The sequence below is a fragment of the Phyllobates terribilis genome, unplaced genomic scaffold (assembly GCF_046119375.1).
Source record: "Phyllobates terribilis strain yellow unplaced genomic scaffold, ASM4611937v1 Scaffold_11__3_contigs__length_659146591, whole genome shotgun sequence".
NCBI lineage: Eukaryota > Metazoa > Chordata > Amphibia > Anura > Dendrobatidae > Phyllobates > Phyllobates terribilis.
In genome coordinates, this window is record NW_027362771.1 from 414,225,494 (window position 1) to 414,368,008 (window position 142,515).

At 43.6% G+C, this 142,515-nt stretch overlaps 2 protein-coding genes across 2 annotated transcripts; one reads left to right on the plus strand and one right to left on the minus strand.

Annotated features, from left to right (window-relative positions):
• Positions 1-20,429: 20,429 nt before the first annotated feature.
• On the plus strand, positions 20,430-99,365 carry SQOR (sulfide quinone oxidoreductase). Its single transcript, XM_073653089.1, has 10 exons — positions 20,430-20,585; positions 66,222-66,471; positions 66,565-66,735; positions 74,793-74,846; positions 83,804-83,998; positions 85,234-85,443; positions 86,425-86,608; positions 92,529-92,596; positions 93,069-93,247; positions 99,039-99,365. The coding sequence occupies exons 2-10, from the start codon at positions 66,238-66,240 to the stop codon at positions 99,094-99,096; spliced, it is 1,353 nt and encodes a 450-aa protein (XP_073509190.1). The 5' UTR covers positions 20,430-20,585; positions 66,222-66,237; the 3' UTR covers positions 99,097-99,365.
• A 5,857-nt stretch (positions 99,366-105,222) lies between these two features.
• Positions 105,223-118,196, minus strand: NMRK2 (nicotinamide riboside kinase 2). The gene is made up of 8 exons (XM_073653093.1): positions 117,955-118,196; positions 113,949-114,039; positions 113,376-113,421; positions 113,056-113,239; positions 111,824-111,895; positions 108,028-108,134; positions 107,864-107,943; positions 105,223-105,983 (listed from the first exon to the last, which is right to left on the minus strand). Exons 1-8 carry the CDS (start codon positions 117,978-117,980, stop codon positions 105,978-105,980), a joined length of 612 nt encoding a protein of 203 aa, XP_073509194.1. The 5' UTR covers positions 117,981-118,196; the 3' UTR covers positions 105,223-105,977.
• Positions 118,197-142,515: the final 24,319 nt, after the last annotated feature.

A 142,515-nucleotide genomic window follows, 5' to 3' on the forward strand; every position in this document is an offset into this window, starting at 1 on the left:
TTGTGTAAGACAAAGAGCATGAACTAATATTATGTGCCCCAGAACTCGTCTCATTGCTCACACACACATCCTGGCTGACATTTGGGAAAACATAAGCGGTTAATGAACTGATGTGTCCGATCCACTGATACTGAGAGAAAACCTCTGTATGAGGGAGAACTAATAGTTTTTCTTGCACATCTACTGTCAGATGGGGATCTGGTATGTTGGCTATTCTGACCATTTCACATGCTAATTTGCCCTTCATTCATTATTAAAAATAAGATAAATAAAATCGTAATCTGAAGTTTTAGGCTAAGTGCACACGATGCGTATTTGAAGCGGAAATTTCCGCTTCATTTCCGCATGTCCTTTTTCCATGAAAACGCATGCGGAATTTGGCATGCGTTTTTCGCGCGTAATTCGCGCGTTTTGCACATGCGGAATTGCCTTGCGTTTTCTACTGCATTGTAGATGGCAATTCCGCATGCGTAAACGCACAAAGAATTGACATGCTGCGGAATTTTCCGCACAACAAAACGCTGCGGAAAATTCCGCAGCGTGGGCATTACAATTGCGGAATGCCATAGGGGACCTTGGCAGAAGGCTAACATGCGTAATTCATGCGTTTACGCTGCGGAATTTTCCGCACAAAATACGCATGAAATACGCATCGTGTGCACATAGCCTTACAGCCATATTTCTGTACCATTTGGACTCAAATAAAAATGTGTCCAGCAGGAATGGTGCCAGTCCCAACGCGCGTTTTTGCACAAGCCTTTGTCAGGGGGTGTGAATGTGCACTTGCACATTGTACTTACACCAATATATATTATATACTAGTATTTAAGTATAATCCTAAAGTAATGGAAAGAACTCCAATTTTATTATTATTATTTTCCAGGACGTCCCTCCTGAGGGCACACCAGGAGGTAGTCCTTCATGTCCGACTAGGGGCAGGAACACACGAGAGGTTAAAAGGCCCCTCCCCACCCTCCATCGCCAGTGTTTTTCCTGTCCCTAGTCGGACAGGCACATGAGAGGACGCAGCAGCGCTGAAACCATAGCAGCCCAGGGGACGGAGGGGTTGCCATACCTGTCTCCTCCCGCTGTCAAGACGGGCTGCCGGCTGAAACCCGACCCGGTCCCTCAGCCAGCCCAGTGGAGCAGAGCTCCTGGAAGGCGCCGCTTCAGTCCTCGGAGGGCTCTGGGCGCGCTGCCTCTGCCGGCCGGCGCACTTCCGGTGACGCGGCTGCGGCGTGCGTTCCACCCTGGAACGCACTTCCGGTTCGGAGGTCAGCGGGAAGGAGAAGCCTGGGGAAGATGGCGGCGAAGACGGTAGACAGGTAAAAACTGTCCATGTGTGTCTGTCGGTTAGGCACTACACCTATAGTGAGCTATGGAGGGTAGCCCCGCGCAGCACACGGATTCCACGGCCATCTCCCTAGGTCACGTAAGTGAACATCTATAGGGCCCCCCTTTTGGTCGCTGAGCTATGGTGATTTATCCTAACAAACTGCCTGTGTTCTGATACTGTCCATAGGATAAAGGGACCCCCAAAGGGATCCGTTTCTAAGAAGAGAGCTAGGCGATGCCCAACTTGTAATACCAGGCTTCTGGACACATAATAAAAGTTATGGCAGAGGAACAGGCCACATTTAGAGCCGAAGTAAAAGCTATGATTAAAGAGGAAGTGCAGTCTTCGGTGTCCACCCTTTTAGCAGCACAGGCCTCTACAGGCGAACCTCCCTGCAAAAAACCCAGGCAGGATTTCATAGTCTCTTCGGAAGAAGAGGAGGGAGCCTACGGATCAGACCAGTCCCAGGAGCTGGATTTTGATTTACCTTGTGGTCAGCGGGAGGAGAATAAAAGATACCTCTTCTCCTCAGCTGACACAGAGGAGCTATTACAGGCAGTACTCAATACTATGAACATTGAACAGCCGCAGGTAGCTCAGTCCATCCAGGATCAAATGTTTAGTGGGCTACAGGCAAGGAAAAGTAGATGTTTTCCAGTTAATAAGCACATCAGGTCCATGATTCTGGAGGAATGGAAAAACGCGGAAAAGTTTAGGTCCCGTCTTCCCTTCGAAACGGAAGAGTCCAGAATCTGGGAAGAGGTGCCAAAGATCGACGTACCAGTAGCCCGAGTTTCCAAGAAGACAACAATCCCTTTTGAGGATGCGAGTCTAAATGATCCGATGGACAAAAAAGTGAACGGTCTACTTAAGAAAGCCTGGGAGGCTTCAGCTGCAATCATCAAGACCAATATTACAGCCACTTCCGTGGCCAGATCAGCAGGCTTATGGTTGGAGGACCTGGAAGCCAAACTGGCACAGAGTGGTTCCAGGGAGGATATAGCCGAGGCTTTATACATGGTCAGGATGGCACTAAATTTCATGGGAGATGCGTCAGCAGAATCTGTTCGCGGCAAGAAATGATGCAATGTCGAATTTGGCCCGTAGAGCACTCTGGCTGAGGTCTTGGACAGGCGATATGTAGTCCAAAAATAAACTTTGTGCTATCCCATTTTCCGACCTACAGGTTTTTGGGCCTGTACTGGACAGCATTCTGCAGAAGGCGGCCGATAGTAAAGCGGGGTTTCCGGAGGAACGACCTAGACGCCCCTTTTCCTTTCGAAGGAGCCGCCCCACCCAGTCCCAGAATTATAGGGGAAAGAGGGCAGATGGAGCTACCCGAAGGGTGGTAGAGGCCGCAGGGTAGCCCGGGCCTAGTCAGGCGCGTCAATGACGCCGGACCAGTGGGGGCTGCAGCATTTCCTAGGAAGTTGGCAGAGAATAACCCAAAATCAGTGGATTTTACAACTTATAGAGCACGGATACAAGATCGAGTTTTCTCAATCCCCCCCCCCCCCCCGTCCCGTCAATTTCAGATCACGGAAGCCAGTTCAACATCGGCCTTCAAAAGGCTGGAAGTAGACATCAAGCAGCTCCTCCAGGACAGAGCAATAACACCTGTTCCTCGTTCAGAGCGATACGGGGGCCATTATTCCAGACTGTTCTCCATAAAGAAACCATCGGGAGAGTACAGGACAATTATAAACCTCAGACCCCTGAACCAGTGGGTAAAGTACAAGAGGTTCAAGATGGAGTCAATAAAATTGGTGACACCTCTGGTGCCCAAAGGCGCGGTGATGTGTACCTTGGATCTGAAGCAGGCATATTACCATATTCCCATACACCCTTCAAGACAGAGATACCTCAGGTTTGCAACAAGAGGGAAAGGTGGCGTAAGCCACTATCAGTTCCAATGTCTTCTGTTCGCAATAATAGAGACTCGGGCCCACCAGTTCCAGAAGTCTTAGAATTTCTCCAGGCAGGGTATGACAAGGGACTAAGCCCCAGCACGCTTAGAGTCCAGATTTCGGCCCTAAGTTCATACTTAGACTATCCCTTAGCTAAACATCCGTGGGTGTCCAGATTCTCGAAAGCGGTGGGTAGATTAAGGCCCTTTATAAGGGAAAAGGTGGCCCCGTGGGACTTAAATTTAGTGCTAAGCACCATATGTAAAAGCCCCTTTGAACCCCTGCAGGATATTAGTATCAGGTCACTCTCAATTAAAACCGTGTTCTTGGTGGCCATAACTTCGGCCAGGCGACTGGGGGAGATTCAGGCCCTCTCGGTAGTATTCCCTTATATGCAGATTTTGGACGATCGCCTAATCCTTAAACTAGATCCTTCTTTTTTACCCAAGGTGGTGTCGGACTCCAACCTGAATAGGGAAATCATTTTGCCCGCCTTCTGCGATCAGCCGAGAAACCCAGGGGAACAGGGCTTCCACTCGGTGGATGTCAGGCGATCGGTTCTCCACTATCTAGACGCCACAAAAGAATGGAGGAAAGACTCTAGTTTGTTTGTCCAGTTCTGGGGGAAGAACAAAGGAAAGACTGCATCAAAATTGACTTTGGCCAGATGGATCAAAGCGACCATTTCCCATGCTTATGTTTCTAGTGGGATGTTAGTGCCAGAAGGCATAAGGGCCCACTCCACCAGATCCATATCTACCTCATGGGCAGAGAGAGCAGGAGCCTCCTCAGAGCAGATATGTAATGCAGCCACCTGGTCAGGGTTGAATACATTTTGTAAGCATTATAGACTGAATTTGTTGTCCAATCAGCAGACAGCCTTTGGGAGGAAAGTCTTCCAGGCTGTAGTCCCTCCCTAGGACCATTTAGTTGGCATTTCTCCTGGTGTGCTGTCAAGAGGGACGTCCTGGAAAAAGGGAATTAGTCCTATCGGTAATTAGGTTTCCAGGAGTCCAGCCTGACAGCACCCTTATATTCCCTTCCCCTTTTGAGTTGACAGAGCATGTGATGATTTAACATGTATCGGTAGTTTCAATAAAATTGTGTTGCATCCATCCTGGTGTGGTACTTGGGAAAAACACTGGCGATGGAGGGTGGGGAGGGGACTTTAACCTCTCGTGTGTTCCTGCCCCTAGTCGGACATGAAGGACTACCTCCTGGTGTGCTGTCAGGCTGGACTCCTGGAAACCTAATTACCGGTAGGACTAATTCCCCTTTTTTTTTTACTTATTTTGAAAATTATTTTTTTAGGCTGTGTGCCCACGTAGCATTTTTCAAGCGTATATGCTGCGGAATTTCCGCAGCGTAAACGCTTGAAAAATGCATGTATATCCGCACCCCATGGTCCCCAATGGCATTCCGCAAGTTCTATGCACATGCTGCGGATTTTTCCGCAGCGTTTATGCCGCGTTCAAAAATCCGCAGCATGTCATTTAATTTTGCGTTTCCGCAAGCGGAATTGCCTTTGTCCAATGCATAAAAAACGCAAGGCAATTCCGCATGTGGAAAACGCGTGATAAACGCGCGAAAAATGCGCGATAAATGCGTGCAGAATTCCGCATGCGTTTTTCCAGGAGAGGACTTGCATTTATGCAGCAGAAATTTTCTGTTTCATAAATGCAACGTGGGCACATAGCCTTATTTCTTTTTTGATATACCCGGTATGTCAGCTGCATTTTTGTTTTACACATCCTTTATAAAGTTCATCTTTTAATTAAAAAAACAACAACCTAGAATACAAACAATACCCTGCATTAAGTAAATTAATAAATAGTAGTAATACATGTAAATAACACAGGGCACTTAGTCGACATTATTTTGATCAAAAGAGCGTAAAAGCCATCCCACCGCGATAAGGGGTGTGCCCGGTCAGGACGGTCCCTAATTCTAGTATCTCACCTCACTATGTGCTAGCAGGCCTCAAAATAAACGGTGGCAGAGAAGGACTTAGACCTGACTGTTTCACGCCTGTCATTGAAAGCTATATAGACAATATGCACAGCACAAAAGGGTGGGCCAAGCCCCCATATGTACAAAGTACAAGGAACTAAACCAAAACCGAAAGAAAATGTCCAGCACACCTGTTTGTAGAAGTGCAATGTGTAGGTGCACATTCACACTGTGGCCATTAACAAACAAAACCTAGAATAAAAGCAATTAACAAATACCCTGCAGCTAGTAAATAAATAGAGTAGTAATACATGTAAATAACATTGGATACTAAATGTTAATCACAAACCTTGGGGCATCTCCGATTACTCAGCACTAGTGTTGAGCATTCCGATACTGAAATATCGGTTATCGGCCGATATTCGCGGTATCGGAATTCCGATACTTTTACAATATCGAATACCGGAATCGGAAGTTCCCATAATGCCTGCGCTCTGCAGTGTCTCTGAAGGATGACAAGCTGGGTGGCAGCGCTCAGCTGAGATCCAGCCTGTCATCAGAATGCCATCCCAGCGTGGGAGAATTCTCCTGATTGTTTAAAAGCCGGCGGGCGGTAAAAAGCCGCCGGCTTTTAAACAATCCCACAGCCCCATACTGCTTCCCCGCAGCCTCCCACCCCGATCCTCCGCTCCCCTCGCCACCTCCCATCCTGATCGTAAGTTAGGACCGGGCGGGGAGCACCGCACCAAGGAGCGGGGAGCGAAGGACCCGGGCGGGGAAGCCGGCAGTGAAAAGACTTCACCGCGGGCTTTCCCGTTCTGTGCTGCTCTCTCCCGCCAGTTATTTCAAATGAACAGCTGAGGTATCAGGTGATGCTGATCAGCTGTTCATTTGAAGTAGCCGCGGTGCCCTCAGAGGGTTCATGTGAGTCCATGCTTGACTGCATGAACTCACATGAACTTTCCCACGGCCGCACAGGTCAGCCTCACCTCCCAGACCATCACCCCTTCATGATTAGTGTGTGCGCGGTGTCTGTGCGATGTCTGCGAGTGTGTGCGGGTGTGTGCGCGGTGTCTGTGCGATGTCTGCGCGGGTGTGCGCGGTGTGTGTGCGTGCAGGCAGACATAGGCCGATGTGACACTACTGCTCCCATCGGCCTATGTCTGTCCCCCGTCCACTCGTGCCAGCAGGATCAGCTCGATGGGAGCAGTAGTTCCCATCAGCCTGATCCTGCTATATAAATTGCCCTACTGTGTCCCCAATAAATTTTAAATACATGTCATTGGTGGCCAGTGGTTACCTACAATAAATTAGTTTATACATTACCTGTCCCCGCCGATCGCCACCTAAAATAAAGTAAAAAATAAAAAACTACACCTATACTCACCTAGACACCTAATTCCCCGAAGCCATCGATCTCCTGTAATAAAATATAAAATAATAAACCACAACCTTATCCTTACCCCTCCGTAGTAGTCCACGAGTGTCCCACGAAGATCTCCAGTTTAGAGCAGCCACATAGAATGTGACCGCTCTGAACCGCTGCCGCCGATAGAATGGCGGGGCCTTAAAGCGTCCCCGTCATTGCATAAGCGGGTTCGCCGGAGTTCAGGCAGCGCTGCTCCGGTTAGCTGCTTTACGGCCCCACTGTATCGTGAGAAATTCCCACGGTACAGCAGTGCCGTAAAGGGGGTCTCCGGAACTGCGCTGCCTGAATGCACCTCAGTCAGGGCTCAGGCTGCCGGGAGCGGACGTGTTACCGGCAGCGTGAGCTTACAGCAGCCATGCACAGCTGTCACCATCTCCAGATGTGACAGCTGTGCATGGGAGATCAGCGCAGGAACATGGACAGGTAACTATTTTTTTTAGTAAACTAAGAATTAAATAAAATGGTCTGTTTTATTTCAAATAAATTATTTTTTTCTGGGTGTAGTGTGTGTTTTTTCTTTTTAACACTTTGTAGGTTAGTAATGGGGGTGTCTTATAGACGCCCATCATTACTAACCTGGGCTTCATGGCAGCTGGCGCTGACATGAACCCCACCACTATTACCCCCTGCCACCGCACCAGGGCAGCGTGGAAGAGCGAGGCTAAGTGCCAGAATTGGCGCATCCTATGGATGCGCCATATCTGGGGCGGCTGACAGCTGGTGTTTCTAGCCGGGGAGGGGGCCAATATTCATGGCACCCTTCCTGGGCTATTAATATCAGCCCCCAGCTGTCTGCCTAGCCTTTGCTAGCTATTAAAATAGGGGGGACCCCACGTCATTTTTTTTTTTTGGGGGGTCCCCCATTTTAATAGCTAGTAAAGGCTAGGTATTCAGCTGGGGCTGATATTAGTAGTCTGGGAAGCTCCGTCGGTATTACCCCTTCCCAGGCTTCAAACATCTGCCCCAGCCGTCTGCTTAACCTCCGCTAGAGACTAAAATTATGGGGGATCCCCACGCCACTTTTTTTTTAAAAATAAATCCTTTATTTTAACACTAAATGACATTTGAGGAGTTAATAAAGATGCAGTCCCTAAATTATTATTTATTTTTTAATTAATTTTTCCAAAAAAATTTTTGTATGCCAGCCAGGTACATCATCCAGCTTCTATGAACGTGCCATTTTCCGGGGTGGCTGCGGACTGCAATTTGTAGCGGGGGGGGGGGGGCCCAGAAAGCTTGGGTCTCCCTGCGCTGCAGATTCCATCCCCCAGCTGCCTAGTTGTACCTGGCTGGACACAAATATAGTGCGAAGCCCCACGTCAATTTTTTTTTAATTATTTCAGGAAATTCATGAAATAATTTAAAAAAAATTGACGTGGGGCTTCGCACTATATTTGTGTCCAGCCAGGTACAGCAGGCAGGAACGTGCTGCCCCCAACCACCAGCTGCCTATTTGTACCTGGCCGGACACAACAATATAGGGAAGCCCTTTTTTTCTTAATTGTTTCATGAATTTCATGAAATAATTAAAAAAAAAAAAAAAAAAATACGTGGGGCTTCGCCCTATTTTTGTGTCCAGCCAGGTACAACTAGGCAGCTGGGGGCTGGAATCCACAGCGCAGGGAGGCCCAAGCTTTCTGGGCCCCACCCGCTGCAAATTGCAGTCCGCAGCCACCCCGGAAAATGGCGCGTTCATAGAAGCGCCATCTTCTGGCGCTGTACCCAACTCATCCAGGGCCCTGGTGCGGTGGCTCACTGGGTAATAAAGGGGTTAGGGCCAGCTTGGCATTATCAGCTGGCCCTAAGCCCGAAATTCATGGGGTCACGCCAATATTAGATATGACCGCCATGAATTTCTAGTAAAGTATTTAAAAAAAAACACAAACACCCAGAATAAAGTCCTTTAATTGAAATAAACACACAATTCTTTATTGTTCTAAATTAAACCATACTTACCATCACGCCCATTCCAGCTGAAGCCAACGATCTCCTGCAATAAAAGAAAAATAATAAAGCAACCTCATCCTTACCTTTCCATGGTTCCCAGGACAGCTTCAGCTCTGCTACATCGAGATGACAGGCTGGACCTGCAGAACGCTGCCATCCAGCCTGTCATCCCGCAGACACTGAGAAGCGCTGGCTTGCTTTTCTCCTCAGTGTCAGGCTGTGACGGCATCGAGATGAGCCGAGTCTCTCACGCTCAACGCATGCGCAGGAGAATTCTCCCACGCTGTCAGTGACGTGCATGAGGTGAGCTGAGTTCATTGTTGGCTCATCTGGATGCCGTCACAGCGAGACACTGAGGAGCACAAGCATGCCTGCGCTTCTCAGTGTCTGCGGGATGACAGGCTGGATGGCAGCGTTCTGCAGGTCCAGCCTGTCATCTCGATGTAGCAGAGCTGAAGCTGTCCTGGGAACCATGGGAAGGTAAGGATGATGTTGCTTTATTATTTTATTTTTATTGCAGGAGATCGTTGGCTTCAGCTGGAATGGGCGTGACGGTAAGTATGGTTTAATTTAGAACAATAAAGAATTGTGTGTTTATTTCAATTAAAGGACTTTATTCTGGGTATTTGTGTTTTTTTAACTTTGACTATGGGGTTAGTAATGGGGGTGTCTTATAGACGCCTCTCCATTACTAACCTGGGCTTGATGTCAGCTGGAATTATAAGCTGACATCAACCCCAGCCCTATTACCCCACTGCCACCGCTACAGGGCAGTGGGAAGAGCGAGGCTAAGTACCAGAATTGGCGCATCCTATGGATGCGCCATTTCTGGAGCGGCTGATGGCTGGTGTTTCTAGCCTGGGAGGGGGCCAATATTCATGGCTCCCTTCCTGGGCTATTAATATCAGCCCCCAGCTGTCTGCCTAGCCTTTGCTAGCTATTAAAATAGGGGGGACCCCACGTCATTTTTTTTTTTTTTTGGGGGGGGGGGGGTCCCCATTTTAATAGCTAGTAAAGGCTAGGTATTCAGCTGGGGGCTGATATTAGTAGCCTGGGAAGCTCCGTGGGTATTACCCCCTTCCCAGGCTTCAAACATCTGCCCAGCCGTCTGCTTAACCTCCGCTAGAGACTAAAATTAGGGGGAACCCCATGCCAATTTTTTTTTTCAATAAATCCTTTATTTTAACACTAAATGACAAGTACAGTAATCAACACTAACACTATCACTGTACTTCTTACAGTTATATGAAAAAGTTTGGGCACCCCTATTAATCTTAAGCTTAATGTTTTATAAAAATTGGTGTTTTTGCAACAGCCATTTCCGTTTGATATATGTAATAACTGTTGGACACGGTAATGTTTCTGCCTTGAAATGAGGTTTATTGTACTAACAGAAAATGTGCAATCTGCATTCAAACAAAATTTGACAGGTGCATAAGTATGGGCACCCTTATCATTTTCTTGTTTTAAATACTCCTACCTACTTTTTACTGACTTACTAAAGCACTTTTTTTGGTTTTGTAACCTCATTGAGCTTTGAACTTCATAGCCAGGTGTTTGCAATCATGAGAAAAGCTACTTAAAGTGGCCACTTGCAAGTTGTTCTCCTGTTTAAATCTCCTCTGAAGAGTGGCATCATGGGCTCCTCAAAACAACTGTCAAATGATCTGAAAACAAAGATTATTCAACATAGTTGTTCAGGGGAAGGATACAAAAAGCTGTCTCAGAGATTTAACCTGTCAGTTTCCACTGTGAGGAACATTAGTAAGGAAATGGAAGAACACAGGGACAGTTCTTGTTAAGGCCAGAAGTGGCAGGCCAAGAAAAACATCAGAAAGGCAGAGAAGAAGAATGGTGAGATCAGTCAAGGACAATCCTCAGACCACCTCCAGAGAGCTGCAGCATCAACTTGCTGCAGATGGTGTCACTGTGCATCGGTCAACTATACAACGCACTTTGCACAAGGAGAAGCTGTATGGGAGAGTGATGCGAAAGAAGCCGTTTCTGCAAGCACGCAACAAACAGAGTCGGCTGAGGTATGCAAAAGCACATTTGGGGAAGCCAATTTCTTTTTGGAAGAAGGTCCTGTGGACTGATGAAACCAAGATTGAGTTGTTTGGTCATACAAAAAGGCGTTATGCATGGCGGCAAAAAAACACAGCATTCCAAGAAAAACACTTGCTACCCACAGTAAAATTTGGTGGAGGTTCCATCATGCTTTGGGGCTGTGTGGCCAATGCCGGCACCGGGAATCTTGTTAAAGTTGAGGGACGCATGGATTCCACTCAGTATCAGCAGATTCTTGACAATAATGTTCAAGAATCAGTGATAAATTTGAAGTTACGCAGGGGATGGATCTTTCAGCAAGACAATGATCCAAAACACCGCTCCAAATCTACTCAGGCATTCATGCAGAGGAACAATTACAATGTTCTGGAATGGCCATCCCAGTCCCCAGACCTGAATATCATTGAACATCTGTGGGATCATTTGAAGAGGGCTGTCCATGCTCGGCGACCATCAAACTTAACTGAACTGGAATTGTTTTGTAAAGAGGAATGGTCAAAAATACCTTCATCCAGGATCCAGGAACTCATTAAAAGCTACAGGAAGCGACTAGAGGCTGTTATTTTTGCAAAAGGAGGATCTACTAAATATTAATGTCACTTTTCTGGTGAGGTGCCCATACTTATGCACCTGTCAAATTTTGTTTGAATGCAGATTGCACATTTTCTGTTAGTACAATAAACCTCATTTCAAGGCAGAAACATTACTGTGTCCAACAGTTATTACATATATCAAACTGAAATAGCTGTTGCAAAAACACCAATTTTTATAAAACATTAAGCTTAAGATTAATAGGGGTGCCCAAACTTTTTCATATAACTGTATATATGTGACTGACATGTTTATATCTATCTAATCTATGTGTGATGCTCTATTCTTTCTGTTGTAAATTGTCGGGTACCGGTGTATGCCGCTGCTGAATTGCCGGCTTTTCATGTTTCACTGTGAGCACTGTTCCCATCGATTTGGGCAACCACCTCCCCTAATACATTCTACATTATTGTTAGTTGTTTTCCTTCATGTCGAATTAACCTACAAGGAAAGAAAGGGTTTATTTTCATTCCGATATTTGTGTCCCATTGACTTGCATTGGTTTTCAGAATCGGCGATATCCGATATTTTTTGGGTATCGGTCCGATCCAATCCGATCCGATATTTCCTGATATCGGAAGGTATCGCTCAACACTACTCAGCACTTGTAGTTAAGAGCATCAGGCCCTCCTCGGACTGTGGCATAAACCCCCTGCATGCCTTTAGTTACCAGCTGTCTCTCATGCAGCCGGTACTTCACATGGGCACTATTTTGCCCATAACTCTGATAGCCCACACCCACTTGTTAAATAGGATGCCTATAAAGCTACTATTAGAGGTGCATTTTTGACATCTGAGGTGCAGAGTACAGTACATTTCAGTACATGCCAATTCGGCATTAGAGAACAGTCGCAGCATGCTGCGATTTGCAGTGAGACTCGATTCATTCGCACCCATAGAAGTCTATGGGTGCGAGTGAAACATCGGCCTACACTCGCATGTCAGCTCAGTGCAGTGCGATATACGCCGAGTCAGGCCACGAAGAAGATGGAGAAATTACTGTGTGAGAATTGCAGCACAGTAGCATGACACTTGGCTCCGGCTCGCAGCAGAGCAGGAGCCGAGGGTCATTAGCATATCGCATCCAATGCTCTCACCTCGGATGCCATACGCTAGGGTGATGCCGGCCTTAAAAGTGAATTTGTTAGCAGCTTTCACATTATGCACTGCAAAAATCATTAATTATGTCTATTTAATCTGATGAGACTGGTGTACTTACCAAGAAAATCAATATCAAAAAGGCTGTCTAATTGTCAAATTTAAAACAGCATTTTATGAGTCCAGCTCGACCTAGACTCATAAAAAAAATCATTTTTAAATTAGGCAGGAAAACTTTCATATTGCATCATACAGCCTTTCTTAAAAGGGATTTTCAAAGTTCAAGATAACGAATTCAGCTTCTATCATGAAATTTGGTGACAGATCCACTTTAACTTATTTTTTTTTCTCCTTTTCCAAATATATTTATGTAAAATCTTGGGCCAACACTTCTAAAAAAAAAAAAAAAAAAAGGAATAAAAGCAACTACATGCCCTCCCCCTCCTAAAACAAAATATTGTAGAATCACTTTTTGTAAATGCCGAAACAGGAGAACCAGGAAGGCTGTACTTTTGCAGACCATTATGTATCCTGCCTCCTGGATAATATCCCATCTACTATAGGATGGAGAAATAAAACAAAGACATACTTTACTTTGGCTCGCTATGGACACGTTCCTGACAGTTTTCCACCTGCATATATTATTTATTCTGGTGGTCAGTGGTATTTGGAGGTTGGGTCCATGGTGGGTGGTAGATATATGATGGGAACATAGAAGAAATGTTACAAATGTCTTATGTAAATGCACACAGACCATTTGTAAAATAGAAAAAAAATACACTCCTCAACAATGAAATTGCTACACCAAAAAGGAAAAGTTGAGGAATTCTGGAAATCACAGGATGGATTGAAGCAAAATTTTCAAACATCTTGATTTATTCAGTATTGAGTATGAGCGCCAAGCGTAGAAATCCCTGCACTTACACACCTTGGCTGCTGTCAATGAGGTTATTAATCGTTGTCTGAAGAACTTTCTGCCACACTGAATGCATTTGGGCAAATCATCAACAGCCGCTGCTGGCAGATCCCTGCGCCACTGCTGACCAATGACGTTCCAGATGTGCTTGATGGGAGACAAGTCCGGAGACGCTGCAGGCCACGTTAGGACATTTAGGCCACGCAGGCTGCTCACAGTAGCAAGGGAAATAGGCGACCTGGTGATGTCTTGTTGAAAAATGGCTCCTGGGACACTTTGGAGAAATGATCTTACCATTGGATCTACGACCAAATCAATGTAATGCTGAGCAATTAGCGTACCTAGAATTAAGACTGGAGTGGTCCGGCTACCATACATTATGACGCCCCACACCATAACCCAAGGAGTATAACCAGTGTGATATTCCTTTGTGAAGGCCTCTTCATTGACCTCACGCCACCACTCTCATAGGCTATGATGTGATGAGTCCTGCCTTTTTCTTGGATGCAGTGATAGCCAGAGATTGGCCTTAAGACCATGTGGGCAATGTCATGAAGTGGTGTTGCCTCTATATGGTGGATTTTTTAAAAAAATCTAGAATACTAAGGAGAACAGCAGGATCAAAATAAAAGCAAACACTGGCCACTGTTGACCTACTGACAAGTCCCCATTAAACAATAGGTCATTTCTGATGACATATTCCCTTTAATTGCTGTAATGAAATCTACAATCATGGAAATATTCAAAGACCATATATATTTATTTAGGGCTAGAGACACAGCGCTATCTGTCTTCCCTTTAATTATCAGGAAAAGTCAGGAGTGGGTTACTCCATATAACAGCCTGCATATGAATACCTAGGTATTCACTAAACCACTCACAAAATAGTAAAATAAATTTTGTTACAATTAAAAACATGTAACTGATGATTTATCAAGGGGAGAGTGTCAGATAACCTCTTCTACCACCGTTATGTACCTAATAGTACTCACATATGGTCCAACCAAGTGGCGCATGCAGGACCATCCCCAGGTGCATCTTGTTTCGCACTGTCCAGGGTGCGTCGGGAGGAAAATGCCTCCATGAAGTCAATGCCGCGCGTTGGTGATATGCAGAGGCAATTGCAGGAAATGCTGGGTATAGTGTGCCTGAGCTCACAGGTGCCATTTGTATGGAGTCCATAGGAGGCAGCCGCGCTCTATAGTGTCAATGCAATATGAGTATAGTGACATCTATTGGCTACAAGTAGAAAGTGCATAAGAACCAAAGTGCTATCGAACAATATATACAATACATCCTAATATAGAATTACAGAAAATAATAGTACAAAAAAGAGAATGAAAAAAATTAGTTTGCACAAATGTTAATACAATCACATTCCCGTGCCATTTTTGTCAGATCCAAGAAAACGAATGTATAGAGTCACAGTACGGCAGTACAATGACGTCAAGTGATAAAAAGTGTGAGGTGCACAGGAAACAAAAGTGCAACATATAAACACAACCAAAACTGATTGGTTGGTATAGATGGTGGTCTGATGCAAATTCACCAAAAGTAAATCATAGAAAAAAGTAAAAAAAAAGAAAAAGTGGACAAAATAGAGAATAGCGAAACATGGCTGCAAGAGAAAAGGGAGAGAAGACAGGAATAAAAAAAGATGGAAGACCGCACAATATTATATATAAAACATAATTATAAAACATGACCTCTATTGAAGGGGAGGGGAAGTGAAGGGGAATGATGAATGTAAAAAAGGGGGGAATTTTCTCCACTCGACAAGTGAAGTCTGCTTTCTGGTAGTTATCTTCTTCATTTATTTATTTTACTCGCTTGTATAGTGCAATTAATTCCAGAGTCCATTACAGACATTATGGGCACTGTCCCCATTGGGGCTCACAATCTACATATCCTATCAGTATGTCTTGGGAGTGTGGGAGGAAACCACAGAACTTGGAGGAAACCCACGCAAGCACAGGGAGAACATACAAGCTCCTTGCAGATGTTGTCCTTGGTGGTATTCGAGCCCAGGACCCCAGCTCTGCAAGGCTAACATCCGAGCCACCATGCTGCCCATTTACTTATTCATTTATTCCTTAATCCCTTTTTCTCCTCCTTCAGTTTCCTCTCCCTTCCTTCTCCTCCAACACTCACATTTAGATTCCTCTCCTTTCTCCTATTTCTTCTCTTTCCTCCTCCCTCTTCTCCATGTGGTGAACTCCATGACACTCTGGACTATTACCATCTCCTTATCTGTAGTGGTCCCCACCGTATCTGCCTGACACTGTGTGCATCTCTAGTGACAGTATTATATCTGTGGGACTATGGTCATGTTACTGGTCTGTGTGCCCTGTCGTCCCCGGACGGGTGGTGCTCCTGTCTGTCACTGTATGGCTTTTACTACCTGTGAAGTGGGATTGTATTTAGCACATTGCACCCGCTCTGTGCCATCCTGTGACCCCTACTTTCTGTGATGCCAGTCTGTACTGTGTCACGCTTTTAAACCTTGTTAATGATATTTAATAATAAAACATATCTTTTTTTATATTTTGCCTTATTCCTTAGGGCATGTGCACACGGTCAGGAGCCGCAGCGGGTTTGATGCTGTGTGTCTATGCAGCGTCAAACCCGCAACGTCCAGATGTTACAGCATAGTGGATGGGATTTCTAGAACTCCCGTGTCCATTATGCGTCTGCGGATCACCTGCGGAAACTGACAGGCAGCACGTCGGTCCAGACCGCAGCATGTCAATTGCTCCGACGGGTCCGTATGCGGGCATTTCTCGTAGACCTAAACTCTATGAGGAAAGTCCGCAGGTGAAAAAAAAAATATATGGCGCCGCTCCTTTGCATAAAATGAGCGGAAGCCACCGGCGGCCATTCCACTGTGTCTGGGCCGCAGGCGGCTCCGGACAGTGTGCACATACCGTTAGCGGGTATATCTCCGCTTGTTCTCGTTCCTCTGGTGTTTGTCCAGCATTGCCCATTATTTTATCCATATTATCGGTCACCTCTTTTGGCCACTTGACTTTATATTTGAGTTCTAGTATTTTGAGATTTAATCTTTCCTTCTGTCCTTAGAAATAAGTATTTGATTCCCTACAAACCATTATGAGTTCTGGCTCCTACAGACCAGTTAGATGCTCCTAATCAACTTGTTACCTGCATTAAAGACTGCTGCCTTACATAGTCACCTGTATAAAAGACTCCTGTCCACAGACTCAATTAATCAGTCAGACTCTAACCTCTACAACATGGGCAAGACCAAAGAGCTTTCTAAGGATGTCAGGGACAAGATCATAGATCTGCACAAAGCTGGAATGGACTACAAAGCCATAAGTAAGATGCTGGGTGAGAAGGAGACACTGATCTGGGGCAACATTCAAAATCTCACCTCGTGGGGTATCCTTGATCATGAGGAAGGTGTGAGATCAGCCTAAAACTACACGGGGGGAACTTATTAATGATCTCAAGGCAGCTGGGACCACAGTCACCAAGAAAACCATTGGTAACACATTACGCCTTAAAGGTTTAAAATCCTGCAGTGCCCGCAAGGTAACCCTGCTCAAGAAGGCACATGTGCAGGCCCGTCTGAAGCTTGCCAATGAACACCTGGCTGATTCTGTGAGTTATTGGGAAAAGGTGCTGTGGTCAGATGAGACAAAAATTGAGCTCTTTAGCATTAACTCAACTCGCTGTGTTTGGAGGAAGAGAAATGCTGCATATGACCCAAAGAACACCATCCCCACTGTCAAGCATGTAGGTGGAAACATTATGTTTTGGGGGTGTTTCTCTGCTAAGGGCACAGGACTACTTCACTGAATCAATGGGAGAATGGATGGAAGGAGTTGGAGCTCTGAATTGACAAGCGATGGCCTCAAAATCTTAATGATTTAGAGATGATCTGAAAAGAGGAGTGGACCAAAATTCCTCCTTCCATAAGTTTTCTATGGGATTAAGGTCTGGAGACTGGCTAGGCAACTCCATGACCTTAATGTCTTCTTTCTGAGCCACTCCTTTGTTGCCTTGGCTGTATGTTTTGAGTCATTGTCTTGCTGGAAGACCCAGCCAAAACCCATTTTTAATGTCCTGGCGGAGGGAAGGAAGTTATCACTCAGGATTTTACGGTACATGGCTCCATCCATCATCAACTACAAAAAACGTCTGACTGCTGTGCTTGCCAACAAGGGTTTTGCCACCAAACAGTGGTGTACCGACAATGGCGGCAGGCCACGCGACTGCTATGGAGCCCGTGAGCTGGGGGGGCCCCATAGCAGTCGCCCCCCTCCTGCACTCCCCGCTCAGCTGCTTGGTTGCCGCGGCCACCCACCGGCACTGTCTTCAGTCATGGCCGCGCGCAGTGCGGCTGTGTATAGTAATGACACGGCAGGGGCGACACTGCGCCTTTAATTGTTCTTGTGTCGCCCCTGTCGTCCTTACTAGCAGACACAGCCGCACAGCGCACTGCGCGCGGCCATGCCTGAAAACGGCGGCAATCAAGGCAGCGGAGCGGGGAGTGCAGGAGGGGGGCCCCGATGAAGAAGGGGTCCTGATGAAGGAAGGCCCGGAGGGGGGCCCTGATGAAGGCAGGCCCCGAGGGGAGCACTGATGAAGGGAGGCCCCGAGGGGGGGTCCTGACGAAGGGAGGCCCCGAGGGGGGCCCTAATGAAGTGCCGTCAATTAAGCAGCGCCGGTGGAGCAGGAGGGGGGCCTGATGAAGTGCCGGCAATCAAACACCGCCGGAGGTCCTCCCTGCGGAGATGCTGGGGAAGCGGTGTGGGCCCCAACGGCGAGTGGGCCCCTCTGATGGTCCAGGGCCTGTGATGGCCATCAGACAAGCCGGCGGCCCTGCACAACTGGACCGGACACAGGCCAAGGGGCAGGTGAGTGAGGCTTGTTGCCAGATTCCCCAATCCCCATATTAAATATATTTCTAATGTGTCTTGTGTGTATGTCAGTGTGTATGACTGTGCATATATATATTTATGTCTGTTTTATGTGTTTTTAAGAATGTGTTCAAATATGTATGTATGTCTGTATGTGTACTTATCTGTGTATCTGTTTGTGTATGTGCATATCTCTGTACCATGTGCATGTCTGCTTATCATGTGTGTGCATGTCTGCTTACCGTGTGCGTGCATGTCTGCTTACCGTGTTCGTACATGTCTGCTTACCGTGTGCGTGCATGTTTGCTTACCGTGTGCGTGCATGTCTGCTTACCGTGTGCGTGCATGTCTGCTTACCGTGTGCATGCTTGTCTGCTTACCAAGTGCGTGCATGTCTGCGTACTATATGCGTGCATGTCTGCGTACCATGTGTGTGCATGTCTGCGTACTGTGTGTGCGTGCATGTCTGCGTACTCTGTGTGCGCGCATGTCTGCATACTGTGTGTGCATGTCTGCGTACAGTGTGTGCATGTTTGCATACTGTGTGTGCATATCTGCGTACTGTGTGTGTGCGCATGTCTGCGTACTGTGTGTGTGCGCATGATTGCGTACTTTGTGTGTGTCCATGTTTGCATACTGTGCAAGGAGGAGCGGTAAGTATGTATTTATTTATAAATCAGTGAGTACTGATAAAACTGGAAGACTGGGGGCTGCATTTTACCCTATGGGGGGCTGCATTATACTGCGTACAGGACCATGGAGTGCATTATACTGTGTTGAGGACCATTGGGAGTGCATTATACTGCGTGGAGGACCATGGGAAGTGCATTATACTGTGTTGAGGAGCATTGGGAGTGCATTATACTGCGTGGAGGACCATGGCGCGTGCATTATACTGTGCGGAGGACCATGACGAATGCATTATACTGCATACAGGACCATGGAGAGAGCATTATACTGCGTAGACGACCATGACGAGTGCATTATACTGCGTGGAGGACCATGGCGAGTGCATTATACTGTGTGGAGGACCATGGCGAGTGCATTATACTGTGTGGAGGACCATGACGAGTGCCTTATACTGTATGGAGGACCATGGCAAGTGCATTATACTCTGTGAAGTGTGGAGAGGTGTGGGGCCATTATATTGTATGTAGGCCCATTATACTGCATGGAGGGCTGTGTGGGGGTCACAGTTGGGGGATCATACTGTGTTGGGGTCACCATACTTTGCCTTGGGAGTTGAGGTGGGGTACAGTAGGGTCATTATACTGTAAATGTGGAGGAATTCACCATGGGGGTATCATACTGTGTTTGGGGGACACTTTTGTTGGCATCACACTTTATGGGGCAATGAAAATGGAATCTAGGACTTCAGCAGGAAGAAAATTACTATGTAAAGGCTGGAAAGTTGTGCGATCTGCTCTTCTGTGACCCCGACAATTATTTACTTTTTGAGGGGGGGGCCCAATTAGAACTTCTGCTATGGGCCCCATGATTCCTATGTACGCCTCTGCCACCAAGTATTAAGTGTTGTTTGCCAGATGGATCAAATACTTATTCCTCATTGCAAAATGCAAATGAATGTATCTAATTTATACAATGTGATTTTCTTTTTTTTGGATATTCTAGCTCTCAATGTTAAAATTAACCTACCCTCAAAATTATAGACTGTTCATGTCTTTGTCAGTGGGCAAACTTACAAAAAACAGCAAGGGATCAAATACTTATTTCCTTCACAGTACATAAGATGGAGAAAAATACAAGTAATACGTCTGGTATGTGTCCCCCCTAACCCTCCTCCCCACTCGCTGTCCCCGTACATTCCTAGGGGCCTCACCTTACTCCCACCGTGCTCAAAGCCCCCCCCCCCAAGATGGAAAAACCAGTGAGCAGCACAGGCGCAGGAGAGGGGGCTTATGGAAAAAAACAAAAACAACTATCTCACTGACAGCTACAGATGAGCAACATAGTCTCCACCCGGCCGCTGTCCGTCTGAATGTGGAGCAAAGTGCAAGAGTCCGTGCTCTGGAAAATCTCAATAGGATTCTGTTCTCAAATAAATCCGCCCAACTCGGGGCATTCCCAGATCCAGCAGGACCGGCCTCACCGGCTACAGCAGCACACTGTCACCTAATCCCTCAAAAGCGCCGGTGGTGAGCTCGCTATGCCCGCGGTATGCCCGGTAATGTGTCCACAAGCTCGCTAATATGCCCGGTGTACCCGTGGGAAGACCCAAACCCATGGAGCAGCGGCCGCCACCAGGGGTCGTCTGTCCGCACACTGCAGTCTGTGTATTATGTACAGCGCTTATGGACCCGCCCATCACAACAGCCAATCACCGCACATAACAGGAGGAGCTTGAGGCAGAAGGTGGGAGCTGTGGGCGGAGCTCCAGTGTGGTCAGTGCCCTCCACTCTGCCCTCCTGTGCAGTCAGTGTGTACAGCGCAGATCCCCGAGGTAAGTCTGTGCTGGCCTCACTGCAGGACTTCACCGCACAGCATGTGTCCATAGCCAGTACTGGCACATCGCATCTCTATGGGGGGGGGATTAGCTAGTTTGTATGAGCTGCAGAAGCCTCAGGATCGTCTTCTTCTGTCACCTTGCTCTGCCATAGATAGTACAGACATGTGTGCCAGTCAGTGGGAGGTGGTGGCAGGGGTAATTCTAGGGCTATGTGCACACTGGTTAGATACTCTGCAGATTTTTTGGTCTGTGTATTGTAGTACTGGATTTATGAAACCCCCACAGGCTGCAGAGAAAGCCCCCAGAGTAAAGTGACGGCTGCTGCAAACCCGCTGCAAATTCCGCTGATATTCTCGGTGGATTTCAGCCGTTGCAGGACAGGGCCACGTTCCCGCGATGAGTTTTTGATGTTGCAGATTTTCTGCACCATTTCTGCGCCCATTAAGTAAAATAGGTTACTTGCACTTTTTGAAAATACTCCGCATAAAACACTGACCAAAAACTCATTGTGTGAACGCAGCCTAAAAAGGTGTTATCTGCTGTACATCCAGAGCAGCGAGATCTGCACAGTGGGGGATCTCTGATGGGTTTAGGTTCCTGCTCACAAGGGCCGAGCCGCAGCAGAGCCGATGACATGGGCAATAGGAACTGATTTTCTACATGGGCAGCAGAAAAATCGTCTTCACCACTAACTCATCTGTGCCGGCCATTGGCTTGTAAGAAAGTTCATAAGCTGATAAAGTTCTGGAAGGACTTTTCTATCATAGATGATTATGGCATATTATTATATATACCACCTGTCTGATTGTGGTTCTCCGGTGACCTCCTGATGCCGGCATCGGAGAATCCTCACAGTGCACAGTGTACACGATGTGAGGATTCACAGGTCTTCAGTCACACAGAGTGACTGCAGACTTGTAGTTTAAGACTTGTCAACCCTTTTACCTGCTGTGGAGTCCTGTGGACTTACAAGCCACAGGCTCCATCTGATGTTGATTGACCGCTTTCCCTTTGCTCACAGTAAGGGGAGGCCGCTGCTTATAGATATGAGGACTCCTGAGTCGCACAGAGCTCGGCTCATGCTGCATTTGATAATCTGTGATATTATAATCTACTTTATATGGAAAATTAAATCACACACCAATATAATCTGGTGGTTGTCACTAAGTCTTCATGGACCGTGATGTACGGACTCTATGTAGGTCTCCCAACCCGAACGCCACAGTCTCATTGTGTGCCTATGTCAGGAGACCCATGGCCAGTCTGTGCATCGCGGTCTGTATGTCCTCGGACCACGTTTCATAGATGTCTGATGAGGCCTGAGCTTGCCATGTGACTACATACTTCCACAAATTACCTTCTTATAACTATAAAGCTATTACAGCAGTATCTCAGTGTTGCAATAAGTCCTCTTACATTATACTTCCTCATGGCACTATGAGCTAAGAAGACACCATGTACAACCTGATGTAATAGGACACAGAGGTCCACACTTACTAAGGCTCGGTTCACACCACAGGATTATCTCTTAGGCCGGGGTCCCACTAGCGTATGGCATTGGATGTGATATGCTAATGACACTTGGCTCCAGCTCTGCTGCAAGTGGGAGCCGAGTGTCAGTTCTCCGTGCTCCAATCCTCTCGCATCAGAGGATCACAGCACAGCTACAGAGGAGACCAAAAGTAATTTCTCCATCTCCTCTGTGGCTGGTGGCGGGTATCGGACTGCACTCGGGTGATATCCGAGTGCAGTGTGATGTTTGACACGCACCCTTAGGCTTATATGGGTGCGTGCGATCCGAATGCAGCATGCTGCAATTTTTTTCCAGCCCAATCGCAATCCAATCGGCGCTGGGAAAAAAAAACGCCACTGAGCACACTCATGGGATTAAATTGGCCCGAATGCAATCCGAGTTTTTATCGGATTGCATTCGTCCGATTTAATCGCAAGTGAGAGCGAGCCCTTATGCTAATCACTCTGATCAGACTGGTCAGCGTGTGATCCGATTTTCCTGGATGAGGAGAAGGGGGTGGGGGTTGAGGGCATTTTTTTCCACCTTATCCATTTTCTCATTCTGTGATAATCTGAGTGCAGTCCAATTTTTTTCCCATGGACTCATTGACTTGCATGGTTGAGTATGATCTGAATATTAGATGCAAATCGTGATGCTGCCATTTTTATTTTTTTTTACCTCGGACAGACTCTGTCTGAGGAAACAAATCGGATGTGTGCGCGGCCCATAAGATAACATTGGCCGAGTGCGATCCGATGTGTTGTCTGCACCAGCCCTGAGGATGACATTTCTCACTTCCGATACAATCAGCAGTTCTCCAGCTTACCCACGGACCTTGGCCGGTATGAGGGCTGACTAGCTTGCCGACTGACCTCCAAGTGATCTTGTGGCGAGAAAAAAGATAATTGCAATGATGTGATTTGCACTAAACTTCTTAACATCTTTTAATAACTTTTGGTGCGTTTGAGACTGTATAGAAGTCTGAAATCAAATATACGCCTGCTGTCAGAGTATACAACAGATTATTGTGGTTTTTTTTTGTGTCTGGCATCTGGCAAGTGCTGAACAAAAGTTGCCATTTTTGCAATAACTCGACTAGCTCCATAATTTTGTGACATTTTAAGCCAAACACTATAAACTTCCTAATAAATGCATTCCATAGTATTAAAATAAAACTTCCCATGTTATAACTTTGTACAGGCAACAGCTGTAAGCTGTGAGCGGACTGCAGTTGTCAGACTTGTTCTTCCTTTATGCGTCTGCTCTGGACTTGGAGCACATAATGGCGTCCTCCTCTGAGCTGTTGGTCATGTGTCCGGTCAGACTAAGTGAATATTCTTGCAGCCTTAAGTTAGCGAATATTCACACACCGCAGATTTGTTGCAAAACTTATGCAGCTAAAAAATTTCCATATATCTCAGTGGGATTTGTAAAAATCACATGCACTTTGTGCTGAAACAATTCCATTCCGGTATAAGGAAGTGATTTTTCAGAAAATTTCTGCAGCGATCCTTCTGCATGTGTGCACAAGTTACAATTATAATAAATGAAGCCATCATAGCACTCATACTAGCCACAGCTGCTTGTGCATGTTATCCAGGCTACAATATATATTTACCCATTGATAAATGGTTAATGACTGGACCTCATTTTTTAAATCTGACCTGTGTCCCTTTATGAGGTAATTACTCTGGAACACTTCAACATATCCCACTGATTCTGAGATTGTTTTTTTGTGACATATTGTACTTCATGGTAGTGGTAAAATTTGTTCGATATGACTTGTGTTTATTTGTGAAAATATTGGAAACTTGGCAAAAAATTTGAAAAATTTAATTCTTATGCTCTTAAACCAGACAGTTATGTCACACAAAATAGTTAATAAATAACATTTCCCACATGTCTACTTTACATCAGCACAATTTTTGAAACATAATTTTTTTAAATTAATGAAACGTGGAAGGAAAAAATTAACATTTAACTTTTTTTTTTCACAAAAATTTTACTTTAGCCCCCATTTTTTTATTTTCACAAGGGTAACAGGAGAAAATGAACCTCAAAATTTGTGCAATTTCTCCTGAGTACAGTGAAAACTATTGTTTGGGCGGATGGCAGGGCTTGGAAGGGAAGGAGCACCGTTTGACTTTTTGAACTCAAAAATGGCTGGAATCGAGAGCAGATGCCATGTCGAGTTTGGAGAGCCCCTGATGTTCCTAAACAGTGCAAACCCCCAACAAGTGACTCCATTTTGGAAACTACTCCCCTCAAGGAATGTATCTAGATGTGTGGTGAGCTCCTTGTACCCTCAGGTGCCTCAAAGAAGTTACTGTGTCTCTGAATTCGGGTGTACGCTTCTCGGCTTCAGAGTTGCTCACTGTGCATGACCGGAAGCCAACTTCTAAACTTCCGGACTTGCACTGTGCTCCCCTCTGAAGCCGGAAAGCGTACACCTGGCTTCCGAGACACAGTGACGCTGCCGGAATGAGCAGTCAGGACCGTGAGTGCCGACACCGCTGGAACGGTGCCGGCACGGGAGGTGAGTATAGGTTTTTTTATTTTATATCTCTCATTTTAAGCTAGAGCAAAACAGAATAGTGGATTTTGTCAGGAGCAGTCAAACAGGCTGTAGAAGAAGGTTGGATTGATCTCTACAATTCCTACAGTATTTTCTTTACTCTAATTTTAAAAAAAGCAATAATAATTAAAAAATATATATATTTTATGGACAGCAAACACATTACAATGAAATTGTTTCCTAGATATGAGAAAATAATTTATCCCCCTCCTCACCAAGGAGATAGTTGTTGCCAAAGGTTTCTGGCAGCTGATCCTCTTCCTGTTGGAATAAGCATGCATGCTCAGCCGATCTAAGTGTACATGTTTATGGGGAGTTCACAGAGAAAACTAATGCCATCCGACAACTGTCTCATATTAATGGGAACCTGTCACCTGATTGATGCTGCCCAAACCGCGGACAGCATGAATCAGAGCCTGGTGCTACGATTGTGGCCAAGTATATATTTCACTATATGCTCCTGCAGTTCAGAGAAAACACAGATTGAAGAGCCTTCTCCCCGCACCGTTCTAGTTGATTGACAGGTCTCTTTCTGTGTGTACATAGCCATAGATGTGTCAATGAAGTTCTTCATACAATGTCTTCCTGGAATGTTGGGGCGTTTCAGAGAATAATTTACCTGGCTGCAATCATACAACCAGGCTCTGATTCCTGCTGCCTGTGGTTTGGGCAGCATGAATCGAGTGACAGATTCCCTTTGATAACTGACCTAATTCCCTATAATTTTTAGTGAAGTTCAGAAAGAATATATTAATGTCTGGACTTTTCGGTAAGAATCATTCGTCCATATCGCAGCTGTCACAGCTACAGTTGGCAGAGATCTTGACTGGCAGGTTCTCAGAAGATGCGGAGGTCATGCTTACTGTGTTCTTGAGGAGTGAACTCTGCAGAGCCCCTATACATTGCGCTAATTTTGGCTACAAGCCTAAGCCTGTGCTGACTGTTTTATGACGGATGCTAGAGGAAAAGTGTCTAGTCATTGTGAGCTGGCTTTAGCTCGCTGTACGTGGAATTTAGCTACAACCCTGTACCATAACACTGATACAAGAATACCCAAATTACCAGGAATCCCTTACTAACCGCCAATACAACTTTCTAAGGCAATTAGAAAAAATATATTGCTCCCCCCAACTGGCAAACTGTAGCGGATGTAAAGTATATACTATAGCTAACACACTGCTGCATCTGCCACCATCAGTGTTGACATCGATCATGAAAGTTTAACCCCCTAGGTGCTGCTGTCAAGAGCATCAGCAGCATCTAAATGGTTAACAGAGGGAGGGGGCTCCCTTTTTAACCTTTTCGGCACTCTGTGATCGGAGTTTCAATGCTTACCATGGTAACTCGAAGCCAAGTAATATTAGTGGGAAAGAAATTTTAATTTCTCTTTTTTTTTCATTCCACTTTGCATTAATTACTGTGCAAGGAAGTATTAACAAAGTTCCTGACTGCAATTTTTACTAGTATAGGTCCCTCAAAGACACTTCCAATCTAAATAAGTCTGTTTTGTATATTTCCATGAGAGAAGATTAAAATTTGCTGCTATAATCTTTCTAATATCCTAACAAAATAAAAGGACATTTGAAAAATGCTGATGTACAACGAACAAATGTTATTTATTATCTATTTTGTTTGGTATGGTATCCAGTTTAAGGGTATAAAAATTCAAAGTTTTGAAATTGCAAATTTTTCTAAATTTTCCTAAAATTTGAGATTTTCATAAAAAACGCAAGACTTATTGACATGTTTACATACTGTGTCTTTTAGTCTGTGATTTAGGTTTGCAAAAAAATCAGTTTGGACTAATAATATAGTATGTATACTTGGACACCCTTAAATGAATATTCTCAACTTGTAATGTTGACTCAAAGGGATTGCCTCATGAAAACAAATTATCACCGAAACACAGAATAAGTGATCATTTATTGATCGTAGGGGTCTGATTGCTGGAACTTGGCAATTGACAGAAAGGAGCAATGTTACATCTGTTGGAATAGAGCTGCTGGACACATGCTCGATTGCTGTTCCATTCATTCGCATTGGGGCAGCAGAGTGCTGCACTCTTTTATTCTTTTCTTCCCATCAGACCCTTCGAGAATGAATGGAGCGGCAGTTTAGCATGCTCCATTCTAACAAGGATAAAAGTGCCCATTGCAGATAAAATTCTCCTTTTAACTGATTGGTGCGGGTTCCAATAGTCAGATCCCCACTGGTCAATAAGTTATCACCTGGCCTTTGACTTGTTTTCACCAGACAACCTTTTTAAGGTGTATCGCTAGACTGTGGAGCACACCATTCCCCTTGCACAATGTACACGGATGGACCTGCTGTGCCGAGAACTGCAACACAGCTCCTTTTAGGTAAATAAGACATAGCTTAAAGAGTTGTCCAGGATGAAATGAAAAGTCTGCAGACTATTAAATCGGGACAGTGTACAATGCGCACAGTCATGATTCCCCTGTATTCCCTATGCAGGTTGGCGCTCATTTGACCCCTTATATGAGATTTACATACTTGCAATCACTTGATGACTGGGCTCACTTGGCTTCTCTCTATAGAAGAGAAGCAGGGAGACTAATGACCGCACGTGCTAATCTAATATATGCCGTCACATGACCTCCTAGCCGCACAGGGAATACAGTGAAATCATGACATTGTGCGCGTGCACTGCAGTCTGCGCTCATTGAGTGGTTACACTTTTCATTTCAGCCTGGACAACCTCTTTAAGGGCTCATGCACATGTCCTCGCTCCAAGGAACATATCCCTACATGCCCGAGTTTAATCCGATATTCGATTCAGACTCAGCTATGCAAGTCAATGAGTCCATGGAAACCATCAGTCTGCACTCATATAACATCTGTGTGCAGTCTGATTTCCACTTATTGACAGAATGGAGAAAATATAGACATTTTTTTTCTCCATCTTTTCATCATTCGCGAGAATCGGATCACACTATGATCAGAGTTTGATTAGTGTCTGATTTGCATAATCAACCCGATTCTCTGCATCTGCCCTAATACTGAGGATTACCACGAGTCTGACTGCCATCACTATTAAATGTTAACAACTCCCATCCAAGGTCATAATACTTAATATCGTACTGTGATCTACCATGATTGCAAAGTGCAAAATACAATTTAAGCAGGGGAGGACATATAATTGGTGCAATCTGTGCAGACGCACAGGGGCCCAAGAGGTAAGGGGGCCACTACCATCTCCAATGCAGGTGGAATTGTGCATTATGAGGCGCTATTGGACTGCAAATGGACCATATATTGTTCTTGCACAGGGGGCTACTTCTGTGTGTGTCTTCTCCTGACTAAGTTCTTATTGGCTACAGTTGGATTATGGGGTTACAGATAAGTTGTGTTGATTCGGACTGGCCCACAGGAGAACAGGGTAATCCTCCGGTGGGGTCCTATGCAGGAGTGGGCCACACACCACCCTTGTGAAGATATTTTAGGTAATCCCCTGTCAATCACTGTGCACTGCCTGGCGGGTTTTACAGAGCTCTACATATGCCAATCCGACACCACTGCTGTTCAAGCAGAGGAGAGGGGGCTGAGAGACACAGTGAGCGACAAAAGTCCCCACCGGCAGCAGCTGTGAAGCTTCTGCAGTTAGGCCCTTCCTCCAAACCATGTGTTCTTTGTGTAAAATATGATGATTCAACAGCGAGTTGTGGGAAGACGATACGTCTCAGCGATAAATCAACCAGATTTTTGGGAACCTGAGGGAATGGGGAACGTCACCCTAGCTTTAAACACAGGTCAGCATGGGATGGGGAGATGCACAGCCTTGCAGGGGCCCCTTGGGGAGGAGATTTGAGTCCAGCCAGAAGGCAGGAGTAGGCGGGATCTAGAGAGTTTAACAGTTCCAGCAGTCCTGGGGTCGTGACTTCAAGTTGTGTGAGGAAAGTCCTGCAACAACAAAGAAGGCCCACAAACCTCCCATGTAGCAGCCCTTCCCCCAAAAGCCAGATCATCCATCTAACCGGTATTAACTGCTTTATATCTTTTGTACCCATGCTATTGTGCTTGCAACTCTGACCATTGTGTGTGTATAACCCTTATGTATATAGTGTAATGTCTAGTGTGCTCTTATGGCGATCAAATATATAATTTAACCTTGGGCTGTTCGTTTATCTCGATCCACGAGCCTTACATCCATTGTTCGGTCCAACGAACATGCTATCGGGCTGGTTTGTAGCCCGATATAAGTCTTTTATATCAAATAGAAACTGGTGGCAGCTCTCCCAAGCCGACCAGACTCTGCTTCACTGGAGCTAGTGAAAGGAGCCTCTCAGCCTGTCAGGGTTGTGGGCGAGTGTGGTGCCACGTCAGTGACTGAGTGGGCCACTTCTTCTCACTCCCTGGTGCCTTCCTGTACCCGTGTGTACAGGAGGTGTCTGTGCATAACTGTACCAATCTGACCTTACGTGTCCCTCCGGGGGGTGTAGAACGTCCCATTGGTGCAAAGGGCAGATCCGTACCACGTGCTTCGTCTGACGTAATTATGACATCAGGCGGGTGGCGGGGTGTGGATCCATCACAAGTGGTGGCAACAGCGAGATTCTCCCTGTTGCCGTTTCATCACATTGGTGGCAGCGGTGGGTTTCTGCGTGGTCTCCCTGCTACCATTTCTTCACAACCCTCTTATATGAGCAGTACTTGGCACAATATACTTGAATCACTATGTGGATACAATTCATGGAGAAGGTAGTACAATATACCCAAATTGGGTTTTTATATATGTATAGCAATTTTTGTTACATTTAGGACTACCAAAATACGGACAATAACGGCTAAATCGCAGGACAGACAAGAGACAAGTCAGTCTTGACCCAAGAGTGGTGTGCTGAACATCTGAGCACCAGCTGAGGCCACCAAGGGGAGGAGCAGTTTGACCATGCGGTGGTAGGCCTCAGCCTGTAACAAAGAACCGTGCCTGCGATCGCAGAATCCTCTCCCTGCGTCACAAGAAAATCAAGAAACCGGTAACTGATATGCTGTGGTGATTCTGTGTGTTGTATTCCATTGTTGTATAGTTTAGCCTGACCTTATACCTGTGTATATTTAGTTGTATATCGTGTATCTAGTGTATTATTATAATCAATTACCTCAAGTAATTGTGGGCCTGCCTTTTATTCTGCATAACGAACGCACGTCCGTGTGAGCTCGGCTCAAGCCAAAAACGCTACCCAGGGTTGGTTCCTGACCCGATATAGGCCCATTCACGGACTGGGCGTATATCTAAAATAGGGACTGGTGGCAGCATACCAACTGGGGATTGGGGAAGGCTGGTAGTGACGGTCGGAGGTTCAGATATATATATTCCTGGCGCGGCCAAGGAAGATATATATACCGCCCTCACTACAGAGGGCCCCGATACCCAGTAGGTTACAGGACAGTCTCTCTGGCGACCGCTTATCCTAGGTGCAGTTCCTTGACTGACCTGAGGCTAAGAGGGCGCTAGCGAGTTGTGCTGTGTAGTGACGTTGAAGGGATAACACACTACCGTGTTCCCTGCGCTGGTTGCAGCTACCTGGCACTACTTTCTCTAGGTGCAGTACCTTGACTGACCTGAGAGGTAAGGGGGCGCCAGAGAGCTGCACCCACCGGCCGGCTTTCATCACAATGTGATGAAAGCCGGCCGGTGGGTGCAGCTCTCTGGCGCCCCCTTACCTCTCAGGTCAGTCAAGGTACTGCACCTAGAGAAAGGAGTGCCAGGAAGCTGCAACCAGCGCAGGGAACACGGTAGTGTGTTATCCCTTCAACGTCACTAAACCGTAACGTCACTACACAGCACAACTCGCTAGCGCCCTCTTAGCCTCAGGTCAGTCAAGGAACTGCACCTAGGATAAGCGGTCGCCAGGGAGACTGTCCTGTAACCTACTGGGTATCGGGGCCCTCTGTAGTGAGGGCGGTATATATATCTTCCTTGGCCGCGCCAGGAATATATATATCTGAACCTCCGACCGTCACTACCATCCTTCCCCAATCCCCAGTTGGTATGCTGCCACCAGTCCCTATTTTAGATATACGCCCAGTCCGTGAATGGGCCTATATCGGGTCAGGAACCAACCCTGGGTAGCGTTTTTGGCTTGAGCCGAGCTCACACGGACGTGCGTTCGTTATGCAGAATAAAAGGCAGGCCCACAATTACTTGAGGTAATTGATTATAATAATACACTAGATACACGATATACAACTAAATATACACAGGTATAAGGTCAGGCTAAACTATACAACAATGGAATACAACACACAGAATCACCTCTTTACTCTCCAAATCACACCTCACCACCTGCGAACTTGACCCAATCCCATCCCACCTCATCACTAACCTCACCTCAGTCTTCATCCCAACCCTAACCCACCTCTTCAATCTATCACTAACAACCGGAGTCTTCCCCTCATGTTTCAAACATGCCGCAATCACACCCATCCTCAAAAAGCCCTCCCTTGACCCTTCCTCTCTGACCAGCTACCGCCCCATATCACTTCTCCCCTTTGCCTCAAAACTTCTAGAACAACATGTCCACCTTGAACTGTCCTCCCACCTCTCCTCCTGCTCCCTCTTCGACCGTCTACAATCTGGCTTCCGACCGCATCACTCGACTGAAACTGCCCTGACCAAAGTCACAAACGACCTACTAAATGCCAAATCCAAGCGACACTACTCCATCCTCCTCCTTCTGGACCTGTCATCTGCCTTTGACACAGTGGACCATTCCCTCTTACTCCAGATTCTCTCATCTCTTGGCATCACGGACTTGGCTCTATCTTGGATCTCCTCATACTTAACAGACAGGACATTCAGCGTCTCCCACTCACGCACCACCTCCTCATCTCGCCCCCTATCTGTCGGTGTCCCCCAAGGTTCAGTTCTAGGACCCCTGCTCTTCTCCATCTACACCTTCGGCCTGGGACAGCTCATAGAGTCTCACGGCTTTCAGTATCACCTCTATGCTGACGACACACAGATCTACCTCTCTGGACCCGATATCTCCTCCCTACTAACCAGAATCCCACAATGTCTGTCCGCCATCTCATCCTTCTTCTCCGACAGGTTTCTAAAACTCAACATGGATAAAACAGAGTTCATCATCTTTCCACCCTCTCATTCACATCCCCCATCCGACCTATCCATCAACGTCAATGGCTGTTCACTCTCCCCAGTCCCACAAGCTCGCTGCCTTGGGGTAACCCTGGACTCTGATCTCTCCTTCAAACCACATATTCAAGCCCTTTCCACCTCCTGCCGACTCCAACTCAAAAACATCTCCCGGATCCGTGCATTCCTCAGCAAAGACTCTGCAAAAACACTAGTGCATGCCCTCATCATATCCCGCCTCGACTACTGCAACCTCCTGCTCCGTGGCATCCCTTCCAACACTCTTGCACCTCTCCAATCTATCCTAAACTCTGCTGCTCGACTAATCCACCTGTCCCCCCGCTATTCCCCGGCCTCTCCTCTCTGTCAATCCCTTCACTGGCTCCCTATTGCCCAGAGAATTCAGTTCAAAACTCTAACCATGGCATACAAAGCCATCCACAACCTGTCTCCCCCATACATCTGTGACCTAGTCTCCCGGTACTTACCTGCACGCAACCTCCGATCCTCACAAGACCTCCTGCTCTACTCCCCTCTTATCTCCTCCTCCCACACTCGTATACAAGATTTCTCCCGTGCTTCCCCCCTACTCTGGAACTCTCTACCCCAACACATCAGACTCTCGCCTACCGTGGAAACCTTCAAAAGGAACCTGAAGACCCACCTCTTCCGACAAGCCTACAACCTGCAGTAAACACCACTGCACGACCAGCTCTACCCTCACCTACTGTATCCTCACCCATCCCTCGTAGACTGTGAGCCCTCGCGGGCAGGGTCCTCGCTCCTCCTGTACCAGTCGCTGACTCGTTTTGTTAAGATTATGTAAATGCTTTTGTTATGTATATCCCTATCACATGTAAAGCGCCATGGAATAAATGGCGCTATAATAATAAATAATAATAATAATAAGTATCAACAAATTACAAGAAAAAAAGAGAAAGAAAACGATCAAAAAGCCCATACTTTATATGAAATTATCAAAATTTTATTTAGAAGTCATACAAAAAACAGACATAGGGGGGAGTGTAAAAGTAACTACTGTGAACCAAATAGAACCAGCTACACGCAATACAGCATAATAATCATTTTATAAAGTAATCACAAATTTGTGCAAGACCATATGTTGTATTCCAATATTAGGTGCCAGAGTCACACTATCATCAAGTGCCCCTAAGTAGTAAGTCCCACTGCCAGATAGTAATTTAATAAAAATAGTATACATACCGATGAAACCCACAGAATCCAGAAAGGGCAGAGGGGCAGGGCAACAAAGAGGAAGGCAACAGGCTGTATGCGGGAAGCAGCAGCCCCGACGCGCGTTTCGGTTAACCCTTCGTCAGGGGGCGTAATGATAGATACATCCCTTAGGTATTTATAGGCGCCCACCGGCGCTAGGCACAGATGCTGCATAATGTCACCGGATATCCGCATCACGTGATCGGGAACAAACCACGTGACGCATGATGCCGGGCGACACATGACCCGGAAGTGACGCATGCGTAACCACAGCAACCAAGACGCCGGCCGGCGTCCACGTCACGCGTCACGTGACGGCGGGTCAAAGTTGACCCGACGACACGCCACGCTACAGATGCAGAAAGCCGGCCAACGTAACGGAGCAGTGGCACGCATGCGTACAGGGCATGCAGTCACTGTATAACAGGGATAATGTATGTAAAATACCCGGGGACCGCCTGAATATTGGGCAATCACAATCATAAGGTGCAAGGTAATAACAAACAATTATCAAATTAACATAAATTCAAGCAAAACGACAGGCAATATATAAATATATAGAATGATAAGTATAATGAAGATGCTATCTACATCAATATTTTACAATATATCTGATATAATAGAATAGTGCATAGTTATAAATATATAAAGATATATACAGCATCTGAATATAACATCATATAAAGGTATCACATAAAACATTATTATCAAAGGGTAGAAGAGCCATCATTTTGCTTATGCAGATGTCCATTAAAGTTGAAATATCCAACAGCACCGATATAGCAGATAGAAGGAAAGGGATGTACAAAACAAAAACAGGAGGATGAAGGTCCTACATAACAAAAAAATAAGAATTAAAATACAATAAAAGATAAAATCAAGGTTCAACCATGTATCATAATACAGACGGAAAAGTTGGATGTGAGAGTATAAAGCATATTATAAGCAAAGATGGACAATCAGAGGAAGGGAGCATAACTAATACTCTCATTTAATCCATTAGGATGTACTGTATTCAAAGTCCAGATCCAACGGGATTCAATCTGGGCAAGTTTTTGTCCCATCCTACCACCCCGTATATTTGGTAGAATAGAGTCAATCCCCCTAATACGTAGTAAAGAGGCATCACATTTATGATGGTCCCTGAAATGGCGTGGTAACGTCTTCAGAATGGACGGATCCGTGTGGTCAGCGGCGGCAATGATACCCAACACATGTTCACGAATGCGTATCTTAAATTGGCGGGTTGTCATACCCACATAGATCAGTTCACACGGACATGTGGCAAAATAGATCACATTCCTAGTATTACAGGTAATGAATTTATTAATTGTATATATCTTAGATCCATCAGACTTAAAGAAAGTGTCACTTCTTTCAACATTAGGGCATGCCACACACCGACCACACGGAACACATCCCCTTCGCCTGGGAACCGAATCCAAGAAAGTACCACTAGAGGCCTCATAGTGGGACCGCACCAGAAAATCACGAATATTTCTAGACCGTCTAGCAGTAATAGACGGTCTATCAGATATATGTTTCGCAATTATAGGATCTGCCTGCAGAATATGCCATGAACGCGACAGTATATCTCTAAGGCGAGGAAATTGTGAATGAAAGTGAGTTACAAATCTGACCTGTTCGGTACCATTACCCATATCTCTCTTTTTATATAATAGGTCATTTCTAGATGTAAATCTAGCCCTATTGTATGCCTTCTTTATCATACGTCGGCTATAACCCCGAGCATGAAATCTGTCCCTAAGTTCCAGAGCCTGTTTCTCAAACTCCACGTCGGTAGAGCATATCCTCCGGATACGGAGAAACTGCCCAACCGGTACGGATTGGAGCATATGTCTAGGATGTGAGGAGGAGGCATGTAGTAGCATGTTAGTCGAAGTTGGCTTACGGAAGACTGTGGTCTGTATACAGTCAGTATTATCCCTACTCAAGGACACATCGAGGAACTCAATTTGGTTGACATCAAAATGATATGATAGGAATATATTCCGGTCATTCAGATTCAAGTCATCCATGAATAATTGTAAAGACGAAATTGAACCTTGCCAGATCAAGAGGATATCGTCAATGTACCGCGTCCAAAAAAGGACACGGGACATTGACTCACCACGATCTGACAGGAAGAGGTCCCTCTCCCACAGCCCCAGGAAAAGACAGGCATAGGCCGGAGCAAAAGCAGCGCCCATAGCTGTCCCCTGGAGCTGGAGGTAGAAGGACCCCTTAAAAACAAAAAAGTTATGACTCAGAGTAAACTGTAACAATTCAAGGATAAGATCCCTTAGTGAACTGGGCAAGGACACTGTCCTCAGAAAAAATTGAACAGCGGCAAGTCCATCTACATGTTTGATATTAGTGTAGAGTGACTCTACATCTGCAGCCACCAGGACAGTGTCAGCCCCAATGTATAGGTCATCAACCTTCCTGAGTAATTCACCAGTATCCTTAAGAAAGGATGGCAAGCTCTCCACCAGTGGCTGCAGATGAGAGTCAATCCACCTATTGACGTGCTCCAGGAAATTCCCCCCACCAGAAATGATAGGACGACCTGGGGGGATCTTCACATCTTTGTGGATTTTAGGTAATAGATATAGTGTTGAGATCGTTGGTTCAGATACAAGAAGGGCCGAGGCTAGTTCCTTAGTAATGACTTCATTATCCACTGCCTTATTAATAATAGATTTTAAATCCATAACATAAGAAGTTAAGGGATTATATGTAAGACGGCCGGCGTCTTGGTTGCTGTGGTTACGCATGCGTCACTTCCGGGTCATGTGTCGCCCGGCATCATGCGTCACGTGGTTTGTTCCCGATCACGTGATGCGGATATCCGGTGACATTATGCAGCATCTGTGCCTAGCGCCGGTGGGCGCCTATAAATACCTAAGGGATGTATCTATCATTACGCCCCCTGACGAAGGGTTAACCGAAACGCGCGTCGGGGCTGCTGCTTCCCGCATACAGCCTGTTGCCTTCCTCTTTGTTGCCCTGCCCCTCTGCCCTTTCTGGATTCTGTGGGTTTCATCGGTATGTATACTATTTTTATTAAATTACTATCTGGCAGTGGGACTTACTACTTAGGGGCACTTGATGATAGTGTGACTCTGGCACCTAATATTGGAATACAACATATGGTCTTGCACAAATTTGTGATTACTTTATAAAATGATTATTATGCTGTATTGCGTGTAGCTGGTTCTATTTGGTTCACAGTAGTTACTTTTACACTCCCCCCTATGTCTGTTTTTTGTATGACTTCTAAATAAAATTTTGATAAAGTATGGGCTTTTTGATCGTTTTCTTTCTCTTTTTTTCTTGTAATTTGTTGAATCACTATGTACAGACAGCAGTATCTTATTCATCTAACAATCTACCCAGTTCATTGTTGTATAAATTTGTGATTGAGGATAATGTCACATTAGCATGTGGGGCCCTGGAGTTGGTTACTGGTGGGCCCTTGGCACCCCAGTCTGACACTAGTTGTGTCCCTTCCAATACCAGTAGTTTTTTTTTTTTTTTTTTTCATTTTCACACTGTGCCTTTGATCCCTATCTTACAGACCACTTTAGACATAATGGCCCTCAGGGTATTGCAAAGTGGAGGAGGTAGTTGATAAGAATCATGGTTAATTTGTTAGTAAATTAGGGAATTTTCAAATCTTCCAGAACAGTCTTTTTACACTTGTTAGGAGAAGATGTAAATCTGCACCAGAATTAAGAGTAAGAAATGACTCTATCTATACCCAATGATAAATGCAGGTCATTGACTTCAAACCAGCATGAATGAATAAGCTTGTGATACTGATGGCAGGTCTTGTAAAGGGGGTCCAACACACACAGCCTGCTGATTGTCAGTAATTGTGTTTTATGTGAGTCATATGACTTGCCTCTTTTATGGCTGTGAACGTGCAGGAAAGCACTGCTGACAATGTGTCTCAGCACTCGAAATAGGAAACAGGAGGAGGGCAATATACAGCCTGAGGACCTGTCAGTCATGTTACTTGGGACTTGTATGAACATCACATTCTTGCATGACTTGCAAAGAAAACTTCTCCTGTTCTTACTCTCACCTACAGTACAGACCAAAAGTTTGGACACACCTCATTTAAAGATTTTTCTGTATTTTCATGACTATGAAAATTGTACATCACACTGAAGGCATCAAAACTATGAATTAACACATGTGGAATTATATACTTAGCAAAAAAGTGTGAAACAACTGAAAATATGTCTTATATTCTAGGTTCTTCAAAGTAGCCACCTTTTGCTTTGATGACTGCTTTGCACACTCTTGGCATTCTCTTGAGGAGCTTCAAGTGGTAGTCACTGGAAATGGTTTTCACTTCACAGGTGTGCCCTGTCAGGTTTAATAAGTGGGATTTCTTGCCTTATAAATGGGGTTGGGACCATCAGTTGTGTTGTGCAGAAGTCTGGTGGATACACAGCTGATAGTCCTACTGAATAGACTGTTAGCTGTTTTTTTCTTGCCATAATACAAATTCTAAGTAAAGAAAAAACGAGTGGCCATTATTACTTTAAGAAATGAAGGTCAGTCAGTGCAAAAAATTGGGCAAACTTTGAAAGTGTCCCCAAGTGCAGTTGCAAAAACCATCAAGCGCTACAAAGAAACTGGCTCACATGAGGACCGCCCCAGGAAAGGAAGACCAAAAGTCACCTCTGCTTCTGAGGATAAGTTTATCTGCGTCACTAGCCTCAGAAATTGCAGGTTAACAGCAGCTCAGATTAGAGACCAGGGTCAATGCCACACAGAGTTCTAGCAGCAGACACATCTCTTCAACAACTGTTAAGAGGAGACTTTGTGCAGCCGGCCTTCATGGTAAAATAGCCTCTAGGAAACCACTGCTAAGGACATGCAACAAGCAGAAGAGACTTGTTTGGGATAAAGAACACAAGGAATGGACATTAGACCAGTGGAAATCTGTGCTTTGGTCTGATGAGTCCAAATTTGAGATCTTTGGTTCCAACCACCGTGTCTTTGTGCAACGCAGAAAAGGTGAACGGATGGACTCTACATGCCTGGTTCCCACCGTGAAGCATGGAGGAGGAGGTGTGATGGTGTGGGGGTGCTTTGCTCGTGACACTGTTGGGGATTTATTCAAAATTGAAGGCATACTGAACCAGCATGGCTACCACAGCATCTTGCAGCGGCATGCTATTCCATCCGGTTTGCGTTTGGTTGGACCATCATTTATTTTTCAACAGGACAATGACCCCAAACACACCTCCAGGCTGTGTAAGGGCTATTTGACCAAGAACAAGAGTGATGGGGTGCTACGCCAGATGACCTGGCCTCCACAGTCATCAGACCTGAACCCAATCGAGATGGTTTGGGGTGAGCTGGACCGCAGAGTGAAGGCAAAAGGGCCAACAAGTGCTAAGCATCTCTGGAAACTCCTTCAAGATTGTTGGAAGACCATTTCCGGTGACTACCTCTTGAAGCTCATCAAGAGAATGCCAAGAGTGTGCAAAGCAGTCATCAAAGCAAAAGGTGGCTACTTTGAAGAACCTAGAATATAAGACATATTTTCAGTTGTTTCACACTTTTTTGTTAAGCATATAATTCCACATGTGTTAATTCATAGTTTTGATGCCTTCAGTGTGAATGTACAATTTTCATAGTCATGAAAATACAGAAAAATCTTTAAATGAGAAGGTGTGTCCAAACTTTTGGTCTGTACTGTGTATCACAAAATCATTCTGCATAAAGGCTCCATTCACACAATGTGGCCGCGATCACAATGTTTTTCCCACAATTTTTTTACAATCTACACCCTCCAACTGCAATAAGTTTTTTTCCTATTAGTGAAATAAAATAAATTACCTGAAACTTGAATTATCTGAATAAAAGTCTTTATGCAGGAAGACTATAAGGGCTGCACATAACTTCTTTACATGTTCTGGTGTAAAATTTGGTAAAAGACGTTAAGACAGCAGGGCCGGTTTTAGACAAAGTGGGGCCCTAAATGCTCACATATTGCACCATTATACTCAAACATTTAGGTTGCATTTACATGCCGTTAAACAAGCTCAATCAACAATATTAAAGTCTTTTGGTGCTTGTTTCACGGCCTCTTTACACAGGTTGACGAAGAATGATGGGCACAGAACGATCACTAGTAGATCAGTGTGTCCCCATACAGTATCATGTTATCGGCAGCACATCTGCAGGTTACAACAGGCAATGTGCTGCTGAGAACAATGATTTTTGTTCCGCCATAAAAAATCCAATCACCTGATCAATTTTGCACATTCATTGGGCGATTGCCAACATTCTTACACCAATGAACTCTTGTCTGCACTGCCAGTATTTATAAATGGATGTTACATACACACAGTATGTGACACACACGCATATGTATGTACACATATCACACACTTATGTTTACACCAAACACAGACACACACCCAAACACATACATATGTATGCACATACCTACAGACACATGCGTACACAGAACTCATACATACATACATACATCGAGACATATGTATATACACACAGAGCACCTTCATACAGACACATGCACACTTAAGAGCACATACATACAGACACATATATACCTACCAGGCCGCCATACATTCTGATATCTTCACTAATATATAAAACCAGGAGCACATACATTTTGATATCGTCACCAACCTATACCACCAGAAGCCCATACATTCTCAGGTCTTCACTAATCTATACCACCAGGAGCCCATACATTCTGATGACCTCATTGATATATACCACTAGTTGTCCATACATTCTAGGCTCAACCACACACACAGATATAGACAAACAGATATACAGACAATAGAGGACTTACCACCAGTCCATCTCCTCTTCAGTTCTTCCGATTCCCGCAGAGTACATGACCTCTGTACAGCATGGTCACATAACCGGTCATATGATCGTACTGTCACCAAAGGTCCTGAAGTCCCGCAGACTAAAGACCTGTGGTGACATCACGGTCACATGACCGTGATGTCACCAAAGGTCAGTCTCCACATTGGAAGCTACACTGATAATGCTGTTCTCAGTGTAATTCCTGATATAGATGCTGGGGGTCCACAAGCGAGTGGGGGCCCTTGGCCATTATCCAGTTTTCCCTCTCCTTACCTCAGCTCTACAAGAGGATCCAATGTTTGTCTGCTCACGCTGGGCTTATTCACCCAATTGTATTCACTGTCCATATCATAAGGATCCTCACTACAGTAGTTTGCTGGGGCACTTAACTTTTGTGCATGCACAGTCTATATCAATCTAGTAAGGCCAAGTTCACACAATCTTACTTGCAGTCCAAGTGCAGTCCATGAAAAAATGGACAGCACTCAGACCAATGTTATTCAATGGGGCTTTTCACATGACCTTTTTCTTTTATTATATCAAATCTGAAAATGAAAAAAATAACAGCATGCACTTGTTGCTTTTTTGTGTCGGATGGGAATCGACCATTCAAGTCTATGGATGCGCATCGGAGCCTGGTAGGCAATGTGAGCGGACATGTATCTGCGCTCTCCCGCCGGTAACTAGCTAATTAGGAGGATCCGCCACCGCCAGCCTCAGCCGACCGGAAGGTGAGGGAAGTGCTGCGGATCATCTGGAGGGCTGCTGCGACGTGCGGAGGTGAGCCGGTATGACCCGCTGGAGACAGAAAGACGTGGGCTGGGGAGATGGAAGCAGCTTCCAAGATGGCGCTGAGAAGAAGGAGGAGGCGGCCAAAGCTAACGCAGCCTGCCAACGCCGCATGAGTGTAGCGGCGAAGCTGGAGAGGTATGCCCGCAATGTGGAGGGCACTGATCAGCAGGAGTCGGATAGAGGGGAGGAGGTGGAAGTGGAAGAAATCATGGCGCCACTCATGAGGGAGAAGGAGGAATATCCCCAGGGAGTAACTATACTGATGGGGAGATGATGTCTGCGACAACACAGGAGGAGTGTGATATACAGGAGAACCCCACTATCAAGGATGTATTTGCTGTGGTGTCTTTCTGTAAACAGGCACTAACTACATTAACACAGCAAGTCCTGGGTGTACAATCTGAAGTGGCCACCATTAAAAAAGGACATGCAAAAGGTTAATACCAGGACTGGTGAGGTGGAAACCAGAGTGGGAGAGACTGAGGATCGGATTAATAATCTCACAAAGTCTGAAAAACAGTTTAAACAACAAATTTCTGAAATTATGGCCAAAAATGATGATCTGGAGAACCGATCCAGAAGAAACAATATTAGGATAGTTGGACTTCCGGAAAAGTCTGAAGGAAGAGATCCTACTGATTTTATTGAAAAATGGCTGAGAGAGAAGATTGGAGCAGACTCTCTTACTAAATTTTACGCGGTGGAGCGTGCACACAGAGTACCAATGCAGCCTCAACCCCCGGGCAAAGGGCCGCATGTTATGATTGCTAAACTACTCCACTATAGGGACAGAGACATCATTATTTGCAAAGCAAGGGAGTGTGATGAGATCACAATAAATGGCCAACGGATTCGCATATACCCTGATTATTCGGTAGCTGTCCAGAAGCAGCGAATGCAATTTGGAGGTGTAAAAAGACGCCTAAGAGAACTGGGCGCAACGTACTCAATGTTGTTCCCTGCCAAACTGCGAGTGGTAGCTATGGATAAAGTTTTTTTTTTTTTTTTGTAAAGCCAGAGGAGGCCACAGAATGGATTGATATTAATGTTAAATCTTTACAAGCCAAAGAATGAGAGACTACCACGGCACTTAAAATATTCCTTAATGGAACGGTCGGCTGAGGACACTTGTTAAATGGACTTTTTATTGCTTTGCAGTGACTATTTGGCAATTAGGATTGGTTGCTCGAACAGAGGACACCTGTAGAGCGCACTATGTCAATTTATAATATTGTCCTGGACCAGTGAATAGGAGAGGGGGGGACTTTTATTTTTCACCCCTTACCTTCTTTTTCTATCTTGGTTCCTTTTTTGTTGGTTCGGGACTAATTTGCTTCCTATTGTTGATATATTGTGTTATGAATCTTTCTTTTTCAGAAAGGGAAAAGTGGTTTAAGAAGAAAATAAGTCGTTGCGGAGCATACGGACTTTAGATTTGAGCCCTTGTTGGAGGGCAGGGCGGTGGCGAAGAATAATAACTATAAGAATAATATTTGATACCAAAGATTTAATGTACTAATGTGAAATTCATATAGTTTTAACTTTTTTCAACTATATTGAGACAAATTATAGAAAGTATTCTAAGGCATGGCGGGAGGGGGGATAACTTGAAAGGAGAGGTATATTTGGGATGTGTTGTTCTAAAAAGAGGTTAGGGGTGGAAGTCTCTAGTTGGAACTCTGGTCCAGGAGTGGAGAACCCACAGCTCCTAGAGAGCATACAAGGAGGGGAGGGTGAGGGGGGAGAGGGGAGGGGGAAGGAGGGAAGGGGGGAGGGCACCGACAGCAGAGGAGGAAAATGTTAAGATTAAGGAAATACCACTAATCACACATTATGGGTTGCTTTAGAGTCTTAAGTTGGAACGTTAGGAGTTTGTCGGAGAGAACCAGAAGGGCGACAATACTTAAGTGTGTGCAGGATCGGGGGGCTTCAGTGATATGCCTTTTAGAAACCCATTTACAAAAGGAAACAACTCAGATTATAAACAGAAGATGGATACAGAAGGCATATCATCCCACTTTCTCTAACTATGCTAGAGGAGTTTCAATTCTAATTAATAGATCCACACCTTTTGAAGAAATTGACGTATATATTGATCCAGAGGGGCAAGGGGTGGCAGTTAAGGGGATTTTTTTTCGGACGGCCGATGTGTATAGTGGCACTTTACATCCCCCCCCCCCCCCCTTAATTCTAGCACTAAAATTAGAATGATGCGGGAGTATGCTGAAAGAGGTAGAGTGATGCCGCTTCTGATGGTAGGAGACTTTAATAATGTAATGGACACTTTCTGGGACCGGAGCAAGAGGCAACCGGGTATACAGGAAAGTACCAATACAGTTTTTGGTTACTTCATTAAAGAAATTGGATTGATTGATACATGGAGGGTCAGGAATACAGGGAAACGGTGCTACTCATGCCACTCCACATCATATGGTACGTTATCACGCATAGATTTAGCATTGGCGGATGAATTAGCAGACTCCATGATAATGGAGGTACAATATCTCCCTAGAGTAATCTCAGACCATAGTCCAGACATGGTAACCATTAGATATGGGCCCCAAAGGGGAGTAGTTAGGGAAGGGTGGAAAATGCATCCCGTCTAGTTAGAAACATCTTAATGTTCAGAAGATAGAGGAAGAATTGGAAGAATTTTTTATTCATAATTACCTTAGTACAGATAAATTAATAGAGTGGGATGCAATGAAGGCCTTTCTTAGAGGGCTCTTATTTAGAGATATATGTAGGCGTAAATCGCAAACTAAAAAAGAAGAAATAGAATGTCTGGAAGCATTGGGAAGGGCGGAGGAAGAAGCCATAAATAATTCTCCTGAAGCACAGCGTGGCCTTGGGAATGCGCAAGATAAGATAAATAAGATGTTAATAGATAAAATGGCCAAAATACAGGCTTTTAGGAAGGCCAATTTTTATGCTGAGGGGGAAAAGGTTGGACATTTATTATCAGTTATAGCATCGGCACAAAGGAGTAGCTCATTTATCCATGAAATGGTTAATGATAAGGGGAGGGTTTTTACAGAACTGGAGGGGATGCTAAAAATTTTTAGAGAATTTTATAAAATACTTTACTCCTCGGAAGGGATAGTGGCATTTGAAGAGATTGATAATTTTGTCAATTTAGTGTCGCTCCCTAAGCTAAATAATGAGAGCAGAGAGAGGTTGGATTCTCCTATTACTTTGGAAGAAATGGAGATTGCTCTGCATGGCATGACCAAGGAGAAAACCCCGGGTATGGATGGTTTACCGTCAGAAGTATATAAACAATTTGCTGAACTTTTGTTGCCTAAACTATTGAAAGTATTTGAAGAGGCTAATGAGGGGGGATTGCTGCCGGCTTCTATGAGGGAGGCGGTGATAGTGGTGATTCCTAAGGAAGGGAAGGACCCTAGAATACCTGAATCATATAGACCAATCTCTTTGCTGACAACTGATGTTAAAATCATGGCCAAAGCCTGGCTAATAGGTTGACTGGGATCATTTCCTCATTGATACATCCGGATCAGTCTGGATTCATGCTCAATAGATCTACTGCGGTTAATATAAGAAGATTGTATCTTAATCTCCAATTACAGACTGATAACCCAGGTCGTAGAGTAATCACCTCACTGGATGCCCAAAAGGCGTTCGATAGTGTACAATGGGAATACTTGTGGAGAGTCATGCAAAAATTTGGTTTTGGACCAAGGTTTATCGAGTGGGTTCAATTGTTGTTTTCCCAATCTACTGCCAAGATAAGAGTTAACGGAGCGATATCCTCATCGTTCCATTTGGATAGGGGAACCAGACAGGGATGCCCACTGTCACCGCTCCTCTTTGCCATGGCAATTGAACCTTTGGCTGCAGTCATCAGGGAAGCGAAGGAGGTCCAAGGGTTCAAGTATGGAATATTAGAGGAAAAAATTGCTCTATATGTGGACGATCTATTATTGTTTCTGGGTGATCCATCTGAATCATTGAGTCGTGCCATGCAGATAATTGAGAGGTTCGGGGCGATATCGGGGCTGAAGATTAACTGGTCCAAATCAGTCCTCTTTAAGGTGGATCGAGAGGTAGAATTGACAAATGGAGAAAAGGAAGCTAATAACTTGCAGTGTAAAAAAGTATTTAAATACTTGGGAATACAAGTATCTTTACCGGTATCAGACTATCGCAATATCCATTTATCGCCATTACTTCAAAAATTGAAAACTAAAATAGACATTTGGACTAAACTACATATAACGGTGATGGGGAGAATTAACCTTTTTAAAATGATCTTGATGCCCAAATTGTTGTATATCCTACATAATGCTCCTATGTGGATACCTAAAAAAAAGATTTAAGTCCTTAAATGTGATGATCAGAGCTCTGGTATGGGGGAAGAAGCAGGCAAGAATAAGGCTAGAAATTCTCCAAAGACCCAAAGATGAGGGCGGATTGGCGCTGCCAAACCCGGAAATATATTTTCTGGCAGCTCAGAGTCAGCATTTTAGAGGGTGGTCATGTTCCGGGTCTGGCGGGTCTATTAAAAAAATATTGCGGAGTACTCCATTGGGGAAAGACAGATTCTTGAGGGTCTAGAGGGAGGGGACATAAATAGGTTGGGGGAAAAAATGCCTACAATAGACCTCATACATAAAACCTGGAACATAATAAAGAAAGTAAGGGGAGTGAAGAGATTAACTAAATTTACTCCTATATGGAATAATAATAATCTCTCAGAGATACAAAAAATTGGTACTATAAAAGAATGGACAGGTAGAGGGATTAATTACATGTATCAAATAATGGAGGGGGAAAGTCTTAAACCCTTCTCGCAGTTGCAGAGCGAATTCTTGCTGTCAAATACAGAATGGTATCACTATGAGCAGGTTAAACATGCAATTAGATCCCAAAGAACCAAACAACGAATGGTAGTGAAAGCAGATCTAGTACTGGACTATATTTGTCAGGAGGGGGGTACCAGGGGGGTAATTTCGGGCACTTATAAAGACTTGATGCATACTTTCCTCCTGGAGTTTCCATTGAGATCTGGGAAGAGGAAGTGGGACTCATAAGGGAAGATATTTGGGAAAACATCCTGGAGTATATACCTAAGCTCTCTGTGAGCGAACCTGCAAGACTGTCACACATTTATGTAATTCATAGAGTTTATAGGTCACCGCTAATTATGCACAAAATGGGGATGAGGGCTAACGCAGAGTGCCCAAGATGTGGAAAAGGGGAGGCGGGCATATTTCACATGATGTGGGAATGCCCTAGGTTATTAAGGTTTTGGTCTGGGGTTCTTGCTGCGATTGAAGGGGCGTATAGATGCGGTGTCTCTGGGGATCCTATTACATGCTTGTTGGGCTATGTAGAAGAAATATTAACTGATAAAAATATTAAAATAGCCATTGCTAGACTACTTTACTGTGCTAGGAAAGTAATAGCAATAAATTGGATTGGTGCTGACCCCCCTTCGGGGGGAGAATACTTTAAACAAGTAGAATACATTATACAGATGGAAAGAGGTATATATGAAAAAAGAGGGAAACAGAATATATTTGGGAAAATATGGGAGCCCTGGATACAATTTAAGGGAACTTGAGAGTACTACTTTTCAAACATGTATCATATAGTATAAACTAATATTTGCATAATGCACCTCTGGTTTTCTATCATAATTGGTTAATAGGAGGTTTCCTTGTCTTTGTACCTTAAGATATAACATAGGGGAGGGGAATGCTGTCGGAATGGGCGGGAGGGGAGGGATTGAAGGGATCTTTGGGTATTTTATGCCTTATTTCACAATTTAATGCTTTGAGAAATACTGTATGATCAGAATATGTTTAATAAAAATTTATTTGATTTAAAAAAAAGTCTATGGATGCGCAAAAAATAAATCGCAGTTCATATGAAGCCACCATATAGCATTCAATTTTTACTGATACCTTGCAATTCTTTAACATAGGAAACTGTATTTGGTCTTGTAAATTTTTAATAACTGCTGCGGTATTATTATTATTATTATTATTATTATTTATATCGCGCTATTGATTCCATGGTGCTGTACATGAGAAGGGGTTACATACCAAATACAGATATCACTTACAGTAAACTAACAATGATAGACTGGTACAGAGGGAAGAGGACCCTGCCCTTGCGGGTTTACATTCTACAGGAAAGGGGCAGAGACAGTAGGTTGAGGGATTGCAGAAGTTCCAGTGTTGTTGGTTGAGGTGGCAGCAAGCGAGGTCATGGCAGGCTGTAAGCTTATTTGAAGAGATGGGTTTTCAGGTTCTGTCTGAAGGATCCAAATGTGGAGGCTAATCGGACGTGTTGGGGCACAAAATTACATAGGATGGGGGATATTCGGGAGAAATCTTGGAGGCGATTAGGTGAGGAACGAATAAGTGTAGAGGAGAGAAGGAGGTCTTGGGAGGACCGGAGATTACGTAAGGGAATATATTGGGAGATTAGTTCAGAGATGTATGGAGGAGAACGGTTATGGATGGCTTTGTAGGTCAGTTTTAGTAGTTTGAACTGGATATGCTGGGCAATTTGGAGCCAGTGAAGAGATTTGCAAGTGGGATAGCAGAAAAGTAGCGAGGCGAGAGATGTACTAGTCACGCAGAGGAGTTAAGGATGGACTGGAGGGGTGCGAGAGTGTTAGCAGGTAGGCCACAGAGGAGGGTGTTGCAGTAGTCGAGGCGGGAGATGATGAGGGCATGCACAAGCAGTTTAGTAGATTGAGGGTGGAGGAAAGGACGGATTCTGGAAATATTTTTGAGCTGGAGTTGACAGGAGGTGGCGAGAGCTTGGATGTGGGGTTTGAAGGACAGGGCAGAGTCCAGGGTTACTCCGAGGCAGTGGATTGCTGGTACAGCGGAAAGAGTGATGTCATTTATTGTAATAGAAAGATCAGGTGGGAAAGATATGCGAGATGGGGGAAAGATAATGAGTTCAGTTTTGTTCACATTGAGCTTGAGGAAGCGAGAGGAGAAGGAGGATATGGCTGATAGACATGCTGGGATTCTGGACAGCAGAGAGGTGACATCTGGGCCAGAGAGGTAGATCTGGGTGTCATCAGTGTACAGATAATATTGGAAGCCGTGAGATTTTATGAGCTGTCCCAGGCCAAGGGTATAGATTGAAAAGAGTAGGGGTCCTAGGACGGAGCCTTGAGGGATTCCAACAGAGAGGGGGCGGGATGAGGAGGTAGTGTGGGAGTGGGAGACGCTAAATGTGCAGTTAGAAAGGTATGAGGAGATACAAAATAGGGCAAGGTCTTTGACGCCAATGGAAGAGAGGATCTGTCGTAGGAGGCAGTGGTCAACTGTGTCGAAGGCAGAGGACAGGTCAAGAAGGAGGAGTACAGAGAATTGTCTGTTAGCTTTCGCTGTAAGTAAGTCATTAGTAATTTTGGTAAGGACATATTCGGTGGAATGGTGGGGGCGGAAGCCTGATTGTTGGTTGTAGAAGAGAGAGTTAGATGAGAAGTGAGAGGAAAGTTCAGCTTGAACGTGTTGCTCAAGGAGTTTGGAGGCAAATGGGAGCAGTGATTTGGGGCGGTAGCTGGACAAGGCGGTTGGATCAAGGGATGGCTTTTTGAGGATGGGCGTGATTGTGGCATGTTTGAAGGCAGAGGGGAAGGTTCCAGAAGTTAGTGATAGGTTGAAGAGATGGGTTAGGGATGGGATGGGGTCGAGTGCACAAGTGGTGAGGTGTGATTTGAAGAGGAGACGAGTAAGGTCTCCTTCTGTGATGTTGGAAAGTGAGGTTATGGGGGAAGGGTAATGGTCAGGAAAACAAAGGGGTTGTGGTGGTTGGACAGTGAAGACTTGTCTTGTTTAGTCAATCTTGTTTTAAAAACTGATTGCATACGGATGACAAATGAGTAAAAAAAAGTCAGATTTTTCTGGATGAAACTGATGATTTTATTATATGTCATTTAAAAGTAACCATCTTTATTGAAAAACTAAAAAAATCATTGTCATGATGGATCACACAAAAGCAGGATCCTAAAATGGTAATACGTACTTAAAGGGGAACTGTACTTTCAAGTATCTTTTTCAGAATCTGCTGTCCTGTTACATAATGATTAATTATATCTGGCCATTATATAGCGCCATTGCCGGCGCCCCTGCATGGTTCCCCTTCTCCCTCCATGCAGGAACACCAGCTTGCTCTCCGGCCCTCCGGCGTGGTCCCTGCACGTGTCTTCCTCCTGACAGCTGGGAGGAATTCTGTTAAAATAATCACCTGCAAGGTGTCTCTCAGCCAATAGCTGGGAGACATCTTGTATAAAAGGCACTTTCCCCAATAGGGTGGGGCCTGAGCAACCCCTATAGTTCGGTGTTAGGTGGTTAGTGTGGGCAACTGTAGGTTGCCAGGTCCCACGTCCCTAGTCTGTTAAAGCTATCCTGAGTCCATTAGTCCAGTCTAGTTTGCCCGAGTTCCTATGACCGCTTCGGCGGTGTCTGAATCCTGAAACTGCGTCTGCGCTATATGTACCCCGTGGCTACATCGGTGGTACCTGTCTGCCACCCTGGGGGCTGACTATCCAGGCCTGATCTCAGAACCTGTTCCGTGTCCGTCCTCTCTGAACCTGTCCTAGTGGCCGTCCTGTCTGCAAGTTCTGAACTTGTCCCAAGTGGCCGCCCTGCTGTCACGCTGTCTCTGTATACTGGAGGTAGGGGGCCTAAGCTGACCCTAAGCTGGGGCCCTGACTAATCCCTGAACCTGGAGGTACTGTTAAAGGTACAGAGGTCCAGGCCGCCAGCGTAACCCCTACCTCCTGAGGATCCCTGCACCTAAGTAATCTAGTCCTGAGAAGGACCCCGATCACAACAAAAGGGGACAAGTAATAATATGCCCACACACAGTACTTAGACGAACGAGACAGTACAAGGGAAAAACCAAAACCACCTTGCATACAAAAACTACACAACTACAACAGAGGGAACACCAACGGGAAAGGAGATAAATGATAAAGCGAGGAAGGGAAAAAACACTCCAAATACACTTATCTCTGAAACTCCAAATACCACGATCCGCTCTGTTAGTCTTCATGAAATGCTTTCACCGACACTTCCCTAACAGACCAGCAGGCATTTGAAGGAGTCTCACTACAGCAGCATTGATTGCAGCTGGGCGAGGCAGGACCTCGTCTAGCACAGAGAGAGAGAGAATTAACTCCCTCACTGCCGAAAAACACAAAGCACCAAAAAGTCAGCTGCGAGAAGTCAGGCTGTGTAATCGTGACGATCTTCGTGGCGACACACCCGTGACAGTACCCCCCCTTCTACGAGGGGCCTCCGGACCCTCAGGGCCAGGTTTATCCGGGTGAGTCGTGTGGAAGGCCCGAACTAATCGGTCTGCGTTAATATCCGACGCAGGAACCCACATCCTCTCCTCAGGACCATACCCTTTCCAATGAACCAGGTACTGAAGGGACCGGCGATTAAAGCGTGAATCGATGACCCTCGATACCTGGAACTCCAAGTTACCCTTGACCACCACTGGAGGGGGAGGTAAAGGTGACGGTACCACCGGCGCCACATACCTCTTAAGCAACGATCTGTGGAACACGTTGTGAATTTTAAACGTAGGGGGGGAGGTCAAGACGGAATGCCACCGGATTAATAATAGAACTGATTCTGTACGGCCCGATGAACCTGGGACCCAGTTTCCAGGAGGGAACCTTAAGTTTTATATTCCTGGTAGACAACCATACCCGATCGTTCACACTTAGGTCCGGACCAGACACTCTCCTCCTATCAGCCATACGTTTGTATCGGTTCCCCATAGTATTCAGATTCTTCAGCACCCCTCTCCATACTGAAGCGAGTGATGAGGAAAATCGTTCCTCCTCAGGAACCCCCGAAGAGCCCCCCCTACTGAAAGTACAAAACTGGGGGTGAAAACCATATGCCCCAAAAAACGGGGACTTACCAGTGGACTCGCTCCGCCTATTATTAATAGCAAACTCTGCCAGAGGTAAGAAAGAAGCCCAGTCCTCCTGGTTCTCTGACACAAAACACCGGAGATATGTCTCCAAGCTCTGGTTCATACGTTCCGTCTGACCATTGGTCTGAGGATGAAAAGCCGATGAGAACGACAAATGCATCCCCCGCCGTGCACAAAACGCCTTCCAGAACTTGGACACAAACTGAGACCCCCGATCAGACACCACCTCGGAGGGTACCCCGTGAAGCCTCACAATCTCCCCAATGAACACCTGCGCAAGAGTTTTAGCATTAGGGAGAGCTGGAAGAGCGATAAAATGTGCCATCTTGCTGAACCTGTCCACTACAACGAGTATGACCGTTTTACCCGAAGACGGAGGGAGGTCCGTAATAAAGTCCATAGACAGATGAGTCCAAGGACGCTCCGGGATCTTCAAAGGTAAGAGGGCCCCAGACGGACGGGTATGTGAGGTCTTAGAGCGCGCACAAACCCCACAGGACGCGACAAAAGTTACCACCTCCTTATGTAAGTTAGGCCACCAAAACCGACGCGAGAGGAGATCCACAGTTGCTCTACTCCCCGGGTGTCCTGCGAAAACTGAGTTATGGTGTGCCTCGATCACCTTTTGTCGCAACTGATCTGGAACAAACAGTCTCCCCGGAGGTCCAACAGGGGCGTCCCCCTGAGCCTCCAATACCTCCTCCTCCAGCTCAGAGCATACTGCCGAAACCACCACCCCCTCCTGAAGGATAGGAATCGGGTCGTCCGTATTCCCGGCCCCAGGGAAACTACGAGATAAGGCATCCGCCTTTACATTTTTTGACCCAGGACGATATGTAACGACAAAATTAAACCTGGTAAAAAACAATGACCACCTAGCTTGTCTGGGATTCAGACGTTTCGCGGACTCCAGATATAGCAGGTTCTTGTGATCGGTGATGATGGTGACCGGATGGACTGCCCCCTCCAAAAAATGGCGCCACTCCTCAAAAGCTAACTTAATGGCCAAGAGTTCCCTATTGCCGACATCGTAATTCCTCTCAGCGGACGACAATTTTTTAGAGAAAAAGGCGCACGGATGCCACTTACCAGGGGACGAACCTTGTGACAATACTGCTCCCACCCCTACCTCGGAAGCGTCTACCTCTACAATGAATGGCTGTGACGCATCCGGTTGAATGAGTATGGGTGCCGAGGCAAAACATTTTTTCAAGGAGGAGAATGCTTGACAAGCCTTGTCAGACCACCTAGAAAAATCCGTCCCCTTTTTAGTCATGTCTGTGAGAGGCTTAACCATGGACGAGAAATTACGAATGAACTTCCGGTAATAATTAGCAAACCCCAGGAAACGTTGTAGTGCCTTAAGATTCTCTGGCCGATCCCACTCCAGAACTGCCCGCACTTTCCCAGGGTCCATACGAAAACCGGACGCTGAAACCAGGAAGCCTAAAAACTGGAGTTCCTGTACGGCGAACACACACTTTTCCCATTTGGCATACAGTTTATTATCCCGCAAGATCTGTAACACCTGCCTAACGTGCTCCTGATGAGACACCAGATCCGGCGAGTAAATTAAGATATCATCCAGATATATGACAACAAACTGTCCCACCAGGCGGCGAAAAATGTCATTAACAAAGTGTTGGAACACCGCCGGGGCATTAGTCAGACCGAATGGCATGACAAGGTTCTCATAATGCCCCTCCGGAGTGTTAAAAGCCGTCTTCCACTCATCCCCCTCCTTCATCCTAATCAGATTGTACGCCCCCCTGAGATCCAACTTAGAGAACCATTTGGCGCCCACGATCTGATTAAAGAGATCGGGAATAAGTGGGAGCGGATACGGATCTCGGACCGTAATCCGATTAAGTTCACGGAAATCCAGGCAAGGGCGTAGGCCTCCATCTTTCTTCTTAACAAAGAAGAACCCCGCAGCCACCGGTGAAGATGAAGGTCTAATATGCCCCTTAGCCAGACTTTCTGAAATATAATCCTTCATGGCCTGCCTCTCAGGACCAGAAAGGTTATACAACCTAGCTTTAGGTAACTTGGCCTCAGGGAGCAGTTTTACAGAACAGTCATACTCGCGATGAGGAGGTAGTTCCTGACACCCTTTCTCCGAGAATACATCCTCAAAGTCCGCCAGAAATGGAGGTAAGACCCAAGGAGTAACCGCACCGATGACCGTGTTCATGCAGTTTTTATTACAGAATTTACTCCATTGGCTTATCTCTCTGGTTTGCCAATTAATAACCGGGTTATGCTTAGTTAACCAAGGAAGGCCCAACACTATAGGAGTGGGAAGACCCTCCAACACGTAGCAAGACAACAGTTCTTTATGTATCGCCCCCACCTGAAGTTTTACGTCATGCACAGCTTGCAAAAAACTTCCCTGACCGAGAGGCCTGGCATCGATCGAGAATATGGGGATGGGTTTAGCCAACTCACTCAATCGCATACCTTGAACCCGGGCAAACCGAGCATCAACCAGATTAGCCCCGGCCCCACTATCCAGAAGAACAGATATCCTCTCAGTTCTCGTACCCACCACCACCTCCGCCGGTACGAGAAACTGAGACGAACCTAGGGACGAAATACCTACTCCCAGATTGCCGTCCACCACACAACCTGGGATCAACAGTTTTCCGACGACTCTTCACTCTGCAAGGGACGGGATGGACACCCCCCAATAAAATGTCCCTTTCTCCCGCAGAAGAAACACCTTCCTGTCTTATGGCGCACCACCGGTCCCCTCCCCCGAAATGATGTCCCTCCTAATTGCATAGGCTCCTCTGGACTGACCAGGGGAACAACCATATGAGGGGACCTTGTAGGAGGTGGAGTCATCACAGGGGGTAGAGTTAACCCGCACCTCTCCCGAAGCCGTCTGTCAACGCGAATAGCAAGGGCCATAGCGGCTTCCAGTGACGCGGGAGAGTCATACTGTGCCAACACATCCTGTAATTTGTCGGATAAATCTTGACAAAACTGGCTCCTAAGAGCCGGGTCATTCCACTGGGTGTCCGTGGCCCACCTACGGAACTCCGAACAGAATTCCTCCGCCGGACGATCTCCCTGCTGGATCCTACGTAACTTAGACTCAGCAAGGGAGATCCGATCTGGGTCATCATATACGAGTCCCAGAGCAGCGAAAAACCTATCCACTGACTGGAGAGCCGGGGAGCCCGGGGGAAGAGAGGACGCCCAAGATTGTGGGTCCCCTTGTAGGAGCGAGATGACAATTCCCACTCTTTGTTCTTCACTCCCCGATGACCGAGGCCGCAGCCGAAAGTACAACTTGCATGCCTCCCGGAAAACAAAAAACTTGTCCCGCCCCCCAGTGAACCTGTCAGGGAGAGCTACTTTAGGTTCTGGTCCGGCTTGCTCCTGAGGATACAAAACCTTGGACCTAACGTCCGCCAGCTCCATGGACAAACTCTGCAACTGCCGAGCTAGACCGGCTACTGGATCCATGGTAGCTGGAGAAAAACTAAGTGGTCGGTGAAAATGTCACGCTGTCTCTGTATACTGGAGGTAGGGGGCCTAAGCTGACCCTAAGCTGGGGCCCTGACTAATCCCTCAACCTGGAGGTACTGTTAAAGGTACAGAGGTCCAGGCCGCCAGCGTAACCCCTACCTCCTGAGGATCCCTGCACCTAAGTAATCTAGTCCTGAGAAGGACCCCGATCACAACAAAAGGGGACAAGTAATAATATGCCCACACACAGTACTTAGACGAACGAGACAGTACAAGGGAAAAACCAAAACCACCTTGCATACAAAAACTACACAACTACAACAGAGGGAACACCAACGGGAAAGGAGATAAATGATAAAGCGAGGAAGGGAAAAAACACTCCAAATACACTTATCTCTGAAACTCCAAATACCACGATCCGCTCTGTTAGTCTTCATGAAATGCTTTCACCGACACTTCCCTAACAGACCAGCAGGCATTTGAAGGAGTCTCACTACAGCAGCATTGATTGCAGCTGGGCGAGGCAGGACCTCGTCTAGCACAGAGAGAGAGAGAATTAACTCCCTCACTGCCGAAAAACACAAAGCACCAAAAAGTCAGCTGCGAGAAGTCAGGCTGTGTAATCGTGACGATCTTCGTGGCGACACACCCGTGACACCTGCCCTGTTAAGAATTTTGAAGTAACGTCTCTGCCTTTTGGGGTGAGCATCTACGGCCGGACGCTGCCCTGGAGTGGCACCAGGCAGCTACCTGCCGCACAAGCCTGACCTCCCCATTAGAGGCTTCCGTGAACATCAAGGTAGCTGCTTAGTCACCCCCCTCCAGGGTATGTCACCCACAGTGGGTCCAGGAACCACGTGTGCCACCTAAGAGCGTAACACATTATATGACTTGAATCCTACATTTCACCAGTTTTACCCTCTACAGGCTCTATATCTTAATTTACAATTGACTCTGAGCTGGTGGAACAAGACTAGTTGTTATAATCTCTAATATACACTGCACAGCACACAGGGAGGGATTGCTGGTCTTCATTCCCTTGTTATGACACACACAGGAGAAGCACAGAGGGCATTGTGCAGTTGTAAATAACAGGGGAGATGTGATTCCAGCTTTGGGGCAAGATAAAAGACTTGTTAGAAAGCTCTCACAGTTTTTTTGTCTCTCCCTCTGTTTATTTATCTCACTCTGCTCCCCACTTCTCCTCTCCTACCCCCTATCTTCTAAGGCTGCGTGCACACGATGCGTTTTTCATGCGTTTCCGCCCGGAAAAGCATCAAAAACGTATGGTAATCCGCACCCCATGGTCCCCAATGGCATTCCGCAATGTCAATGCACATGCTGCGGATTTTTCTGCAGCGTTTCTGCAGCGCTCATAAATCCGCAGCATGTTCATTAATTTTGCGGAAGCGCCGCCATTGACTTGCATTGAGACGCATAGAATCCGTGTCTGTACATTTGTACACGCGTCTTATATGCGTTTCAATGTGCGGATGGTACCCAGTTCTGGAGGAGAGAAGACTCTCATCCAGACCTGGGTACCATTGTACCTGTAAAAAAGAATAAAATAATAAATAAAGTTTATATTCACCTGTCTGGCGGCCCCTGTAGCGCTTCTCCTTCCAGGACCTGAGATGACGTCGCGATCATCTGACAGCAGGCTGTCTCGCGAGATGCCGGCAACCCGGAAGAAGCCAGGACGAGCGCGACAGCACACGCGGCGGGGGATCAGGGGTAAGTATAGCTTTATTTTTTTATTTTTACGGTCACACTATATAAATCCATGCCTTTTGCATGGATTTATATAGTGTAACCTTATTGTCAAGCACTTTCCAAGTGATGCTATCGCCTGGAAAGTGCTTCTCAGTCCACATGCGGAAACACATGCGTTAACGCATGTGGATATGCATGTGAATCCGCATGTATTCTGTAGGAAAAACGCATGCACAATCTGCATGCGCTTTTTCTGCCAGGGAGATGCAGAAATGCTGCAGAAATTTTCTGCTTCATTTCTGCATCGTGGGCACATAGCCTAAAAAGAGTACAATAGGAGCTGTAACCTGACATCTTAGTGTTTTGGCTGTTTATCTTGTCTTGAGCAAAATGGAGTTTAGCTGTTTTTTTTCACCATGGATGAGAAGTTCAGTAGGCAGGGGGGATGGGAAGAAGTGGCTGATAAGTGTGGAAGGAAGTAGATTTCTTTGATAAGATTTATTACAAGGTTCTTGTATTCACTTTGTTGATTTATGCAAATTTTGTTAAAAGTACCTTTCACATGTAACGTTGTTAATTATCTTTTATAATTGTACATCCAATTATATTTTTTTTATTATTATTATTTCATAAATCAATAGTACACATCGAAATAAGAAACTTTGTAATAGATCTTATCAGGGAAATCTGCTTCTTTTCCCTGCACTGATCTTTCATTTTCAAAATTCTCAATTGACTAGTAGAATCAGTATTCAATGAAGACAGATTGTTACATTACTGAGATAGGAAATGGCAGTTGGTGCTTCTAAGATTCTATGTAGATAGGAGGAGGAGGGAGGGGCTCAGCCTCTAGCTCCTCCCCATCAACTTCCTCCCTCTAAGTAATGTAACAATCTGTCTTCACTGAATACAGATTTTACCCCTGAATTGAGAATTTTGAGAATGAAAAATTAGTCCTGGAGGAGAAAGAAGCAGATTGTTCTGGTAACATATATTACATAATTTGTTATTTTCACGTGCTCTATTGATTTTATTAAATACAAATTAAAGTGTGGTTACTCCTAAAGAAGACCTGTCACAAGATAAAGTGTGATCAGTTTTTGCTCTTATTTTATTCCCGCTGTTCCACTCAGTAATGTTTTTTTTTTTTTTTCTTTTTTTTTGCTTTAAACCCGCCATATGGTTCCAGAGATATGGGCCCCTTTATTTAGTGATAATTTTTCATGGTCTTTACTAAGGGGTCAGTGCACACTGGGTAATAAAATAGATCAGCCTAAGGGTGCCCTCAGAGAATCTGTGAGCAAGACCTCCTTGATGAGGAACATACAAATTTGCACTAAATAAAAAGGTCCATATCTCTGGAGCTGTATGAAGGATTTAAAAAAATAACAACTGGCAACATTTGACCTGGTGAAAGACCCTCTTTAATTGGTTATTTCTAATAATTCACGTTATCACCTGTCAACAAGATACGGGATAATTTGCTGATCTCTGAGGGTCCGACCACTAGGACTCCCAGCAACCCTGAGATCAGGGCTCTTCCTGAATGGAGCAATGGAACTTTCAGAAATAGTGGCGCACAGCACTCGGCAGTTCCAGAGACAATGAATGGAGTGGAGACTGAACATGCACGCCTCCACTTCATTCAGGACTAAACTATAGATAGGGGATAACTTTATTTCTTTTTGGAGAAATAACCCTATGATGTCTGTGTAGAGAAAATGGCAGCATGCTCCGATGCAGCCCCTCTGAAGATTTTTCTCTGTTAAATTCATTTTTTTGTGCTTTTGGAGAAGCATTTGGCCCTAGATATATTAACTATTATAGAATAATTTTGCCTGGAACATATGAACTGAAAAGCTCACACAATTCTGGCCATCATCATGCTTTTACTTTCAGCCATTGCTTTGATACTCAAGGTTTGACTTGTTACACAGTATCTTTAAGAAACACTCTCGGCAAAATCTGTATTCCCTAAACCTTTCTAAATTTGTAGCGTAGTTGTATTAAAATACTTCCCCATTGCCATCTTCCTTGGTTTCCGGCGCCACTCCATTCCTTTTCTGGCTCGCATGACTTCAATTTCGATTTGCGGAATCACACCGGGGCTTCGGGGCTTATGTGTGAACCGGAAGTCACGTTTACATCGTAAGTCTATGGACCTGTTCATCACCAGGAATGGAAAAAATTTGTGGATTAATCCGCGCTGCCGAAGAATGATAGGAATACACTGTGGGCAGAATTATTAGGCAAGATGTATTTTAGGGGATTATTTTTATTATTGATCAACAACTATGTTCTCAATCAACCCAAAAGACTCATAAATATCCAAGCTTAATATTTTTGGAAGTTGGAGTGGGGTTTTTTAGATTTGGCTATTTTAGGAGGATATCTGTTTGTGCAGGTAACTATTACTGTGCAGAATTATTAGGCAACTTAATAAAAAACAAATATAATCCCATCTCACTTGTTTATTTTCACCAGGTAAACCAATATCAGTGCACAAAATTTAGAAATAAACATTTCTGACATGCAAAAACAAAAACCAAAAATATTAGTGATCAATATAGCCACCTTTCTTTATGATGACACTCAACAGCCTTCCATCCATAGATTATGTCAGTTGCTTGATGGGTTTTCGGTCAACATTGCGTGCAGCAGCCACCACAGCCTCCCAGACACTGTTCCGAGAGGTGTACTGTTTTCCCTCCCTGTAGATCTCACATTTTATGATGGACCACAGGTTCTCTATGGGGTTCAGATCAGGTGAACAAGGGGGCCATGTCATTATTTTTTCTTCTTTTAGACCTTTACTGGCCAGCCACGCTGTGGAGTAGTTGGATGCATGTGATGGAGCATTGTCCTGCATGAAAATCATCTTTTTCTTGAACGATACCGTCTTCTTCCTGTACCACTGCTTGAAGAAGTTGTCTTCCAGAAACTGGCAGTAGGTCTGGGAGTTGAGCTTTACTCCATCCTCAACCTGAAAAGGTCCCACAAGTTCATCTTTGATGATACCAGCCCATACCAGTACCCCACCTCCACCTTACTGGCATCTGAGTCTGAGTGGAGCTCTCTGCCCTTTATTGATCCAGCCTCTGGCCCATCCATCTGGCCCATCAAGAGTCACTCTCATTTCATCAGTCCATAAAACCTTTGAAAAATCAGTCTTAAGATATTTCTTGGCCCATTCTTGATGTTTTATCTTATGTTTCTTGTTCAAAGATGGTCGTTTTTCAGCCTTCCTTACCTTGGCCATGTCCCTGAGTATCGCACACCTTGTGCTTTTTGATACTCCAGTAATGTTGCAGCTCTGAAATATGGCAAAACTAGTGACAAATGGCAGCTTGGCAGCTTCACGCTTGATTTTCCTCAATTCATGGGCAGTTATTTTGCGCCTTTTTTTGCAACGCGCTTCTTGCGACCCTGTTGGCTATTTGCCATGAAACGCTTGATTGTTCGGTGATCACGCTTCAAAAGTTTGGAAATGTCAAGACTGCTGCATCCCTCTGCAAGACATCTCACAATATTGGACTTTTCAGAGCCCGTCAAATCTCTCTTCTGACCCATTTTGCCAAAGGAAAGGAAGTTGCCTAATAATTAAGCACACCTCATATAGGGTGTTAATGTCATTAGACAACACCCCTCCTCATTACAGAGATGCACATCACCAGATTTACTTAATTGGTAGTTGGCTCTCAAGCCTATGCAGCTTGGAGTAGGACAACATGTATAAAAAGTAACGAAGTGATCAAAATACGCATTTGCCTAATAATTCTGCACGAGCTGTACGTATGCAAGGAGCAGTATGTTTTGCGGTTTTATTATCTACGCATTTCGAAGTATAACACACTTATACCTGTTTTGGACAAAGGAAGAAGTGTGTTTTATGTCGAAACGCGTAGATAATAAAACTGCAGAACTACAGCGCCTTGCAAACGTATTCCTATCATTCTTCGGCAGCGCAGATTAATCCACAACATTTTTCCTTTCCTCGGGTCTGACGACCTGTGGATCTTCAGTAGTCGATTGCCTACTAAATGTTGTGATACACAACTTTATCAGGTAAGCACATTTGTAGCACCCCTAGGGCTCGGCTGCTACAGGGGTATTGCACCTCAAACCAGAGGTGTGATATTCCACTCCCGGGTAAGGATGGAGTGTGGACCAGGACTCGGTAGGCTGCATGCACCACACACACCCCATTTCCGAGGGACAGCTCAACGGTGCTCCCACAGAAGTGCAGGCACGACAGCTTCTGTCCCTGGCTGGAGTGGGGAGGGGGAGGAAAACCCAGTGGTGTAGGGGCAGATAGGGGTGGGTCTCTGGGCATAGGTAGGAGCCCATTGGTTGCTAGTCACCTGGGCTCACACATAGAGGGAGGTATATAAGGTGGGCACCATCTTAGGACAGTAGTCAGTCCAGTCAGGAGGAGAAAGAAGAAGTTGAGTCTGAAGAGAAGTGACAGGGAGCAGTGCTGCTGCATGGGCTCTGCTCCACGGGCAGGCCTTGTCAGGAGGCCGGGGCCTGAGAGAGAGAGAGAGAGAGGAGAAGGAACAGCAAAGGAAGTAAGAAAGGAAACGAGGAACTGGAACACAGAGAAAGGCCCAGAGACACGAAGGCAGAAGGAACCCCAAAGGCCCAGGAGATTGCGGGTGAAGGGTTGGCAGAGCAGGGTACCGGGACCCAAATTGGTGGAGGCAACAGATTCCTCAGCTAAGGACCGGAGGTTGTGACCACAACTTGGTGCGACCCCTCACTACATCCACCAGAAAAGCATACCACATAGGGTCAGGGAAACCGGAGATAGGTTTCGCCAAGAGAAGGCCCGAGGAAGCTGGACAAAGGTGGGTCACTGGTGAGGACGGCCAGAGAAGGGAAGAGAAGGGAGCCCTGTGCCACGCTCTGGAATTGCCTGGGAGTTGGTCGAGCCCCTTGCCTGGTGAACGCAGCACGGCTCAGGCGGTCCTTCATGTGCACAAGTGACCTGGATGAGAACTGTGAGTAAAGCATTGGAAACTGCAACCACACGTCTCTGTGTTTCATCGCCGCACCAGCACTATTAGTACTGGGACGCTTACACCATCACTCCCATCATCCACACTAGCTGCCCTGAGGCAATACTTCTCCCGTGGGGAGTAATCCCATACTTGGCTGCGCATACAACATCAGCCTCAGCGATCTGCAGCGCAGCGGCGGTCCCCACTGACCGCAATCCACGGGTGGCGTAGTCGGACATTTGTTATTGCACTAAGACTGCCACTGGTCTGACCGCCCTGGACACGGACCGGGTCACCGCCACGGAAGACTACAACCCCCAGCGATCCGGCTCCGGGTATTCCCTGCACAACACAGACCCAGGGGGCGCGTCACATCCAGTTCTTTATAATTCATTTACTGTCGGATAAGACCCTATTTGCGCTTGTTCCCCAGGTTCCTTACAATCACATGGGATGGCACTGGAATAGTCTCGGCTCTGACTATGGTTCCCAGACTTATCTTCTAACAATATTTCTCTGAAACACTGAAAAGTTTCAGAGAATAATAAACTAGGCTGCAAATTTGAGAACATCTAGCCCTCTATTTTTTACATGTCATATCACTTCTGTTATTTTGGCAATTTTTATATCACATGTGTTACAAGGCTCATTAAAGGGTTATTCCTAATAATTCAAGTTATCACCTTACCTAAAGCCAGTGTTTCCCAATGCGTTAGACTTTGTCATTGATCACAAATTACACATGACTCACTTGCCATAGACAACAATGCAATTCGCATGCGACTTATCTTCGATTAAGCCATTTTTTACGGCATTATCAAAACCCTAATTGTCGCATGACAGCAAGTCGCAAACAAGTTTCACTGATTTTTTTGGTCGTGCTAAATATGTCGCCATGTAGTCAAAGCCTATAGGGAATAATTACTGGAGATGAGTAAGTGCAAGAAAAAAATGCCCCTTTTACCTAGAAAGAACAGTGTGACGTCACAGCCATGGGAACCACACCTTGTGTAAATCCTGGCTTCTCGTCTGTGAATCGCCTACGTGCAGGAGATGTCTGCAAGTCTGTGTTCCTATTAAGCTTGTATGTAGGTAAACGTTTCCCACATACACCTACTACACAGGGGCTGGGACTTATCCCACTGTTTGTGTTTAGTTAAAAACTGGAATGACAATAAGCGCAACATGGTCTTATCCGGATTACAAAGGAAAGAGTAAAACGGGATTTGCTCACATGGGGGGTTGTGAAAGTCACAAGCCCTGTATTAATTTTTAAGCAAAGACGGCTGCTGCAGATACACCAAACAGATAGTAAGCAAACTTGGAGATCAAAGTTGATATAAAACCCACGCTGCCAAGGATCCAATGTACAATAGGAGACCAAATGCGGTATGGATGCGGTTTTATTTGTCAATGCGTTTCGAGATGATGATATCTCTTCATCAAGACAAAGCACAATGATCATTGTGCTATGTTCTGATGAAGAGGTATGATCATCTCGAAACGTGTTCACAATTCCGCATCCATACCGCATTTGGTCTCCTATTGTATATTGGATCCTCTGATAGACTGCACACAATAGAATTAAAGGGAATCTGTCAGCAGAATAACACCCCAAACTATGTATATGTACATGAAGCTCTTTCAAAGACAAGTCCAACAATACATTTACACTGCCCACCTGTTCCTTCAATTACTGAGAAATCAGTGTTTGAATTGATATGTAAATGAGGCTGAAAAGCTACTGTAGATCTGAAACCTCTGTCACTCCAGCTCTATTCCCCACTCAGCATCACCTCCTGCTTGATTGATGACAGCCTTTATGCTGTGTGACTTCAGGCAAAGCAGTCAGTCAAGCAGGAGGCACCGGCGCTGGGCGGGGAATAGAGCTGGAGTAACAGAGGCTTCAGATATACATACAGCTCTTTGACTTCATTTACATATCAAATCCAATCCTGATTTCTCAATAATGGAGGAACGGACTGGCCATGTAAAAGTTATTGCTGGACTTGTCTGTGAAAGAGCTACGTGTGCATATAAATAGTTTGAGGGTGAAATTCTGCTGACAGATTCCCTTAAAAAAAAGAAAAAAAAAGAAAAGAACCCTGTTTATTTTTATGAACGCTTTGCAGTTTTACATATTTATTAAAATGAGAACAACCCATTTAAATCTAATAAATAAGTAATGTAAAATCAATTTGTAACAATTAAGGAAATACATTTCCATCTACTGTGAAGAAAAAAAAAAGTCAGATATTTTAACAAACCAAATGAAAAAGTTTTAAAATAAACTGTCCCGCAGTGGAGATGTAAACCACCAGTACAGCATCCGACTTTCTCCAGCAGTCCTGTAGAGCATGAATGGAGCAGGGGTCGAGCATGAGCACTGCAACTTCATTCAGACAGGGTACATACAGGTGCAGCTCACTAAATTAGAATATCATCAAAAGGTTAATTTATTTCAGTTCTTCAATACAAAAAAGTGAAACTCATATATTATATAGAGTCCTTACAAACAGAGTGATCTATTTCAAGTGTTTATTTCTGTTAATGTTGATGATTATGGCTTACAGCCAATGGAAACACAAAGTCATTATCTCAGTAAATTAGAATAGTTTATAACTACAAATTGAAAAATTATTTTAAAATCCGAAATGTTGGCCTACTGAAATGTATGTTCAGTAATGCACTCAATACTTGGTCGGGGCTCCTTTAGCATCAATTATTGCATCAGTGTGGCGTGGCATGGAGGCAATCAGCCTGTGGCCCTGCTGAGGTGTTATGGAAGCCTAGGTTGCTTTGATAGCAGCCTTCAGCTCGTCTGCATTGTTGGGTCTGGTGTCTCTCATCTTCCTCTTGATAATACTCCATAGATTCTCTATGGGGTTAAGGTCAGGCGAGTTTGCTGGCCAATCAAGCACAGTGATACTGTTGTTTTTAAACCAGGTACTGGTACTTTTGGCAGTGTGGACAGGTGCCAAGTCCTGCTGGAGAATGAAATTTCCATTTCCAAAATGCTTGTCGGCAGAGGGAAGCATGAAGTGCTCTAAAATTTCCTGGTAGATGGCCGCGCTGACTTTGGTCTTGATAAAACACAGTGGATATATATATATGAGGGAGGTTAAGCTGAGACAGAAAATCCGTCAAGTCCTCTGGTGAATGGAGACAAATTGAACGTCCTTTGCATGTGACAAATAGAGCGAACAGAAATCCCCAGCGATAGGGAAGCTCCCGTTCCCTAAGGATGTCTGTGAGAGATTTTAAAGCAGATCTCATAGATAATGTCCTTCTGGATAGGACAGGTAGAATCAGTAGTTGCTGGCCTTTATTCATGGTTGCAGGGCTGTCTCTTGCTTTTAATAAGATCTCTTCTTTAGTTTTATAATAATGGATTCTGCAGATTACATCCCTGGGTTTATTGGGGTCTGGCTCCATGGGGTGAAGCGCTCTGTGTGCTCTGTCCAATTCAATTATTGATGAAGAAGGAGCTCCCAGTATTTTGTTAAATAGCTGATTCAGGGTGGTTGATAAATCTGACGCTGAGACTGATTCTGGAAGACCCCTGATTCTCAGGTTATTGCGTCTTCCCCGATTTTCCTCATCGTCCATATGCGATTGAATGTTTACTATATGTGCAGCGTGTAGACGTATTGTGTCCTGGAGAGCGGAGATTTCTGATGATGATTTTATCGTAGTTTGTTCCAGAGAGTCCACTCTAGTTGTCAAAGTAGTTACTTCTGATTGAAGTTTGGCAAACTCGATACTGTTGTTTTTAAACCAGGTATTGGTACTTTTGGCAGTGTGGACAGGTGCCAAGTCCTGCTGGAGAATTATATTTCCATCTCCAAAAAGCTTGTCGGCAGAGGGAAGCAAGAAGTGCTCTAAAATTTACTGGTAGACGGCTGCGCTGATTTTGGTCTTGCTAAAACACAGTGGACCTACACCAGCAGATGACATGGCTCCCCAAACCATCACTTATTGTGGAAACTTCACACTAGACCTCAAGCAGCTTGGATTGTGGCCTCTCCACTCTTCCTCCAGACCCTGGGACCTTGTGGAGTGTGTCAATGACTGCCTTCCGGACATCTGTCAAGTCAGCAGTCTTCCCCATGATTGTGGCGCCTACTGAAACAGACTAAGGGGCCTTTTTAAACGATTAGGAAGCCTTTGCAGGTGTTTTTTGTTAAATATTCTAATTTACTGAGATAATGACTTTTGTGTTTTCATTGGCTGTAAGCCATAATCATCAACATTAACAGAAATAAACAATTGAAATAGATCACCCCGTTTGTAATGACTCTATATAATATGAGTTTCACTTTTTGGATTGAAGAAATAAATTAACTTTTTGATGATATTCTAATTCTGACAATTGGTGTGGGTAGCGGTGATCGGATCCACAGACCTAGTAAGTTTCACCTATTCTGTGTAAATAAGTGACAATTTTTTGCTTCCAGAATACCCCTTTAAAGGGAACCTGTCACGTCCTAGTTGCTATGTACACTGCCCCCATAGAGTTGTTAGTGATGCAATGTGCATCATTAACAAGCTGTTTTTATGAAAATCGATGGTAGTATGCTGTTATATTGTTTTATATACTTTATCTTACCTGCTCGTATTCAGTCATAGGGGTGTGATTCTCACATTCAGTCATAGGCAGTCGCCGCGTTCAGTTAGTGCTGGCGCCGCCCATGACATTTGAATACTGCTCCCAGCAAGCGCCATGTATGAGGGGCGTATGCGCATTTGCACACGTCGGGCTGCTGGTCCAGTGCGTGCGCACACAGAGGCTGTGTGATTACACGCTGTGCGCACACGCTGCACCTGTGGGTCCTGGCGCGTGCGCAGTCAGTGTATCGTGCGGTCACCGCTGCAGTGTCACTGCGCATGCAGTAACTGTGAGGTACATTGACCGCGCACGTGACGGGAACCACAGGTGCAGAGTGTGCGCACAGCATGTAATCACACAGCCTCAGTGCGCACGCGCCGGACCAGTGACCCGACGTGTGCAAATGCGCATGCACCCCTCAAACATGGCGCTTGCTGGGAGCAGTATTCAAATGTCATGGACGGCGCCAGCACTAGCTGAACGCGGCAACCGCCCATGACTGAATGTGAGAATCACACCCCTATGACTGAATACAAGCAGGTAAGATAAAGTATATAAAACGATATAAGATTATATTACCACCGATTTTCATTAAAACAGCTTGTTAATGATGCACATTGCATCACTAACAACGCTATGGGGGCAGTGTACATAGCTACTAGGCTACTAGGACGTGACAGGTTCCCTTTAAGTCAATGCTATTAAGATGGATCATAATAATAATGACATTTGTGTATGGTGCCTGTTCACATTAGTGATTTTTCCTTCTTTGTTTTGTAGATAATTATACTTGGAGATGGCTTTCTTTGGAGTGGTACACTCTGGTGCCCATGTCCAGCCGTGTGCCCACTTACTCAGAGCTGGGATGCAGAGTAGCTCCTGTCGTAGCCTACACATGACCACCAGGTATGCTGCCAAGGAGTACTATGATGTAGTTGTCGTTGGAGGAGGTGCTGGCGGGATCACCATGAGTGCTCGTATGAAGAGAAAAGTTGGAGCTGGAAAAGTCGCTGTCATTGAGCCAAGTGAGGTACTAGGACTCTGTGCTAATTCAGTGCAGACCTTTATGTCTGCCATGAAGCAAAATGCCGTACACGATTACTCACAGTGTTACCTTGTTTAGGTTCACTACTACCAGCCCATGTGGACGCTTGTTGGCGGTGGAGCAAAGCAGCTGGCCAGCTCGGCAAGATCTACTTCAAGCTTAATCCCATCTGGTGTCAAATGGATCAAATCAGAAGTAAAAGGGTTTGATCCTGACAAAAACTGTATCCGTATCAATGATGGAAAAGAGGTGAATATAATGTTCTGAATGAAGAATGAATTTACCACCTTTTGTGGACACTTTTTTTTTATTTAAATGCATGTATTTGGGGCTAAAAATCATTTTTGCAATTGGGTTTCATTAAAACATTTTCACCATTTGGCTTTTACAGACTCTTTGTTTCCTGCACATTCAACTTTAATCTAGGTTGTGGTGATAAATCAGCTGAAAGGTGGTCAGAAAAAGACAGATAAAGGAGAGCTACAAACTCTTCATTAGACTGTCATAGCTTGACTGATGGGTTCTCAGTTAACTCATTCTGCAGCCAGCAATAGACAGTAAAATACAGAGGCTACACAAGGCAAATGGTGCACATTTTTACTGAAGCCAAGTTGCAAAAATTATTTTTAGCCCAAAATATATGTATAAATTTTTTTAAAAAAAGTTGTCCCCCAAAGGTGGACAACCCTTTTAAGAATGTAGCATTACCAAAATTGTGTGACTAAATTTTATTGATGTCAGGGAGAAAGAAGCATAGAAAACTTAACATTCATTTCCTTGTATTAAAGGGGTACTCCAGGGAAATATTTTTTTTCTGCTCTGTCCCTGCTCTCATAAACTATAGAGATGAGATGCCCAGTGCACTTCTATTATCTTTATAACCCTCATAACTCAGCAGCTGCTCCTCACTGCTCCCCCCTCTCGTCCGACGAGAATGTCACACAGCAGTGTTCAGCTCCCCCCTGTGAGTAACAGCCAGCCTGAGAAGAGGGGGCATGGCCACAGAGAAGCAGCTATTCATTTCATCTCCCCGGAGTACCCCTGTAATGTAAGGAGTCATTGTGCTGGGCAGACAAGTTCCTACTCATATATTGTAGCTCATTCTGCCTGGTGACATAGTGAAAGAAATGGCTGGAACAAAGTATTTGTCAGGATAGCCAGTACTTCACTGATCTACTCACATTTATGTCCTAAGTGGAGTGTGACTTAATTTTCTGGTGATTGGGTTAAAGCAGAGGCCCCGAACCTGTGGTTCACAGACCCCTGATATGTGGCTCAAGGCTTTCTGAGAATACAGAGCATCTGCTGTAACCGCACCCCCGATCCTGATTGGCACTCCCTCTGCATTGTGGCCAGCTGTCAGTCAGGGCCAGGGGTGCAGTTACAGCAGCCGCTCTGTATACTCAGAGCCTTGACTAATCCGGCGGCGCCCCCTCCTCCATCACTGAAACCAAATTCTGGGGAGGAGAATAAAGTTCACTTCCTCCCCGCTGCATTCAGGTGTGTGCAAGCGCCAGGCAGCAAAATAACGTTGTTAACCTGCAGATTAGCCGCATTATTTCTGGTGACCGGTTCCTTTTAAACTCATGTTAGATAGTAGTCAGTAGTCAGCTGCCATCATTAACAGTGATTTTGATTAACCTGGTATAAAGTTTAGCTGTTCTAGAAGGATTTTGTCACGCAGTGTGAGGGAAAGACTAAGTGCACAACGACAGGTAGAGGGGGGGGGGGGGCCTAAACCCTAGGGAAAGGGGGAGTGGAGACCCCTAGGCAGATCTGACAATCACCCTGACTCCCCTAACGTCCTTAAATAGGTTCTGTACCTATCGCCGAGCAGGAAACCTAATCCCTGACTGCCCCTAGCGATAGGCCCTAGATAGGGAGGGGACAGGGTGAGCACTAGACAGCCCCCACTGCAGCTAAAGACAAACAGGTAAACAGACAAGGGAAATAGCTTGAGAAGGCACCAGAGAGATCACGCCAACTATCCTCCAAGGGAGCTCCAGGAAGACATTAGCCGACTACTAGTACTTCAAACCTAGACAGAGGAAAATAGAGCTATCACCGGCGACTCTCTGGAGAGACTGAAGGTATTTAAACATCTAGCAAGGGTGTGTCAATCAGCAGCAGAAGGTGGAGGTCACTGCTAGGTCCTAGAGGGAGAAGAATATCACTACACTACAGAGATGAAAAGATCAAGAAGGTGCTTGCAGAGCCAAGCGCAATGACCTTCTACAGTTGGATCCAGAACGACTGTCTGTCACATCTGACACACCCGTGACAGATTTTCCTGACAGTTTCTTAGTTGCATCTTACAGCAAAAGCTATGGTCCGTAAACGGCTTACAACACAGCAAAGGCATATCATTGTTAAAATTTATCAATCAGTAGAACAGTACAAAAAAATTTCCAAGGCATTAGATATATCGTGATACAGTGTGAAGACTATCATCATGAAATGGCTTAAATTTGGCACAACAGTGACATTACCTAGAAGTGGACGATCCTCAAAAATGGATGAAAAGAGAAGAAAATTGGTACAGGAAGCTACCAAGAGGCCTGTAGCAACATTAAAGGAGCTGCAGGAATTTCTAGCAAGTACTGGTTGTTTACTGCATGTAACAACAATCTCCTGTATTCTTCATATGTCTGTCTTGTGGGTTAGGGTAGCAAAATGGGAACTCTTTCTTATAAAAAAGACACCCAAGCCTGGCTATGTTTTACAAAACCTACATCAAGTCTGCCAAAAGCATGTGGTGTTGTGTTATGGTCGTATTACACCAAGGTTGAAATTTTTGGCCCTAATTCCCATTGGTATGTTTAGTGCAAAACCAACACTGTGCATCACCAAAAGAACACCATACACACAATGAAGCACAGTGGAGGTAGCATAATGCTTTGGTGCTGTTTTTTGGCAGCTGGAACTGCTTTAGTCAAGGTGGAAGGATTTATGAACATTTCCAAGTATCATTAAATTTTACTACAAAACCTGCCTCTGCCAAAAAGCTGAAGATGAAGAGGTATTTCTCCTTTCAACATGACAACTACCCTAAGCATACCTTCAAATCAAATAAAGAATGGGTTTGACGGCAGAAAATTATAGTTTTTGAATGACCCAACTAGAGCCTAGACTTGACTCCAATTGAAAATCTGTGTGTTGACCTGAAGAGGGTGCTATACACGATATGACAGTGTGAGCAATGATTACCAATTCTAGATGTTCCATGCTGATAGACTCCTATCCAAAAAGATTAAATGCTGTCATAAATTCAAAGGATACTTCAATCAAGTATTAACTTGTGCATATTTATGCAACCACATTATTTTAGTTGCATAAAATTACTATTGTACAGATTATGGGTGACATTAAAGGTGGAATAAGTTCTGAAATGATTCTTCTTGGTATGTTTTCTACATAAAAAAAAAAACCTGGCATGCTAACAGTGGTGCACATGCTTATCGTCCCGTGATCTTTGTGTACTTCCCTGCAGCAATGACATGCATGTGCATTACATGGTCACTGCAAACAATCCCTGGCCTCAGTAATCTTGTGCTGTATGGGCAGGCACCACTGCTGAGGCCACTGATTGACTAAAACCATCATATGGAGAATCTGTACATCAGCACTGCAGGAAAATGAGCAAAGACATGTGGAAGCAAGAGAGCGGGAGCGCTGGAGTGGCAGGTGATTTAATGGGTGAGGACTAGTTGTTTTTTTTATTTTATCATATTCTCTGTTCACAGACTATATTAAAAAAAATCCTGTACAACTATATTTATTAATAGCTAGGATCCACAGCCATTGATAAGAGTTCTGTGTCACTGTGCAGCCTGGATACTAGGAGCAACAGCCGGTATATTTACAGGCAGACATGTGAAGACTGCGCTGCACGTTCCAGTCTTTTTTACGGTGTTTTAAACTATTTACAGAGCATGTGGTTGAACATAGAGGGCTGGATTAACCCCTTCACGCCGCAGCCAATTTCCGTTTTTGCCTTTGTTTTTTCCTCCCTCTCTTCCCAGAGCCATAACTCCCTTCTTTTTTATTTTTTTCTGTCCACATATATGTGTGAGGGCTTGTTTTTTGCAGGGCGAGTTGTACTTTTGAATGACCCCATTCATTTTACCACAGTGTACTGGAAAACGGGGAAAAAATTCCAAGTGCAGTGAAATTGTGAAGAAAAAAAAAAAAAAATTCTGACATTTGTTTTTTGGAAATTGTTTTCACAGTGTACATTTTGTGGTAAAAATTACCTCACAATATGATTCTCCTCATTATCATAATTATTTTTGTGGTAAAAAAAAAAAATCTGAAGTTTGCAAAAAAAAAAATAATTTTGGAGGTTGTGTTGCCATTTTCCGAGACCCATAACATTTATATTTTTCGGCCGATTGAGCTGTGGGACGGCTTATTTTTTGTGGGGCGAGACAACATTTTTATTGATACCATTTTGGGATAGATGTGACTTTTTGATCGCTTGTTACAGCATTTTTTGTGGAATTGTGGCAACCAAAAAAACCTTAATTTTTACGTTCTTGAATTTTGTCTGTTTATGGTGTTTACCAATCAGGTTAATTGTTTTATATTTTAATAGATCGGACATTTCTGAATGCGGCGATACCACATATGTGTATTTTTTTTAACTTTTTTTATATCTTCTCAATAGTGGGGAGAGGGGGATTATTTGATCTTTTAGTTTTTTTTCCTATTATTTAAAACATTTTTTTTATTTTTCACTGTTACTATTAGCCCCCTTAGGTGAGTTGAAGATGCGATCTTCTGATTGCTTGTGCTATATACAGCGATGCCACAGTATCGCTGCATATAGCAGACATCATAGTCTCCTTTGAAGTCTGGCCACAGGCAGGGTTTCAAAGGAGCTCAGTAATGACAGGCATGGGGGTCATCAGCAGACCCCCGGCTGTCATGACAACCCATCAGCAACCTGCGATCACATCACTGGTACGCCGATGGGCGGAGTTAATGACACGCACATGTCATTAAATGCCGCTGCATGTTTAATGCCGCTGTCAGAGATTGAGAGCTGCATTTAACAAGTTAACAATAGCAGGCGGAAGTCTGCTCCACCCGTGAGAGGCAGGTCCTGGCTGTAATACACAGCTATCACCTGCCGGGCATGGGGCGCGCTCTCTGTGGGAGTCTGCTCCATATACCCGCTTCTGACATGCACCATACATATATGGCGGATGTTGCGAAGGGGTTAATTAGGAAGACTGGATTGTCTTACCTGTGCGGGTATGAGTAGTATCTTAAAGGATTTGTATAAGATGGCTTGTTTCTTCCTTTGACAACGTCACCACTGTCCACAGTCTTTGACCGGTATTGCAGCTCAGCCCATGTAATTTGAATGAGTGGCTCCTTAGCTCTGGTCCTCGCAGTCACTATTAGGTACTAGAAGTGAGGTCTCAACATTTCACACCGTAATCACAAATAATTTCCAATTCCACATTTCGTAAAGGGAACTTGTCACATCTCAAAACATTAGTAACCTGCAGATAACGGGTTAATCTTCAGGTTAATAGCGTTTTAAAGCTGCCTGGCTTCTGACCTGAACTTCCGGCTACTGGAAGGAGATGAACTTTTTTCCTCCCGGCAGCCTCTGGCTTTTAGTCGTAGAGGCGCGGCTTTAGTTACTGGTCAGTACATAGTGAGTGACGGCTACAACCATGCCCCAGCACTGACTGACAGCCAGCTCTGTACTGATGCACTGCTGGGCCAGCTGTCAGTCAGTGTCGGGGTGTAGGTACAGCTGTCCCTCACTATGTACTGCGCGGTAACTGAAGCCGCGCCTCTACAACTAAAAGCCAGAGGCTGCCAGGAGGTATAAAGTTCATCTCCTCCCAGTAGCCGGGCATTCAGTGCAGTGGCCATGCAGCTTTTGAACATTATTAACTGGCAGATTAACCCCAAATCTGCAGGTTAATAGCCTCTTGATGTGACTGGTTCCCTTTACATACAAAACATAGAGAATATATTTGGTGTTAGCATTTAATTTTATGAAGATCTGTTGGACACCACTTGTGTGAACAAGATAATGTTAAGGCCTCCATACAGATTAGACTAAAGTCAGCCGAACCTGCCAATATTGAAGGGATTGATTGACAGTCAAACACATACACAGTATATGGGCCTCCCAACTCTTCCCCCCCCAGTTGATGTTGGGGGAGATAAGATTCAGGCAGTTTAAATGTTAATGTCCAATCCTATTGTTATTCAGGAGACAAATCGCTGGTCACAGAAATGTTTGTCAGCAACTTTCTCCACATTCCCGCCTGAAAACACATGAACGCTTTCCAGGGACCAACATTCATGTGTATGCAGGAGACTGGAGAGAGAGCTGGCAGTCGAATGAGCGCTCAGCCATCAGCTATCACATAAGGAACACTTCAAGAGTAATGCAGTACACATGTAAATCATAAAAATAATATATACTCATATATGGTAATCAGTACCCATCTATGTATAAGGAGAAGTCTCCAGGATTAAAGTGCATGTGTAGATTACATTAAATAGTGACCCATTGGGGAAAAAATGCATAAATGAACAGACAGAAGAAAAAACCGACAAGAGATCAATAGTAATGGTGTAAAATACTAGATATTTGATTTGATCAAGAATTTAAGTATACAAGGGTAGGAAAAACAACCAAAGAAAAGCGAGCGCACAATCCAGGTGGCAAATAGATCTAAAACCATACAAGTAGATAATCCTCAATAAATAAATTGATAAGCCAATTAAATACATAAATGAATAAATAAATAGTTGTTGGGTTACAGGACAGATGCCAGACCTACCTATTGATCTATCCCTTTCTTTAAAGATCCCCTATAATTAATCTTTTTTTTTTTTTTTTTTTTTTTGTTCTGACTACTAAATGCCTCTTGCAGTCTTATGGCTTGTCCGATTGTTCAGCTGGCCGCTATCTCTCTGGGCTCTCCCATACACAGGAGTGCTGGCTCTGCTGATCTATGGCAGCAGCTAATCTCAGGGAGACCAAAAGGATCATCAGTCTGAAATCAAACATGCCAGATCCTTATCTCCCCTGACAATAAATTGTCTGGGCTCCCCCTTACACATTAGAGTGTCGCCCGAGCCCATCGTTATGGGCAGGTTCGGCTAACAGTATAATGTGTATGGGGGACTTTGGGCTACATTTACACAGGCTGATCATCGTACCTGGAAACGCTAATTTCCTATAGTCTTCCTCATGAGCAGGCTGCCAGTCACCTGATGAACAAGCCCCTGTTTGCTGGGTCAGGGGACTCTGCAAATACATTTGACATACGGTACATTCACTGCGGTGTTAAAGGGTGATTGCAGGTTTTAAAGTGATGGATTATCTTTAGGATTTGCCGTTACTCTCTGGGACTTCCAGTGAAACGGAGCATGAAGGGGACACAATACAGGTGTAGTGCTGCGCTCCCTTCTATGTTCTCTCTGCGTAGTGGTGCCCCTGCCACAGAACTGCAGCGTGGCCCCATTCCAGTTGATAGGGCTGGTGGCAGGTCCTTGCACAGCCAGGGAACTGCAGGGGGAGTAACAGGCCGACCCTAGAGCACCTTCTCCTTCATTCTGGAGATTGGTGAGGATACCAAGGGTCATACACACACGGATCATAAAGTGATGGCATATTTGAACAGAGACATATACAGTGTAGTTATGAAGTTACTTAAAGGGGTTTTCCCACAAGCAAAAGTTCATTTTAATCAATAGATCTTAGAATAATAATAAGTTCCACAATTGAATGTATTTAAATAAAATGTTCCTTAGTAGACTAAGAATAAGTAGGAAAAAAGAGAAAAGCAGAAGTAGCATGAAGAAAAGAGGTAGGGGGTAAGGGAAGGCAATGGAGAAGGGCGTTCAAAGGTGGGGCCCAAAAAGTACGGGCTCAGTTTTCACCGATAAGAGCCAAATAGTCAGCAGAGGATCTAAATTCCAGCCAATAAAACCAAGTTTTGTAGAAACAGTTATAGGAATTATTAATCATAGAAGTGAGTTCCTCCATTAACATCACCTCATTCATTTTAGAAATGAGGGAGATTGTCGGAGCCTTTGTATGTAGATTATTTTAATATATCAGCTATAAAATAGGGTTTAAATAAGATTAGTTACATTCGTAAAGCTCTTATATTTCAGAATGCAACTGATGATTACATAGTGATGTACCATTTCAGCAGTTCATCTTATTAACACACTGCACTTTGCAGTATGGGCACAAGTTTGTTGCAGGTACTTGGCATTGGCAGGATCAATAGTTTTCTAATTTTTTGCTTTCCTTTTTACAGATCAGCTATAAATATTTGATTATTGCTCTTGGTCTCAAATTGCAGTATGAAAAGGTAAAGTATTAATTATATTTATTGTGTATGAATGTACATGCTGAAGTGACTAATAAGTGATCAACTGATATTCTGTCATTTTGTTTGATATAAAGTGAATGGTAATAGATATTACTGCACGTAGGAACAAAAATGTAAAAACGGTGTTCACATACTATCCAGATTTACTAGCAGTACTGTAGGGACAGGTTATTGTACTATGGAAAAGTCTTTACACCCAGTCAAAATTCCGTATAGGTAGTATATGACCCAGAAATCCTCGTAACCGTCTTAGTCCCCCAACCTTCTGCGTCACCAGCATTGACACTTTTGGTAAAACAAGCATAGATACAGTTATATCACGGTACGGTGCACATGAAATGAAAAAAAAAAATCTAACCTATATGGGTCAGACAGCAAACACCAACAGGAGATGAAAGTTAGGGCCCATTTAGGAATGCTCGTTGTCCAATGATCAAAAAATGCTTGTTTGTTGGGTGGGGTGATTTTTAGGGTCTATAAGACGCCCCCATTACTAACCCCGTAATAAGTTTTTTTAAATAAAGACACGGCCAGAATAAAGTCTTTTATCTAAATAAAAATCAACACGGTTTTACTCATGTATCACTTTATACTCACCTAACACCTAATCCCTGAAGCCCTCGTCTCCTGTAAAAAAGCAAAAATAAAAAACAATAATATCCCTCACCTGTCCGCCTTCATGATGTAATCCTCAGTGTCCCACGACCATCTGGGTCACTACTACAGCAGCCAAATCAGCAATCACTGATGTGACTGTTATAGAAGACAGCACTGTATACACTGACAGGAGTGTAATCACTCCTGTCAGTGTATAGCGCTGAGCTGCAGGATTGAGGTAACTTGAGTTCAAACAGCTGTTGATCAGCTGAGAGCTCCGGCGACCTGACTTACTGCATCAGTGTTGCATGGGACAATTCTCACGCAGCACCTATGCCATTAGTGAGGGCACCGGAGGTTACAGCTGGTCTTTAGCTGTTTGAACTCCGGCAATTCAGCTCTATACACTGCCGGGAGCGATCACTCTCCCCGTCAATGTATCGCCGGCTGCCATGTGATCGGATCACCGTGGGACATCGGAAAGACGGCGGACAGGTGAATATAAGGTGTTTTTATTTTATTTAAAAACTTTTATTTATTTTTTTTTTTTTACACAGTGCACAGGCGCCAGCTGAGGAGACTACTTCTCCCCTCAGCTGTGCCAGCTCCTGCTATTGTCAGCCTGAGTGGCCGTCGGATGATGGGAGGAGTAGTCTCCCGCGGGCAGCTCTTTGTGCATTTTTGCCGCGTTTTTTGACTCATTGACTTGAATTCAGTCAAATACGCAGCAAACATCCGCAGCAAATACGCAAATATTTTTATACCTGCGTTTTTGCTGCGAATTTTACTGACTCAAAGTCAATGGGTGAAAAACATTGCATAAACGCACAAAGAATTGACATGCTGCAGATTTAAAAGCAATGACAATCCTAACAGGAAAATTCCTGATCATGTGCAGAGCACTTCAGGATTGTCATTGCATTAGCTGGCACAAGAATTACCTAGCATGTTTTGGCCCATTTCCGAGCGGAAAAAAACGCTGCGAAAATGCACCAAAAACGCGTAGTATGCACATAGCCTTAAGGAAACTTAAAAATGGTCGTTATTGGCAGCAGATGGTCCTGTGTAATCTGGTTAAGTGCACACTGTGTCTTTGCACTTAGTCATATATAAAGATTGATTCCTCAGTGATTATGCACCAGGAATAAGCTGGTTAGGCTAGGGACACACAGGGTTTATGGTCGTTTTCGGGCCCATACGCTTTGGAGGTATATAGCCGACAGTGATCACAGTCAGTAGAGTATGGATGCCTCAGCATCCATCCACTATAGGTCCCCACTCACTAGCTAGGGTGTTTTTATTACAAAGGGCCCCTAAAGTGGACAGATGGCTAGGTATCCATCCTGACTGTGGACACTGTAGGCCTTATACCTTTTGAGCATATGGGTCCAACAGTGGCCATTATTGCAGTGTGCATGCAAGGAGGAAAGAAGGAAGGTGTATATATGGCACCAATAACCCACAAATAAAGAGATGCTTGCAAAAATTAGAAAAAATACCTTTATTTATACAATTAAAATACACAGGGAAGACCTAAAAACATTAAAACAAAAAGTAGGGGGAATACTTTTTGTAATGGAAACAATCTCCCAAACAGCCTATTACATGATAGATAAATAAACCAGGGTTGCTTTGGTTAGAGCCAGATGTGAGATATGCAAAAAATTATGATTTTACAAAGGGTTATTTGTGACTTGTAGGATTGCTGCTTGTAATAGGTGGCGCTAAAGAGTTCAAGTCCTCTTTTTCTCTGAAGAGGCAATTTGCATATTAAATTTCTCAGAGGAGCATTGCACAGCGAATAAGCCTCCTTACCTTGGCATGCCAGAGCCGGTATGTCACTCTCCACAAGGAGAAACGTTACCCCTTATAATTTTTACAAAATTTACAAGGCAGCAACATTGAATTACATAAAAGGCAGTAACTTTCAATCACTAAACATACAAGAATGCATATACACAGAAAAATATCCTAGCTAAATATGCCTAGTGAGGTATAAATGCAATAATAGAAAGAAAAATATATATACCAAAAGGCAGGGTCAGATTATAGATGGACATGTAACCCACCAGATATGCAACCCAAGAGAAAATTAAGGAGGGAGAAGGTGTGATACAAAAAAATACCTCATACCTTTTCCCTCCTTCATTTTCTCTTGGGTTGCATTTCCCTATGCTGTAATACACACTACACCTACCTCTTACTGACATACCATTTCTAACTCTTTTTTTTTTTTACATAACTTGTCTATATATTCCCACACCCATATAATCAACCCCAGATAGATACATTGTGCTCGCATCTAAATAGCTGGTCATGAAGTTTTCTCTCATATGATCAAGGTTATAAAATTCATTACAAAATCTTCAGTTTTACTTAAATTTAGATGATGCAAAAATAATAATAATAATCTTTATTTATATAGCGCCAACATATTCCGCAGCGCTTAACAATTCACAGGTTCATGTACAACAGTCATAAGTGACATCGCTAAAGATAATACAATAATTACAGCAAAAATAATGGCAACCCTGCTCGTAAGAGCTTACAATCTAAAATGAGGTGGGGGTGACAGAACGAACAATGGCTTATTTACAAGGATGGTCCAGCCATCTTGAGGGGATGAGGGATAGATAAAGGCTGCATGAGCTCATCACCAGCCAGTATCTGTAGTGCTTTTTGGTTCGGTGGAGACTTATGTTTGGAGAAATAAGGGATGGGCTATAAGAATATAAAAGGACTTTGATTAGGGAAGGTGATAGGCTGCCCTAAACAGATGTGTTTTTAGGGAGCGCCTAAAACTGTGTGAGTTGTGGTTCATCCTAATTTCTTGGGGTAGAGCATTCCAAAGAATAGGTGCAGCTCGGGAGAAGTCTTGAAGCCGGGAGTGGGAGGTACGGATTAGTGCGGATGTTAGTCGAACGTCGCTTGCAGAGCGTAGAAAACGGGTAGGCCGATAAACAGAGATGAGGGAAGAGATGTAGGGGGGTGCCACACTGTGGAGAGCTTTGTGGGTGAGAACAAGCAATTTAAATCGGATCCTATAATTCATGGGCAGCCAGTGCAATGACTGGCACAGAGCAGAAGCGTCTGAGTAACGATTAGCCAGATAGATGACCCTGGCTGCAGCATTGAGGATGGACTGGAGGGGGGAAAGTCGAGTGAGGGGGAGGCCAATTAATAGAGAGTTACAGTAGTCAAGGCGGGAGTGGATCAGGGCAACAGTGAGGGTTTTTGTTGTTTCCAAGGTGAGAAATGAATCAAAAATGAATACACCCCACATCAAAGCTACTAAACTACTACATCTAGTATTTTATATAACCTCCATGATTTTTACGTACAGCACCAATTCTCCTAGGCATGAAATGAGCAAGTTGGTGACATATTGCAACATCTATTTTCATTGAAGAACGACCTCTTTTAGAGGCTGGATGCTGGACGGAGAGTGATACTCATCTTGTCTCTTCAGAATTCCCCATAGGTCTTTGGTTGGGTTCAGGAGACATAATTGGCCACTGAATGACTTTCACCTTGTCCTCTTCAGAAATGCAACAATGATCTTAGATGTGTGTTTTGGGACATTATCATGTTGGAAAAGTGCACGTCTACCAAGGGCACGGGTTGATGGTAGCATCTTCTCTATCAATATAGATGTAGGCACCATGTAGTCCCAGTAGTCTTCATATTTTTCAGCATGGGCCCTGGCAACTTGTAGTGTGGCTTTTTTTGTGCATGAGCTTTAGGAGAGGCTTCCTTCATGGGCAACACCAATGCATGCCATTCCTTTGCAGTGTACGCTGTATTGTGTCACAGGAAATACTCACTCCGGTTTGGCTTTCTCCTTCTGTAGAAGAGGCCATACTGGTTCCCTGACCTGAGGGGAGGCCGACATGACAGAGTTAGGGCGGGAAGTTAGGACGGGGTAGGGTTATGTTGTCTGAGGGGTTAAGTGATGTTGGAGGTTGGCTGTGGGTCAAGCAGGGGGAGGAGGGAGCCATGGGGGGTGGTGACCTTTTAAATAGTGGGGTCATGTGATAGCTGGCCACCATTAAGGCCCCGTCACACTTAGCGACGCTACAGCGATCCCGACAACGATACGACCTGTCAGGGATCGATACGACCTGTCAGGGATCGTTGCTGCGTCGCTATGTGGTCGCTGGTGAGATGTCAAACAGTCAGATCTTTCCAACGATGCATCAGCGATGCAGCGACCAGTGACGATCTGTATAACGATGCACGCCTATGTGTTTCTGTGTCTGAGTCGTCAACAAGGTCGTTGGTAAAGTGTCAAACACACCGATGCATGCTACCCAGCGGGGCTTCAACGATCAAAGAAATGTCCAGATCATTCTGACACGACCAGCGATCTCACAGCAGGGGCCTGGTCGCTGCTAAGTGTCAAATGTAGCGAGATCGCTACTGAGGTCGCTGTTGCGTCACAAAACTTGTGACTCAGCAGCGATCTCGCTAGCGATCTCGCTTAGTGTGACGGGGGCTTTAGAGAAGGCCAATGACCCAGAGCAGATCTCCCACTCACCCTCCCTTTTTGTGAATACATTTGTCAACAAGGAAGATCATAATGGAAGAATTTAAGGGATTTTGAGTTGGTTTTTGTTAATTCTGAGGATTTATTGTGTTAAGTTTATTTTTCATAGCAGCATGGCATGGTGGGGGGGTCCTCAAAGTTGGTGGTCCTGGATAATGGCGGTTCACTGGGAAGGGGGAAAATCTCATGAGGTTTCTGGCTCCCCCTAATGGAGTTGAGTGGAAAGTGGTCTTAATATCCCAAGGGAGGGATTGCACGGGCCTGCGGCTTATGGTTGGACACAATAGACAGGTTATTCTATGTGCCTCTGAGCTGGTGCTTATCAGCTAGAGGCAAATTATGACCTGGGAGGGGACAAAAATGGGAATATGTGGAATGTTTTTTGTCCATCAAGTTTTTGGGGCTTCGAGGACCACCCACCTCTTTTGTTTATTTGTTTAAATGTTAATAAACGACTGCTGTGCCATGTAAAATCCAATTGGAGTTTTGTATTTTGTTTTAGTTATCAGGGTATGGGGGTATGATTAGGAATGGCCAAGGTTAATTTTGGGCAGTCAAATGACTTACTATTACCCATGTCAAGCTAACTGCCGTGCACTTGCATGTCAATTATCTTCAGCAAGGAGTCATTATAGTATTCTAAGGGTATGTGCACACGGTGCGGATTTGCAGCGTCCAGATGTTACAGCGTAGTGGATGGGATTTCTAGAAATCCCATGCCCACTATGCGTTTTTGTGCACCTGCGGAAACTGACACAAGGTGCATTTTTCAGATCGGCAGCATGTCTATTTCTCTTGCGGAAACACATGCGGATTTTCCCCATAAACTGGCCTTAGATGAGAAAAATCTGCATGTGTAAAAGCTGTATGTGTGTTTTGTGTGCATTTCCGCAGCGGAAATGCACACAAAAACGCTACATGATGATCAATAAAGTTTGTTTTAAAAAAAACTATTCTCTCATTTCTACATGAGGACATGAAAACCGCATGCGGCAAAACCGCATCAAATAACGCATGCGGCAAATCCGCATGTAAAAACCACAAGTAACCTAATTTGCATATTAGGTGCAGAAATGGTGCAGAAATTCTGCAGCGTCAAAACTGCAGCAAATCCGCACCGTGTGAACATACCCTAAGCAGGGGTAGGATTCAGATTTTTCACAACCGGTTCCTTACTCAGCGTGAGGGATCTCTGCAGTGTAGTGCGCTGTGCAAAATTGTTTGCGTATTTGGTGAGTTTTTTACCTCCGTATTTGTAAGTCAAAACCAGGAGTGGGTGATAAATACTGAAGTGGTGACGTGTTTCTATTATACTTTTCCTCTGATTGTTCCTCTCCTAGTTTGGCTTACAAATACTGATGTAAAATACTGACCAAATACTGAATGTGTGCACATGGTCTAAGGCTATGTTCCCACAATGAGCTATTGGTGAAATTTTGACGCTGCGGATTTTCACTACATCAAAAAAGCGTCTTACCGCTGCAGCAGGGTGGATGGGATTCATGGAAATCTCCTGTCCACTGGGCTTTTTTTTTTTTTTTTTTTTTTTTTTTTTTTTTTTTTTTTTTAACTCCGTGTAAACTGACCTGCGGTGCTTGAGTCAAACCCGCAACATGTTCATTTCACTTGCTGGATGAGTTTTATGTGCAGATTTCCCACAAAGACTTGCATTAGATGGGGAAAATCTGCAGGTAAGAAACTCTCATGAGCACATTACTATATCAATAAAGCCAAATACCAGGAAGTATCCAAAACAAAGCAGCTTTATTTAAAATATGACACCCCAACAAAAGACAAAAAACACAGCTTCAAGGACACAGTAAAAAAGCAAGTAAAAAAACGCACTCAAAAAGGCAAGTAGCCAAATTTACTTAAGTGCAGAAATGGTGCAGAAAATCTTCTTAAATACCACATTCCCCAGTGGACATACAAATAAGATACCTGCCTCCCATACCGGCGCCTCTCCAGCGATGTCTGCTCGGAGTCTCCTGAAGCTTGTGTGACATTGTTATGATACAGGAACACTGCAGCTAATCAAGCGTTTGACCACGACTGTATGCTCATACAACAATTGTATTAATTATTGTTCTGTGCACAGAGTACTTGTTGGACTGTCTAAAAAGGTTGTTAAATGACCAATGATTGGTTTGTATATAACCAGCCAATGGTTGTTTACCGACTGCAGTCGACAGGTGTAAATGCTTATTTGGTATTTGAGATTTTTTTTCTTGTGCTGCAGAACATTTCTTGTTTGTCCAGCTATTACATTATCTGTCCACTAGGTGGTACTGTTCGCTGTGTTATGTTTTTTTATTTATTGTAGTTGCTATGGCCGGGGTCACACCTGTGTATATCCTCTCATACAAGAGATTCCGGCCGATATGTAACTCACACTCTGATCAGAGTTTGATCATAATGTGATCCCAATCTCTCGGATGAGGAGAAGATAGAGATATAAATTTCTCCATTTTGTCAGTGCGCTGAAATCAGACTGCACTGAGATGTCATCCGAGTGCAGTCCGATGTTTTCCATAGAGTTATTGACTTGCATGAGCGAGTGCTATCCAATGTCGGATCAAACTTGTGCACGCTGCAATTTATTTTTCCAGACAGTCTGTCGGAGGAAAGAATCGGACATGTACGCAGCCCCATAGAATAACATTTGTCCAAGTGCAATCTGATGTTTTGTCGGATCACACTTGGACCAATAACACAGTCGTCTGCATGAGCCCATATATAGCGAAATTAATTCCACAGCACTTTACAGACGTCATCATGTCTTATCATATCTTATTAATCTTTATAGTTTTCTTGTGGTATTCATTACCGTTTTTTGCTCCAAATTCTTCAACGTGGTGCACGCATTACATGAATTTTGCACAATGTGAAAAAATGGTCCTTATCTTTGTCTTCAACCATTTTTGCGTCCTTTTAGTGCAAAAACTCGTACCTTTTACATAAAGTCACAATTGGGGCGGGTGGGGTCCTAGTTTATATTGGTGACAAATTTAGCACATTTTTGAAGTCACCAAATGATGAATCAGCCGAAGACATCCGGAAATCATAAACTCCAGCGACTATGGTGAACATAAAAAGGTACAAAAATAAAAAAAACGAATAAATTCTAGACAAATACAGGCACAAATCTGGCAAACGGCTTTTTCAGTCGGAGGCTGTGTGCGCAAATCTATGACAAATGTCAATGTTCGCTATGACACAAATTACTCCAGCAGGGGCTGGAGTAGGATTTGTGGCGAGGTGCACACAGAGCACCACTGGCCTGATTGATGAAGAGACGTGCACCTCTTTATGAGTCAGGAACGTCTGGCTCCAGCACGGCCCCTCATCATGACCGGTGTGAACAACGCCAACCTTGATGCATCAGGCTTTGTGTTTTTTCCTAAGTTTTTGAATGGAAACTCCCAAGATTTTCAGGAGTTGTGAGTTTTTTTAGGAGGATTTGGAGAGTTTCTGCTCAGTGACTACATGAACACGGAGGTTCTGCTCCGTTTCCTCTCAGAAAACACAGCAAAAAGACTCAAGTTTTTGGAGAGTTTTGAATTATTGTGGAGGATTTGAAGAGTTTACCTTCAGTTTCTGCTCGAAAAACTTTGTGCACATAGCCTTATTGTGTCAGCTGTACCTTTTTCTTGTTTTGCTGGTAGGCATTGATGGCAGGAATGGGATAGATAGAATTCGGGCTACGCAGACCAGCCGCTGGTAAATCTGCCTTTTGTCTGTTTTGCATTTTCTCTTTTGTACTGACTTTACCATCTCTTATTTTATTGCATAGGTGAAAGGACTTCCAGAAGGATTTAACTATCCCAAAATTGGTTCCAACTACTCTGTAAAAACTGTTGAGAAAACCTGGAAAGCTCTGCAAGATTTCAAAAAGGGGAACGCCATATTTACCTTCCCCAACACCCCAGTGAAATGTGCAGGCGCCCCACAGAAGATCATGTATTTAGCAGAGGAGTATCTGAGAAAAGTAAGCGCAGAACACTCCATTTATGTGACATTATAATCATTATTAATATCATTTATATGCTGTTCTTATCATATCTGCCTGATACTCTAACATAGTTAGTAAGGCTCCCATAAAATAATAAGGTCTGACATATTGACTGTTCATTAGACCAGTTTTGTACATTACAGAATGTTGGATATTATTTTTTTGCATCACTTGGCTAAAACTTGCCGTTTACTGTATTATTATTGACAGCTAATCATAAGAGTAACCTGAAAGGTAGATGAAGGCGGCACTCCAGCAAGCGATGTACTTAGGAAAAGCTTTTATTACTTCATAACACAATTAAGACATGGAGTCAGGGAAGCGGGAATCCTTTAGGACGACGGCCGTTTTGCATCGGGCTGGTGCTTCAATGGGTCCAATCATAAAAGTATTTTTCTTCTTCTTCCTACTAAAACTGGTTATGTTTGCGTGTCCTTCAATTGCCACCTCTGTGCCCAGCAAGATACCTGCATCTCTTAACTAGAAGGAAACCACAATTTTTTTTGACACTGTGAGTCCAATTCCAAAAGAAAATCACTCAATAGGTGGGAAACTGTCTTGATCCCTGGAATCAGCATCAAAACATAAATGATTTGCCCTTCTTAGTGACAAACACATTGGTAAGGATATGTCTGCCAGAAAATTGTATTAGGTTACATTCCGACAATGAGTTTTTGGTCAGTTTTTACACTGTGTATTTTCGATAAAATGCAATTAACCTATTTTACTGCAGCATAAAAAAGTCACCAAAAACTCGTTGTGGGAATGTAGCCTTAGGATATATTCACATGTTGCGGAAAATGGGTTACAAATCAGCAAACAGCATCAGCATGTTACTTGTGGATTTCATTGTGGATTTGTCTGCAGATTTCACCCATTCCTTGTATTTAGCATTGAGTAGGGTGAAAACTGCAATACAATTCTGAATAATAATCAGCATCCTGTAGATGTGAAATCCGCACTACACTTTTCTATTTTTGTGCCGATTTTATTTCCGCAACATGTGACTGTGATTTTGACAAATATATATATATATGTGTGATTTTTACAAGCCCATCTACTTGTATTGTACTTTAAATTGCTGCTTACTGCAATTCTGCGACAAATCCACGACGTGTGAACTTGGTCTTACAGTGTCCTCATTAAATCATACCTTTCTGTAGGCAAATGATTTCTCCTAAATAGGTTTCTTTCCTATTTTGCCCACGTAGACAGGAAAACGATCTGATGCCAAAGTCATCTTTAACACATCTTTGGGAGTAGTCTTTGGAGTGAAGAAATATGCAGACGCCTTGTTACAGATAATCAAGGAGCGAGATATTCAGGTCAACTTTAAGCACAACCTTATTGAGGTGCGGGCAGACAAACAAGAAGCCATATTTGAGAACATTGATAAGCCAGGGGAGACCAAAGTGTTCCAGGTAAATAAGAAAAATTACAAAACTAACCAGACATCTAGGATTTATAAGCAGTTAAATACAACTTTTAAGGTCACCTGATTGTTCCCAACCAGTACTATGGCAGTATAGGTGCATATTTTGTTATCTGATAGAGGATCCTATGTAACATGCTAATGAGGCGGGACTAGTTCGGAGGTGCATCTCATCCTCTAGGCTAGTCATCTGTAGGATCTTCTCATCACGCCTCTCTGGGCCTCATTGACGGCCTCCATAAGGGTGCTACCAACCATAGCCATGATGTCAATCATGTTCAGGGAGGCGTGATTATAAGATCCCCACTGGACTAGTCCTGCTTCATTAGCATTTGTCAGGCTAAAGATTAAAAGTTTATTCCGCAAACACTGCAGCGTTAGTACGTTACTTAAACGTCCTTATTGGATTAGTGAAATCAGCACTCATACCATTATGGTAGTGCTTGGGGACAGTCAGGGGACTGACATGTTCCCTTTAATAATAATAATAATAATAATACTATATAAAAACATTGAAAATACAAACTATAATTCTAACAAAATAAAGAGACCTTCCTCACTGAACTGGAATAATCAGTGGTCACCTTAGCCTAGCTTTGTGAGCCCATGGCCGTTATTTCCCTTTTGGTGCCGCTTGTACATTTCAGAAATGAGACCTGTCCAGTATATCCATGCTCATGGCTCTTAGAAATAATTTCTTCATTATGGGAACTTCCAAGTTCTGAGTGAAAGGTCTCCTTCCCAACTTCAGCTGGGCTTCCCTTTTTATAATAAATTCTTGAACATAACCCAGTGACGCTCATTTTTATTACCTCAGTTTTTGAGGACTTGATTATTAATTTTTATGACTCAAGTCCAATTCCAAATATTTAAGATGTACCAAGAATTTTTTTGTTGTTGTTTTGGCATTAATACATTTACCTTTTACTCTATGCATGGAGCGAGATGAGACTGACTTGTATTCTTGCAGTATGAAATGCTTCACGTGACTCCTCCTATGGGACCACCAGATGTGCTTGTGAACAGTGCCGTGGGTGATGCAGCTGGCTGGGTGGATGTAGACAAGGACACCCTACAACATAAGAAGTACCCCAATGTTTTTGGAATTGGAGATTGTACAAACCTTCCAACATCAAAAACAGCAGCTGCTTTAGGTAAGAAAATTCTGCTTTCTACTGTTACTTGGTCAGTTTTGACTCTAGCTATCCTTCCTTGGGTCACATATTTGCTATTGAGCAATGATTGGGAACATGTAGGTATCTTTCTAAATACTTGGTTAAAGCCACAATTCTCTGCTGCTCAAATATTCCAGTTTCTAGGCTACTTGATGCAGAACTCTGGGCTCCCCTTTTTAGGCAATGGCCCCACTGTCAGTATTTGGTCAGTATTCGGTCAGTATTTTTTCTCAGGAGTGGGAGCCAAAACCAGGAGTGGGTGATAAATGCAGAATTGGTGACTTGTTTCTATTATACCTTTTCTCTGATTGTTCCTCACCTGCTTTGTCTCCTACTCCTGAGAAAAAATACTAAATACTGACCAGATACTGATAGTGGGACCGTGGCCTTACACTAAGGCTCATTTTACTCAGTTACCTCCTTTATAGTGTAAAAAAAAAATGTTTTACTTTACTATCATAATGTTCTTACTGAAAAGGAAATTGTCTCAATGTTCACTGACTAGTGAAGACACAAAGCTGCAGTGCAAAGCATGAGGGAGAACTGGAAAAGTAGTCAGAGCCCCTCATAAGAGAAGATGCACCATCAGGACTTTTCTCACCTTTGACTCGGCAAAAACTCTTACTGTAGCTCTTATTCATTCCCGTCTGGACTACTGCAACTCTCTACTTATCGGGCTCCCTCTTACTAAACTCTCCCCTCTCCAATCCGTCCTGAACGCAGCAGCCTGGATCATATTCCTCGCCAACCGCTACACCGATGACTCTTCCCTGTGCCAGTCATTGCATTGGTTACCCATCCAATATAGAGTTCAATTTAAACTTATCACGCTTACCCACAAAGCGCTCCATGCTTCAGTACCCCCCTACATCTCCTCCCTTGTCTCAGTCTACCACCCTACACGTGCCCTCCGTTCTTAAAACTAAAATCCTCCATAATCCGAACTTCCCACTCCCATCTCCAAGATTTCTTGCGTGCTGCGCCAATTCTTTGGAATGCACTACCCAGGACAGTTCGATTAATTCCCAATACCCACAGTTTCAAGCGGACCCTAAAAACCCATTTCTTTAGACTGGCGTATCGCCTCCACACACTATCTGTCCATCCCAGTTGTCCGTCCCAGTTTTCCCCCATATTAAATTCTTCTTCAATTTCAGGTTCATACCAACCATGCACATAATAGCCTCGGTCAGGACTGCACACATACTGGCAGGCGACCAGTCAATGTATTATTTATCCTATTTAGTATATCAAGGCTGCATTATACAATATATGTTCATTCTACCTTTTGTGTCTCCCCCATTTCCTCATAGACTGTAAGCTTGCGAGCAGGGCCCTCACTCCTTTTGATATGAGATATGTTTATTCTGTATTGTTTGTATAAGTCCCCCTAAAATTTGTAAAGTGCTGCGGAATATGTTGGCGCTATAAAAATAAAAATTATTATTATTCAGTTTCTCTACAACTGAAGGGCTCATTCATGGACACATTAATTTCCATTGTATATTCATACATCTCTCGTCATTGCAGACCGACATTCTGCAAAAGATAAAAACAGACATTGTGATCCAATTTACAGATCACAGTTAACCATTCAAGTAAAAAACAACACATAGGACTTGGATGCTGTGTTGTCCGTGTTTCACTGAATAATTATAATATACACATATATATATATGTGTGTGTGTGTGTGTGTATATATGTATGTATATATGTGTGTGTATAGATAGATAGATAGATATGAGAAAAATTGATGACATGGATTGTAAAATCTGACACCTGGACCGAAAATGGATCCAGTTGGGGAAAAGAAGTGGTACTTTTTATGTACGAGAAAGAAACGAATGTGTTCATCCTAATCCCGCCGTATACGTTAAACAAAAGACGCTGCCAAAATAGGCAAGTTCAGTCCACTTTATTCTATCAGGCATTTTCTGACTGATGATTTTGAGAAAGAGAAGGATCAGGCACTTCTAGCTCAACATGCCTGATATTTTTAATTTCCCTGGAAATAAAAGCTAGAATAATTATCTTTTAATGGCCACAGTGTGAATGTGCTCTTATACTGGGCCAGCAGACCTGTTAGTATTTCAGTTCTCCCTGGGAATAAGCCACTTTCAGGGGGGTCTGGCTGCGACTCACTCTCATCTCCACATACAGAACCGTGGAAAATTTTAATAAGCCGTAAATTGCAAAATTGTTTCTATTAATTTGCAAGCATTATCCGACATGACCCAGTTATTACGATGGGAATAACCCTTTAATAGTATAATATAAATTAACCTTGTCCTAGAAAAATGCCCTTGTAATGTTTGCTTACAGAACAATGAATCATTCATCACATTAGTAGAAGCTTTACATGTTATGTAACTGACTGTTTCGGCTTGTCATCAGCTTCTTTGCTTTTTGTTTGATAACACTTAATTATCCCAAATGAAATAGATGTTGTACTTGTCTTAACTACTTCACAACCATCATGTTATTTCTCAGAAGACGAGGATGAGCCGAGGCCTGAGGATGCGGCGCGCTGCCACTTCCCGAGTAATCTCGCTTATCTGCGCCCTGCATGCACAAATTACATGACTGATAAGACGCTGACTCTTTTTTTTTTATACGTGGCCTTTCTACGAATAGTGGCGAGTTTATAAATGGACGTTTTTAGCACTTTATTAATATAGATTAAATATTGAATTTTATGGCATTTCAAACAATACTTTGTTTCATTTGATTTTTTTTCTCTCCTTTTACTAATACTTGTATTAATACGTATGTAGTTTACAGACCGGATCCTAAGTGCTGCATTAATGTCACATTTGAGCACAGATCCAGCTAGTATCTCTATCTGTTCCCTGTACAATGGGTGTTTTGTATTTCTTAGTGGTTACTTGTAAAGGTCATATAAGGTTACTGAATGTTGACCTCCGTTAGCCCCTTAATGCCCAACACAAAGTTTCTTTCTTAGAAGATAAAGTTCACAGGTCGTACTGTTCTTTTTTACAGTTTACGATTAGTTATTTGGCCCCGTCCTCAGGTTCTGGGTTAGCAACAACTAAAATTTCCTAATATAATGTAATTCCTATAAGAGACATGGTAAATCACCCCTCAATGTTTTTAGGTAGATTTCCTAAAAAGTTTAAGGGGTAACGTTTCTCCTTGTGGAGAGTGACATAGCGGCTCTGGCATGCCAAGGTAAGGAGGCTTATTTGCCGTGCAATGCTCCTCTGAGAAATTTAATATACAAATTGCCTCTTCATTTAGGAACAAAAATTAGAACCTTTCAGCAATCTGGAAAATTTTTTAAGCATAAAAGCTAAATATATTACAGTGCTAGCCAAAAGTATTGGCACCCCTGCAATTCTGTCAGATAATACTCAGTTTCTTCCTGAAAATGATTGCAATCACAAATTCTTTGGTATTATTATCTTCATTTAATTTGCTTGCAAGGAAAAAACACAAAAGAGAATGAAGCAAAAATCAAATCATTGATCATTTCACACAAAACTCCAAAAATGGGCCGGACAAAAGTATTGGCACCCTCAGCCTAATACTTGGTTGCACAACCTTTAGCCAAAATAACTGCGAACAACCGCTTCCGGTAACCATCAATGAGTTTCTTACAATGCTCTGCTGGAATTGTAGACCATTCTTCTTTGGCAAACTGCTCCAGGTCCCTGATATTTGAAGGGTGCCTTCTCCAAACTGCCATTTTGAGATCTCTCCACAGGTGTTCTATAGGATTCAGGTCAGGACTCATTGCTGGCCACCTTAGAAGCCTCCAGTGCTTTCTCTCAAACCATTTTATAGTGTTTTGGAAGTGTGTTTTGGGTCATTGTCCTGCTGAAAGACCCATGACGTCTGAGGGAGACCCAGCTTTCTCACACTGGGCCCTACATTATGCTGCAAAATTTGTTGGTAGTCTTCAGACTTCATAATGCCATGCACACGGTCAAGCAGTCCAGTGCCAGAGGCAGCAAAGCAACCCCAAAACATCAAGAAACCTCCGCCATGTTTGACTGTAGGGACCGTGTTCTTTTCTTTGAATGCCTCTTTTTTTTTCCTGTATACTCTATGTTGATGCTTTTTCCCAAAAAGCTCTACTTTTGTCTCATCTGACCAGAGAACATTCTTTCAAAACGTTTTAGGCTTTCTCAGGTAAGTTTTGGCAAACTCCAGCCTGCCTTTTTTATGTCTCGGGGTAAGAAGTGGGGTCTTCTTGTTTATCTTACCATACAGTCCCTTTTCATTCAGACGCCGACGAATAGTACGGGTTGACACTGTTGTACCCTCGGACTGCAGGGCAGCTTGAACTTGTTTGGATGTTAGTCGAGGTTCTTTATCCACCATCCATACAATCTTGTGTTGAAATCTCTCGTCAATTTTTCTTTTCCGTCCACATCTAGGGAGGTTAGCCACAGTGCCATGGGCTTTAAACTTCTTGATGACACTGCGCACGGAAGACACAGGAACATTCAGGTCTTTGGAGATGGACTTGTAGCCTTGAGATTGCTCATGCTTCCTCACAATTTGGTTTCTCAAGTCCTCAGACAGTTCTTTGGTCTTCTTTCTTTTCTCCATGCTCAATGTGGTACACACAAGGACACAGGACAGTGGTTGAGTCAACTTTAATCCATGTTAACTGGCTGCAAGTGTGATCTAGTTAATGCCAACACCTGTTAGGTGCCACAGGTAAGTTACAGGTGCTGTTAATTACACGAATTAGAGAAGCATCACATGATTTTTCAAAGGGTGCCAATACTTTTGTCCACCCCCTTTTTTAGGTTTGGTGTGGAATTATATCCAATTTGACTTTAGGACAATTCTTTTTGTGTTTTTTTCATTGAACACAAATTAAATGAAGATAATAATACCAAAGAATTTGTGATTGCAATCATTTTCAGGAAGAAACTGAGTATTATCTGACAGAATTGCAGGGGTGCCAATACTTTTGGCCAGCACTGTATGCGGTAATAATCAGCTCAAGACAAGGGAACGTCACCTGCAGCATGATAGTGGACTCTAAATGGTTAATCCAAAGGGGTAGCACATCAGGAATGTAATAGATATGTGAGGTCTTAAAGGGGTTATCACGAATTAGAAAAACATGTCCGCTTTCATCCAAGAACAGCTCCGCACCTTTCCACCCGTTGTGTGTAACATTACGACTCAGCCCCAGTCACGTCAATGGAGATGAGCTACAGTGTCACATATAACCCATGGACAGGAGTATCCAGATTTCTTTTAAAGAAAGCAGCAATGTTTTCCTAATCATCTAATCATATACAATACCCTTTTAAAGGGGTTGTCCAGTGAAAGTAATTCATCACCTATCCAGAGGATAGGTCATAACTAATTGATCTGATCAGTGGGGGTCCGACCACTGAGACCCACACCAATTGGCAGAACGGGGTATTTTTTATCTTTACAATGGAGCAGCAATGAACATTCTCAACTATTGCTCCATTCATTCTCCATGGGGCTGCAGAGCGCTGCACTCTTGTATTTTCTAGCAGCCCCATAGAAAGTGAATGGCGCTGCAGTCGGGCATCCAGGCGACCAACCCATTTTGTAATGGGGATAGAAATTCCCTGTTCTGACCATCAATGTGGGTCTCAGTGGTTAGACCCCAATAATCAATAAGTTATCACCGGAAAATCATTTAAGTTTGCCTGAACTTTTAAATGTGGACCTGACTGTATAACAATCAATGCACAAAGCCGAATTTGGCGCCATTTACACGGAGAAAAAATAAATATGTAGATCACAGATGTACCTTTGAAAGTAGACAGGCCTACAGGAATGCTGTGTGAACATGGTACACCGGAACCTCTCACATAAATCCCTGTGTATTGTGCAGTCCATGTGCTTGCAGGTCTAACAAACCATTTTTTTCCATTTGCAGCGGCCCAGTCAGCAGTCCTGGATAAAACCATTTCTTTGGTGATGAAAGGCAAAAATTCATCAGCCAAGGTTTGTAATGTTCCATATAGTTACACTACAGCTTGTAATACAAATTAGATTGTAAGCTCCTTTAGCCAACTGTTACTGTTTGAGTACCCCATAAACATGCATGCATTATAATCTCCCCAGAGAATAAAAGGATCGGGCATGTTAAATCCAACATGTTCCATCCTTTTGCTTGGAGATTTGCCATCAAGTAAGAGCTGGCACAGCTGCATGCATGTTAGATCGTTCACCAGTCCCTCCAGAATAGGCAGGTTCAGCCAACAAGAATCTACTGTACATGGCCAACTTTATAATCAAGTGATAGTATTGTTTTTCTATCATTATGTAAAGTGTCTTGTATGGAACAAGTCTGATAGGATCTTCCAGTTACAAAGTTATTAGAAGTCCATTGTTTTAGATCAGTGGAGTCACATTACATAAGAAAATCCTTTAGAGATCTTTCTACCAAAGGGAGTAATGTTTCCATTGCTTGCAGTATGATGGATATACCTCATGTCCATTGGTAACTGGCTACCGAAAAGTGATTTTGGCAGAATTTGACTACAATGCTCAACCCTTGGAGACATTTCCTATTGATCAGGGTAAAGAGAGAAGAACCATGTACCATATGAAGGCTGACATGATGCCATTCCTGTACTGGAACATGCTGCTCAAGTAAGTGATTGCCTTAGTTTTTAATTATAGAACATATCTCTCTTTTAAATAAGCATACATCGTGTGTGTGTGTGTGTGTGTGTGTGTGTGTGTGTGTGTGTGTGTGTGTATATATTACAGCACAGACCAAAAGTTTGGACACACCTTCTCATTTAAAGATTTTTCTGTATTTTCATGACTATGAAAATTGTACATTCACACTGAAGACATCAAAACTATGAATTCACACATGTGGAATTATATACTTAACAAAAAAGTGTGAAACAACTGGAAATATGTCTTATATTCTAGGTTCTTCAAAGTAGCCACCTTTTGCTTTGATGACTGTTTGATGACTGCTTTGCACACTACTACCTCTTGAAGCTCATCAAGAAAATGCCAAGAGTGTGCAAAGCTGTCATCAAAGCAAAAGGTGGCTACTTTGAAGAACCTAGAATATAAGACATATTTTCAGTTGTTTCACACTTTTTTGTTAAGTATATAATTCCACATGTGAAACAAGTCAAAATGAGGCTCAGTATTGTGTGGCCTCCACGTGCCTGTATGACCTCCCTACAACACCTGGGCATGCTCCTAATGAGGTTGCGGATGGTCTCCAGGCGTTGTAGGGAGGTCACACAGGCACGTGGAGGCCACACACAATACTGAGCCTCATTGTGACTTGTTTTAAGGACATTACATCAAAGTTGGATCAGCCCATAGTGTGTTTTTCCACTTTAATTTTGGGGGTGACTCCAACACCCAGCCTCCATTGGTTAATACATTTCACTTCCATTGATGATTTTTGTGTGATTTTGTTGTCAGCACATTCAACTTTGTACAGAACAAAGTATTCAATGAGAATATTTCATTCATTCAGATCTAGGATGTGTTATTTGAGTGTTCCCTTTATTTTTTTGAGCAGTGTGTATATATATATATGTATATATATGTATATATATATATATATATATATATATATATATATATATATATATATATATATATATATATATATATATATATATATATATATATATATATATATATATACATATATACATACATACAGTGGCCAAAAGTATTGGCACCCCTGCAATTCTGTCAGATAATACTCAGTTTCTTCCTGAAAATGATTGCAATCACAAATTCTTTTGTATTATTGTCTTCAATGAAAAAACACAAAAAGAATTGTCCTAAAGCCAAATTGGATACAATTCCACACAAACCTAAAAAAGGGGGTGGACAAAAGTATTGGCACTGTTTGAAAAATCATGTGATGCTTCTCTAATTCATGTAATTAACAGCACCTGTAACTTACCTGTGGCACCTAACAGGTGTAGGCAATAACTAAATCACACTTGCAGCCAGTTATCATGGATTAAAGTTGACTCAACCTCTGTCGTGTGTCCTTGTGTGTACCACATTGAGCATGGAGAAAAGAAAGAAGACCAAAGAACTGTCTGAGGACTTGAGAAACCAAATTGTGAGGAAGCATGAGCAATCTCAAGGCTACAAGTCCATCTCCAAAGACCTGAATGTTCCTGTGTCTTCCGTGCGCAGTGTCATCAAGAAGTTTAAAGCCCATGGCACTGTGGCTAACCTCCCTAGATGTGGACGGAAAATAAAAATTGACGAGAGATTTCAATGCAAGATTGTGCGGATGGTGGATAAAGAACCTCGACTAACATCCAAACAAGTTCAAGCTGCCCTGCAGTCCGAGGGTACAACAGTGTCAACCCGTACTATCCGTCGGCGTCTGAATGAAAAGTGACTGTATGGTAGGATACCCAGGAAGACCCCACTTCTTACCCCAAGACAGAAAAAAGCCAGGCTGGAGTTTGCCAAAACTTACCTGAGAAAGCCTAAAACGTTTTGGAAGAATGTTCTCTGGTCAGATGAGACAAAAGTAGAGCTTTTTGGGAAAAATCATCAACATAGAGTGTACAGGAAAAAAAAAGAGGCATTCAAAGAAAAGAACACGGTCCCTACAGTCAAACATGGCGGAGGTTCCCTGATGTTTTGGGGTTGCTTTGCTGCCTCTGGCACTGGACTGCTTGACTGTGTGCATGGTATTATGAAGTCTGAAGACTACCAACAAATTTTGCAGCATAATGTAGGGCCCAGTGTGAGAAAGCTGGGTCTCCCTCAGAGGTCATGGGTCTTCCAGCAGGACAATGACCCAAAACACACTTCCAAGAGCACTATAAAATGGTTTGAGAGAAAGCACTGGAGACTTCTAAGGTGGCCAGCAATGAGTCCAGACCTGAATCCCATAGAACACCTGTGGAGAGATCTCAAAATGGCAGTTTGAAGAAGGCACCCTTCAAATATCAGGGACCTGGAGCAGTTAGCCAAAGAAGAATGGTCTACAATTCCAGCAGAGCATTGTAAGAAACTCATTGATGGTTACCGGAAGCGGTTGTTCGCAGTTATTTTAGCTAAAGGTTGTGCAACCAAGTATTAGGCTGAGGGTGCCAATACTTTTGTCTGGCCCATTTTTTGGAGTTGTGTGTGAAATGATCAATGATTTGATTTTTGCTTCATTCTCTTTTGTGTTTTTTCCTTGCAAGCAAATTAAATGAAGATAATAAGACCAAAGAATTTGTGATTGCAATCATTTTCAGGAAGAAACTGAGTATTATCTGACAGAATTGCAGGGGTGCCAATACTTTTGGCCACCACTGTATGTGTGAATATATATATATATATATATATATATATATATATATATATATATATATATATATATATATATATATATATATATATATACAGTACAGACCAAAAGTTTGGACACACTTTCTCATTTAAAGATTTTTCTGTATTTTCATGACTTTGAAAATTGTACATTCACACTGAAGGCATCAAAACTATGAATTAACACATGTGGAATTATATACTTAACAAAAAAGTGTGAAAGAACTGAAAATATGTCTTATATTCTAGGTTCTTCAAAGTAGCCACCTTTTGCTTTGATGACTGCTTTGCACACTCTTGGCATTCTCTTGATGAGCTTCAAGAGGTAGTCACCGGAAATGGTTTTCACTTCACGGATGTGCCCTGTCAGGTTTAATAAATGGGATTTCTTGCCTTATAAATGGGGTTGGGACCATCAGTTGTGTTGTGCAGAAGTCAGGTGGATACACAGCTGATAGTCCTACTGAATAGGCTGTTAGCTGCTTTTTTCTTGCCATAATACAAATTCTAAGTAAAGAAAAACGAGTGGCCATCATTACTTTAAGAAATGAAGGTCAGTCAGTCCAAAAAATTGGGCAAACTTTGAATGTGTCCCCAAGTGCAGTTGCAAAAACCATCAAGCGCTACAAAGAAACTTGCTCACATGAGGACCGCCCCAGGAAAGGAAGACCAAGAGTCACCTCTGCTTCTGAGGATAAGTTTATCCGAGTCACCAGCCTCAGAATTCACAGGTTAACAGCAGCTCAGATTAGAGACCAGGTCAATGCCACACAGAGTTCTAGCTGCAGAAAAATCTCTACAACAACTGTTAAGAGGAGACTTTGTGCAGCTGGCCTTCATGGTAAAATAGCTGCTAGGAAACCACTGCGAAGGACAGGCAACAAGCAGAAGAGACTTGTTTGGGCTAAAGAACACAAGGAATGGACATTAGACCAGTGGAAATATGTGCTTTGGTCTGATGAGTCCAAATTTGAGATCTTTGGTTCCAACCACCGTGTCTTTGTGCGACGCAGAAAAGGTGAACGGATGGACTCTATATGCCTGGTTCCCACCGTGAAGCATGGAGGAGGAGGTGTGATGGTGTGGGGGTGCTTTGCTGGTGACACTGTTGGGGATTTATTCAAAATTGAAGGCATACTGAACCAGCATGGCTACCACAGCATCTTGCAGCGGCATGCTATTCCATCCGGTTTGTGTTTAGTTGGACCATCATTTATTTTTCAACAGGACAATGACCCCAAACACACCTCCGGGCTGTGCAAGAGCTATTTGACTAAGAAGGAGAGTGATGGGGTGCTACGCCAGATGACCTGGCCTCCACAGTCACCAGACCTGAACCCAATCGAGATGGTTTGGGGTGAGCTGGACCGCAGAGTGAAAGCAAAAGGGCCAACAAGTGCTAAGCATCTCTGGGAACTCCTTCAAGATTGTTGGAAGACCATTTCCGGTGACTACCTCTTGAAGCTCATCAAGAGAATGCCAAGAGTGTGCAAAGCAGTCATCAAAGTAAAAGGTGGCTACTTTGAAGAACCTAGAATATAAGACATATTTTCAGTTGTTTCACACTTTTTTGTTAAGTATATAATTCCACATGTGTTAATTCATAGTTTTGATGCCTTCAGAGTGAATGTACAATTTTCATAGTCATGAAAATACAGAAAAATCTTTAAATGAGAAGGTGTCCAAACTTTTGATCTGTAGTATGTATGTATGTATATATATATATATATATATATATATATATATATATATATATATATATAATGTGTGTGTGTGTATGTATGTATGTATATATGTGTGTGTGTGTGTGTGTGTGTATATATATATATATATATATATATATATATATATATATATATATATATATATATATATATATATATATATATATATATATATATATATATATATAATGAACAAGGCAAAGAAAAATGCAAAATAAGCCCTGTTATGACCAATGAAACTAATAATTTACTGTAAAGTGCATTGGCAAACTGCTAATCAGAGAATATATTCTGTGGAGACATTAAAGGGAACCTGTCACCAGTCTCTCACAATATAAAGTACCATCTTTAAGGCTTATTTTACAGCAGTATAGTAAGCTGTATAAGTCCCCAATCGCCTCTGCATAGCACAGATATGCCATTTATTATACCCCTATACAATGTGGCCTGGTCTGATGGGCATTTCTGGTCTTGATCCGGCGCCTCTTCTCTCATCTCAATCGCCATCCTCTTTCCCTACTTCATATGGATGACGCGCCCTACATCATCCACAGTGTCTCCAATCACTCTCCTATGCACTTCAGTCTGACCTGCTGAAGCCAAAGTAATATAGTGCACATTTAGCGTAATGCGCCGGCCTTACTTACGAATCTTCGGCGCTCTTTGGCCTCTCCTGGCGCATGCACATTACAGTGCTTTACTCTGCACAGAAGCGGGATTGGCAGACACTGTGTGGATGATGTAGGACACGTTATCCATATGAAGCAAGCAGATGGGATTGAGGTCATACAGTATTCTAGTAAGCTGTATGCTAGAGAGTCCTTAAAGATGGTGGCTGTGCTTTATATTGGTAAAAGCTGGTGACCGCTTCCCTTTCAAGGAGTTTTCTGCTTTTGGAAAACCTATCCTCCAGAGCAGTTTGTTTTAAACTAACAAACTCTGTTCAATACACCCTCTTTGGGTCCAGCGCTGAGTCTGTGCCACTGCTCCCAGTTTTTGTTATTGTTTGCAGCGCTGAAGTCACGTCATCAACGCTGCAGCCAATAAGTGAGCTGTAGTGGCTCGAGTCGTGAACTTGAGCAGAGCTGCTGCTACAAGTAACAGACTATAAGAGTGAAATGGAAAAACCCCTTTAAGCTGGCAATGAAGGATGATTTTAGCTCTGAGGCCAGCAGAATGAAAATGCAGCTTTAAGTTCTAATAATGTAAATCAAAATTAGAACAAAAGTAAAGTTTGGCTCTGGATATGAGGATACGGTGATTGAGAAATGCAGCACATAGAATTTTGTAGCAACATTTCTCATTCTAAAATAATTATATAGCAAAAGTTTTTGTCAATTATTTCCAGAAGTCACTTTTCTTTAAAAAAAAATTCCTTTTCTTTACAGGGGATATTGGGGCGGTCCAGCTCCTATAAGAAAAATAATGCACCTTGGCTTTAAGTAGAGATGTTACAAAATACACAGCCATCGCTCCTGCAGCACCAGCTCGCATTGCCACGTCCAGTATGAGAAGTGATGGAAGGCTGTGTTTACACCGACCTGCACAGGGAAAAATGTTTTAATACTATGACCATGCAAAACCTCATATTTCAGATCAAAGTAGCCGATTTTTATTTTCTACAGGTTGTATTCCTCTTCTCGAACAACTATGTATTTTGTTATATGAATTTTTTTTAACAAATAAAATCTATAAGATCAGTGTTTCCAAAAAAATTCAGTCACTTAAGGATCTTGGTTTGGAAATCACCAGTCACCATTAAAACTTTTTCTTTCCAAGTCTGACCTGACATCACCCGGGCATTTGAGGTCATCATTAGCGTTCCCAACATGTTCCAGTTCATGATTGTACATATGGTATTTTCTTACACGACACGTTACCAGCTCAATTATGTAACATGGGTCTCTGGGGAGTCTGAACATCAGTCCCTCCCCCACCCCCCAGATATTTTAGCAGGAGCCATATACAGGTGCATCTCACTAAATTAGAATATCAAAAAAGTTAATTTATTTCAGTTCATCAATACAAAAAGTGAAACTCATATCATATAGAGTTATTACAACCAGAGTGATCTATTTCAAGTGTTTATTTCTGTTAATGTTGATGATTATGGCTTACAGCCAATGAAAACACAGAAGTCATTATCTCAGTAAATTGGAATAATTCACAAAAAACACACGTAAAGGCTTCCTAAGCTTTTAAAAGGGTCCATTAGTCTGTTTCAGTTGGCTCCACAATCATGGGGAAGACTGCTGACTTGACAGATGTCCAGAAGGCAGTCATTGACACACTCCACAAGGTCCCAGAGTTCCAATTTTCATTTGGAAATCAAGGTCCCAGAGTCTGGAGGAAGAGTGGAGAGGCCACAATCCAAGCTGCTTGAGGTCTAGTGTGAAGTTTCCACAATCAGTGATGGTTTGGGGAGCCATGTCATCTGCTGATGTAGGTCCACTGTGTTATCAAGACCAAAGTCAGCGCGGCCATCTACCAGGAAATTTTAGAGCACTTCTTGCTTCCCTCTGCCGACAAGCTTTTTGGAGATGGAAATGTCATTCTCCAGCAGGACTTGGCACCTGTCCACACTGCCAAAAGTACCAGTACCTGGTTTACAAACAGTATCACTGTGCTTGATTGGCCAGCAAACTCGTCTGACCTTAACCCCATAGAGAATCTATTGGGTATTGGCAAGAGGAAGATGAGAGACACCAGACCCAACAATGCAGACGAGCTGAAGGCTGCTATCAAAGCAACCTAGGCTTCCATAACACCTCAGCAGTGCCACAGGCTGATCGCCTCCATGCCACGCCACATTGATGCAGTAATTGATTCAAAAGGAGCCCCGACCAAGTATTGAGTGCATTACTGAACATACATTTCAGTAGGCCAACATTTCAGATTTTAAAAACATTTTTCAAGCTGTTATAAAGTATTTTAATTTACTGAGATAATCACTTTTGTGTTTTCATTGGCTGTAAGCCATAATCAACATGAACAGAAATAAACACTTGAAATAGATCACTCTATTTGTAATGACTCTATATAATATAGGAGTTTCACTTTTTGTATTGACTTACTGAAATAAAATAACTTTTTGATTGATATTCTAATTTAGTGAGATGCACCTGTATATGAGCCATGCTGTAAACCTGATGATAGAGATATATATACACTGCTCCAAAAAAATAAAGGGAACACTTAAATAACAAAATGTAACTCCAAGTCAATAACACTTCTGTGAAATCTACCTGTCCAGTTATGAAGCAATACTGATTGTGAATCAATTTCTCCTGCTGTTGTGAAAATGGAACAGACAACAGGTAGAAATGATAGGCAATAAGCAAGATACCCCCTATAAAGGAGTGGTTCTGCAGGTGGTGACCACAGACCATTTTTCTGTTCTCATCCTTTTTGGTTGTTGTTTTGATCATTTTGTCATTGCACTCACCCCTAGAGGTACAGTAGCATGAGATGATGTCTACAACCCACAGAAGTTGTTCAGGTAGTGCAGCTCATCCAGGATGGCACATCAATGTGAGCTGTGGCAATAAGGGTAGCTGTGTCTGTCAGCACCGTATCCAGCGCATGGAACAGTTATTGTACCAGGAGACAGGCCAGTACACCAGGACATGTGGAGGGGGCTGTAGGCAACAACCCATCATCAGGAGCGCTACATCCTCTTTGTGCAAGGAGGAATAGTGCCAGAGCCCTGCAAAATGACCTCCAGGAAGCCACTATAAGCCATGTGTCTGCTCAAACTGTCAGCAACAAACTCCATGAGGGTGGTATGAGGGCCCAACGTCCACAAGTGGGTACTGTGTTTACAGCCCAACACTGTGCAGGGCGATCAGCATTTGTCAGAGAACACCAAGCTTGGTAGAGTCCACATTGGCACCCAGTGCCCTTCACGGATGAGAGCAGGTTCACACTGAGCATGTGACAGTCTGGAGACGCTGTGGATAACGTTCTGCTGCCTGCAACATCCTTCAGTATGACCGTTTTGTCAGTGGGTCAGTAATGGTGTTGGGTGGAATTTCTGTGGAGGGCCACACAGCCCTCCATGTACTAGCCGGAGGTACCCTGACTGCCATTAGATACCGGGATGAAATCCTCAGACCCATTGTGAGATCATATGCAGGTGCAGTTGGCCCTGGGTTCCTCCTAATGCCGGACAATGCCAGACCTCATGTGGCTGGAGTGTGTCAGCAGTTCCTGCAAGATGAAGGCATTGAAGCTATGGACTGGCCCGCTCGTTCCCCAGACCTGAATCCGATTGAGCACATCTGGGACATCATGTCTCTCTCCATCCACCAACGTCATGTTGCACTACAGACTGTCCAGGAGTTGGCGGATGCTTTAGTCCAGGTCTGGGAGGAGATCCCACAGGAGACCATCCGCAACCTCATCAGCAGCATGCCCAGGCGTTGTAGGGAGGGTCATACAGGCAAGTGGAGGTCACACACAATACTAAGCATAATTTCCTTGTCTTGAGGCATTTCTACTGAGGTTGGATCAGCCTGTAATTTGATTTTACACTTTGATTTTGAGTATCATTCCAAATCCAGACCTCCAAGGGAAAATAATTTTGATTTACATAAATCATTTTTTATAGTTCTCAATGCATTCCACTATGTAATGAATTAAAGGTTTGCAACTGGAATATTTAATTCAGTGATATCTAGGATGTGGTATTTTAGTGTTCCCCTTATTATTTTAAGTAGTAAAATACATACGCTATAAACATGATGTATATGTGTGTGTATGTATTACTTAGTTTATCTATAGGAGATAAGCCAACTGTCTCCTTAAAGGAGCACTCCCATTAACATTTTTATTGTTTAAATGTGTGTATGTGCATGTAATGTGAGTATTAATGCCCTCACATACCACGGTTCGCTCTGGTATCCAGTGCCGTTCTTCTACTCTTCTTAGGGAGGTCACCATAAAAGAGACCTGCGGACTCATTCTACACTATGCAGAAGTCGGTGTTATAATGAGAGCCTATAGAGCTTTGTTCTGACGCTACATAAGAGTTACATTGTAATAGCCACTTCAGGGGCACGCAGTGTGAGCCGGAGAGTCTGCAGAGCGGTGACGTCACTGAGAAGAATGTCAGTTTTTTTCCCATCAGCACAGATGAAAAGTACCAATGTAAGTCCATGTAAAACACGTACAGCACATGGTTGGTATCCATGTGCCGTTCGTTTTTTAACATTGAAAGTATAGGAGAATCTTTGTAATTTATCCATCCGTGAAAAAAAACAAAACACTGATGGTTAAAATGGACCCACGGAGCAAACCCTGATGACACACTGATCCAAAACGGACCGCGGTACAAATTTTTAACATGTGAATGAGGCCTTGAAGGTCATAAAGAAAGAATGTCTTCATAGGAGAACAGGTATGATTCATTATTGTAGATGTTTTCACCTGGTTCATCACTTATGACTTTTCAGAAAGGTTGCAAAATTTGTCACAAGTGTACTCTAACCACCTTCCCTCTCGAAAGTGATTTTTTACTTTTCATAGAATTCATGAACCGTATGTGCAATTTTGATGAATCTGGCACAAAAATAATCAGCAAATTTAATTTAAAAAAAAAAGTGACTTAAATCCCAGAAATGATGTATCAGGTCCAATGTTTTTAAGGGCTAATGTGCACAACAAAGCTACATATATGGATACGAGACGATGGCAAGTGGAATGCCAATGGGCTCTTATTAGAAGGGGTTATACACCAGTGCCTATGAGTTTCCAAGCACAAATATCTCTAAAGTAAGCATGAAAAGTATAGAAAAACACCCATGTGAGCCTCCAAAGCCACCCGATCATACAATGTCAACTTAAAGTCTGCAGAACAGTGTCCATTTTAAGTTTTATTGAAAAATGCCCAAGATAATCAGTTCAAACAAGGCAGATATTCAAGTTTTTTTTCTTTTTTAACAGCAAAATGTAGAATGTGCAACATTGTTGGCATCAGTGAGAATGTGCTAGCATAGACAGAAGAACACCTGACAAAGGTCATTTTTAATGGCAAATCTCTATAGAAATAATATTGCCAATATATGACAATTTTGCCACGTTTTATATTTATAACATTGGATAACTTAGGCAGTTCACAGGTATTTTGAGGTGACTAAAGGAAAATTACTGCAAATTTGGTAACTTTGTCACTATAAATTAAACTTGAATGTACAGAGTTCAACAAATCATAATGATTCATATAGAGAAAAAAATAAAAATGGAGAACGATGAAAGAAAAAAAAACTCAAACTGCTTTAAAAGCACAATCATATATTTGGATTGGAATATAGATTAAAGTAAAACGGTTATGCCACACTGCTCTGATACATTATAGAGGAAGAGAAGCCAAGCAGTCTTGTATAGTTAAATGGAAAAATGTTTTTTCTATGTAATTCAGTAATGTATTTATTCAAATCCATGTCCATTCAGAGCCAGTGAGGGGTCCTACTCAGTGACTGACCACTATCTGTGTGATTACGACTAGAGAAAACTGTCGATCACTGACGACCATTGCCCGCCAGACTGTTAAGAGTCAGACCACCTGCCAAAGTGTCAGTCACCAAGTAGGTCCCACTGGATTCCTAAAGATTGACCAAACATGGATTTAAATGAATAATTACAAGTGAAAATCTATTTTAAAGTGAACCTGTCAGCAGGATTATACCCCCTAAACCATTTATATATGCATGTAGTTCTTTCAAAGACAAGTCCAGCAATAACTGTACATGGCCAGTCTGTTCCTCTGTTATTGAGAAATCCGCATTTGAATTGATAAACAAATGAGGCTAAAGAGCTATTGTAGATCTGAAGCTTTTGTCTCTCCAGTTCTATTCTCCACTCAGAGCCACCTCTGGTTTTGGTAGGGAATAGAGCTGGAGTGACAGAGGCTTCAGATATACAAATGAGGATGAAGAACTATTTGTAGATTAATTCAAATGCTGATTTCTCAGTAACTGGAACGGATTATCCATGTAAATGTATGGCTGGACTTGCATTTGAAAGTGCAACAAATAGTTTAGTGTGTAAAATCCTGCTAACAGATTCCCTTTAATATAGCTTTGCACACTTTCTAGCGATAAGTATACTTGAAAAAGCCACATAAGCGTTTGTATTTTAGACACACAAATAAAAGAGGTTGCTCTAGGCTTGGGATAAAAGCCTGCGGTCACTATATGTGAACACAAGCTGTCGAATCATGACAGCATGCTATGCGTACACTGTCATAATTCCTGAGTTCTCCAAGTGCGAGAGGGCGGTCACAAGACCCCATGCATGCCATCTGCATATGTGCAGTCACGTACCGACTAGGCTTGTTCAGCTTCTCTGTATAGAGGTGAATTGAAAGAAGCCAGATGAGACTAGTCAGCACGAGACTGCAAATATGAAATTGCATGACCGCACGACGCACCTTGAAATTTCCACAGCATGCACAATCACGATTTGACAGTCTGCAGTCAGTGACTGCAGACTTTTGTCCCAAGCCCGGACAACCCCTTTAAAGCATCTAATCCGTAAGTACTTTCTGAACAAATCTAGTACATTAGCTTTAGAAACAATGTGTTGCATGTAGTTTATTATGGTCAGGAGACAGTGACCTTCTGGCCACATTCACACCAGGCATTTTTGTTATGCCATTTTAAAGCAAGAAGTACATTTACAAACGATAGGATTCTGCCCCATGTGAAAGAGGCCTTACAAAGACTGAAGATACATAGGTTTATTTAAGCACCTTATTCCTGTTATTTTTTTTAATCTTAGCACATTAAAATGACCCTCCAGTCGAAACGGAATATTTGCCTAAACATAGGACAAGTATAACTACATGACTCAGTTCCTTTCTTTCCGGAACTCCAGTCTCTGCAGACAGATGGCCGCATTGGAAGGACGCCAGGTATGTTGACTATACCGTGTCCCAAGTACAGTCACATTTTTAGTTTTGACTGGAGAGTCGCTTTAAAACATCTTAAATTATATCACAAAATAAATTAGTTTTCTGATATTCATAAATCAGATTTTATTTTCTCTATATAAATGCTAGGACATACAGCTTCACTGTGAAGCAATGGGACCCCATATCTTGGTTTCTATATACATTTACAAGTTAGGAAACCATGTTGAATTAGAAGAAATAGTTTATTGGAGTGGAGTGCTTTTGGCTTGAGGTCAAGTTATAAAATTATTGATGATAAAAACTTATAGTATTTAAAAAGAAAAAAAAACTCTAGACGAAGCGAGTGAAATAAAGGTGGTATAAGTTATAATCCAAAAGGCATCTCCAGCTGATAAGGCCACTTTTGGTTTCCAACTTAATTCTGCAAACAAAGAAAACAAATAAGGGTTAAATATCTAGAAACAGATGGAGTGGAATAAATGAAGTTTAAAAAAGATGTCTCTGTGATTATCGTATGAGTTTCTTTAAAAGGAGCCTTGTTCGCACAAAATGACTGTTCAAACCAAGCACAGTCGCTCAGTGCACTCTTGGCAAGGCCGAGCAGTTCAGTGTACCTTCCATCTATCTATGCCTATCTATGTAAACTCAGAGCTGTCAATCAAGAAAGAAAAGGGTAATGACAGATGCAAAACAAATAAGTGGGAATGGCAATTGATCTGTTTTGTCAAGCCAAGAATGCGCCTGTGCTTGGAATAATAATTGTATTTATATTGCCAAAACATATTCTACAGCACGTTACAATTACGCAAGGAGTTGTACAAACGATAAAGACATCGCAAAGTAAGACATAGTTCATCAGTTACAGTAGTGAGGGCCCTGCTCGCAAGCTATAAGGAAAGAGGGGGGAAAAGGACACAGTAGGTAGAACGTGCTTGTCATGTATGACCAGCTATCATTAGAATAAATAGGGAATTGCAAATAAACAGTCATTTCGTTAGTCTTTCATTAAATAGAATCAATCATTAAACTTGGAGACCACCATTTAAAACTGCATTGAAATACAGTTTCTAGAGGGATGTTTGGACCACTCAACTGAAACTAAGCAAGAGCCCCCAAACCATAGTCTAAGGCTGAGTTCACACGATGCGTATTTCATGCGTTTCCGCGGCGTTTTTGCAGTTGCGTAAACGCCGCGGAAACGCATGAAAAACGCATGGTAGAAGGGAAGCAATGTTCCCCAATGGAAATCTGCATGTGCTGTGCCCATGATGCGGATTTTTCCGCAGCGTGAACGCTGCAGTCAAAAATCCGCAGCATGTCAATTAATTTTGCGGAAACGCGGCGATTTCGCCGCCATTGACTTGCATTAGAACGCGCCAATTCCGCAAGACAGCATTTGTACTTGCGTTATTGGCGCGTTCTAATATGCGGATGGTACCCGAGTGTGGAGGAGAGGAGAGTCTCATCCACACCCAGGTACCATTAAAAAAGCTGTAAAAAAAAAAAAGAATAAAATAAAAAATAAATGTATTCTTACCTTCTGTCGGCCCGCGCAGCGCTCCCGCTTGGTTCCCGGCACTTGCAGTGAGTTGTAGGACCTGCGGTGACGTCAGAGTCATGTGACGGGTCACGTGACGCTGACGTCGGCAGGTCTTTCAATTCAAAGTTGCCGGGAGAACGGAGTGAGCAGGACAGCGCGGGCCATCGGAGGTAAGTATATACACTCTCTCGGGTCACACTATATAGATCCATGCTGTTTGCATGGATTTATATAGTGTGACCTAGTTGTCAAGCACTTTCCAGGTGATGCTAAAATCGCCTGGAAAGCGCTTGTCAATCTGCATGCGGAAACGCATGTGAATCTGCATGTGGATCCGCATGTATTCTGCAGGAAAAACGCATGCACAATCTGCATGCGTTTTTTCTGCCAGGGAGATGCAGAAATTTTCTGCTTCATTTCTGCATCGTGTGCACATAGCCTAAGTCTTGAATTAGGCATCTATTAAAGGGGCATTCTTTTAATAAAAAAAAGTTCTGTCGTTTTATAATTTACGTCCTGTAATCCGTAGCAGTTTTTACAACATCTCTGCTTGCAGTGATTACAGAGGATGAAAAATCTGCCCTGGTCATGTTATATAGTAGTTACCAGCTGTCTAATAACTGCTGTTCGGACAGAAGACCTGTCTGCTTCATCTGATCTCAGGGAGGCGGATCAGATAAAATAGAAAACCGGTTTAACAGCAGTCACCCAGGGAGCAGAGATGTATGGATTCTTCTAGGGATGGATTATAGGGCAGTTACCTTGCTGTTGATCATGTTCAGCATATCTCCGTATACTCGGTTAAACAATTCTTCTCTTGTATTTGTCCCATCAAGTTGTTCTATAAAGAAAAAAAACACCTTTTTGTCACGTGACCATTAGCAGTTACTTGATTCATACAACAACACATAGAATGAGCCCTTACCCACAGTTACATTCATTTCCTCCATGATATTCTTGTGCTTCACATACATTGGCCAGACATGGCCATCAAAGAGTCCCGGTGGATCTGGAACTGTGTAATTTCTAGAGCTGTTACAAATGAAACAAAGCATCAGACAGTGTCCAGTGTTACAAATAATGATAGAGATGTGATTGTTCCATGCCCTGGCTTACACGGAAATAGATAAGAGTGTAGGTGCGTATAGTGCTGTGTACTAAGCCAGAGGATGAGCTGAATTTGTCTTCCATGTAATTACTCTGAAACAATTATATTCAGTTTTCCACAGGATGCTTTTATATGTAGAAAACCGGGAGTAGCAATGGTTTTATCGGAGATTGACATACAAAGATTGGGTGTTTTCATTTTTTGGCAAAACTCAATTGCTGCGTGACTCTGCTCACTTCTACATTGAAGGTCAGAGATACTGATGACATTATGACCCCATGTACCTGCTGAAACGTGTGCACGACCAACAGATATCATACATGTGACATGTTCATTAGATTAGGAGATGTGCACAAGTCTGAGCAGGTGTGTGGGGTCGTATTGTCATCCCCGCCCGTTACCTCCAATCCAATGCAAAAGCGAGCAGCGACGGACAAGCCCTTTAATGGCAAGTAAAACTAACATAATAGTAGCAATGGAGAGGGCAGCCAAAATGTTATTTAGCACCTCCTGGATAGCGATCATGGATTCCGCAAAGTAGAAGTCTTTAATAACTCACTGACCATATCCAAGTCAGTGGGTGGATTCAGAGAACAACCCCCCCTTTTATATTTTTAAACATCTAACTTCCCTCCATTATTACATATGGCATGATATATTGTTGCATTTTTGTGATTTGAAACCCTTATGCACAAGAGTCAAGAGTAGCAAATGTTTAATCCCTTTGCTCACTGACCTACAGTGGGGAAAATAAGTATTTGATACATTGCCGATTTTGATTTGCAAGTTTTCCCACCTACAAAGAATGGAGAGGTCTGTAATTTTTATCGTAGGTACACTTCAACTGTGAGAGACAATCTAAAAAGAATAACGAGAAAATCACATTGTATGATTTTTAAATATTTAAATTGCATGAAATAAGTATCTGATCACCTTCCAACCAGCAAGAATTCTGTCTCTCAAAGACCTGTTAGTTTTTCTTTAAGAAGCCCTCCTACTCTTCACTCAATACCTGTATTAAATGCACCTATTTGAACTCGTTACCTTTATAAAAGACACCTGTCCACACAAATCGATCAAACTGCAACCTCTCCACCATGGCCAAGACCTGTCTAAGGACACCAGGGACAAAATTGTAGACATGCACAAAGCTGGGATGGGCTACAGGACAATAGGCAAGCAGCTTGGTGACAAGGCAACAACTGTCAGCACAATTATTAGAAAATGGAAGAAACACAAGATGACTGTCGCGGGTAAGGAATATTCTGAGAAAGGTCAGGAATCAGCCCAGAACTACATGGGAGGACCTGGTCAATGACCTGAAGAGAGCTGGGACCAGTGCCTCAAACATTACCGTAACACACTATGCCATCATGAATTAAAATCCTGCACGCAAGGTCTCCCTGCTCACGCCAGCACATGTCCAGGCCCGTATTAAGTCCACCAATAATCATCTGGATGAACCAGAGGAGGCATGGGAGAAGGTCATGTGGTCAGATGAGACCAAAATAAAACTTTTTGATATCAACTCCACTAGCCGTGTTTGAAGGAGGAAGAAGGATGAGTACAACCCCAAGAACACCGTCCCAACCATGAAGCATGGTGGGGGGAAACCATCAGACTTTGTGGGTGCTTTTCTGCAAAGGGGACAGGACTACTGCGCCGTATTGAAGGGAGGATGGATGGGGCCATGTATCGTGGGATTTTGGCCAACAACCTTCTTCCCTCAGTAAGAGAATTGAAGATGGGTCGTGGCTGGGTCCATGACAATGACCCGAAACGAACCCAATAGAAAATCTTTGTGGAGGGAGCTGAAACTCAATGTTGCCCAGCAACATCCCCGAAACCTGAAAGATCTGGAGAAGATCTGTATGGAGTGGGCCAAAATCCCTGCTGCAGTGTGTCAAAAACTACAGGAAACGTCTGACTTCTGTAATAGCAAACAAAGTTGTGTGTACAAAATATTAAGTTCTGTTTTTCTATTGTATCAAATACTTATTTCATGCAATAAAATGCAAATTAATTATGTAAAAATCATACAATGTGATTTTCTGGATTTTCTTTTCTTAAAGTTTCAGTCTCTCACAGGTGAAGTGTACATACGATAAAAATTACAGACCTCTCCATTCTTTGTAGGTGTGAAAGCTTGCAAAATCGGCAGTGTATGAAATACTTATTTTCCCCACTGTACCTACTCATCACGGTTAAGGCGAGCATGTATGGGACAGGCTCAGGAGCTGGACCCACTGTATACAAGGCAGATGTTGGCTGCCAGAATCTGCCTTTAACAGAAGAGACTGACGATAGGTTTGATTGCTGCTGTTTAACTATTAAATGCTGCTGTCAATCTATGATTTATTAGTTAGCATTGTAGCTGATAAAGGTTTTTTTAAAAAAATAAGATTAAAATGATTTAAAACATATGTGGAACCAAATTTGCGGTTTCTCAGTCACACAGTTGTCCCCAAACAATGCAATAAAAAGTTATGGCTCTGGGAACAAACTGTGGAGAAACAAAACTCCTATTGTTCTTGGAAAAGACTGACATTTAGAACAGAAATTGGGCTTAAAGCTACATTCCCTATATCTTAAACATATTGCTTCCTAAATCTCTAGTGTCTCTTGGGACAGCCATCTGATTTCGCAGAACTCTGCACGCAGTCGTTACATGATGTGCCGTGTCCACACTATAGCTGATTACACCCCAGAACCCAACTATGAAGATTTTGTCTGTTTCTTGGGTGATAAGAAAACTCATGCGTTCTATACTCTTCTGGTACATGAGGTCTCTAGATAGGAAAGTTCACCCGGTCGCATTGTTTTACACTATCTTGTGGAATGACTAAGCAACACTTGATATCAAGATCAGAGCTGATGTAAAGTCTTGCAATATTTAAGAAAATGAAGAAAGCCGTATAAAAACATGATTTATGTAGCAATATATTTAAATAAAGGTGATGCTCATAGGACAGTAAAAATATATCTACATATAAAAAAACCTCCAGGTAATAGATGGCTATTTATATATTAAGTTATTGAGCAGTAAGTGATGGAAGGGGATGGTTCTTTTGACCACAGTGTTCCACATAAGCCCCCACTGGCAGCACATGACACATGCGGAGCTCAGTCACGCCAGCAGCCGCCCTGTACCCAGAGTGGGGGGCACTGCTGGAGAATGCTGACAGCACACAGCCTCACCCTCCTGTCTGCCAGCAGCTGTCTCCTGTGATATAGTACAGTGCCGCTTCCTGCCATTAACCCTGTGCATGCCAGCGTCACAAACCTGTTATCACTGCTTGCTAATGAAACACAATCGGCATTAAACTTTATTTTTATGCCTACAATCTTAAATGTAGCATATTTCTAACATTTTATTACTGTTAAGTCTGCTGTTCATTTACACCCCGAGAATATATCGCCAAGACCTGTCCATATTTAGATCATCATCCCGTGATTGATGCTTTAATAATAAACTATTAATAACATTAATAGACGGAAGACAGCAGATGACATTGAGTCACCCTCCCTGCCTGATAAAAGACTAAAGGTGCAAAAAAGGGGAAAAAGAAACTTTTTAACATGAGAGATTCCTGTAAACACAATGATTTAGTACCTCCTTCTCCTCTTGCATTCATCGTAGGGTATCGAGATAAAATAACGGTGTGTAAATAAATCAATCAGTGGTCTGCAATGTAAAAAACAAAATATTACCAACATTGACAAACTAAGAAAACTGTATTACACAGTACTGGGATAGAAGTTACAAATCAGATTTTACACCCAGGCATGTGAGACCTACAATTGTTATTTCAAGGAACTGGCGACTTTATCTTTATATTAACAGATTTTCAGTCCTGGGGCCTTTTACACTCAACCCTCAGAGAGCAGTTCCATAGCTTTAGGGACAGGAACCAGGCTCTGTCTTATACAGGCAGGTCTACAGTACAGTGACATAGCCCATAAGTATATAGGTGCATATGTAATATATATCATATACACATTGCATAATTCAGCTATTGACACATATTGGGCATGATTAATAATTATAAAATATGATACAAATTGAGTAGCAGATGTGTGTCTGTACAGAATATACCACATAAAAAAAAAAAAAAAAACTGAACAGCCACAATGATCAGAATCATCATTTTGTTTATATACAAGACCAAGGTCACACGATCATATATTCTCTCCACCGAGAAAATCAGGTCGATTATATAAATGACAATCTAATCAGCGTTTTATTAGTGTCAGCTTAGTGTGATCCGATTCTCTTGGATGACAGAATCGTAGCACAGGTGACAAAAAGATGAAGAACATGACTTCTCCGTCCTGTGAGTCCGTGGAAATCAGACTGCACTCCGATGTCATCCGAGTGCAGTCCGATGTTTTCTATGCACCCACAGACTTGAATGGCTGAGTGCGATCCAATTTGCAGAGCCACTTACAGCATGCTGTGTAAAAAAAAAATCTGATCTTCACTGCCCCATAGAATAAAATTGGACTGAATGCTATCATATAAAACATCTTGATAATTATGGACATACCACCAATTTTTGCACAAGTGAATGGATAAGGTGGCATTCACAAATGATCAGAATGAGAATCCACAATAATAATCCATGGGTCCATAATACAGAGCGGCTTCTGGAATAGAATAAGGTGCCACAAAGGGGGCCCGTGTGTGGTTCAATATTATACATTATGACCTACGAGCACAACTCTTCTCAGCAGATCACTCTGTACAGCTAGCTGGATTTATATATGGCTGCTCTGTCTATCAATTGGGCATCTGGATTTTAATAAAAAAAAACTCGATCCAGAACAACATAAAAACAAACCTACTCATAGGTGTAGAGAAGAAAACCTTCCACAACCAGAATATGACAAGCCTCCTGCTCCTCAATTCCAGGAGAGGTCTCGCTATCGGGAACGTTATTAACGCCATGCGATCGCTCAAACTTCACAGGATCCTTTATCCAGGCGGTAATGGTTTCAACCATGGCTTCAATATCCAAAGCACTTATCACTAGAAAAAGAGTCAAACACAATGTTTTTAGGATGCAAGTCCATTCCAGGGTGACTCCATTCTCATGTATTTGCCAGTAACAGCATCCACCGTCACCAGTAATGTAAAGGTAGCGGAGCAGCAGACACCGTCTTACCATCATACTGCTTAAATCCATCTTCAATCTTGATCTGGTCCTGAGGCTGAAACAGTGATCAAAAAGAAAAATATACAAGAGCATTGTCTATATGAAAGCGTAACACACAGCAGACTGACGGAACGTGCAAAGTGACCTACTACACACCCCAGCAACACAGATATTACACCTCTGGGGGGCTAATGTGTCTAAAGTCTAAAAACTAAAAAGAGCAGAAGCACTAAAACAGATCAATACATGCTACTATAGCATTATAATCTTGGATGAAGATTCATGTGGTGAGGGTCGTGAATACACTTCTCATATTTTGTTGCATCTCTATGATTTACACAGAGTACCACTACATAGTAGTGCCGGACCAACTATAATAAAGACTACTTTATGTGGCAATGGTTCCATAAATGTCCAGCGCTATCTATAGGGAGGCAGTAACGTATCACAAAGTCACATAAGGCAACAAATAATACAATGTAACTATAATTTCCGTATGAAGACATCAAACTATTAACGTCTATAGCTATACAAAAAAAAAAATCATCACACACAAATGACAGGGTAGTTCACATTACCTACCTTGAAGAAGTCATCTTGATGTACAACACAGCAGTTGGGCAGAGACTTTATTAGGCTGTTAGTCAGAGTCGTCTTCCCACCGTTGGTTACGCTGAAACAAGAAGTAAAGAGGGGAGATGAGGAATATAGAGCGACTGTCACAGTAAGGCTATGTGCCCACGTTGCATTTTTGAAGCAGAAAATTTCTGCTTCATTTCTGCAAGTTCTCTCCCGGAAAAACGCATGCGGAATTCCGCACGCGTTTATCGCGCATTTTTCATGCGTTTATCACGCGTTTTCCACATGCGGAATTGCCTTGCGTTCTTTATGCATTGGACAAAGGCAATTCTGCTTGCGGAAACGCAAAATTAAATGACATGCTGCGGATTTTTGAACGCAGCATAAACGCTGCGGAAAAATCCGCAGCATGTGCATAGAACTTGCGGAATCCCATTGGGGACCATGGGGTGCGGGTTACCAAGCATTTTACAAGCGTTTCCGCTGCGGAAATTCCGCATCAAAAACGCTTGAAAAACGCTACGTGGGCACACAGCCTAAGGCTATGTGCCCACGTTGCATTTATGAAGCAGAAAATTTCTGCTGCATAAATGCAAGTCCTCTCCCGGAAAAACGCATGCGGAATTCCGCACGCGTTTATCGCGCATTTTTCGCGCGTTTATCACGCGTTTTCCACATGCGGAATTGCCTTGCGTTTTTTATGCATTGGACAAAGGCAATTCCGCTTGCGGAAACGCAAAATTAAATGACATGCTGCGGATTTTTGAACGCGGCATAAACGCTGCGGAAAAATCCGCAGCATGTGCATAGAACTTGCGGAATCCCATTGAGGACCATGGGGTGCGGATATACATGCGTTTTTCAAGCGTTTACGCTGCGGAAATTCCGCAGCATATACGCTTGAAAAATGCTACGTGGGCACACAGCCTAACTCCATCTGCTGCCTCTACTAGGAGCTCCGGTGTCATAGTAAGGAGTTGTCCAGGTACATAGGTGTGTAATTACAGAACATGGACTAAAGAAGCTGTGACATTTACTTATCGTCCATGAATAAGCAATGGATATCCTGTACATATTCCCCATCCGTGGATACAGAGGGTTTCTTATAATGCTCACACATAACAGCCTTTGATTTGTTTGGATATTCAGAACCTGGACCTTCCATGGTTCTGCTGAACTGAGGTCAAAACGTGATCCAAGTTCAGTCCACAGGAGGTCCGGTCATGGCTGACATTACATGGCTTTACTTCTTCGCAAGAGAAGCAGGATACACAGTGGACATGTTATACTGTATTATAATTCTCAGTATATGAACATTACATAAATGTATTAATACACAAAGAGGAAAACATCCTGGCTACATGCTCAACGAATGCTTATAAGGCTAAGTGCACACTACGCTTGTGGTGAACGCCCAACAGTCTCCAAAGTCTGGCTAAATGCCATGTACACCAAAGGGACCCATTGTAAAAAAACGGATATGGCACGTTAAGTAAACTCTATGCAGGCGCACACCCTCCACACAGACGCCAAAATATAGCATTTTATACCCTTCGCCTGACTGGTGTACTGGCGCCTTTAGCAATATTAAAGTAATGGCACAAGCCTTTCCAGGGGTATACATTCGACTAAGTGCACAGACACGTTGTCCAAGAAAGGTAAAGGATCAAGGACATAAAAAAAAAGAAAAAAAAGAGAAAAGAGGAAAAAAAATCTAATGTTATTTAATGCATTATAAAAGTTTACAAGTATACATACCCAAGTATACAGGGTTGAAGTGAACCCTCCATAAAAAAAACAACAAGTTACAAACGCTACAGAGTTTAGTCCTGGTATGATGCCGGAGCTAAGAACGCTGTAGCATTCGAAACGCATTGGTTTTTATGAAGGGTTCACTTCAACCTTTTGCAAAGTATGTATACTATTTCCCCTTTTATAATGCATTAAATAAAATTAGTTGTTTTTTTTATATATATGTCCTGGAAGCTGGATCCTTTACTTTTCTTGGACATATCTATTCAAACCGCCATGCAGTGGTGTGCTTTCCGGGCTTCCAGGACTGACTGGATTAATTTTGGGAAGGGTGAGCTGGGTCGTTTCATTTATTTGAACAGTGAACCTTTGACTGACCAGGACCACAAATGTGCCCTTTTCGCTCTGGTATGCTGATCCCAACTGAGCGAACGCCATACTCGTGATGCACAACTGCTGTGTACACTGGGGAGCATACACTGACCTACCCATACACTTCAATGGCTCAAACATGTTAAGAGTGTCCTTTAGGTATAGATCAGACCAAAAAACAAAACAGAAAACCAGTGTAGTATACAGGATCTGTCACCAGGTATAAAGTGTCAGTTTTTTGCAAAAAAAATTAATTACCACTAAATTATTAGTGGTAATTTTATGGTCTTTCCAAGGAGGCGTGACTCACAGGATTCATTGGATGCGCGTCTTTCAGCAACCGCAACTCCTTGCTAATAACTATAGGAATTAACACTAAATCGACACTTGCCTTTTTAAAATACAAGAAAAAAAATAAAAGTAAACATTAACTATATAAAAAGTATGCATTGCAACTGAGATCACATTACAGCTCAGTGGAGAGAACTTCACACAAAACACTTGCCATAGATATATTGGGGTTATTAAATTGGCACATAGAGGTCGAAGTCTAGAGCACTGATCACATGGCTGTGATCACATACAGAATAAAGCAGGCAGAAGAGGCCATTGTCACGTACTGTATATAGGGGAATCTCAGGATCTGGTAAACAACTTGACATTGAGGGACTCCAGAGACTCCATTGACAGGGTTTCCTTCTTTTTAGAAATCAGCAAACAATGACTGATTGATTGTACTTAGGCTGCAGAACAGTCACTGTAATATCGTGCACTATTGTAACCACTGGGGTACTAGTGATTGCTCTGCAGCCCGGTTACAGATAGCACAGGGCACTACAGGGACCGATTGCTCTGCAGCCCGGTTACAGATAGCACAGGGCACTACAGGGACCGATTGCTCTGCAGCCCGGTTACAGATAGCACAGGGCACTACAGGGACCGATTGCTCTGCAGCCCGGTTACAGATAGCACAGGGCACTACAGGGACCGATTGCTCTGCAGCCCGGTTACAGATAGCACAGGGCACTACAGGGACCGATTGCTCTGCAGCCTGGTTACGTTAATATTTGGATCTTGATAGTACATGATCCTGCAGTTTCTGCGCCAGGCTGTACTGTACATGTGATCCAAAAATCATTGCCGGATTATGTGCTAGAAACAGGAATTACAAACTGTCATTACACAACAGAAGGCGCCAAGAAAAAAAAAGGAGGGAAAAGAAACCGTGACCACAGCTCCCAGCTACACTTAAAAAAAATAATAATTTTCTATATTAAAATTATTTTCTATATTATTAACCTAAGGATTGTCTGCATTAAACAAGTGATTTTGTATATATATTTAGAAAAAAATAATTTTCCACATTACATATTACACATTCCATACTGACTTTTTTTTTTTTTTTAATACAAAGATGGGACATGACTCAGGCATCTGGTCCCATAGAGGCACCAACTGTATAACCTGATGCCCCCACTGCTGCACCTTCAGAGAGATCACAGGTGCAATCACATGAGGGTCGTCCTAATAAAAAGCATCCACCAGTCCGTAATCTGGGGACCACCATCCTTCACAATACTACAACTCCCAGCATGCCCTGCCACCCACAGCCTGGGAGTTGTAGTCTTACAGCAGATGGAAGGTGACAGACTGGAGAACACTGCGGACTGGAGAGCACCGGTCTAGACTAGTAATGATGGAGAACATGATCCCACACCGGGACTGCATCAGCCCTATATGGGGATCACTCACAGAATGAGCAGTGCTCCTTACTCGCAAGCCAATCCATGCAGACAGCAGTATGCTGGGCCTTATAGTTGGCCCACAATAGCAAGCAGCAGCTGTTTCAGAGCCGCTTAGATGTCGCGCATGCGCAGTCACTCACCCGCCAATGCCCACGATGAACTTCATGGCGTGTCTCTAGTCACCACAATCCACACGGAAAAAAAATACAAAAAGATGGAAAGTAGTAAAACCCTAGAGAAACGCAGAGAGCAGAAGGAGACGAAGTCACCGTCAACTACTTAAAAAAGCGTCCATTGTAAAGAGAGCAGCGCAGAGCTCGGCCGGTCACACACTGAGGGGAGCCGCGAAAGGACGATCCCGGGCAGCACAGAGGGCGCGTCAGGAGCGTCTGCTCTGCCATTGGTCACACTTGGGGATGTAGGCGGAGCAACGTGACGTCATCAGTCATACAGTGCAGAGATGCTAGAAGTGGGAGAGTGAGTGCACTAGTGCTATTCTACGGCACAGCTGGGGAGACGTGACGCATGGTCATAACACAGGGAGCTACACGGGCGGACAGCGCGGGAATATAGTGTACACAGTGCGGTAATATAGTGTGCTGCACAGGAATCTATAGTGCAGACAGTGCGGTAATATGGTGTGCGGCACAGGAATCTATAGTTCAAACAGTGCGGTAATATGTATACAAAATAGGACAACTAGATTCATCACAATTATTCTAATAGATACATATAATTAATGAGGTGAGAGGATGATAGGAGTTATACTTCACCCAAGACTACGATGTAAGACACAGATGAAGTTATTCTTCCCTTATCTGGTCATTTGGACTGACGCCCAGAAACTAGATTGTAACTTGTTTTTAGCTGTCTCAGCAACCTTCTACTGCTATGAATTATCACTTTTCTGCTTATGAAACTTTCTTATCAACATTCCACTGTTATGAATCATCACTTCACTGCTTGTGAAACAAAGGCATTTTACTGCGCATGTGTGACAAAAAACTATGATTATTAGTATAAATAAAGGGACAGCACCTATAGACGCAGACGCGCTCAGGGGCTTCCCAGTACTTGATTATACACTACGTGTCTGTGTATTTCTTGTTACGGGGATACCCCGACTCCAACAAGGACCCTCCATGGCTGAATGATCCTAACAATTCCTGGCGCCCGAACAGGGACCCGAGGTCTGCGTATTCCTTCAAGTTCATCGACCGGCACGAGTAACCGCTGAGATTGGGACATCGGAACAGCAGATGACAAACCTGGCCAGGTAAGAGACACTGTTAGTTCTCTTACATCTGCTCTGCGATAGTCCGTAAATTTCATGCATATCTTGTGTTGGGATTGAGGAACTAGTAGAGAAGGATACCTATAGCTCGGGTCATTCATGTATATACTGTAGGATCTGCCGAAGGAGAGGTCAGAGAAGGTTATGGAACGGATGGTATGAAAGAGATGTGGATGTCGGGAATAGCCTCATAAGCCGCACTAAGGTAGATGACATAAGTATTACGGAGATTGCCTAACTGAGTCATAAGGTTGTGTCCTTTCGGGGAAACCTTCGCTCACGCTTAACTCCCGAACCTTTGTCCTCCTTTTTGACGGATAAGAGATTGACAGAATGAGCCCATGGAAGTAATGATAATACTCCAGGGACACGATATATAATGGAGACTGTATGGTTCATTTTATGTATTGTTGGTCTTGCCCTTGTTGCCATATATATATGTGTTAGAATTACTCTACACTTCAGACAAAACGGTCCAGAGAAACCGTTTCAGATACTGGCTCCTTAGGACAGAATAGGTAACGAGGAAAGGTAAAATATAGAATATATTTTATCTAACCCAAAAAGCCTCCTAAGGTGGGAATAGTCAGGAAAAATGGGCAACAAACAGACTAAGACCACAAATGATGAACAAGATGTCTATACGATCGTGAAAGAAAGGTGTGGTGTAGAAGCAACTAAGAATTTAGGGAAAGTTTGCAAAACTTTTCAGGTAGCAAGGCATGACAGGTTTAACAGGAAACTATGGGAGGACATTCGGGTTAGAAAAGCAGGAGTGATAAGAGACAAAGGATGGCAGGAACAAGTAGAGGCCATGGTCGAACTATCAAAAACAGCAGAGACAGACCATTGGACTTTTAATAAAGACAATGGATTATGGAGAACTCCAGTCAGACAGGGTCCCATTGTACAAACAGAAAACAGTAAACAAATGAACCCATTGGCACCACCATATCAGCCCAGGTCAGAACCCACACTGTATCCTGATTTTCGGGGTCCGGGTGGATGGACATGTACAAACTGTGGACTCCAGAATCCAGACTGGAGAGACACATGTGCAGGATGTGGAGCACCACGACCACATGATATGTTGGCACCAGTGCGTATCCTCAGTCGACCATACAGAGAAGAAGATGGTGGCAATCCACCGCGTAGAGTAACTAGATACCATCAGACTAGACAATATTTTCCATGGACCCCCGCTGAGGGAATGTCCCTACTTCAGAATGCACCAGATCCAATACAATGCCCACTAAGATTTGCTACGTACATACAGCAGATAATACACACCCATAATGGAACATGGTCAGATGGGACAGAATTATGTAGAATGAAAATGACACCAGGGTTGTATCAGGAATTGATGACAGTTATAGAACCTCATAGACCTCAACCAGTAGATGGTGAGGATCCAAATACCGCACTGTCAGGACAGAATTTTATGATCAGACTTATGGAGTTTATGAGAACTAAACAACGAATGAGAGGGACTTCAGGAACTGTCTCCCAGAAGTCAGGACAGCCTGTAGATGAATACTACTTAGCGGTAGAAAACAGTTACAGAGACGAGGGAATGGACCTTACCAATGAAGGAGTCATTCGACTGATGACAAAAACTTTTATAGAGAATCTTAACCCAAAACTTAGGGAAAAGTTCAAGGCTGCAACTCCTGATTGGAGAACCCTAGATGATCCCCAGATAGTCAGACAAAAACTATTAGGGATAGAAATGGATATGCGTGAGGCAGCATCCAAACCCATCAGAGTAGCAGCAAATAATAGTCTGGTCAATAAAAACAACAGATCAAATCAGACCTATGACAAAGGGAACTTGGATAAGAAAACTAATCCATGTCACTACTGTAAGAAACCAGGACATTGGATTAGAGAATGCAGGAAAAAAGCCAGGGATATAGAAGATGGTACCTATGTCCCAAGAGAATCACAAGAAAAGACAGTACAGGCTTCTGCTCCTGCAGCAAGCGAGTGACTAGACGTGATGCAAACCACTTTGACTGGAAGGCGCCCAATAATTCAGGTAAAAGTAGCAGGAAAACAATGCCCTTTTCTAATAGATACCGGAGCAACTTCCTCCGTCCTCAATGAAGACGCCATACCAAATGCTGATTGTTTATCAGATGATGTAACCTATACCGAAGGGTATGATGGAGGAATCAGGCCACTCCCGTATAGTATTCCCCTTGAAACAAAGATAGGATCTAAAATATTTTTATCTAAATTTCTTTTTGTCAAAGGGGCACCTACTTGTCTTCTAGGTACAGACCTATTAAAGCAGACAGAAATGAATATCCAATTTTTGGAGGATGGTAGAGTCCAAATTTTGGTGCCTGATGACCAAGAGTCTCTAGAAAACATTGTAAAAGTCCAAGCCTTAGAGGATGAGAAAGATCCTGCCCCTACCCAAATTATTTTAGATCTTTCTGAGGTACCAGAAAAATTATGGGCACAACATGACACCGATGTAGGACTAATGCCAATAGCTCCAGTAAAAGTCACTCCTGTTCCAGGTGTGACACTACCCCAATTGAGACAGTATCCTATTAGTGCCCAACAAGAACACGCCATAGGAGAACAGATAAAAGATTATCTAAAAACTGGAGTACTGATAGAAGTAAAGTCACCAGCCAATACACCGTTGTACCCCGTAAAAAAGAAATCTACTGAGGGGTCAGCTGCTAGGTACCGGATGGTACATGATTTAAGAGAGATAAATAAAATTTTGGAACCTATTACTCCTGTTGTGCCAAATCCACACACGTTGCTATCACAGATCCCAGCAACAGCACGAGTATTTTCTGTCATAGACTTATCAAATGCATTTTTTTCAGTACCATTACACCCAGACTGTTACAAACTGTTTGCATTTACATTTAAGAATAGACAATTAGCATGGACAAGATTACCACAGGGTATGATACATTCACCTACCTTGTACTCAGAAGCTATGAGATCAGTTCTTCAAAATTTCAAACCTACGGATGAGGTTGTAATTCTTCAATATGTTGATGACCTATTGTTATGTGCCCCTGCTCAAGAGTCCGCAAACAGCAACACAATAAGGTTGTTAATATTTCTAGCAGACATGGGCTGTAAAGTTAACAAGAAAAAAGTACAACTTTGTATGACTACGGTAGTATTTCTAGGACACTGCATTTCACAAGGTATTCGGCACCTCACCGCCGACAGACTAAAAATCATTAGAGATCTTGTTCCTCCCAAGAACTACAAAACATTAAGAGCATTTTTGGGAATAGTATCACACTGCAGACAATGGGTTATACATGCTAGTCAGCTTATGCAACCTCTATATGATTGTTTAAAAATCGAGCCTTTTCAGTTAACTGAATCAGCGCTCATAGCCTTTCAAGACCTCAAGAAAGGTCTCATGTCAGCCCCGGCCTTGGGAATCCCAGACTACGCCAAACCATTCCAATTAATGGCTGCGGAAATGTCTAATCATGCTACAGGAGTACTAACACAGAAACATGAAAATAAACAAAGACCTGTCGCATACTATTCTGCTCAATTAGATAATGTTACCAAAGCTGCACCATCATGTGTCAGAGTAGTAGCAGCTGTCTCTCTTTTGGTAGAAAAAGCCTCAGAAATAGTACTAGACCATGCCCTAATAGTACAAACTACACATGATGTACATGGCATACTGAATCAGGTATTGCCAAAACACATTTCAATGGCTAGACATCTTAGATTACAATGCTCCTTACTAATGCCACCAAACCTCACTTTTCGCCGCATATTGTCTCTAAATTTAGCCACTCTGTTACCACTAGAGACAAAGGGGGGAGTGGAAGGAGGTCAGGAAGACGAAGATGAAAATTTTTTACAATACCACGAACAAGACAATATAATACATGATTGCTTACAGTGTATAGAACAAGAAACACAAGGGCTACCTAATGTACAGGACACCCCTCTTGACAATCCAGACCTACATATGTATATAGATGGTAGTAGGTATGCAGATGAAACTGGTAACTTTCACACAGGTTATGCCATTGTATCAGATTATGATGTTATTGAAGCTGAGCCAATGCAGGCCAGCTGTTCAGCCCAGGAAGCTGAACTATTAGCTCTAATACGAGCATTACAGTTAGCAAAAGAAAAAACCGCTAATATTTTTACTGATTCTAGATATGCATATGGTATTGTACATGATTTTGGATGTATATGGAGAGCTAGAGGTTACATGACAGCTTCAGGTCAACCAGTAAAACATGGACAAATGATTAGACAAATCCTAGAATCAGCTGCCTCAACCAAACGAGTAGCAGTAATAAAAGTACCTGCACATGTAAGACTCGACACCGAGATAGCTAGGGGTAATGACCGAGCCGACAAGGCTGCTAAGCGAGCTGCAGTAAAACCTCTGACAACTGACCACACTATTAGTGCAGTATCAGAATTTGACTTAATTACACGGCTCAAAGAAGCCCACCAGCAGGTGAGTAGAGAAGAAAAAGAAGAGTGGCAGAAACAGGGGGCAGAAGAAAAAGAAGGACTATGGAGAAAAGGAGATGAGCTTTGTCTCCCCCGAGCGTGGTACCCTGTTGTGGTCAGTGAAGCCCACGGACCTACACATGTGTCTGCAAACGGTATGATACAGAGGGTCAGACAGAAGTGGTTAGCCCCAGGGTTCGGCCAGGTAGCTCGAGCAAAATGTGGTTCTTGTGAAATCTGTTTAGCCCACAATCCAGGACAGACTGTTAAGACCCCCCAGAAGCACCATGTAAGACCACTATATCCGTTCCAGAGACTTCAGATCGATTACATCCAGATGCCTAAGCATGGACACTATGAGTATGTACTGGTATGTGTGGACATGTTTTCGGGGTGGCCAGAGGCTTATCCAGTTCATACAGCCACGGCTAAAGTCACTGCAGTAAAAATAGCACATGAACTGGTACCCCGTTATGGTATCCCAGAAGTGATCGAGTCAGATAGAGGTACACATTTTACTGGAGAGATCTTTCAGAATGTAATGAAAATGTTGTGTATAAAAAGTGAACTACACACCCCTTACCACCCACAGAGTTCTGGTAAGGTTGAGAGAATGAATGGAACACTTAAGTTAAAAATACAGAAAGCCATGGCAGAAACACAGAAACCATGGACTGAGTGTCTCCCAATAGCATTGTATTCAGTCAGAAACACCCCCCAGGGAAAGAGCAAACTCACCCCCCATGAAATATTGTTTGGTAGAGTTGCCAATACAGGATTGTATTTCCCACAGACTTTAATGTTAGAAACTGAAAGCTTAACTGCTTATGTACAAAATTTATGTAAGCATGTGTCTAAAATACACTCTTTAGTGTTCTCTTCCATTCCAGATCCAGATTCCATCGAGGGAACGCACAAGCTGCAACCAGGAGACGAAGTTTACGTAAAAAGACATAACAGAAGAACGCTAGAACCCAGATTTGAGGGTCCATATCAGGTGTTATTGACAACTCCAACTGCAGTAAAATTGGAAGGAAAATCAGCATGGGTACATGCAAGCCATTGCAAAAAGAAATAGTGGTGATTGTACTTGTGTTAGCTATAACGATAGATCAGGGAGACCTGTGGGATAAACTAAGTTCCCCAAAACCTGCAGATAATAAATTTATAAAACATCATGAGACATTGGTAAACGGGCTGCTCGATGGCGGACAGAAAATAGCAGACTGTTGGATTTGTACGCATTCTCCAATATCAGCCACGAGCATACCCTTCCTGGCCGTACCCATGACCCCTGAGGAAGTGTTTACATGGACTAATTGCTCAGACAAATTAGCAAATAACCAAACCGTTAATTCTAGATTATGGAACACCACTGTTGCCATCCCAGTTGTGGGGTGGGTGGGATTTCCCTGGTGGCAAGGTAATATGACCGGAAAAATAAACAACTTACAATATTTAGCGTTTAAAGGAGGTGTATGGGTTCCTAGAAATAAGACGGGACTAACAGACTTAGGGTTAATTCCTACAGAAAATATACAACTCAGTTTTAGTAGCACAGTATCTTCTTCTCAACCTTTTAAACCTGATATAGTAGAAAAATACATACACAATAATGGTTGGAAATATTCACAATTATTCCCCGATGGAAACAATGATACATGTTCAAAAATACCAGGTAATATATTATGTAATGAGTCAAGTGCATATGACCCAGGTACACCGACTTGTGAAAATCCAGATGCAGGATACTGTAGTCCATTAGGTCAAAAACCCCCTTGGTGTATACTTCAGAATGTATCTAAATTTTTAGATTTGGTACATAGGTTGGTGCTCCAACACTCTGCAATATGGGATCTGCCTGAAGGAACCTTCTGGATTTGTGGAAATGGAGCATACAAATGGCTCCCAGTAGGAATAAAAGGTGCATGTACTCTAGGACGCTTAACACCGGCCACATTTATAGTTCAGAATCAGCAGGTAGATATGCAAGCAGTACCTAAACACACACTATACAAAAGAGCAGCCGACAACTCGCCTAGACCTTCAGGTAGGCCACATGTGGTCCAAATGGGAATTCCTAATAAAATATTCAGCACTTTCTTTGTGTATCCAATGTTGATGCAGATGTGGGATAAATTAGTTCAGGCCACCGACTATCTAGATGATCAGATATGGGATATTATGGATATACTTAATACTAGTATAGCTGTCCAAAATCAACTTATAATTGTTACTAATCAACATACTGTAGTGTTAGACTACCTAACTGCGGCCCAGGGAGGAATGTGTCAAATTATTGGTCCAACCTGTTGTCATTACATAGATCCAAACAGTACAATGAGTATGAGGTTCAAGCTGGCAGATATACAACGATTACGGGATGAATATGACAGACACAATGACCAAAATAAAGATAGCTGGTGGTCAGACACCTTCTCCTTTCTCAACCCAAAGAACTGGTTTAAGGGTATTGGAGGTTGGGTGGCTGGAATTCTGCAAGGTATATTACAGATTGTGCTAATTATAGTAGTCATATATGTAGTGTTTAAAATAGGATTAAAAATTATTTTAATATGCATAAATAAGCTTTGTAACACGGACTCAAGAATATGAAAGAAAAGAACTCCCGGACCAGGTCTTCTACCAAAAGTCCATAAGGAAGAATCAAAGGGGGGACTGAGAGGATGATAGGAGTTATACTTCACCCAAGACTACGATGTAAGACACAGATGAAGTTATTCTTCCCTTATCTGGACATTTGGACTGACGCCCAGAAACTAGATTGTAACTTGTTTTTAGCTGTCTCAGCAACCTTCTACTGCTATGAATTATCACTTTTCTGCTTATGAAACTTTCTTATCAACATTCCACTGTTATGAATCATCACTTCACTGCTTGTGAAACAAAGGCATTTTACTGCGCATGTGTGACAAAAAACTATGATTATTAGTATAAATAAAGGGACAGCACCTATAGACGCAGACGCGCTCAGGGGCTTCCCAGTACTTGATTATACACTACGTGTCTGTGTATTTCTTGTTACGGGGATACCCCGACTCCAACAAGGACCCTCCATGGCTGAATGATCCTAACAGAGGAAATTCCAAAATCTTATAGACTAATTCTCATTCCCCATTACCATAAATCAAATACCAGAAAATTCCAAATATTGAAACAGATTTATTGTTTACAAAGTTTATTCAACAAACAACAGACAACCCTCATAAAATATGCCCCTAAAAAAAGACCCATTTAAAATTTGAGGCAGTGTGGTCCATGGTATGATCTGATACAATCAATTATAGTTATTGCATGGACATGATCCAATTTCCAATACATATTATCAAATGTATCTCAAATACACAAGATCCAAAGATAACATATATATATGGCTAGTATATTATGGATCTAGTATATTATTAGTGGCTATCTACAATGTCATAAGGAACCAGTTCCTAGGTTGATAATAACAATATAAAGTACATATTTGTCTCAGTAAGTCATAGAATTAAATTGGTTCTCCTTACATAATAGCCATCCAGAGTAGATCACAATGATAAAGTATACAAAAAGTTTTTTTTATGTCATAGACCACAACATTGATATATATGCATAAACATTATACAGACCATATGCCATAACTTATGGAGCCACACTGCCTCGTACCCCAGGTCCTCCAGGTCCTCCTGGTCCTCGGTCCCCGGCGATGTCTTCAGCCCAGCGGCCGTCGGTACACTGCTGGGAGCGCGCTCACTCCCAGCAGTGTACTGCGCTGCTAGGACCTGCGGTCACGTGAGCGATCAGCTGATCGCTCACGGTGGGAACATTATGAAGAATGCTCCCACCAGTACTGGTGGTCAGCTCACGGGGGCTGATCAGCTGATCTTCTGCTGATGAAGCCCAGTGACCTCCTGCAGCATGTATACTGATAGGAGTGATTTTACACTCCTGTCAGTGTACATTGCTGTCTTCTACATCAGTGACATTAATGATTGCTGATGTCACTGCTGCAGAAGTGACCAAGATCGCCGAGGGACAATCTTTGGCGTAATCGTGGACTGCGTCATGACGGCGCGGACAGGTGAGGGATATGGTCGTTTGTTATTTTACTTTTTTTTTTTTTTCAGAAGATCGATGGCTTCGCGGACAGAGAGTACAATAAAAAAAATATTTTAAAACCGTGTGTTTTTTATCTCATTAAAATACTTTATTCTGGCCGTGTCTGTTATTGAAAAGGCGGTGATAACTTTACTACGCAGTTAGTAATGGGGGCGTCTTATAGACGCCCTCTATTACTAACCTGGGCTTCACGTCAGCCTCCACTACAAGGCTGACGTGAACCCCAACCCCACTCGCCACCGCTACAGGGCAGTGGGAAGAGTGGAGACTAAAGGCCAGATTTGGTGCATCTTATAGATGCACCATTTCTGGGACTGCTGAGGGGGCTATTAATTCGGATTGGTCCGAATGCAATCCCGAGTTTTTATCACATTACATTCGTCCAATTTAATCGCAAGTGAGAGCCCAAATACTGATATTAAGACCGTGGCCTTAAGTGGGAAATCATGTTGTCAGGTCATTTTTACCGAGGGGCATAACAATCACGGTCGCAGAGGGTGCGACCGCGATCGGGCCCTGGTGGGAGGAGGACCCACCGACCCCAGTGCCTATTTCAGGTGGATGTGTGTCCAAGGATGCACATTCAGCTGAAATGTATTGCTGTGCAGAGAACTACTGGGTCCCTGAACCGCAATACATGCCACTGGCCAATCAAAGGACGGCAGCTGAAGTCGACATGCCAGTCACCGGCGGCACATAGTAGTGCCATCATGCATCTGTTGTGGTGATGGACACTGATAATTATATTGAATGGGTTAACAATATATTGTCAGATAATACTATTTACAAACCATTGGATAATAATCCCACTAACTCATGCAATAGGTCTTTTCATAAGCTGATTGACAATGGTTTATATATAATACTTATATCCTACCTGCTTGTTTTAGTCATAGGGGTGTGATACTCGTATTCAGTCATGGGTGGCCCCGCATTCAGTCAGTGCTGGCACCGCCCATTCATTTGAATTTTGCTCCCGGCTAGCACTGAGGTAAGTGGGCCGCTTGCGCAGTTTTACATGGCCAGCCGCGACCCCCTGCGCCTGTGTAGTTCCCAGCTTCACTGTGCATGTGCTGTGACGAGTTGCTCCCCGCGTGATCTGACTTTTGAAGCTTCAAGTATCCTAAGGGGACTATTAAACACAGTAAAAAGTAATAAAGTTTTAAAAAATATAAAAAAAACCCTCAATTTCAAAGCCCCCCATGTTTTGCCCCATTAAAAATAAAACAATTTATAAAAAATACATGTATTTGGTATCACCACGTTCAGAAATGTCCAATCTATCAAAATATAACATAAATTAATCTGATTAGTAAACAGAGAAACGAGAAAAAAGTAAAAATACCAGAATTATGTTTTTTTTGTCAGCTGCAATGTTGCAATAAAATGCAATAAGAGGCAATCAAAACATCTTATCTACCCAAAATGGTAACAGAAAATTTTCAGCTCAAAGCACAAAAAATGAGCCCTCACCCAGCCCCAGATCCTGAAAAATTAGAACTTTACGGGTCTCGAAAATGGCGACAAAAACTAAAAAACTATACATGTTTGGTATCTGCATACTCATACTGACCTGGGGAATCATATTGCCAGGTCAGTTTTACTATATATTGAACATGGTAAATAAAAAAAACATTGTGGAATTGCACTTTTTTTTGCAATTTCACTGCACTTGGATTTTTTTCCTGTTTTCAAGTACACTATGTGGCAGTATGAATGGTGTTATTCCAAAGTGCAACTCATCCCGCAAAAAATAAGCCCTCATACAGCTACATGGCTGGCAAAATAAAAAAGATATGGCTCATGGAAGAAGGGGAGGAAAAAAACAAAAATGGATAAACGCCTGGGGGTTAAAGGATTAACAGTATTTATTTTATTTTTTGGGGGGTATGGAAGATTCATAGATGACCTGCTCATCATTTGGTCATCTAGTGAATCTGCCATACAGCCAATTCTTGATTACATTACTTACAACCCATTTCATTTACGATTTACGTTCATCTATTAAAAACATTCTATCAACTTTCTTGATTTGAAATTAATGGGTATAAATAAAGAAGTAATCTTATCTTTACTTTCAGGAAGAAAACTGCAGGAAATATGATTTTACATGCATCTAGTCACCATCCAACTCATACTATAAGGCCACGGCCCCACTATCAGTATTTGGTCAATATTTTTTCTCAGGAGTGGGAGTCAAAACCAGGAGTGGGTGATAAATGCGGAATTGGTGACTTGTTTCTATTATACCTTTTCTCTGATTGTTCCTCACCTGGTTTTGGCTCCCACTCCTGAGAAAAAATACTGACCAAATACTGACAGTGGGGCCGTGGCCTAAAAGCCATCCCTGTAGGTGAATTAACCAGGGCTAAATGGAATTGCAGAACCAAGCAATTGTATTATCATTAATTAAAAAAAGATTGAACAGTGATTAGCAAAAAGAGGATACGAAAAGTGGATCTTAGATAGAGCCAATAAAATTGTGGTCAAAACTACTAGATATAAAACATCTGATTCTTTCACCAATAGTATCATGAAACAAGCACCAGTCACTTTAACTTTACATTATAGCAACCAATTTTCTAAAATCTTCCTGTTTTGGAAACAGATAAGAACACTGCGAGAATATTACATAAAGGAGTCCGGGTGGTATCTAGGAGAACTCCATCTTTGGGTCAGATTTTGTCACCTAGTTGATTAATTACTCCAAAAATCAAAACTAATTTGGTTATCTAACAAGGTTTTTTTTAAATGTGAATCTAAAGGTTACAATAGTTGTGCATATGAAAAACATTCAGCAGCTCCAGATGACACACATTTTCAAATCAAGTCATTTTTGAATTGTTATTCAACTTTTGTCTTTTGTGTTTTATCTCATAGAAAGTAACCTAAAATATATTGGCTGCACTACAGGTCAATTACAAATTTGTTTCAGGGAGCATATGTACGATATTAACAACTACAAAAATACTAATAAAAGAATATCGCAAGCCTCATACAGCTTTATTAATCAGTATAATAGTCATACTTCGTCCATGAAAGTATATGTGATAGAACAAATTCAAACATGTAGTAGAGGAGGTAACAAGGAATTAATCTTAAAAAAACAGAGAAGCATGGTGGATCTTTAAATTGTACACTAGAATACCATCAGGGATAAATCTGCGCAAGGATATAATGTTGCATTACTAAAATCATGTTTGACTAACGCTGGTTTCATTGCCTTATTGTATTATATCAATGATGTTACTTCTGTTTTCATCAATGCTCGGTCTTGTCATGGGTTAATGTTTCTTTACATGGGGCTGGGCATCTCTCTGTATTGTAAGTAAATATTGCTTTGTTATTTATATTTACCTGGTACTTAGCATGTATACTAATTCTGTTTGTATGGACGCATACCTAACTGGCCAGTGTTAATCTTGCTGTAGAAGTTTTCAGTGCATCTCATTCATTAAGCAAATGCTGTAAATATCAGAAGGTGCTGTTATTTACTTCTTACATTACATGAGTGATCTCTATTGTAAATTCTACAATAGCTCAGAAACTGGGGAATCCTCACAGCACACAGTGCAGACCGGACAATATAGTCCTCCATACAGTATTATGGGCACCACATAGTTCTCTATACAGTATTATGGGCCCCATATATTGCACCATACAGTATAATGAGCCCCATATAATGCTTCATACAGTATGGGCCCCATATATTGATCAATACAGTATGGGGCCCAAATTTGCTCCACTCAGTATGGGCCCCATATAATGCTCCATGCAGTATGGGCCCCATATAATGCTCCATGAAGTATGGGCCCCATATAATGCTACATTTAGTATGGGCCCCATATAATAAATTAAAAATCTTTGAAAATGAACAAATGAAAGTCAGACATTGCTTTTCAACCCTGATTCCACAGAACTTTAAAAAAAAATAAACTCATGAAATAGGCCTGAACAGAAATGATGGTACTCTTAGCTTAATATTTTGTTGAACAACCTTTTGAGACAATCACTGCAATCAATCGATTCCTGTAACTGACAATGAGACTTCTGCACCTCTAGACAGGTCTTTTGGCCGACTCCTCATGAGCAAACTGCTCCAGTTGTCTCGTGTTTGAAGGTTGCCTTTTCCAGACGGCATGTTTCAGCTCTCTCCAAAGACTTCAGAATAGTCCAATGTTTTCCTCTTAGCCATTCTTGGGTGTTTATAGCTGTGTGTTTTGAGTCATTATCCTGTTGACTGAGACCTGGGACTGAGACCAAGCTTTCTGACACTGGGCTGCACATTTCTCTCTAGAATCCCTTGATAGTCTTGAGATTTCATTGTAGCCTCCTCCATGTTTCACAGTAGGGACAGTGTTCTTTTCTTGATATGATTCATTTTTCCATCTGTGAACATAGAGCTGATGTTCCTTGCCAAAAACTTCAATTTTTGTCTCATCTGTCCATAGGACATTCTCCCAGAAGCTTTGTGGCTTGTCAACATGTAGTTTTGCAAATTCCAGTCTGGCTTATTTATGATTTTTTTTCAACAATGGTGTTCTCCTTGGTTGTCTCCCCAAGAAGTCTAATTTGGATCAAACAACGATGGATGGTGCGATTTGACACTGATGTTCCTTGAGCTTGAAGTTCACCTTTAATCTCTTTAGAAGTTATCCTGGGCTCTTTTGTTACCATTCATATTATCCGTCTCTTTGATTTGTCATCAATTTTCCTCCTGTGGCCACGTCCAGGGAGGTTGGCGACAGTCCCATGGATCTTAAATTTCTGAATAATATGTGCAACTGTAGTCACAGGAACATCAAGCTGCTTGGAGATGGTTTTATAACCTTTACCTTTAACATGTTTGTCTATAATTTTCTTTCTAATCTCCTGAGACAACGCTTTCCTTTACTTCTTCTGGTCCATGTTGAGTGTGGTACACACCATGTCACCAAACAGCACAGTGAGTATCTGTAGCCCCTATATACAGGCCCACTGACTGATTACAAGATTGTAGACACTTGTGATGTTAATCAGTGGACACAACATGATTAAACATGTCCCTTTTGTCACATTATTTTCAGGGGTACCATCATTTCTGTCCAGGCCTATTTCATGAGTTTAAATTTTTTAATAATTCTGTGGAATCAGGGTTGAAAAGCAATGACTGACTTTCATTTGTTCATTTTCATAGATGTTTAATTTATTATTACTTTTGTCAGAGTCAAGTTATTTCTGTGACCATTGTGTGTTTTTCTTTCATTAAACGAATGGTACCAACAATTTTGACCACGTGTGTAATGCTGTATGGGCCCCATATAATTAACCATGCAGTATGGGCCCCATATAATGCTCCATGCAGTATGGGACCCATATAATGATCCATGCAGTATGGACCCCTTATAATGCTCCATGCAGTATAGGCCCCATATAATGCTCCATTCAGTATGGGCCCCATATAATGCTCCATGCAGTATGGGCCCCATATAATGCTCCATGCAGTATGGGCCCCATATAATGCTCCATGCAATATGGGCCCCATATAATACTCCATGCAGTATGGGCTCCATGCAGTATGGGCCCCATATAATGCTCCATGCAGTATGGGCTCCATATAATGCTCCATGCAGTATGGGCTCCATATAATGCTCCATGCAGTATGGGCTCCATATAATGCTCCATGCAGTATGGGCTCCATATAATGCTCCATGCAGTATGGGCCCATATAATGCTCCTTGCAGTATGGGCCCCATATAATGCTCATTGCAGTATGGGCCCCATATAATGCTCCATTCAGTATGGGCCCCATATAATGCTCCATGCATTATGGGGCCCATATAATGCTCCATACAGTATGGGCTCTATATATTGCTACATTTAGTATGGACCCCATATAATGCTCCATTCAGTATGGGCCCAATATAATGTTCCATGCAGTATGGGCCCCATATAATGCTCCATGCAGTATGGGCTCCATATCAGGGGCGGACACAGACTGTAGTGGGCCCCTGTGCAAGAAATTTTTGGGGGCCCCCCCCCTGCGCTTCATAAGGCAACAAAGTTATGTAAACATAACCCCCCCATGTGCAGCTCTCATCCCCCCCATGTGCAGCTCACCCCCCCGATGCATCTCTCATCCCCCCCGTGCATCTCTCACCCCCCCATGTGCATCTCTCACCCCCCCATGTGCATCTCTCACCCCCCCATGTGCATCTCTCACCCCCCCCATGTGCATCTCTCACCCCCCCATGTGCATCTCTCATCCCCCCCATGTGCATCTCTCATCCCCCCCATGTGCATCTCTCATCCCCCCCATGTGCATCTCTCACCCCCCCATGTGCATCTCTCATCCCCCCATGTGCATCTCTCATCCCCCCCATGTGCCCCTCTCTCATCCCCCCATGTGCATCTCTCATCCCCCCCCATGTGCATCTCTCATCCCCCCCATGTGCATCTCTCATCCCCCCCATGTGCATCTCTCACCCCCCCATGTGCATCTCTCATCCCCCCCATGTGCATCTCTCATCCCCCCATGTGCATCTCTCATACCCCCCGTGCATCTCTCATCCCCCCCACTCCTAGTTAATTAATTGTATTTAAGAAAAATAAAACTTGTTATACTTACCCCCATGCGATCCCTGCAGAATCCTGGCGCTCGTCCACGTCGCTGCCACCAGGCTCTCCTGACGTTCGGCCATGTGACGGTGCCACATACATAGCCAACAGCTTTTGTTTTGGCCAAAAGATTTTTAAAGCCGCCACCACGATAAGGTAGACTCTTCTGGCCGGGCCCTACTCTAACCTATTAAAATTTTCTTAAAATATCCAATACTCTTTTTAGATATATTTTTATTTAGTTTTCTTTAAGGGAATGTGTCATATACATTTTTTTTTAAAATGACCAATAATACCACATACAGGGAATACCGCCACACCATCACCAGACCACATATTACCACAACATAGTGACCGAATAATACCACACAGAAGGGAGAAAAACTGCCACACCATGACCAGACCACATATTACCACCACATTACTAATATTACCACCACATTACTAATATTACCATAAGTGTCATTATACACGGGAGCTCTATACATGGTATGTATAATGTAAGTGTCCAGGTAATCTAGTGATCACCAGTGACATTATACACAGGAGCTCTGTATATAGTGTCAGTGTACAGGTAATACAGTGATCACCAGTGACATTATACACAGGAGCTCTGTATATAGTTTACAGGTAATACAGGGATCACCAGTGACATTATACACAGGAGCTCTGTATATATTGTCAGTGTACAGGTAATACAGTGATCACCAGTGACATTATACACAGGAGCTCTGTATATAGTGTCAGTGTACAGGTAATACAGTGATCACCAGTGACATTATACACAGGAGCTCTGTATATAGTGTCAGTGTACAGGTAATACAGTGATCACCAGTGACATTATACACAGGAGCCCGGTACATAGTATATAGTGTAAGTGTACATGTAATGCACTGACTCACTGGTGACGTCTCTAGGTGAAGTCCTTCAGCTACGCTTTTCTCCTTCATCCAGCACAGACCGCCATCACGTCTTCCAGCCAGGACTCGTCTCTGCATAAAATAACACAGTTATCTAGAGCACATTCCCCAACTTCTACATTACGCAGCTGAATACAGACGTGCATCCACCATCAATATATGGTTAGTTATTATGCAACCTACCATTCCAAATATAAATTGTAATCCACCACGGTGCCCCCATTAACTGTAAATAGGCACTTAATATATAATTTAATTAGAACCTCTACTCTATACTTCCTGCTCCCCGCATTAATTATTTACATGCACCCCCTGCCCCAATTCATTATATCATGTCCGTGCTCTCCCCACCCCATCGTCATTTATCATTTACTCTCCCCCACCCCACATTCATTATGTGCAGATCATTATCCCCCTACTCCTAATTCCCCCATGTGCAGCTCATTTTCTCCCAATTCCCCCATGTGCAGCTCTCACCCCCCCATGAGCAGCTCTCACCACCCCCCCATGTGCACATCTCTCATCCCCTTCCCCCACATGTGCCCCTCTCTCACCCCCCCATGTGCACATCTCTCATCCCCCTCCCCCACATGTGCCCCTCTCTCATCCCCCTCCCCCACATGTGCCCCTCTCTCATCCCCCTCCCCCACATGTGCCCCTCTCTCATCCCCCCCATGTGCATCTCTCATCCCCCCCATGTGCATCTCTCATCCCCCCCATGTGCATCTCTCATCCCCCCCACATGTGCACATCTCTCATCCCCCTCCCCCACATGTGCACCTCTCTCATCCCCCCCATGTGCATCTCTTATCTCCCCCCCATGTGCATCTCTTATCTCCCCCCCATGTGCATCTCTTATCTCCCCCCCATGTGCATCTCTTATCTCCCCCCATGTGCATCTCTTATCCCCCCCATGTGCATCTCTTATCTCCCCCCATGTGCATCTCTTATCCCCCCCCACATGTGCACCTCTCTCATCCCCCCCACCCCATGTGCATCTTTTATCATCTCCCCCCCCACGTGCACCTCTCTCATCCCCCTCCCCCCACGTGCACCTCTCTCATCCTCCTACCCCCACATGTGCACCTCTCTCATCCCCCCCACCCCATGTGCATCTTTTATCATCTCCCCCCACCCCATGTGCATCTCTTATCTCACACACACACACACACACACACACCTCCCATTCCCCCCACTCCTAGTAAATTGTATTTTGAAAAAAACAAAACTTGTTATACTTACCCCCATGCGATACCTGCAGAATCCTGGCGCTCGTCCAAATCGCTGACACTAGGTTCTCCTGACTTCCGGCCATGTGACGGCGCCGTCACATGACCGGAAATCAGGGGAATCATGAAGGCGCTGCCGCAGGAGCGCAGCGCAGCGCTGAGATGTCCCGGACCCGGCACTTAGCATGGGGCCGGGGGCCCCATGAGGAGATAGACTCACAAGAGGGGGCCCCCAACGGGGCTCCAAGGGGGCCCCTACCGGCTGGGCCCCACACTGGAGTCAGGGCAGACATGCCCTGATGGCGGCCCTGCTGGAGGCTGGAGGGGCCCCCTCTCCCTCGGGGCCCCCGTTCAATGAACCGGCTGCACGGGCGGTAGTTCCGCCCCTGCTCCATATAATGCTCCATGCAGTATGGCCCATATAATGCTCCTTGCAGTATGGACCTCATATAATGCTCCTTGCAGTATGGGCCCCATATAATGCTCCATTCAGTATGGGCCCCATATAATGCTCCATTCAATATGGGCCCCATATAATTCTCCATGCAGTATGGGCCCCATATAATGCTCCATGCAGTATGGGCTCCATATAATGCTCCATGCAGTATGGGCCCATATAATGCTCCATGCAGTATGGGCCCCATATAATGCTCCTTGCAGTATGGGCCCCATATAATGCTCCATGCAGTATGGGCCCCATATAATGCTCCATTCAGTATGGGCCCCATATAATGCTCCATACAGTATGGGCTCTATATATTGCTACATTTAGTATGGACTCCATATAATGCTCCATTCAGTATAGGCCCCATATAATGCTCCATGCAGTATAGGCCCCATATAATGCTCCATTCAGTATGGGCCCCATATAATGCTCCATTCAGTATGGGCCCCATATAATGCTCCATTTATTATGGCCCCATATAATGTGTAACATACCTGGCGGCGTCCTTGCATAGTGGTCCATCTCCCACTGTGCAAGAGCGCGCACTTGATCTCCAATCCAGAATGTCTCTCTGGCTTCCCTCCATGCTGTCTGTTTGCTTCTGTGTCTGCTGCTTAAGGGCGGCGCCCGATCACTTCCTGCTTTTTGTACCTGCTGCAGGCACACCCCTTGTGTGTCCTCAGCCTATTGCTGTCTGTCACCTGGTATTTAAACCAGCTGCTCCAATTAACCCATGCCTGAGCATCTTGCCCTGTCAGTTGGCTTTTTGTCTCTGACATGCCAGGTCCTGTGTATGTTACCTGTCTTGCAGTAACTGTTTCCGTGTTTGTACTGTGTCCTACCTGTGTACTCTAACCTGCAGTCTGTACACGCTCTCTAGCCTGTTGTCTTCTGCCTATCCTGGAGGCTGTATTTCCAGGCCTGTGTGAACACGCTCCTAGCATGTTCGTTCCGCCTTCTAGGGGCCGCATACCTAGACCCGCTCCTGTATCTTGCTGCTGTGTCTGTTCTTGTCTGAATACTCTCCTACCCCCTTTCCTGTTTTTCTCTATGTCCGTACCTTCCCTTTTTCTGCAGAGTCTGAACTCGTACCTAACTCCTGCTCGTTGTCACTGTACTTTCGTTTGTGAGTTTGTGGTCCACTCGCTACTTCACTGCAAGTACCCTGTGGGTATCTGGTTCTGCCTTTCCCTTCCTGTCTGTTCCGTGTGAACTTAACCCTGTCCCCTCCGCTCTGCCTTGCTTGCCGCTTCGGCGGTTCTTGCTTTGCTCAGCCCTGTCCACCGCGTCTGCGGTTTCGCTTTGCTCAGCCCTGTCCACCGCGTCTGCGGTTTCGCTTTGCTCAGCCCGGTCCACCGCGTCTGCGGTTTTGCTTTGCTCAGCCCGGTCCACCGCGTCTGCGGTTTCGCTTTGCTCAGCCCGGTCCACCGCGTCTGCGGTTTCGCTTTGCTCAGCCCGGTCCACCGCGTCTGCGGTTTCGCTTTGCTCAGCCCGGTCCACCGCGTCTGCGGTTTCGCTTTGCTCAGCCCGGTCCACCGCGTCTGCGGTTTCGCTTTGCTCAGCCCGGTCCACCGCGTCTGCGGTTTCGCTTTGCTCAGCCCGGTCCACCGCGTCTGCGGTTTCACTTTTGTCTCCCAGTCTGTACTGGACCCTACCCAGCCTGCGCTGTAGTCTGCCTGTTCCTTTATTCCCCGGTGTGGGTCAACAGCCATGTCCGGAGTCTGACCTGGAGTAAACCCTGGTCCCTCTGCTCGGTTCCTCCCTGGTGCACTGATGTCGTATGCCGTCGTGCGACCTTGGTCGGATCGGGCAGATACTTAGTTACGCCCCTCCAGACACTCTCCGGTTCATGGCACAGTGGAATCACTACATAAACACGCACACGCCAGTCAGTCCGGGCGTGTGCATAACATAATGCTCCGCGCAGTAGGGGCCCCATGTACCGCGCCGCGCAGTACGGGGCCCCATGTACCGCGCCGCGCAGTACGGGGCCCCGTGTACCGCGCCGCGCAGTACGGGGCCCCGTGTACCGCGCAGTACGGGGCCCCGTGTACCGCGCAGTACGGGCCCCGTGTACCGCGCAGTACGGGGCCCCGTGTACCGCGCCGCGCAGTACGGGGCCCCGTGTACCGCGCAGTACGGGGCCCCGTGTACCGCGCCGCGCAGTACAGGGCCCCGTGTACCGCGCCGCGCAGTACGGGGCCCCATATAATCATACGCGGATTATAATGAGGGAAATTTGGCTACCGCCCGGGGCCCGTGGCTCCGGGGGGCCCCATGAATTGCCCCCATTATAATCCGCAATCTCATGTGTGTTATCATCAGAGCGGGCCACGGCCGCAGGCTGTGATGCTGGGCCCGCCCTGTCACATGACGTCACGCAGAGCAGGACCCAGCATACACAGCGAGGGCACGTCTGTTCAAAAGCTGTGACTCACACGCTGACTGGTCTGCCGAAGAGGAGCTGCTCCACCTCCCTCCCCTGCCTAAGCTGAGTAGCTGAGCAAGCCGGCTTGTTATGATCTTCTATATATTGGCTGGCAGTGCTGCAGTTAGCTCCACCCCATGAGCGCCCTGATTGGTCCACACTGGACCCTGCGTCCTAGTGAGCTGCTGCAGTAGAGATTGTGCCTAGACTGTGTGTGGCCCAGACCAATCATCATCAGGCTCATATGTAAGTGCTGCTGGAGCCAATTTAGTTTTTCATTTTTATGAATTGCAACATATAATGTTAGGCTATGTGCCCACGATGCAGAAATGCTCCGGATTTTTTCCTGAGCGTTTCTGCATCTCCCTGGCAGAAAAAACGCATGCGGATTGTACATGCGGTTTCCTGCCAGGGACATGCGGATGTGAAGCGTTCTTCATATGCATTTCCACATGCGGGTTGACAAACGCTTTCCAAGGGATTTTAGCATCACTTGGAAAGTGCTTGTCAACTTGGTCACACTATATAAATCCATGCAAACAGCATGATTTATATACTGTGACCGAAAGAATGTTTAAAAATAAAAAATAAATCTATACTTACCTTCCGATGGCCCGCGCTGTCTTGCTTCACCGTCCCGGCTGCCGGCAGATCGCGGTACACTGAAGGACCTGCCGACGTCAGCGTCGCGTGACCCGTCACATGACTATGACGTCAGCGCAGGTCCTTCAGTCCATCGCGATCTGCCGGCAACGGAGGACGAGCGCACCGGGGGCCGCCAGAAGGTAAGTATAACATTTATTTTTTATTTTTTTTTACAGTTTTCTATGGTACCCGGGTCCAGATTAGAGTCTCCTCTCCTCTAGACCTGGGTACCATCCGCACATTGGAATGCATGGAATGCGCATCTACATATACAGTGATGCGTAATCCATGCGTTCTAATGCAAGTCAATGGCGGCGAAAACGCAGCGCTTCCGCAAAATAATTGGTAGTGCTGTATTTTTTTCCACAATGATAATCCACAGCGGAAATTTCCGCAGCATGTGCACAGCACATGCAGATTATCATTGGGGAACATGGCAGGCCTTCTACCAAGAGTTTTTTAAGTGTTTCTGCAGCGTTTTTGCCGCAGCAGTAACGCTTAAAAAAAAAGCATCGTGGGCACACAGCCTTACTGTGGGAGTGGAGTGGATGTGAGGGGAATAGGGGGAGCTGATTTGGGGTAGTGGGGGGGGGGGTCCGGGGCACTAGGGGCCTTGTGTACTGAGATTATGTGCAATCTCATGTCATAGCTGCTGTCTGGGGAGGGTGAAGATGAGGAGGTAGGGGGCATATTATATTTACAGTTTAGAACTTACAATAAGCCCCTGCCTGATAGTATAACAAGCCCCCATACAGTAACTATGGCATGAGCTGCACTGTGTCTAAAGGGGTTGTCTGGTCTAACTCTACAAGTCTGCCGTGACTCTTTGTGGCTACAGACTTGTGACTCCTTACATTGCGCACACTGTGAGGATTCACCATTGCCCGTATCGGCGAGTATGCAATTTACATGCACTTGGTCACATTCCAGCTGCGCGGCCTCATGCAATACAAGTGTATTGAGGGAGACCGGAAACAGTGTAGCTGGAATGTGGCCAGGTGTTTGCATATCACATACTTGAGGTCACATGACGACCCGCTACCCGCACTGGAGACTCCTGACAGTGCGCTGTGCGTGCAATGTGAGGATTCACAAGTCTGCGGTCATATAGTCACTGCAGACTTGTATCTGAAGAACAGACAATCCCTCTAATTGTTTCATAATGAGCAGCTTATTATTTGCATAAAGTTATTAAAGGGGTTGTCTGGGCTTGGGATAAAAGTCTGCATGTCACTCTGTGACTGCAGACTGGTAAATCATGACAGGGTGCGGTGCAACTGCTGTTATGAGTCCCCAGCAGCACTTATGTGATCGGGCGGTCATGTGACCACACGTTTGCTATTTGCAAGTGTCGTCTAGATACGTTTGGCTTCTCTCAATAGAAGAGAATTGAGAAAAGCCGAAAGAGTAGTCAACACATGCAAATAGCAAATGTGGTCAGATGACCGGCCGATCACATAAGTGATGCTGGGGACTCATGAGCCATTATTACTATACATGTACACTGTAACTGCGCCCCTGCACTGACTGAAAACCGGCTTTAAGGGCTCTTTCACACGTCAGTATCTCCAGTATGTGTGGGGACAGATTCCACACGTACTGGAGACACTGACACACGCAGACCCATTCAAATGAATGGGTCTGTGCACATGTCAGTGTGTTTCCACAGATCGTGTGTCCGTGTGCAAAACACGCTGACATGTTCGTTCTTTGCACACCGCACGGGCCACAAAACATCCCACACTGATGACATCCTTGTGTCATCCATGTGACATGTACCGGTGCCTGGGAATCAGTGTAAAGTTAGCACTGTTCCCAAGCGCCAGGTGCTGAACACTGCCGTCATCATGGTTCCCTGCTGGCGCTGCGATCAGCATGAGCAGGGGATAATGTTGACAGTTGTATCTAGCCCCCGCTGTGTCCAGCAAGTGTAAAAGTAAGAATAAAATAAAAAAAATCCTTATACTCACCTATCTGAAGTTGGAAAAATCCAGTGTCCAACGCTGTAATCCATCTGACCAGCAGGCGACCGCACACACCAAGGAGCAGAGCAGAATGACTCGCTGCAGCGAGCGGGACTCTGACCTGCCCTGAGCTCACTGAGTGACAGCGCAGGTCAGGGGTCCGCTCGCTGCAGCAAGTCATTCTGCTCTGCTCCTCGTCGTATACGGTCGCCTGTCGGTCAGATGGATTACAGCGTGAGACAGGTGAGTATAAGGATATTTTTATTTTTTTTCTTATTTTAACACTTGCTGGACACAGCAGTGGCACAATACAACTCTCAACATTGTCCTCTGCTTGTGCTGATTGCAGCGCAAGTAGGGGACAATGATGAGTGATGCCTCCAGCACCCCGTGCTTGGGAACAGCACTAATTCTACCGCTAATTCTCTGGCATCAGTAAGTGTGATCCTGATGCGGCACACGGGCAGCACACGGTTGCCACACGTATTCCACACAGGTACACAGTGACTCGGATATCTCCAGTACTGTTTTTTCCAATATCGGTAATATCCGGACATGTTAAAGAGCCCTAATGCTGA

Bases quoted from the DNA above. Each gene is read 5' to 3' on its own strand.
- SQOR (XM_073653089.1), top strand. From the start codon at position 66,238: ATGGCTTTCTTTGGAGTGGTACACTCTGGTGCCCATGTCCAGCCGTGT. The intron at 66,472-66,564 runs GTACTAGGACTC...TACCTTGTTTAG, and splicing joins CTGTCATTGAGCCAAGTGAG to GTTCACTACTACCAGCCCAT. The intron at 83,999-85,233 runs GTAAGCGCAGAA...TTGCCCACGTAG, and splicing joins CAGAGGAGTATCTGAGAAAA to ACAGGAAAACGATCTGATGC.
- NMRK2 (XM_073653093.1), bottom strand. From the start codon at position 117,980: ATGAAGTTCATCGTGGGCATTGGCGG. The intron at 114,040-117,954 runs GTGAGTGACTGC...TTCTTGTTTCAG, and splicing joins TTCATCGTGGGCATTGGCGG to CGTAACCAACGGTGGGAAGA. The intron at 108,135-111,823 runs GTACTAAATCAT...CATTTGTAACAG, and splicing joins GAATGCAAGAGGAGAAGGAG to CTCTAGAAATTACACAGTTC.